The sequence below is a fragment of the Pelmatolapia mariae genome, linkage group LG18 (assembly GCF_036321145.2).
Source record: "Pelmatolapia mariae isolate MD_Pm_ZW linkage group LG18, Pm_UMD_F_2, whole genome shotgun sequence".
Classification (NCBI taxonomy): Eukaryota; Metazoa; Chordata; class Actinopteri; order Cichliformes; family Cichlidae; genus Pelmatolapia; species Pelmatolapia mariae.
The window spans coordinates 3405862-3527757 of NC_086243.1; the positions used below are offsets into that span (position 1 = coordinate 3405862).

The window sequence follows — 121896 nt, forward strand, 5'->3', positions numbered from 1 at the left end:
AAGAGAGCAAAAATGAGTCTGATACTCATACACATCATAACAGGGGCACCCCTTTATTGAGCCGTATGCAAGCTCAGGAAAACCCAGCGTGTTTATTAGACAATGCAGATTAATTTATCTGGCAGCTTTTACTCGCAGATGGTTTAGAGTGCTTTAAGGAAGAAAAATTATTCATAAGAGCAATATTAAAGGCATTAATTTACCATGATAAAGAAAGTGCAGTTGTGGTGCAGGATTCAGGCTAAATATGACCTTCTTCATAATCCAAGTGAAGGATCCTACATGAGGACACAATTTTCAGCCAAAGATTTTGGTTATGCCATTGGCCAGATGGTGATGTTACGTGAATCAGATAACAGCTGGAGGATTTTTTTTCCTATGATGTAAGGCTGCAGACAGATGAATTTGATTAAAGCACATACTGTGCTGATGAAGCAGCTTAGATGAGTTTGTTTTGGTTAAGTGAAAATGTATTTCTCTGTAGAAAATCACTGCAACAGCAGTGCAGCAACAGCTAGCAGCCATCAAATCATAGAGAAAGCAGCACAGCTGATACCACTTTAATATAATGTTGTAGACACAATAATGTTGCTCAAGGGTCATTATTGCAGCTTGACCAATCGTGTAATTATGATGTCATAACTTTGCACCCTGGGTCCAGTACTTTCCTTTATGAGACTGAAGTTTGTGTGTAGTATTATTTTCAGACTTGATGTTTTCAGTTGTCATTTTTAAAGTGTTATTGAGCACTAGTTTTCCAGCTTTCTGAATGTCTTTCAAAGTTATGGTTTGGACATTGGCTGCTTTTTCACTCATTTTCAGAGAATTGTTCACTAAGCCACTTAATAACACTGACCTCAAGTGATGAACCAGTGTTGTGTTTAAACATATTAGATAACATAGCAATGACGCAACTGTAAATTGTACCTCTAGGCACATCGTTACTAGCAGCCTGTTGCAAAAACATATGACTACATACGACTTCTTTAGGTAAATCCATGAAAATTGTCAAAGATGACACAATTTGACAGGCATTTTTGCACTAACAAGGTGGTTTCCAAAAGGCTATTAGCCAGTGACTTGACGCATCTCAGCATGGTATGCAGTGTGCCCTTTAAAAATGTGAGGAAACTGCACATCAGCCCCCGACTTCATGTGCACCTCAAGCACACATTTATACAAGGATTTCTTTAACAGTATAGAAAATTCTTCTTCCTCAGCTGGGCTTATGTTGTTATGACATAAAGTATATGATCTGAACACTGTTAAATGATAATCAGTAATTAGTGAAAGTTTCTCAGAAGAACAACTTATAACCATATAGACAATAACATTTGTACAGACGTGCTGCTTTTGCTGAGGTATTATGGCGACTTCACCCATTTAGCGCAGCAGTGACTGTAACCACTCTACTGAGAGGCTCTTCTGCTGGTGGGGACTTTCCCTAAGACCATCTCTGTGGTTTACTTATTGCTTAACATCAAAGATTAGCTGAGGACATGTTTTAAAAACAGTTTTGGTGTGAATTGTTCAAATGCAAACTTGCTGACAACAGAAAGAAAATCACTCACTCTACAGTTTTTAATGATATATTCAATTTACATTCTAACATTTTATGCTTTACGTGTTTATATACAAATTTCTCTTTGTCAGTCTATATTGGGGGTATCCAAGTAAAATTTAAGGAGGTCCAGTTAGAGAAAATTTCCTCAAACATTGGCCCAGAAAATCATAAAGTTCCACATAATTATATATATTTAAATTATAATGCGTTTTCAAGTAGACTGACAGTTGTAAAAGAAAGTACAATTTAACAGTATTTTAACGTTTGTAATTAATTTTTACAATGGACTGGCTGGTACTCTAACAATAAAATAATAATAAAATGTTCTTTTCTCATTTCAAGTAAAACAGGATTTGGAGTTTTTTTAAAAAAGGTGTCTTCAAATAAAATGTTTAATTTTGAGAAATGAAAAGGTTTCATTTAAGTTTCCTTTTTTCTTCTTTTTCCTTAACTACACGATTTGATTGGCTGAGATTGTTCTGTGTTTTTCCTTAATAATTAATTACACTGACTACTGTAAAGACAAAGGAGGTTAAAATAACCTTACTGTAAACATAAGAAAAGCTGAAAAATAAAAACAGTCTGTCAAAATCTAATAATAGTCGCAGTCCACCTATTGGTGACCTAGGATCTATATAGTCATCCATTCACATTTTCTCTATATACAGTGTTAACCTTTATTCTGTTTCGGCAGGGAGAGAAGAGGCCAGCAGCAGCGGACATCTCCAAGAAACCGAAAACGCCAAAGAAAAAGAAACGAAAGGACCCCAATGAACCAGTGAAGCCAGTGTCTGCCTATGCTTTGTTCTTCAGGGACACCCAGGCTAATATCAAGGCACAGAACCCCAATGCCACCTTTGGGGAGGTGTCAAAAATTGTGGCCTCCATGTGGGATGGTCTGGCAGAAGAAGAGAAACAGGTAAGGGGAGGGAAGGCTGTACTAAAGTAGGAATAAGGGATAATAAATAGGAAAAGACAAATTTCACTCTATCTCAGTACTTCAGTTTTTTGTGACATCTCCATTCATATGTGAAACATTTCCAAAACTGTCATTAGCACCACCCCACCCCCATGACTCATACTGAGTCCGCTGAGTCACTGCTTATATTTGGTGGTTTGCTGCACAAAATTGCAACCAAACTGATAGTAATTCTGCAAAGTTCTAGTTAAAACTGATACTGTGAAGGCAGGCTCTTCACTTTTATAGAGCTCATTTTGAAACAAAATGATTAGCACAGCCCAAAGCAAGCACATCACAAAATCAAATACTGCAAAGAACATAAGTATAACACACACTAAAAATCATTAAGCAGAGAGAGAAAACATATTAAAGCAGATCAAAATCAAATCAGAAAAGGCTTACTGATAAGTTAGTCTTTGTTGGTCTGTGAGTGACCGACTTAACTTGAATACTCAGGCAGTTCATCCCACAGCTTAGGGCTCTGACAGCAAATGTCTGCCAGCTGCAGTTTTAACAGATGTCCTCTGTTCAAAGATCTCAGGCTCTGTCGAAGCTCATGTCTGACTAGCAGGTCATATAGAGGACGGATGCCACGAAGATCCTTAAAAATCAGCAGTAGCATTTTAAAAGCTGAGTACCAACAGTGAAATGAAGCTAAAACAGGTATACTCAAATTAGATTTAACAGTAAGTTGTTTTTTCTGGTACTTGCATAATATACAGAACTGATTCTCATTCCTCTCATCTGTGTTTTGTATTTGGTATCAGTTTACAGTAAAATCCAAAATTAGGATGCAAAATTGAGGTTGGGATGATGGCAAATGCTATTTTTATATTTGTGAGAGAATGTTGACATTAGTGATTTGTTTATATCACCACTGTCTAAATATAGCTTCAGAGAAGCACTAGCATTACTGCACTCTTGCCCTTGAGGCATAACATGCACATTTTATTCTGTGACATCATAAAGGAAGCAAATGCAGAGTGCGTGAAAAAGGCGATAAGTGTCAGCATCATGTTTGTGACAGGAATCAACCCTTTATTAGGGGAATATGAGCTCTAACAATACCAATGAGATTCACAGTCATTAATGTGAACCTATCAGTTATACAAGTGGCATGTCAGCTGGACTGATCGCTGCTGGGCTTCAGAGAGTATTGGCACATGCTTTGGAAATTCATAAATTTGTGTTATTAGATAAAGGCATTAGCTCAGCCCTAGAGTGATATTATTATTATTATTATTATTATTATTATTATTATTCTGATTAAATCCAGCCTAATTTTTGTAGTTGTACCTTTTGTTTTTCAAATGCTGTGATGAAAGTTCACACTTTCAGAGTTAAATGTTTGCGTTTCAGGTGTACAAGAAGAAGACTGAGACAGCTAAGAAGGAGTATCTCAAACAGCTGGCTGCCTACAGAGCCAGTCTGGTTTCACAGGTGCGCTACACACACTGATACACGCCAAGTTAAGTTACGGATTATAAGAGTGAAGGGTCAGAAAATTCCTGATTTTCAGTTTTCCTTTTTCTTCTTCTACAGAGTTACAATGACCCATCTGAAATGAAGCAACCCCACTCTTCCTCCTCATCTTCCCCCTCTTCTACCTCCATGATTACACCCAAACATTCAGTGTACCCTGGTCACCCAGGGCAGCACCCTTCCTCCAGCCCACTCAGCCACCCTCTCCCTCCTCATCACCATCAAGGCATGTACATGCCCTACCCTCACCCCTCACACCCTTCCCACACCTCGAGCCCTGGCCTCAGCCCCCATCTTCCCCCTCCCCACCCTCAGATACATCCCCAGCTCCAGGCTCTGTCCTCCAGAGGGACGGTGCCACGAGCCAGCGTCCCCCATCAGGGAGCCATGTCCCTTGGCACTGTATCGGCCGCATCCACCCCTCCTCTCCAGATCAGCCCTCCGCTCCACAGCCAGGCACACCTGGGAGGGCTGCACAGTCCACACCATCAGCACCAGCAGCTCAGTGGCCACTCAATGGGAATGGCACACTCCCCTGCTATCACACAGGTCAGTTGCACTTGATAAATCTTACTATGATGATAATGATACATGCGTGTGTATGTATGTGTGTTTCCTAATTTCTCCTAGAATCAGTCTGCAGGGACAAGTCGCTGCCCTGTTTCCATCAGATGTGGGTCATGAGGTCATTTATGTGTGTGTTGGACCGTAATGGTGACGCAGCATTTGATTCAGTTTACTAAAAGATTTTGTTCACTTAGAATGATTCCATGTCTTAATTATATGTATCTGTTTTAGCATCGATCTTAAATAAGTGTGGACAACTCCAAGAACCCGCTGAGCAACCATTGTGTTTGTGCGTTTGATATCGGTTTGATGTGGAAGTAGGAAAAAAGTGCAATGCACCAACCACATTTGCTGCATAATTGGCAAAAGTCATTTTTGCTAGTAATACTTTGAGATGGTGTGAGGGGTGAGGACAGCTACAACACACAGATACTGCTGTTTAACTACATGTAAGAACACGTGGTTACCCATCACTAATGGTGTTGCTGGCAGGTGTTTGAAGTCTTTTGGCACAGGTACCATGGCTTTCTCCATCACTGATGTGGATTTGCCTGAATGTTAGTTGTCACTTTAAGATTAGTTAAACCGACAATGTTACACAGCTGAAAAAGGACTTACCTCGACTGTAACAGAGTCAATCAGTCTGTCAGTCAGCCTCTCTGCCTTTACTGTCAGTGTTAGCTGCTCATTTAGTATTTCTGCGAACAGAGGGGAAAAAGAAAAGATGAACAGCTATGATATGAATTCATGGAAGACGGTCTCCTCCAGAATAGTTAAAATCAGAAGATTACCACTGAGCCTCACTTCCCATTTGATCCCCCTTCCTTTTTATGGTACACTTTTTAATCCCCAACTCCCATAATCCCCTTTCTCTCCTCCATTTTGCATATTTTTAGAAAAAGAGAGAACCGAAAACACAGAAAAGTAAAAGAAGGCAAAAACGAGAGGACACAGCTACAGAGCGCTAAAAGTTTTATTTTTTTTACTGAGTCAAGAGTGAGAACTGATGGGGGAAGGGAGAGAGGAGAGAGAGAGAGAGACAAAAGAGGCAGATGGGGTCTTTGTGAAGGAGTGAAGGAGAAGAATTTGCTCAACAATAGATGAATAGGTGAGGTAGAGGAGGAGGGGGAGAGGAGAGCGGGGGGAACCAAACCACCTGCTGTCCTCCTCTTTCTCCTCTTTCACTCACAACACTCAGATTAACTTCCCTTTCAGTCCCCCCTCCCCCACATACACACTTTTGTCATTTTACACACTCATTTTTCCATCTCTCTCCTCCCTCGAGTATCCTATGGTTAGAGACATGCTTGCTGATGTTTTTCCTCTCTTTTCCTCTTCCTCCTAACTTTACATTTTCACTTTTTTCCCTCCCTCCTCCTGGGAGATGGAATCAGAAAAGCTCTCAAAATTCTGTAATTACTGCTCATGAACCTGCGACCCATCCCTCTCCTTTTCATGTGAGTTTCATTCAGAACTTCATTCCTATCTCTGTTCATCTGAAACCATTCTGCCAAAGATGTGCTAATAGCTGGCTTTCAGAACCCATCAGCTGTCCGTGGACTAATTCAGGTTGAAGGAGGAAATAAACAGTATATCATTAAAACTTTCCTTAATGACACTTTAATGCAGGAAAAAAAGATTTTACTTTTTACCTGCTTTTTTTTTCTTTTTTCAAGTACTGTGACTAAATGTTCACTAAAGTTATGTTTGGCACAGTGAACCCTCTCAGACTATTCAGGACAACTTCTTCTTTAAACCTTTCTTTTTTTTTTCTTGTTAAACACTTTTATTGCTATTGTCTGAATGCATCTAGTGTAACAAAAGAGAGACCCCAGTATTTTTCTTCAATGCTACTTTTCCTGTCTCACCATCAACAATGAGCAGCTGTGACATGGACTCGTTCTATGACACATAAAGACAAAAACACTTTAATATTATTTTACTAGCAGCAATATTAGCAGGCAAGCAAGTCACAGTGCATTTGTGACCTAAGTGGGGAAATAGGTGAAATAAGTTAATCTTTTTCCACCTTTAGCAAGAACTGTTTTGTGTTACAGGTTGTTAAAATATTTATTTATTTATTTATTTTTTAGGTATTTAATTGTCATCGTATTGTTGTTGCTGTGCATGCTAGGGATCATAAATGCATGGCATCGCTACATAAGTGCAAAAATGTACTGTATGGCTGTGGCACTGGGTCTCAAGCGGTTTGTTAGCACTAGCAGGTAAGCTAACTTTTTGCCAGATAAAAACTAATTTTATCTATGAAATCAAACCATCTCATCAACCAGTATAGATAGCACCAGTATTGTATTTAACTATCGGCCATCAGTAGGGAATTTGAAACGTGGGGCTTGGGTTTAAGAAGTTTAAGTTTGGGTTTAACACAAACTTTTGGCTTGTGTTAGTTAACACTACCATGTTTGCTAACATGCTAATGGCGGTCTGGCGAGGAAGGAGCGGCTAGTAGGTCCAGCGGGCATGTGGTGTGGAGGTTAGCCGGACAACTCGGAGGCGAGTCAGTTAAATAGAACAAAAGACCTTTAGTTGGTTATATTAACAGAACAAGACCATACAAGCTAGGTGTCCATGGCTCTACTCTATTCGTACATGCATGTGCCGGGGGTAGGTAGTCGCCGGCGCCAGCCCGTTACAGTGGTACGGTCTCTCTAAACAGATGCTCGGCTGTAATGACGGCCGTTGCACTCACACTAGGAGACTCTCAAACTACTACAATAATAGGACGACACTCCCTAGTGGTGCTATATCATAATAAGGGTTGTTACAATGGACAAACTACAAACTATCTCTTAAAATAAAATTTCATTTAACATTGCATACTCACCTCCTTGCTAACATTATTGCTTTCATCTAAGTGGAAATACTAGTTGGCTAGCTTGCTAAATTATTTCACCAGCTAATGTGATCTGACACATACATTTATATCTGGGGCCACAGTATGTTACTGTGTTAGAACCCTCCACTGTGGCGCTCACAAATCCTGTCCTGTTGCAAGCTTTGAAAGTGGCCACTCAGAAGAAAGTGGGCTTGTAATTATGATTGCTTTAAAGAATGAATATTTTCAAGGTCTCCTTTTTTGTCAAATGCATATTTGAAATCATTAACTTATTGTTAATGGTGCTCCCTCTTGAATTTTTTTTTTTTAATAAGTTATAATCATTTTGTTTGTTTACACCTTGAGGCAGTTGTTGTTGTTGTGATTTGGCACTATATAAATAGAATTTGAATTTAATTGTTTGGGGTTGTTTGTTTGTTTGTTTAGGGCTACCTTCCCTCCCTCCAATCTGACTACCAGCCAATAGGTGGAGGTATCATGAACAGTGGAGCAGTGATGTCATCAGTGGATTACCACCAGATGGGTCGGCATACACCGAATCATCACCCCTCTCTGGACTGGAGCACTGATTACCATGGCAACGGGTGTGTACTAACACTGCACTGGATTGCAGGTGTTTAAAAAGAAACCCAATACTCAACAGACGTGTTGTTGTCTGCAGTGATGTTAGATGACTTGTGGTTACAGATGGCAGCGGCCACATCCGATCAAGAAAACATGGTTCATGGAGGGGAAAAAAGTAACATCAAAGATACATTTCAAGAGCACCAACAACCACTTTCTGACTACACCTTTCCTGTGTGGAAGTCTGTGACATGTTATTATAATCCTGGATAACAAAACTTTTAAAAGTAACTTGTAACATAGCAGTACCATTTAAAAAGTTGGCATGTAACATTATAGTCCATACTATAAGAAGAGAGATTGTTAGTCAAAGTTTTGCATTTAACTTTCACTTTTGCATTTAGCATCTCTACCACCACATAACCAGCAAAAAGCTTGGTAATTTCTATCAAATTAACAGCTTTAGCCAAAGTAAAAGTTAGCTAACTGTAATTTCAGGGCTGTCCTGCCCAGTGAGCCTAACCACTAGTGTTGTGGAGCTGTAGTAGCATTAAGGTAACTCTTCCAAATGCGAAGCAGAGCTCCTTAGCAGCTGACAGACACTTATCATTGGCTGACACAAAATAATGCAAATACTTCCACCATGGAACAACCAGCCTGTCTGTCATTGCTGACTGATTCAACTGCACTATTATTAGATGGGTTTCTATCTAGGTGCAGCATATATTTAAACAAAATAACAGAAAGAAAATGTTACCTGTCCAGATGGTGCTGCTAAACTGTTAAAGGATAAGAGAATACAGTGAGACGATGTCAATGAAAGACAAAGGAAAGATAGTGTTGAAAACATGATGGGAATGTGGTGTTTCTATTAGTCTTTCATATATAATAATGTGAGGAACATTTACCCACTGCTCTTGATAGGTTGGGTTCCATATACTTCCAAGCCATACAGTGGAGCAGAAGCTTTTCTATCTTAGCTAAATATAAAAACCTTTTAGCAGTAGTTCTTAGTTTTCATATGAATGTAGAAAAATGCCTAAAAGCAGACGCGTGGGATTACACCTATTAAAATGAAATACAACTGTATTACCTGTAATATTAACCAATGTGTACTCTGCAGTCTACATTAATCACTTTAAATGCATATCACAAAAGATTTGGATTAACGTAAATTAATCTAGAGTAGAAATGACCAAAACCAGTCCATATAATCTTATAACAGACTTGATTTTTCTTGAGGCTCGTTAGGAAACAAAAAGGGAAAAACTCCTGGTCATCATTGAAACAATGAAGCGTGTCAAACATGTCCTTATTGATTCTCCTCTCTGCTTCCAGGGCTCTCCAGAGAGACAAACCTCTGTATCTGAGCTAATCTCAGGACCAAATGACATCAACCTTCTGCCAAGCCCTTCTACTGCCACACCACAGAACCTCCAGCTTGTTCTCTCCATCCTTAAACACAGCGAGACCCAAAAATCAGACTCACAGTGGATCGGCTAAATCCGAAATAAATTAGTTTCTCTTAAAATAATAGTTCCAGCAACAGAAGAATGGGACATTTCTCGAGAATGCTGACAAAACATCTGCATTTGGCGCATTCTACTGTCTATTTACAGCATTGTACTACCATTAAACTGAAAATGTGTACACCAGCATGGAGAGGTATATTGGTGTATATACTCCAACCTTTGTCTGATTTCCCATCTGCCCCAGTTCCTCTTTTGCCAGGATGGTGTTTACAATTAGTTGCTGTAAATTGCTGTAACATAATCTTTTCAGTTGTCCATATAAGGACAATTACTCGTTTCTTTTTTCTTTAACTCATACTTGCTGTCTCCTTCTATAGCCAAAGTCAGAGGAACGGCAAAAAAAAGAAAATGTTATTAACCAAATACGACACAAATTGTGTTTGATAACTGGTTCTTTAATCACATGAACGTTAGCCCTCAGTTTGATGCCGTCTGGTCTGAAGTCCCACTCGGTGTCTGCAGAGACAGAGAACATATGGTTACTGTGAGTGTGGAACACTGCGATAATGACTGAAATCGCACCGCTTCGTTCGGCTCAAGACAAATTGGAAGAAGATCTGGAAGAGCACCTGAAGCTGTTTGTTTAACCAGGCACCGACTGTGAATAATTGTGTACGATTAAAGAACGTTTGTTGTTCTCTTGATGAAATCCACTGTATTTTAGTCCATGAAATAATAAAATGTCAAACAATTGTCTGCTGAAAAAAAACATCCCTTTGTATGATGACAGCTCCTCCTCCTGGCATATGTCTGTTGATAATATTGATTTGGATCCAAACTGTGTGAGTGTGTGAAGTGTTAATGAGAACGCACAAGTGGGTTGCATGGTCTCCTTTGTCATCTCTATCTCTCTGTTCACAGAGGCTATTTAAGAAACTTTAACTGTTGCTGGGTTGGCTGTGTTTAAATTTGTTTTTGTTTTGTTTTTTTAAATCAGCTTTTGTTCTAGTGTTAATGATGATGAGACATATCGCTCTCGTTCTGTATCTCTTTGTATTAATGTGTTTTTTGTTTGGTTTTTTTGGCAGATGAAAGCACTCTGGGCAACAGCACCCATTATGGTTTCCTTATTTTTAGATTCTAATAATGTGTTTGAGAATAAAGTCAACGCTGCATTGACATGCAGTCATTACTCCAAACCTGCCTCTTTCATGTTATTTCTGAGTGCTTTGTGACAGCTGTTTTAATTAACTGCACATAATAGCGCAGCCCTTTACAACTCCTTTGACACAATACACCTTTGTCTGTATCCTGCCCCTTAATTTATTTAAAGTAGTTTGCAAGTGCAAAACAAATGCCTTTGAAGTCTCGCAAAATAAGTATTTTTAACCTTTGTTAGGTCAAACAGAAAATCCTACTTTAGTGTTTCTTTTCTTTTGTAGCCACATAGCTTTGGTTTCTTAGATGGAGACGTCAGTGAAAATGTTAATATTTTGTAAATGGTCTAATACGTTGGCTTGTCACATTGTGTTCAGTATTAAATTGCAGATTTTTGGATGCCATTAATATATGATTTATAGGGTTAAAAATAAAACCATCACTGATGAGCCAAAAACTAATGGACTCTTGAGGCTGATTCCTAAAGCCACCCCATACAGAGTCTATATGTGAAAGATGGACATATCCACTATGATGTCACCAATTAGTTTTCAAGTCCAGCATGTTGTTGGTGGTGTTTGGAGCCAAGAATTGTTCATGGTGGTGCAACAGAATGAAGGGCTAAGTGCAAGCTTGTTTAGCAAACTGTATGAGAGCAAATTCATAATTAGCATAAACATGGATAAGTGCCATTAGTGCTCATCAAAACTGACGTATAAAAGCTTTTGTTTTTAAATGTTCTGTAGGAATCCAGTTATTTGACTTTAATTGAGGTGTGGGCTTTAACATTAAGCCACGGGAAAATCTACATTTTAACCCTAAAGCATATTTTGTACCAGGTTGTAAACAGGCTTTTTAATGCTATAAAGTTATGGGAGTATGACTCACACATGGTGCCAGCCTCATGTGGCCAGATGAGGAACTGCAGTTTTTGGCACTTCATGGTGTCCTGGTTTCCACATCCATCTTTTTCTATTTACTCTTTAATGATAACAAGCTAAAATAGATGTAGAGGAAAGATTTAAACCATGCAAAGTGGAGGCTGATTGGCTTAAAAAAGGCAGGTGAGAAAATGATTGGACTGGAGTAATGATGTCAGCATTGAGATGAACAGTGTGGTAAAGCAGTAGTCATGTAAAGAACAGAAAAGCAGGAAGATGAGTGATTGCAGATCTTTCTTACCTAACCTACCATAAGCTTCATATTTTATTTATTTTGTGCTATTTTTGTTAAACTATTTCTATACATGTCCATTTTTCAGAAGAAAAAACATCTACCATGGGCGTGGGAAGAGTCAGAGCCATAACAGAGCCCACTAGACATTACTTCTCTTGCATTCAACATTTGCATTTCATGTAGATGCTTGCAGACACAGTTACATTTGTACCAAGGTGTACAAGGTGGCAGCACAGGGTGAAGTTACTGCACAATAGTCTTATCTTACTCTTTTTGGATTGCTCATATGTAATAAGAATATTACGGTTTTCTTGTCCTTCTGCATTGACATACCTTTTCTACCTATTTCTCCACCTTCTGCTTTCTTTCTTTCTCCTCTGTTGGTGTGGGTGTGGATGTGTTTGGTGTTACTCTGTGTGTTTCAGAGGTGAGGTCTTGCTAGCGCTCCTTCCTTCCTTGTTGGCGCACCTGCAAACAGTTTGGTAGTTACCCACCTATGTGCAATCTAATCAATAATTACCTGCTACTTAAGGCTGAAAAAAATCCCTCGTTGTTGCTAAATTGTTGGACTGATGTTCAGGTTCCTGATTAGAGCTGTTTTTGCTGTGGACTTGTTTTTGTCATGACCTGAATCTGACTGTGGTTTTGAGCCTTTTAGGCGGTATTCTTTTTTTGGTGTTCATAATTTTATTATATTCATGTTACTGAATATTTGGAGTCCTTAGGTCCTGTTATAATTTAGTCACACTTCTAGAGTTTGTTTTGTTCCCTCAGTATTTTTTGACACATTCTTTTGTGTCAAGATTTTTATATTCATTTATGTGTCTGCATTTCCCTGTTTAGTTATGGTTCTCACTTCCTGTTTTATTTTGATATATTCTTGTCTTTAATGTCTTAATTTTAGTTTTATTTCTTCGCCTGTCTCATTGTCTTTTTTTATTATTATCGCTTGCATCCAGTTTCCCAGCTCTGCCTACCTCCCCCAAGTGCCTGTCCATATGTGTGTCTGCAGCACCGTCACCAGGCTTTGTTGTAGGTTGTCTCAACAAAAATATCTCTTCTGTCACCTGAAGTCTTCCCCAGTGGACAAATATCGAGACATTCTCACCTAAAGCTGTCTTGTGTCTAGATGGATCCATTGTACTCAGATGGGTATTGCCAAACATCACTCACTCAACTAAATCATTGATTTCAGGTGTTCCAATCATTTCATGACCACAGGTGTATAAAAATCAAGCACCTAGCATGCAAATTGTCTCTACAAACTTTTGTGAGAATGAGTCGCTCTCAGGAGCTCAGTGAATTCCACTGTGGTATCGTGACAGGATGCCAACAACAAAACAAGTCCAGTCCTGAAACTTCCTCACTACCAAATATTCCACAGTCAACTGTTTGTGGCCTACCAACAAAGTGGTAAGTCTTCCAAATTTCATGTGGCCTTCAGATTAGCTCAAGAACCGTGCATAGAGAGCTTTATGGAATGGGTTTCCATGGCGGAGCAGCTGCATCACCAAGCAGCAGCCTTACATCACCATGCGCAATGCAAAGCGTAGATAAAGTGGTGTGAGGCACGCTGCCAGTGGTCTAGAGCAGTGCAGATGTGTTCTCTGGTGTGAAAAATCACACTTTTTCGTCTGGCAATCTGATGGTTTGGTTTTTGCCAGGGGAACAGCACTACTCTGACTGCATTCAGCCAACTGTAAAGTTTGTTGGAGGGGTGAGGTGTGAGGGACTATTTTTCCGGAGTTGTTGTAGGAGTTTCATATTTTCAATGAAGGAACTCTTAATGTTTCAGCATACGATATTATTTTGGATAATTTCATGCTCTGAAATTTGTGGGAACACTTTAGGGATGGCCCCTTCCTGTGCCAACATGACTCTGAACGAGTGCATGAAGCAAAGTCCATAAAGACATGGATGAGTGAATTTGGTGTAGAAGCACCTCACTGGCCTGAGTCCTGACCTCAATCCACCTCAGTTCTTCTTGTCCAACATCAGTGTCTGACCTCAATGATCAAAAATTCCCATAAACCCATAAAAATTACTTCCTAAACCTTGTGTAAAGGCTTCCCAGAAGTGTTGAAGCTGTTATGGCTGCAAAAAGTTGGCCAACATCATATCAAACCCTATGGATTAAAATGGGATGTCACTGAAGTTCATATGCTCATGTGAAGGCAGACGAGCAAATACTTTTGGCAATATGATGTATTGTTTATATATTTTTAATGCTCCTGGTAGGCTGCTTGTTCTGAGTCACACTTGGCTGAAAGGCTGTGACACCCCCCCCCCCCCCCCCCCCCCCCAATTAACTGGGATTCAAATAAGATTATTGGGTAGAGCCCTCATTGCCATGAATTTTGTCTACAGTCTGCTTCCCCCTCCAGGTTTGAGTGTGCTGCATCCTCCAGCACAGATTTTACATATCTTTCAATCAATCCTGCAGAATATCATTGTGGTGTGAATGAGACACGGCGGGTCCAGGGATCATACGTTTGAGCCATTTTATTCACTATTTGTCACACCACAACACACCCCAACCCCTGAGTCCCCGTGTTTTTAACTAGGCGGGCGTGATTAAGGATGCCGTGCAGGTGCGTCCGCCCTCCCTGCACGGCACCGCAGACCACGCCCCACCACAATCATGTTTTGGAGAAAGTTTTCCTTAAAGATTTGGTAAACTGCTCCCCGCAAATTATCGCTACAGCCTCATCACACCAGGACATGATGTAATGGGAAAATATATCCATTACTCCCTGGCTGCTGGTATCATCTGGCCTTCAAGACAAAACTCTTCTTCTGTATCAATCCAAGACTGAATCAACTGTATCAACTTGACAAGACTCTTCTTCAGCATTAATTTCCAAGGTCTGAACCAGATCACTGTTAAAAGAAAAATCTCTTTTACTTTTTCCAGCTGTTTTAAAATATTGCAAGGAGCCACTTTCTTTCCAAGGTTAGACTTCCTACCACCTGGTCCACGTCAAGGAAGGAAAATACTGGAAGACAGCATTTAACTCATTTGGGTCACTTCAAGGACCATTGGATTGGATGCTCCAGCTGTTATCCAGGTGTTGGTGAATGATGTACCTTGAGAGTTCCTCAACCGCTCCATACTAATCTGTCTGGATAATATTCCCATCTTGTCTCACACTATTTTGGACCATTAACGCCATGTTTATCAGGTACTCCAAAGATTACTTGAGAGCAGACTCTATGCTAAGGGTGAAAAATTCAAGTTTCATGTTGAAGGTCAAGGTATACTGTTACGGGTTCGAAATTGAGGACGAGAGTAAAACAATGATGGTCCAGAAGAGGTCGGTCAAACAATGGATTTTAATGAATGCACGCAGCGTGGAGAGGTGCAAACTGCAAAACATCAGTTGTACATCTCTGCCCAAAATACACTCTAGATTGCTTTTATAACATCAGGGTATTATGACGCCCCCTCATGCGTTTACAAGCACATAATTTGCATGTACAGAACATTCATGTATTTTAAGAATTAACTGCAGACACAGAAGTTCCCCTTTCTGGCCAAATATGGCGATGATCTCAGGCCTTTGCGGTCCCCATGGACTTGTCCTCCTTGTGTCACCTGTAACTATAAACTTTTAAGATGCTAGATTTACCTCAACGATTTAAAGTGGTTATAACTGCACCTGTCATAAACATGTTAATATTTGATTATGATAACCCCTGTAATACAAATTATAACATCATGCCGACAGCTTCAATAAATGCTTTGATGAAATGATAATTAATGTAATGATAACCCAGATAGCAAGGAAACATTGAAACAATGTTGAGTCAATATCAGGCGACGTCATTGAAGCAACGTTGAAGTGTGACGTTGACCCAACATCACTCTTGCACCCATTTTTAACGTTGAAACAACGTCAGGTTTTGATGTTGAATCAATGTTGAAACCTGACATTGATTCGATGTTATATTTTCTAACACTGTTGACATTGAAACAATGTCAGATTCTGATATTGAAACACTGTTGAGCTATGGTATTAATTTTCCACCTCTTTCGCACAGTTGCTTTTTATTGAAAAAAAACAAAACCAAAAAAGGTCAATAGACATGTATCATTTGCAAAATACTTTATTAAAAGACAAAGTTTCCTATTTACATTTCTATGTTTCACGTCACTTTTTATTATTTACTCCGGGATGGGGATGGATGATGTGCGTCCTGCGTGCCACCCGTACGATCTGGAGCATATCTGAGCCATTTCTGGACTGCTTGAGCAAAGACCAACTCAGACATAGAGTTCGCCCCTACCTGCTGCGCCAGGCCATCTAGGACAAAAAAATAGACACACACACAAAAAAAGGGAATTAGAGCACATGAATAAGCTCTTGTTAATTGTCTTCAGCAGGGAGAAAGTATGTAAACTCCTAGGCTGATAAACATGAAAGTCACCAGGCGGAAATCAGCAAACTGCCGCATTTGATTCCCAAAGAGCTATAAGCTGAAAATGCGATATGTCTTAGCATGGTGTGCCGTGTATCCTTTAAAAAAAAAAAAGAAAACATGGGGTCGTCGGGCTGTACAAAGTGTACAACCCGAGGACAAAACAAGCCGAAGACCAAAGACTCCATCTCCAGATTAACCGGACATGAAAGTCTTGTTATTAAGAAAGACAAAGTAATATAGCAAAAAACAGACATAGGAAATGTGAAATGCACCCAGCACATCAATTGATCCCTTTATTGTTCACTTTAGGCTCATAAAACTACAATAAATGTTAAAACTTACCAAATATGCATCTGCACGGCGCTGTCTCTTTAAATGCCCTTTTTTGCTTTGTCTGGTCCTTGTTTTTTTTTCCCCTGCCCAGTTGAGTACAGAGGCCAGCTCCTTTGTAATGGCATAAACCATTACACGGCGGACTCGCACCTCCAGTGTGGTCCAGCAGCACCAATCAACGCAAAGCGTCTCACCTATAGACACATTTTATGAGATGGAATTAGCGAGTCTCATGTCTTAAATGTGTATGCAAGTGCCTGTGTGTTTACTTCATGTAATTGATGATAGAAACATGTCATTTAGTTTTCCCTAAAGCCTGATTTTCAAGTCATACAAAGAATAAACCAAAGTATTGGCAGTGCAATGTATTTCTATTCCCTTTTGTTGGATATTCATTTGTTAGTTCTTGTAACTGCTAAAAGTGTTTACTAGTTTTTGCCTGTCACATATATTTGTTATACCATGTAAACTGAAATTCCAAGATTTTCGAACTCGCTTGGAATAGTGGCCTCACAGAGTCTCTGGAATCTACAGAAAAAAAAAATCACAACAAGATGACATTCAGGAGTATAAATTAGTTTTTTTTTTAGATAAGAGTACAATGACATTGTGATGCAGCTTTAAAGCTTTTTTTAAAAGCATACCATCTATAGGGAAGACATCAGACTCTGCATGCTGGCGAGATCGCAAAGCTGTGTCGGTTTGTGCCGGAGTGGCGAAAGGTGCCGGAAGCTGGGTGGGGCATTATGATGGTTGCTATCAGTGGGCTGGGGGGCAGACTGCGGAGTGATGAGGGCTGTTTAGAAAAAGATAATTTTTTAAGTATTTAAGAATACAGACAATTTGTCAAAAAAGTTTCCTCGTGTCAGACACAGATATGTACACAGACACTAGACAGTATTTTATTACCTGGTATTTTCACTCGAGGGGCCTGGGGAAACTGTTTTTTTGTAGGCTGCTCATCCTCTGAGTCCGTATATGTGTACAGGGGATTTGGTCTAAAGAAAATAAATTAAAAACGGTCTTAAGTAATTGTAAATATGCTTTTGGCATATTGTTTCCTAAAGTTAGTTTGATTTCTAACAACACACACAGGAAACAGAGATGTGCAAGAAGGTGCAGTATACAATGAATTTTTGAAGTGCACAAGTGTACACGGCTTTGCATTTTTAAAAAGTTTACAAACTTCCACTTTTTGGACTATATTATGTGGTGATATTGCAGTATGCAAGCACCACAGATATGTATAAAAGACAAGATCATAAATTCTTAACAATCAAAGATATGTTTGTGAATATAAAGGTTTTACTTGTGCTTTCTTTTAAGACTGGTCTGGGTTTCTTCTTCGGACTGAAGGTCAGACGTATCACAGCGTTCACGTGGATATCTCTGAAGACTGCGTTCTGCTTCGTGAAATGTGCCTGGAAATACAAACACAATGTACGGCCAGACATACATTACGTGTGGACAAAAGGTGCAAACGCATAGAAAAATCAGCGGTTTCAAAAATACGCTGGTACGTGTGGACGTAGCCTTATTCATTATTCAAGGCACAAACGGAAAGTCATGTACGCGTGCAACGTAAAGTTAGGTGAGCGTGCAACGTACAGTCACGCATGCTGCGTGAGCATTCAAACTGAGTCTAAAGTTTTCGTGTGCGAATTGAAGCGAGTGCTCTCCAATCATCAAAAGTAACAAAGTCATTGAACACGTTTATACAGTTAACTTTACGTTTATCAATCATATATCACAGATTTAGAATTTTTTGTAGTACTAAGCAACTACAGAGCGAAAGTCTGGGTCAAGCGCCGAGGCGACGGCAAGAACAAAGGAAACCTCGAAACGTTAAAGCTAGCTTTGTAAGGGAATATAACGAAGAAATTATGAAACAAAAATGTTTTCTTTGTTGATATACTTTGTTCGCAGTGCAATTTATTTGTTGCCAGATTGTAAGAAGTAGACACAATTTAGAGTTTTTTTTAATGTTATTCAAATGCAAACATGGAAATACCGAGTAGGAAAAAAAAATCATTCATTCTTACCTTATACTAATCATGGTGCAGGCCAGTGCAGTGCATGAACTGATGCCTTCTCCGGTCAATTCCGCTGAGAGTAAATCAAATGTCCCGCTCTACTGTAGAAGACAATGAATACCGGGGGAGGGGGGGGGGGGGGGGGGGGTGTACCAATGTGAGAGGGGTGCTGCGGAATAGTCCAAGTGATCGCTGCTTTAATTTCCCGGTCAACTATACATAAATTGCACGTAGACACGATTTTTTAAAGCTGGTGAACTAGACCAAGTCATTGATAACAAATGAACAATAAATCTACTTTCTCTGGTACTTTATACCCGATCAGTTGCAATGCAATTTAATGCTCAACTACAAATCGATGGTTTTTGATGGTGACCGGAGCCGAATGATCGTCAACTATAAATAGACGTTTTCTCGATGTTGTTGTTGTCACCTGGTCGACTATAAATAGATCAAATATCAATGACAAAAAAACAACGGTGAATCAACATCGTTACAACGTCTCTATAGTAAGACCGTCGGTTTACCACAGTATTTCAACGTTGTTACAACATTGGCATTTCAACCCCGACCATATACGACGGTTCGGATCAAAAATCAACATAGATTCAATGTCGTCTTGCTATCTGGGAAGGATGATGGTTATATACAGTTCAGCAGTAAACTAATTTCTTAATTCTACAATACCCAGCTAAGGTTCAAGCAGTGATGGAGTGGCCAGACCCCACAAGTCAAACAGTTGCAACACTTCATAGGGTTTCCTAACTTACTGGAAGTTCAGAGATTTCGGTAGACTTGCCCTACCTCTCACGAGTCATGGAATGCTGCAGCCCATCAAAAGCATTTAACACTCTCAAAGGACGGTTTTCCCCAACTTCAGTTTTGATTGGGCCAAGAGTTGCCCTCTCACAGTAACTGAACAACAAAATATATCCCTGTGGCTTTATCTTCTGCCAGCTCATCCAGCAAAGTGTAACTATGTTATGTGTGCTGAGAACTACTTAGTCTCAGACTTTCTTTAGATGAGTGGAGATACTGGCTGGAGGGGGCAGCGCAACCTTTTGGCTTGTGGACAGACCATAAGAATTTGCCCTACCTCCAGAAGCCCAATGCCTGAACTCCTATCAGGTAGGCCCTAATCAATGCTAGATTTAACTTAGCTATGACCTATCAACCAAACTGTCTCAATGTGAAACCAGACCCCTTTTTTGGCACCACTCCACTTTTGATTCCACCTCCAAGTCAGAACCCATCCTGCCTTTTTCCTGTGTTCCCTTACCTTGGAGATTGAATCGCTGGTGTGTACCAACCAACAGAACAGACCAAAACATAGAAGCAAACTACCTAATTGGCTTTATAAGCCTTCTGCAGTTTGAATCAGGTAATTCATCTAGTTCACTTATATGGCCACTGGTTTCTCTTCATTTGAGGCATCACTTAGTTACCAACCACCATTGTGTCCATCTCAGGAAGGTGAGGTCATTGTTCCTTCAGTCTAACACTATATTCAATGTTGTCATTGCCTCTGGAGAGCAACCCAAACTGCCCTGCTGAAAACAACAAATGTCTGCCTGATTGTCAATCCGGTCTTTAAGTCTGACGTCATTAGCCGTGCCTGGGCCCAAACTCGGCTGCAGGTTCCTAAGTCACACGATCACTGCAGCATCACTGAGAGTTAAAAACTGCCTAAATTCTTTCATCTGTAATAAAATGATCAGTGTGGCTGCTCTACCAGGTGTAACAATCAAGTTTAACATCCAGGCATCCATGAAAACAGAATTTATGAAATTTAATGGAGTTAGAAATTTGCAGGGAGTTAGCTCGCTAGTTTCCATCTAAATATAATATACCATGTTCTGACCGAGGGATTTTCGAAACAAATTAAGACGTATAGCTCTGCTATCGCTTTCAACATAAATGAAGACAGTAAAGTAAACAGCAGTGACGTTTGTAGGGTTACTGAAGTTAGGCTAGCTAGTACATGATCGCTAGTGATACAGCTATGTTAGCATAATTAAAACAGTGAAACTGGAGGATGAACGCTAACTTTTTTCCACTCGATAAAAGTTAACGTGAGGATTCCCGATGGTTACGAACAAATGCAATCGCATGACAGGATGCTGTAAACGGACCGAACTTGAGTCAGGAGAACAACTGAGATGATCCATCCACAATACGAGGTTAGTCATTAATATACTGCTGCATGGCTGGGCTGTAGTTACATCGTAAGGTTTTAAAAACTGAGCTTTAAAATGAACAGTGGTAATAAAAACTGAGAGAAGCCGACAGTGATCACTGACTGTTTTTAGGGGCTTGTTGAGATTAAATAGAACAAGATACAAAGCATTAAAACCTATTAAAAACACAAAAGCCTTATTAAACGCAGGGTAGTTTGGGCCCGGAAGCAGGATTTGTCATGTCATCACTTAAAGACTGGATAGTTGATTGGAAAGGTTATCTGCCAGAGGAGAGGACTTTGGTTCCACAGTCAAGGATGCCTCCTTGGTTAGAGATTTTCATTGTAGGCATTCCAACAAGCCAGGTTAGGTCACCAGGAGCCTCTTATTGTTGAGGGGTGGGGTAGGGGGTACGTCATGGTCTCCTTGTCGTCCTGTGTTTATCATCGTTTTCTACCGTTTCTCCACCTTATGCTCGAACGTTCCCTCTCCTCTGTGGTGTGCATGTGTGTTTGTTGTAACTCTGCTTGTTTGTTTCTGTGGCAAGCTCTTGCTGGCTCTCCCACCTTCCTTGTTGATGCACCTGGAAACAGTTAAGTAATTATCTACCTGTGTGCAATTTGATTACTCTCTTGCTACTAGGTCGTCAGTTGTTGCTAGATCATTGCACTTACTGTAAATGGTAAATGGCCTGTATTTGTATAGCGCTTTACTGTGGTAGTGTTCTGGGTTTTTGATTTGCTCTGGACTTACTCTGTACTCTACGGCGCAGCCATCATGGTTTCTAAAGAGAGAAAGTGGTGAAGAGAAAACCAAACAGGTTACCTGTTTGGGGGGTCTCTGGAGTCCAGTCCAGATCTGGGTTGGTACCTTGAAAAAGAATAATTTTTGCCCACAAAACCATCTTTGGTCTATTATAAGTGTTAAACCTTTATACTGAGGGAAACCTCCCCCTCCACAGAATATAAACCTGTGTACGTTTGACATTTTGATATTTTAGAAGATCATATCAAATGTTAAATGGTTTCATTCTGTCCTGTCAGCCTTTGTCTTTTTGGTAAAATAATGAGTTCAAATTCAACACTCAGGCCCCTAACTCTATCAAGCAAATTAGGTATTTTTTTCCCTCTGTTATAATTATGTCTCCAAAGTGCCAGATCTGAGTCATAAATCAAAAGTGCAGCTGCTGAAAAAGAAGGGTGCCTCCGTTATGTGTCTGCAGGTACACACTGCCCCCTAACAACCACAGGCAAGGACTGCAACCACTTCTTATGTCATACATTTCCTGGTGTTATTACACTACCCCTAAATCCATCATTGTTGGAAAAGCATGTTACTTATACATTATATAGTTATATGCTGCAACATACTGGCAACCTGTCCAGGGTGTATCCCTTAGGGGGAACCCTAAAATCAGGTGTTGTGGTGCAGCTGGGAGAGAAGAAATGCTTAGAAAAACGTTTCATGAGTTGTTTTGTGACTTTCAGACAATTTTTCTTTGTGTAAGGCTGCAATCAGCTGGCCTGTGCTGCTACTCTGATATTCACTGTGTTTTGAGGATCAACCCCACTGAATTCAACAACATATAAGCAGATGTTTCACAAGCTCTATGGCTGATTTCCATCCCTTAGACACTAAGGAAGCTAGTATGAAAGGGAGTCTGTGAGTGAATCTAATCAGCATCATGACCTCAAATATACATTTTTTGCTCTTGATATAATGATTAAATTAAACACCACAGCATGCTATGCATCAGCCCACCATAGTGCATCACTGCAAACTACACTGCTACTGCCAGCCAACCAGTTTAGCCTGTACAAAACCATACCAAACTTTGTAGTATGTTTTTATGCAACCTTGGAATAACACACAATTATATTGCAGATGGATTTGCAAGATGATTTGCAAACATAATTATATATCTAGATAGATATATAATTCAGCAACACATCATATATCAATCCAATATCTGTTTTGAAAGCTCTACAAAGAATTAGGACATTAAAATAGGCTTTAAATGGCCTGTTTATAAAGTTTCACTTGCTGAAAAGTCCTTACCTTTGTAATAATCTTTCTCCATCTAGGTGTGTTACAAATTAACAAGCTGCTCCTAAATTCAGATCAAACTGAGGTATTTGTACTCAGCCCTAAAAATCTTAGAAACCAAATACTCTGGGTGGCATTACTTGGCCTCCAGTAACACTGTGAGAAATCTTTGAGGTTTTTGTCTTTCAATATCTTTGAATTAAGCAAATATGTAGGATTGCTTTCTTGCATTTTGCAACATCTCTAAAATTACAAACACATTACAAACAACAGATGCTAAAATGCTACTTATTGCATTTATTACTTCTAAGCTGGACTACTCTAGTTCATTATTATCAGGGTGTCCTATAAACTCCCAGAAAAGCTTTCAATTGATCCAAAGTGCTACAACAAGTGTACTGACAGGGACTAGAAATATAGTTGTCCTGTGATAACTTCTCTTCATTGGCTCTGTGTTAATCTAATAATCAGGCCCCATCTTATCTTAAAGACCTCATAGTACCATATCACCCCACTTTGCTAACAGATGTAATATTTAAAGAAATTAGGTCACTGCTGAACTGTATATAACCATCATCCCTAACATTACATTAATTATCATTTCATCAAAGCATTTATTGAAGCTGTTGGCATTATGTTATAATTAGTATTACAGGGGTTATCATAATCAAATATTAACATGTTTATTACAGGTGCAGTTATAACTACTTTAAAATGATTGAGTTAATATATATATATCATAACTCAGAGCCTGAGTATATGGTTACAGTAAAATAGTAGCTGAGCAAAGGCCTGAATGTATTCAGCTTCTTGTGGTATTTGAGTTTGCTTAGTTACAGGTGACGAAAGGATGTCCAGTCCAGGGGGACCTCAAAGGCCTGAGATCTTCACCATATTTGGATGGATGGGGAACTTCTGTGTCTGCAGTTATCTCTTAAAATACATGGATGTTCTCTACATGCAAATTATGTGCTTGTAAACGCATGAGGGGGCGTTACAATACCCTGATGTTATAAAAGCAATCTAGAGTGTATTTTGGGTAGAGATGTACAACTGATGTTTTGCAGTTTGCACCTCTCCACGCTGCGTGCATTCATTAAAATCAATTGTTTGACCGACCTCTTCTGGACCATCATTGTTTTACTCTCGTCCTCAATTTCGAACCCGTAACATTTGGTGCATTGGCCGAGGGTTGAGAGAGGGAGAGAGTTGGAGGTTGAGACCGAGAGGGTCCGAGGTGCTCAAACAGGCAGACACGAGTCAGTGGTCGAAGTGAGTGGACATAAGCCGGCTTATCTAAAGGTAAGGCACTACCTGTTGAATTATTTCCAAACTGTGCCAGATTGACGATTACAAAATTGAAAGTCTACTCACTGACATCACTGGTAAAGGTCTGTTTTGATTTTGGTGAAAATCTCATGAGAATGGAAGTTGAAGTAATGATAATGAAGTATAAAATAAGTAAAGAGTAAAGAGAATAAGAGAAAATAGGATTAAGTGAAGTTAAAATGGTTGTGAAGAAGTAATAAGTGTATGAGAAAAAGTGAATTGAGATAAGGTTAAGGAATTACACTGGGAAATGAATGTAGTATGACAGGGAATTAGTGAATTTTGTGACAGTAATGTCTCCATTGATTATAAAGCCGGGCTTGGACACCGATGTAGTTGGTTTTGTGGTTTTTGTGGGGTGTCTTCAAAAGTAATTAAATTGTATAGAACGGAACATTGGGAATGTTCTAAGAAGTGCATTGCTCAGAGGTAACGCTTGCCAAGGTCAAGGACGCTTCGATCTTGTCCTCTGTTGAGGGATAGTCAGTTGGTCACTGTGGAGCCTGGGGCACTCCTGAATAACTAGTGGTTGGACCACTTTACCGTCCGGGACGGTATTTTGCACTTTTTTGGTCGATAGAAACCGGGTTTCGGGCGTGTAACGTTACAATTATAACTTCGGGGAAGTCTACCATAACTTTTCGACAGGGGTTTAGTTGGTTGCCGCTTTTAAATTGTCTTAGAGTATTAGTTATCTGACCACGGCCCGGGGCCGAGACTGGTTATAATTGATTACAAAAAACTCAGGGAGTTTATCGGTTGGACCGTTAAGGTTAAATTTTTTCTAAATTTGGTAGGTTGTTCGCTTTCAGGCCTTGTACATATTTGTATATTTTATAAGACGTCTCGGTGTTATAATTTGTTGTTATAATTTCTATGTTTGTATATAGGCTCTGTCTGCCACGGGCACTGCAGCAAGCTGGTTATTTTGAGAGTGTGTGTGTGTGTGTCTATGTAAATGAGGTGCCTGTGACATTTCCTGTTTACTAATGAGTGGCTAATGACTGACTGCAGAGCCTGGGTTAAGGACGACTTGAATTGGTCTTTTAAGGGAAGAATTGCTTTTATTTCTACTTTGTTGGCATTACGGTTGTTAAATACGATGACTACCTTATGATACATGTAGAACTGGAGTATGGGTCTTGCTTTAACACGTCCTTGAACGACGTAACACTTGTTGAAAGTAATAGGACTTGTGTTTTATTGACTCTTTGTACTGACACCGTGTTTTTTGACTAACATTTTATAACAGTTTGTGTAAATACACATGTTGGATTTAGGGTATTGTGTAGTTGAATGTACATGGACAGGAGATGTTTATGATGTAACCTGTCGATGTCACGCTGTGGTTTCAGATACTTATTACGGCTTTTTAGTAACTTCAGTAATAAGGCGATCAGAAGAAGCATTATTACATTTTGCATATAGTAGTATTGTTATATTTCGGGCCCTGGAATTATACTGTAGGCAGGATAGAAATCTAAATCCCACTGACGCTGATTGAAAACACATAAGTATATGCACTTAGTACACCCACTCAAGAAATGATTGTGTGACTGATGCTGCAAAACTGACCTAAAGAATGGTGATGTGTGTGGAGAAGTGTTAGTTGTCCTGATGTGTGAAAGAGCGCTATTAAAATGTGTGTGAGTGAAATGAAGGCATATTGCTTTTAAATAAAGATTTAGTAGAATTACTGATTATTTGTAGACTGTGAAATTAAAAAGAAGTCTCTGCAGAAGCTGTAGAAACAGGAAACCGTGTGTGTGTCTGGGACAGGAAATGCATGCCCATAAAAGGGAAGCTCACGGTGACAAGTGTGCACCCAGAGTCGAGAGAGAGAGTTAACTGTGGGCAGATGAAGCAAAAGGGAGGTTTTAAGATAAACAATGAATATGATACTAATTATATGCTTTAGTGTGTTAATACAGGTGAACGTCTCTAAACCTGGAACCCTTGAGCACAGCAGCAAAAGCATAGATTAACACAATTGGGAAAAACAGGCCACTCTTTGGCTTAAAATTATAGCTTCACCTGGCACTTTGTCCTTGACTCTGAGAAGAAGCTCAAAGGCCAGCTAATCTCCTGACGAAGACCGACAGAACATCGTGGATCAACAGCAGACAAAAGGAACCGAACTATTAACACTGACGACGCCAGCAGCAGCATGTATGCAACATGTACTGTGAATTACAGGCTGGGCAGTTGAACAGTGGGATAAAGAACTGTGGAAAAGCATTGGGCACTGAGTTTCATGTTTGCCATGCTGGAAAGAGAAGACTGAAAGATGGCTGGAGAAGAACAAGAGAGTAAATGAAAATAAGATTGACTGACGACTCCAGAAGCAGAATGGAGGAAACCCCATGATAAAATATGCAGGGGGAACTGGAGGCTGGTCAAGAACAGTGTCAAATGACTGGGGGGCACTGAGGCGAAGGAACTGAATGTGGTATTTTGCCAGACTGGAACTTAACGTAAAAGAAGACGACGGAAAGATCAAGACAGAGAAGAAACAGACTGTGTTTGCTTTGAAGGCCGAACAGGACAGTGGGAAGAGAGGGACCAAGGTCAGGTGAACCAGGACAAGTTTGACTGCGAGCATATAGGATATGATTGGGTTGAAGTTGAACGCTGGACTCTCGAGGTTTTAGGGAGGTCCACCACATCACAACAAAGAGGTAAACAATACAAAAGGTAAAGATAATAAAAATAACTGACAATTATATTAATGAATAGAAAACACACATATACAAACTGTTACATGTGAGATTATTTTCGAAACGAATCAGAAGTGAGATAGTTTGAATGTAGAGCTCAGTGAAAAGATGCATAAATTAAATATGAATACATGAAAATGCAATGAATACATAAGGATGCAATGAAGAAGCAGCTTACACTCATGCAATGAAGAAACTGCTTACACTTAATTAAGATGATCACCTGGCATGCAATGAAGAAAACAGCTTACACTGTATTTACATGACCACATAACGCAAGGAAGAACACGCTTACATACATGACATAATTGGTATTTTTGACTAGAAAAAGAGAAATGGGTGGTTTAGTGGGTCGTTTAGGCACCCGTGATAATAATGCAAATGTCTTAGTTTGTTATTTTTAGGAGCAAAGCAGACCCGGACCAACTCTCAAGATCCAGCAGTTGGAAGAAAATTGTAGGTTAACGCCAATGGATATGTTAAGGCAAGTCTCTGGTTGAATTGTTCACAGAATCATGTGTCCATGAACCTGGAAAACAGGCCCTAGCTCCTGGCTGAAGATTAGGAGTGCTTATTTAAGGTGGGAAATTAAAATAGAGGGTTAGTAATTCGGGGAAAGAAAAAACTGACTGCTTAACTGGAGAATTGGGAAGGAGTTTGAAAGACTGCGGAGCCATAGATGCATAAATAACACACACAAACAGAAAATGCATTAACTCTAAAAAGACAAGCTCATGAAGTTTAATGCATAGAGACATTGAATAAACCTGGCTAAGAACATAAGCATATGCAATGAAGATCTGCTTGCTGCTTGTATGAGTGAGAGAATGGTGTGAATGGTTAATAAAATTGATGGAAAGATTTAAAAAGATGGAAGAAAAACAAGAAAAGTATTAACGCAGTTTTAAAAGAGTGCCTTAGGAGTGCTCTCGTACTGATTGATAAAAGTAGGCGATTAGTATAGAAAGAAAATGAAAATAATTGAACAATGTGATAAGGTCTAAACATGCATTTATCTTGTGACTGAGTATGAAAATTAGTTGGAGAGCTAATGTGAGTGATGACAGAGGAGCTTGCTGTGTGTGTGATTGAGACCTTAGAGGAGAAGTAGACTGTTACGAGGTGAAAATTTGATTAAGAGATTTATAAATTAGTGTTGACATATTGTGAGAACGTGCTTATATGTTTGGTTGAATGTGAGTTTGGTAAAGTGCTTAAAGGGGGATATTGTGTACGAAACGGTGTAGCTTTTTACGTTTTGGGTGTGTTCTATGGGTGAAATTTAAGATTGTTGAAGATTTTTGAGGTTGTTGTTTTATTTTTTAAAGAGGGAGTTTTAATAAACATGGACATGTTTAAGGGGTTTTGTAACAGTGCACTTATAAAGAAAAAACCTGTCAGGTGATTTTGTTTTGTACTTTGATGAGCTAATACTCAGCTCTCTTTTTTTTCTCATTTTTGTTCTAAGCAGGCCTGCAAAAGACAACAATGAATAACGGCGCCGACAATAGTCTCAGGAAAACAAAAAGTAAGGTGACCTTTTCCGAATTACAATGGGTCAGATTGTGGGTCCCTGTCTAAGAGGATTGCAGCGAGCCAATCCAGTCCAAAAGTATAAAGAACTATTTTCTTAAGAAACGAGTAAAAAGAAAATAAATGATTATATTAGAGTTTGCTGAAGGTGGTAAATCTGATTATTTGTGCGGAAGTCTACCAATACCCGATGTTAATGCGTGTGAGTGAATGTGTGGGTGAATGGACGGACCAGGCAGACCATAGGTTGGACCGACTGGACACTGACAAAAGACTGGACTAAGGTTGGACACATGACTGATAACTGTTATGTTTTAAGTTTTGTTTTATAACACAGGTTGGATCATAAGTGGAGAAAGTGAGTATAAAAGGTGATGTTCTGGTTAACACACAGGCTTTTGTTTATAGGACGTTTCAAGGATGCAGGCTGTGGATGGAGCCAAGAAGGGATTTTGACATGATGATTAATTTGATTTCCTTCTTTAAACACAGGTTTGAAGGCCCGGAGCAACTATACCTAATATGATATGATTAACTTCTCTTTTAATTCCCTAACCTGAGTGAAGGATTTTGAGTTTGTAACACATGAGATGTGTCACAAAAAGGGGGGTCTTAATATATGCGATTAGCTACATGAAATGTGCTCTTTTAGGGTTACTAAGCAAATGTCTACGTGACCTTTACCTAATAACCTTTGTGATGATAAACTTGTTTACCGACTTGCTCTCTTGTAGAACATACAGACTTAGGAAAGGGGAACCTCAGCTCTGAGTGTATTAGAGCTTGTAATTAAATGTGGGACTTGAAAAGAGGAAGCAAATATGGTACAGGACGTGCTTGAGATGATCAGATGAGAGAAGGAGAAGGTCAGGAATAGTTTAAAGTAAGATTGAGAAATTAAATGGGGTAAAAGGGGGTGTAGCTTCAGGGCAGTTCACAGCCCGGCGTAAACGCAAGGTGCTGTCACACAGCTTAAGTTATTTGGTTGATTTAGTCTATGACAAAATAATAAGGAAACATTAAAAATATACAACACGTTGAGGAGATCTCTTTTGTTATATTTTAGTGTTTAACATGGAAGATGCCTCTCTGGAGCTTCTCTCCTGATGCTACCCCACCAAAAGACGCTTATCCATAGAGACTATGTCAGCTCCCAAACAGACAACAACAAACCAAGACTAGCAATAAACAATCTAAACATAAATAATAACAAATGAAGAACAATACAGAATAAAATTTGAACCGAAGAATAAAATAATGAAATGTGGATTATTAAATATTAGGTCTCTCTGTTAAAAGGTCTCTGTTAGCTGACGCAAAGCGGTCGCAGCAGATGGCTGCCCGTACCTGAGCATGGTTCTGCTGGAGGTTTCTTCCTGTTAAAAGGGAGTTTTTCCTTCACACTGTTGCCAAAGTGCTTGCTCAATAGGGGGTCACAAGATTGGTGGGTTTTTCTCTGTATATATGAAGCACCTTGAGGCAATTTTTGTTGTGATTTGGCGCTATATAAATAAAATTAAATGGGAATGTATTGAAGTAACTTAAATGTCATAAACTAGGAATTAGTTCATTTCTCAGGGGAGAAATGAAAAAACGGGGACTGGTGTTAGGAATAACAGCTATATTTTTAATATGAATCTGCTCATTATCTTGTTTTATGTACTTTAATAATGAAGGCTGGCTTGTAGAGCAAGGCCACCTTTTACTCACAAACAAGTGCTCAGCCAGACTGAAAAAACAGGACGTTTTAGTGCACAAGGCATATTAATAAATATAGACACAAAAAGAGGAACTCCCCATATAAACAACATTCAAAATGTGTGAAGTATAAAGTACCGAAATAACACTATATAAGTCACAGCTGATGATTCTAATGTTAGAGAGCTCTTGCAACTGGCGTCTGAGCTGTGCAGAGGTCGCTCTTAAGACAGGTACTTATGTAGGTTAACATAAGGTTGAGTCCAACAGAAGCAAGGCACCCTAAATGCGCACAGCATGCAGCAGGGGTTGCCAAAATAATAGGAAACAGCACATGTAGGGAGAGAACACTCACTAAAAGTTCTGACTACACATAGTGTGGTGGCTTATGTGAACTTGCAGGCGTTCACTATGACATCATTAGCACAACAGAGACTGAGTAAAGTTTTGCTGGAAATCTGACACTTACACATGAAGGAATCAATATGGCAGATGTAATGGGATTAGGAGGACCTAATTATTGTACTAAGAAAGCAGAACTTGAAGGGAAAGTCAGGGAAGATTTAAAAACAGGACCTGTTGGGATTTGGGATTTAGAGATTCTTTTATTGCTATCATATAATCTGTCTTATGATGACTGCATTAATAACATGTTGTACAGTATTATTTTAATAGTATTGAATATGTTTGTGATAACAGTGATGTCTCTATTTACAGGTTGAGTTAATTTCAGACACAATGCATAACTGTGCTTGTTTAGAGTTGATGTTCCGTCCAAAAGGGTTTTAAGCTTCACTGGTGAGAGTGTCCAGGTGATACATGTTGAGGGAAGATGAGAACATAGCAGGTTAATTGCATGCACGCTTACAAACACACATGATTTAAATATAGGCCAGGCCGAAGGCCTGGACTTTATGTAGCTTTTAAATTTACAGCTCCTAACTTGCAGGAATGGCGTGGAGTGTAATGAATGAATGCAAAACATGCTTACAGACACAAACATGACATGGATTTATTTTGTAGGGTAAAGGTGGACCACATGTTGCTTTGTTTCTGCTTAGCCACTACTGAGGTAAAAGGTGTTAAAGATAAATATGCAATAAGTGAACAGGAAATGTGTGAGGGTGAGCCGGGTGAAACAAAATGTTGTAGAAACTTGTCTAACTGGTATTAACAGTAACTTTTGCATGTTATGTATATGCTTGAAGCAAAAAGAGGCGTAAATGATGATAGAAAATTTTGAAGTGTGTTTTCTAGCGGAGATTTAGGCTGACATAGGGATGGTGTATATTTTACCCGGGGTGTTTTTAATAGAACTAAAAGCGTTGCTCACACACATAAAGAGTATTGAGATTAGGTAAAGTTAATATAACGGATAGAGCCCAGAACATGATATTGTCAACCGACTTTGAATAATTGAAGGAATATTAGATGAACACAGTAGGTTAGTGAGGTGTAGCAGAGAAAGGCTGTTTGTTTTTTATCCCTTACAGGAGAAGATTTCCACTAGAGAGGGACCCAGAAAAGGAGCAGGGACCACTTAAGCATGAAGTGTTTTCAAGTGGGAGCTGGTGTTTTATTACTGGACCACCTAGAGGACATGAGGTGGTTTTCTGATTTGCTGAGTCAGAGGACGCCTAGAGAGGGTCAGAGCGAAGGAAGTGGACCTGGGAATGGTGGTTTCGGGGCCCATGATGCCATTAATGGATGTAGAGGTGACAGAGTGGGTCGAGGAGTGACCCAAGGAAATGGTGTGGTGATGTCTCTGGAGAGACATCAAGAGAGGGAATTGTAATATTTAAAGAAATTAGGTCACTGCTGAACTGTATATAACCATCATCCCTAACATTACATTAATTATCATTTCATCAAAGCATTTATTGAAGCTGTTGGCATTATGTTATAATTAGTATTACAGGGGTTATCATAATCAAATATTAACATGTTTATTACAGGTGCAGTTATAACTACTTTAAAATGATTGAGTTAATATATATATATATCATAACTCAGAGCCTGAGTATATGGTTACAGTAAAATAGTAGCTGAGCAAAGGCCTGAATGTATTCAGCTTCTTGTGGTATTTGAGTTTGCTTAGTTACAGGTGACGAAAGGATGTCCAGTCCATGGGGACCTCAAAGGCCTGAGATCTTCACCATATTTGGATGGATGGGGAACTTCTGTGTCTGCAGTTATCTCTTAAAATACATGGATGTTCTCTACATGCAAATTATGTGCTTGTAAACGCAAGAAGGGGCGTTACAATACCCTGATGTTATAAAAGCAATCTAGAGTGTATTTTGGGTAGAGATGTACAACTGATGTTTTGCAGTTTGCACCTCTCCACGCTGCGTGCATTCATTAAAATCAATTGTTTGACCGACCTCTTCTGGACCATCATTGTTTTACTCTCGTCCTCAATTTCGAACCCGTAACACAGACTACAGGCTTACTTGTGGTTCCTGCTCTGGGTTTTTAAAAGTATAATGGGAAGCAGCGCTTTCAGAATCAAAGCCCCTCTTGTGTGGAACCAGCTCCTAGTTTGGATCTACTTCTAAGATCAAACTTTCCTTTTTGATGAAGCTTATACTGTGTTAGGTAACCCTGAATCTTCCCTTACTTAAACTGCACTAGGTCTAGGCTTTCTTCACTCACTTTGTTTTCATTCATTGTGTGTTTATTCACCACTCTGCATTTAATCAGTAGATATTATTCCACAGTATGTCTTTTGCCCTGTCTTCTTTTCCTCACCCAAAGCTGGTCACAGCAGATGGCTGCCCCTGAGTCTGATTTCTTCCTTTTAAAAAGGAGTTTTTTCTCCCCGCTATCACCAAGTGCTTGCTCAGAGGGGGTTGTTTGATTGTTGCCATTTTTCTCTTTGGTACTATATAAATAAAACTGAAGTGAAATGAATTTTTTGTGACCACAATTTTAAGGTTGGAGCTCCAAAACTTTGGAACAGCCCTCCTCTGCCTTATCAGGTCAGCTCAATGTTTGGTTTGTATTAAAAACGTGTTTTTATAAGTTACCTTTACCCTCATCTTTAATTTTTGGCTCTCATTCTTCTTATATGTGTGTTGAAGTGTGTACGCAGCAGTTAATGTAAGTATTTGTGTGTTTAAATGTACACTTATTATTAACACGTGCTTCTATCCAATCTGTGAAGAATTTTTTTTACTGTGCGTTTTAAAAACGGATATACAAATGAAGTTATTATTCTTAGAAATTCAATGCCATCTAAGAATCAGGACCACAGACACCTTCTCTGTGATCATATCCATGAACAACATTAGCAAGACAGTGACGTTCGACAGTATAATATATCACAGTGACTCACGGGAGGAAGAACGCTCAGACAGTAAATGGACCCCTGTGTAGGTAGCATGTAGAGCTCTGCAGTGTGACCAGGAAACCTAATCCTCTGCAAACAGCCATCCTAGGGCCAAAACTGAAACCCAATCCTGCATGCACACCAAAACCCCAGAAACCTGCTGCAATCTGCATAGAGGTCAAAGTTACAGTGTTTTAGTCCTCAGATCACTGAAAGATGTTGTCTTTATTTCACTACTGTATTTACTGTAGAACTTACTGTACTACTCAAGCAATTATAACCTCAAATGTGTAAATGACTGTAAGTTAGCAGCTGAACTAAGCAAAAGCTCCGCCTTACATGAAACTGTGCTTCATGTCCACGAATAAATGTCATCATTTTTAACTATACTGTCACAACACACAAGGAAATACCATCTGTAGATGAAGATCGTGAGGAAAGACAGAAAGCTGCAGCAAAGCCACTAAATGGTTTTCATGTGATGTAATTTTATTCAAATGCTGCTTCCAAGGCCATGAATGATTTTAAAATGCAAAAATACTAATTGATAAAAAATAAACAATATGAAATCCTCTAAATCTCAAAATGATTCAGTAGTAACATTATCTCCTTTTACTCAGCTAAAAAGTAGTTTAAATACTGAGTTAGCTTCTAACGTATTTTCCTCTCCAGAGCAGTGAGAGGACGGCTGGATGTCTTCTCAGGAAGCACCAGTCTCAGCTTCCTCCTGAGGGAGGGGGAGCCTCCTTCCTCAGGCAGGTACTCTTGCTGCAGCAGAGCAGCTGCTGTGGAGGATTCACTCTCTGTGGCTATACCGGGCACACCTGATACGCCTGCCTCCTGCATGCTGGCTCCAGACCTTTCCACTGCAGGCACCTCAGTTTGAGCCACACCCCCTACTGATATATCAACTATTGTACCAACAGGTACATTCCCAGTCTCTGCCTGACTGTTACTAATTGATATATTCTCCACTGTGCTCGCTGATTCGAGTCTTTTGGGGGCATCCTCAGACATACAATCCTGCGAGGCAGGGAGGTTCTCTTTGGTCATGGATGTTTGAGGTTCAACAGATAGCTCATGCAGTTCTGCATTCTGAATGACTTGTCCCTGTGCTGGTTCAGGTTTTGGCTTGGCTACAAGAGGAACACTGTCAGGAAGCATTTGGCTCTGAGAGGGGGACTGGACAACTGCAGGATTAACACCTGGGTTTGCTGCTAAGTTCAAGGGAGCTACTCCCTTGAACTGAGGTGTTGCACTTGCATGGAAAGGGTTAGCAGCAGACAGAACTCCTCCTGCAGCTTGTCTGATAAGCATGTCTGGAGCACTGCTTGGAGCCACGTTAGGCCCACTGAATGCTATACTAGGAGCTGGATCTCTGGGGAACAGCAAATTTGATCCTGAGGCCAAGGTGCTGAGCAGAAAGTTCCCCCCTTGAAGAGAGAGGCTGCTGCCACTTAGCTGTGAGCCAGCTGAGCCAAGCAGTGAGAGGTTGGTAGACGAATGCTGAGCACTACCCAGAGTCAGGCCAGTTCCTTGATACTTATTGCCCAGCAGACTTTGCCCATGTCCACTAACAATAGTGGACCCTGATTGGTCAGCAGCACTGCTGCTTTGCACAGACTGGTTGCTCTCTGGGTATCTACTCTCTTCTGTACTTTTCTGGTCACTGTTATCACTTTTGGAAGTTGTTTTTTCAGAGGGTGTTTGGCTTTTCTGTCCTTCCTCTCCTCCGACCTCTTCTTCCTTGATTCCATCCTCAGCCGATGTCTCAATCTTGGAGGATTTTCTAATTTTTTTCTTGCTAGACTTTCCTTTTTCTTCCTTCTCCTCACGTTCTTTTCCATCCTTTCTTTTTTCTTTGCTTTTCTTGGAGCTGCTTTTCTCCAAAGGACCCTCCTCATTTTTCTTCCTTGGATGGACTTTGCTTTTTCTTAGTGGATTCAAGTTTAGTTTGACCTTCACCAACCGGCTGGATTGAACTTTCTGCCTCTTTTCTCTTCTCTTTCTTTTGTCTCTTATTACGTCCTCCTCTCTCTTGTCCTCAATTTGACTATTTCCTTCCTCCAGGGTTCTTGAACTCTGCAGATCAAATGACACATTTCTGATTACTTTTCTCAACTCTGTGTTCTTCATCATGTCAGAGTGGTTATGAGCATTCCTTCCTCTTTCATTCAGCCTGTACTGAGAAGAGAAGCCATTAGGCAGAGCAAAGTCTCCTGGATTGGCCCCAATCTTCCGTTGTCTCATGTCCTGCTCTGCTCTGTATGTCCTGTGACAACTTTCACAGCATAAACTCTCATATCCTTTAATCTTTACTTCTGCGTGTGTCCTGTGATTGTTCACGTTTCTGCCGTTCTTACGGGCTGGCAGGATCTCTGCTCTCTGATTAAAGGCTTCACTCTGTGGATAAGAAGATGAATTTGTATTTTCTTGAAAAACAAACTTGTTAGGGGTGTCCCTGTTCAAGATTCTATGCTGAACTTCTGTCCTTTTCCCCTCCTCATCGGGTATCCTTCTTATTTTTCTCCTTTCTCTGTCCACCTCTGCCTCAATCCCTCCATTCATCCTGTTTTCTCTTCTCATTGGGTTCAGCTGTGGTGCATCACTGCTGCAGTCAGGACAGCTGAAACAGCCACCGTTCTTATGAGTTCTAAATCTAAACTGGTCTCTGGGTTCATTTGCCCATGTGTCCAAAGTCATGGCGTCCTTGTTCCACTGCTGCCTGCTGTTTTCTTGTAAGAAAACATCCCTCCTCCTCTCTCTAACATCGAGGTGATTAACACGGTGGTTAGCTGTGCTGCTGCTTCCTCCTTCTTGCTCTTTCAGTCTTTTACTTTCTTTCATTTTTTTCTTTTGAGACACTTGATAGTAAATCAGAACTATCAGCAGAGTCAAGCCAACGCCACCTGAAGCACAGGAGAATGAGTATGATTGGGTATTAAAGGTTCTGCAGTGTATTTTTCTCCTGTTTTTATTTTCGAATGTTGATCATTTAGAACTGTGTTTCAGCTGGGTGTTCTGTGCTTATGATTCTCCATCTAATACTCTAATTCTCTTTTCTTATTCTTTCATTAATGTCTAAGAGTTAAATTGAAATCATTGTTCTTTTATCCTGTGTTGTTTATCATTCTCACCGATAAAGCAGATGACTGCAGTGATGGCTAGATCTCGAGCATACAGCTGAGGCGTTACGCTGGCTCTTGGCTCTATATGCACTGTGATGTTCTGATTGGACGGGACACAATTGGCATCAGTCAGCTCCAGCACTGTGGTTACAGCTGGGTTGTCAGCGCTCGCACACACCATCCTACGGCCATTGTAGAGGATCTGAGATCAGCACAAATAGAAAGAGATTTAAGTCAGTTCAGGTTGTACTGGTGAGTGGACGTAGGTTTAGTGGGGGGAGTTCCTGTACCTTGTCAGGTTGTTGGATGAAGGTGGACAGGAAGTCGGCGAGCTCCAGCAGCTGACAGGAGCAGTTCCATGAGTTAAGGTCCAGGTTGAGATTTGTCAGCCAGGTGAGGTAAGAAAAAGCATCCACAGGAGCAGAACTCAGGCGGTTTCTGGAAAGATCCAGAGTCGTCAGGCTCACCAAGCCACGGAAACTAAGACACAGAGGGGACAACGCTATATATATTACATTAGTTTTGGTGAAGGTCCTTTATTTCTTTTAAAGAAAGGAAAAAAATAAACAGTAATATTAACTACTTACCTGTTTCTGTCCACATGTTCAATCAGATTATCTGACAGATCCAGATTCCTCAGTTCTCTGAGGTCATTTAGAGGGAAGGAACGAGAATCTAAGCTGGTGAGCAGGTTTCCCTCCAGTGTAAGACTCTGCAGAGCCTTGGCACCTTTAAACCAGCCACCCTGGATCTGCACGGCAACACAGAGTTGATTCTTACTTCATGTATTTAGTCCCACAACGTAAAATGCTGATAAACATCTACTACCATCTGCACATAGTATTTGGTCCTACTGTTTATGTATTATATAAAGGTTATCTTCTTTCTAAATGCCAGCAGGTAGAAAAAGGTTCAGCTCCCATAGGAAGATTACCCTGGGTAGCCTTGCTCTATTACCTCAGTAAACACTTTACTCATCATTTGTGACTTCTATCTCTGGTTTCAATTTTTGCTGAATACAATATGATGCTCATTACTGTCCCCATAGGTGTCCAGAAGGAGAACGGGAGGATATGCTTCACCATATATGATGAGTTAGTCACAGGTCAGGTCTCAGGTCTTCAAAAAACTAAGATGGCTGAAAATGTTCAGTTCGAACCTTCAGCTGGTAAAGTGACGATGGCTACATCCATCTTTTCCATGACTTACTATCCATGATTAATGAAGTAATCACTTAACTGCAAAATCTCTCAACTGAAAATGCTACTGTTGCAAATAGTAGCATTTTCCCCAGCAAAGGTACCTACCGTGCTAATGATATTATGGCCCAAGGTAAGGACCTGTAGCTGGGTTAGATTCATCAGAGCTCCACCCTGTAGAGACTCACTGTTCAGGAGGTTGTGGTCCAGCAGTAATGTGCGGAGGAAGGGCAGATTTCTGAAGGACTCTTTACCAAGTTCTGAGATGTTGTTATGACTCAAACCTGGATGATCAGCAGGGAGAAATACATTCGAACACTATAAAACCAGGAGTCTAAATGTTTTAATGCATCTAAAAAGTGAAAGATGTCCTGTTGCCTGGCTATGCTATTGTTTCTAAAAAAGAGTCTGGAAAAGAAACAATTTTCCTTCTTTTGTTCTTTTTCTATCTGTCATCTGCCATTGCTTTGCAGTATTTTTATGGTGCAGAGGACTTTCTTCTGAAGTTTAGTGGGTCACAGTTTTAAAAGTAACTCTATTTCATCTAGCAAAAGGGTTTGGCACACTGACCTCTATGGATCAAAAGTTAAAGGCTTTACTAAGAGGGAACATGTAACACAAGCAAGACTAATTGCCTTGCTTGTGTGTAGTTAGTCTTGAGTCTTTATTTTTGTAAATTTGAGAGGCAAAATTTATCATAGAATGAATATGAAAAACTGCATTAGAAGCTTTTGCTTGCTACCTTCAAATAACCCTCTTGACCAATGTGGCTGCTTTTTGATTCACTATTTAAACTAACTTTGATTTACTTTGAAGGACCCGTCCCATCCTTCAACAAACTGTTCCAACTTCTGCAATCAGGCAGAAGTTGAACAGAATCAGTTTGTCCTACCACTATTGTTGCAGTTTTGCAATTCTCAAAACTCACCAGTTTACTCACCAATGACTGTAATGTTGCTCAGCTCAGACAGTGACGCAGGCTGAACTGTAGAAATTGAGCCTTCTGTTAGCAGCAGAGCCTGTGTGGTATTCGGAGCAACTGGTCAAGGCATAGAAAAACACACAACATCATCAGCATATTAGTGCCTTTCGGCTACATACGTGAGAAGTAAACCACATTACCACATTTACCACATTAAAGTGGTAAATTTTGCATTATGCTACATCAAATCATAGTTTTGGGGAATTTCACTTGTCAATAAGCTAATCTGGGAAAGAATACAAAACAAAATGAATTACAGTAAAAATGTTTCTAGGTTTTATTAATTATATAAGCTTATTAAAAAAGTGTAATATATGACAGTTTTTAGTAATGTCAAATTCTGTTGGTTTTCTTTAGTTTATGTTTTGCAATACTGGCTTTTGTGTTTCTTTGAGCTTTAAGGCTTGATTTTATTATTATTACATTTTGTCATTTTATAATGCATTGTGCAATAAAATATGTATTAGTGAATCCATTTGCAAATTAGTATTACGAATTGCGGAAGGTAACACGAAAGTAGCACGTAACATTAGCATCACTCCAGGTAGCCCTACCCTTGTAGGCTTGTGCTAGTTTGTGATATGGCGGTACTAGCTAGCTACCGTTTTTAGTAAGCTAATGTCTGCTTTCACAAATAAACTTGGAAACTAATCAAACTGCTGGAACAAGCACCGAGTCCTGTGATTGATAACTGAGTTACTGTCTGTAAACACAGTCTCATCAGTTACCACATAGCTTTTTGATACTTAAAGAGTTAAAAAAAACAAACAAAAAAAAACATTCCTTGTGTTTTTGTCCATTAAATTACCATATAATGGATTTTTTTTAAAAACATAATCAAAAAGTAATTAGCAAATTATTTTATTAATTTACAATTGATTATTAAAGCATGAAATGCTTTATTTCAGTGTAACGTAACTCTCCCGGTCCTCCATATCCCAGTACCCTCTTATTTGATTGTTAATCCTTCATGTCTGTGTTCAGTGTTTACTTGTTTAGTTACTATCTCCTTTATTTTGTTAGTTCCTTTTCTCTCGTGTTTTGCTGTCTTCAGCTCTGAATACTATGACAAATAATGTTTTTCATATGACTGCCATACAGTAGGACTATGCACTTATTTAGGCTCAGTTTTCAGTTATAGAGGGGAATGGCATATTTTTTTTTACCTATAATTTTAGTCAGTCTTTGGCAGATGACAGCATCCTCAGAACAAACCATACAGGAAGCAGGACACAGCGGGACTTGGGACATGCGCTGGGCGCTGATGACTAGCAGCAACAACATCAGCAAAATATCTGAAAAGAAATTTGCATAATCTTAACTGCCTGCAGTGGGCCTCTGCGATGCAAGAAAACCATGTATACTACTCACTGTACATGTTGTGTTACAGTGAAGTGATGAGGAGACCTCTCTTCCACAGGGTCGTAACCTGATACAGCTTTATCCGTATCGCCATTATCATTTGTTTGTCCTACAAAAAGACGTAATTGTATCACTGTAAAAACACCATAATCACCCATCTTGTGTAGTCAGACCTGCGTGGCTGAGTGTGGACCTTAGCCTGCAGCATCCTGAACAGAACAACACACAAGTACTGTAGACGAATGAGTGACATCATGAATAAAACACATACAGATGTCTTCATAGGTGTTTTCACAGATTGAAAGTAATTCTTACCGTCAACACCATCACCAAGTACACGTTCGCTCTCTGTTGCTAAGCAAACAAATAAAGCTAAATGGTAATGCATCACCATGTGTATTTGTGTGTTAGGTAGCACTGGGGAGATAGAGTTTGTCCCCAGAGGAGGCTGACTGATGGATAACAGCTCGACATTGTAGCCAAATGAGGCCTATCATGTTTCTGCTAAAGCTCTTTTACTAATGGACTTTTCTCTGGTGATAAACAAATGTAAGCTACTCCACAATAACCATAAAGCAGAATGGCTCATCAGATTGACCAGCAAGACAACACATTCATTACAGAGTGCAATTATATTTCAACCTGGCAGACTTTTATCTGCTATACAAGAAACGCATTTTGCAGTTTATTCCTAGCGCAGACAGCACTGCTGATTGAAACAATAACGTCTAAGCACCACTTAAACCTGATTTAAGAGCTATTTAAGCATTATGTTTTATTAACACTGAACTGAATGTGGAGCTTCCATCTTCACTAAGCTCTTTTTTTCACTGATGTAAATATACAGCTGCACTCTGATCTCGTGCATTTTTACATAGTGATTTTGAATGTCTTGGTAGTTGTTTTGTGTTCTGTATTTCATCACATCAAGTCTCTTTGTTGTCATTTCATGCATCTTTGTGTGTCACGTTAATCTCTTTTGTCTCTGTCATGTTGCCCCATTTTTGTGAGTCTCGACACTGTTGTTCTTTTGCATAGGGAACTGTTTTAACTGACATTAAAGTTTGTCTTAATACTACTGAAGAGACAGTAGACACCTGGGAGACAGGTGTAACAGTGAAGCTCCTAGGAATAGAGGTAGTGAGGGTAGACAACTTTAAATATCTGGGGTCAACTATCCAAAGCAACAGACAGTACACAAGAGGCGAAGAAGAGAGTGTAGGCAGAGTGGAGTAGGTGGAGATGGTGTCAGGGGGATTTGTGACAAAAGGATAGCAGCAAGAAAGGGAAGGTTTACAAGACAGTGGTGAGACCTACTATGATGCAGGGTTTGGAGGCAGTAGCTCTAAGAAAAAGACAAGAGGCTGATGTGCAAGTGACAGAGTGACCAGGATGGACATCATCAGAGGGACAGCTCAGGTTGAGCAGTTTGGGGACAGAGTTAGAAACTCGAGGTGGAAGTGGATATATTAGACAAAGGATGTTGAAGATGGAAATGCCAGGCAGGAGGAAACGAGGAAGACCTCTGAAAAAGTTTATGGATGTAGTGAAGGGGAACCGAAATTGTTGGTGTGATAGAGGAGGAGGTCAAGGATAGGGTTAGATGGAGGCAGATGATCGGCTGTGACAACACTTAAAGGGAGCAGGCAAAAAAAAAAAAAAGTTGTTTTGTAGTGCATCTCTTTTTTGTGTATTGTATTTCTTTAAAGCTGTTTTGTGTCTCTTTGTTGTCTCTTGACAAGACACATGTGGATGAGACAGGAAACAAAGAACTCAGACCGAACACCACAGTAAAGCAATCTAGACTTGTAGCCAAAATTTCATAGAAACTAAACAGCCAACAGACCTCACACAATACAACAAGAACTAACGCTCAGAATTAACAGTATGATAGAAAGTCAATCATCAGACAGTAACCTAAATCTTCAGGCACAGAATAACAGTAATAATAATAACTCTAAAGTAAACGCAAGAACCTAGGACCAGGACAAATATACATTTCTTAGTGGAACAGAATAGAATAGCCCTTTATTGTCCTTGTACATAAAAAATGAAATTGTGGATGCTCCACATCTACTGTGCAGGAACAAAATATAAATAATAAGACATCAGAGATACACATAGTAGGAGAGCTTGCTCTACACTGAGGAACAGTAGAAGGCCAGCAGCAGCTTCTGGTCCATGTTATTCTTCCTCAGGAGCCAGAGGAAGTGTAGCTGCTGCTGCACTTGATCAGCGGAGATGTGATCGCCCTGAAACCTGAAGGTGGAGACAGATTCCACTCATTCTCCATTTATAATGAGAGGGCAGTGAGCCTGTCTGTGCCTCCTGACGTCCACGATGTGTTATTTTGTTTTAAGGATGTTCAGCTTCTAGTATATCTGCTTTAGAGATTTTCTGCCTGCTGTTAGTAAAACATCACTGAGCAATGTCACAGCGTAGTGGTTTATACATTCACAAAACAGTCTGAAGGTCCCTCAGTTCAATCCCGAGGAGGCACACAGATCTCTTTGGGTTTGTGTGAGGAACAAAAATCAGCCAAGTCAAAACAGATGCAGCTACCTGCTGTGGTGGCTCCTTATGATTAAAGGGAGCAGCCAAACATAGCTTCAGTGGTAATACTGAATGGACTCGTTCTTATGTGGCACTTTTCTAGTCTATGTCTCATTCACCCATTCATACAAGCACTGCTTGCCATCTTTCTATCCAACAGTCACACTTCAACAAACACAATTTGGGGTTTAGTATCTTATTCAATTCAATTCAATTCAATTCAATTTTATTTATATAGCGCCAAATCACAACAAAAGTCGCCTCAAGGCGCTTTATATTGTACAGTAGATAGCACAATAATAAATACAGAGAAAAACCCAACAATCATATCATATGACCCCCTATGAGCAAGCACTTTGGCGACAGTGGGAAGGAAAAACTCCCTTTTAACAGGAAGAAACCTCCGGCAGAACCAGGCTCAGGGAGGGGCGGCCATCTGCTGCGACCGGTTGGGGTGAAAGAAGGAAAACAGGATGAAAGACATGCTGTGGAAGAGAGACAGAGATTAATAACAGATATGATTCGATGCAGAGAGGTCTATTAACACATAGTGAGTGAGAAGGTGACTGGAAAGGAAAAACTCAATGCATCATGGGAATCCCCGGCAGCCTACGTCTATTGCAGCATAACTAAGGGAGGATTCAGGGTCACCTGGTCCAGCCCTAACTATATGCTTTAGCAAAAAGGAAAGTTTTAAGCCTAACCTTGAAAGTAGAGATAGTGTCTGTCTCCTGAATCCAAACTGGAAGCTGGTTCCACAGAAGAGGGGCCTGAAAACTGAAGGCTCTCCCTCCCATTCTACTTTTAAATACTCTAGGAACAACAAGTAAGCCTGCAGAGCGAGAGCGAAGTGCTCTAATAGGGTGATATGGTACTACAAGGTCATTAAGATAAGATGGGGCCTGATTATTTAAGACCTTGTATGTGAGGAGCAGGATTTTGAATTCAATTCTGGATTTAACAGGAAGCCAATGAAGGGAAGCCAAAACAGGAGAAATATGCTCTCTCTTTCTAGTCCCTGTCAGTACTCTTGCTGCAGCATTTTGGATTAACTGAAGACTTTTCAGGGAGTTTTTAGGACATCCTGATAATAATGAGTTACAGTAGTCCAGCCTGGAAGTAATGAAGGCATGAACTAGTTTTTCAGCATCACTCTGAGACAGGATATTTCTAATTTTAGAGATGTTGCGCAAATGGAAGAAAGCAGTCTTACATATTTGTTTAATATGTGCCTTGAAGGACATGTCCTGGTCAAAAATGACTCCAAGGTTCCTCACAGCATTACTGGAGGCCAAGGTAATGCCATCCAGAGTAAGGATCTGCTTAGATACCATATTTCTAAGATTTTCAGGGCCGAGTACAATAACCTCAGTTTTATCTGAATTAAGAAGCAGGATATTTGACCATGCAGACTGAAACAATCAGGGATCGAACCACTAACCTTTGGATTAGTTAGTACGTGACTTGTTCTACCTCCTGAGGTACAGCCACCCTCATGCTGGTTTAAGTTGAAAATGGCATTACCAGCTGGTAATATAGCCTAGATTTCCTGATGAACTGCACGGGTTAATGAAGTGCTGCGAAGAAACTGCGAACTTGCCTGGAAACTACATTAGTGAGACTTTCACTGAAGCACGCCAGGCCTCATGATAGTGTGATGGTCAGGGTACACACATGTTAACCATGGGATATTAGGTTTCAGTCCAGTTCAAACTTATCCCATCTTATTAGTTGACTGACTCCTCGGATAAGTTTTACCCACCATCGTCACGGCAACTCACTAGACAGTTACAACATTTGGAAAATATGCTTTTAACAGAGCTTATTAGTGACCCAATTACAATTTGGTATATACCAAATTGTGCACCTTTATTCCAATGTCATCTACTACAGCTTGGTTTCTTATTCTGAACATCTAAATATTAATTTTAAAAAAGATCATTGTCAGATCGTCATCATAGAAATCCATTAAAAAACATTAGCAGGTTCCTTACCTGTTCCTAACCAAGTGTTTTAACCCTGCACTCCACTCACATGATCCATCAGAATGACCTGTAGTGCTTGCCTGCTGTAGAGCCATCATTTACTGGTTGCTGTAGTGCTGCAACACGTACCGTGTATATGAGTGGGTCTAGCTCAGGTTACCTGGCCGTCTCTGAAGCATGCTCAGTAGAGTTGGCTGTTACCTGAGAGGAACAGATGTCATGTCTGACTTGGAAACAGAGCCTTAAACTTTGTCTTAGTTTTTTCGTTGTTTGTTTTGTTTATCTTAATTCTAAGTATCACTGATGTCTAGAGTGACTGCAACTGAAAAGATGCATTTTTTTTACACAATAATTACTATTTGCTTTCAAAGTGAGGATTTTCTATTTATGTTTAACCATTTTTTTGTGTGTGGCCACTTATGGTCTTTATTTGTACTATAGCAGCTTCTTCCTGTCATTCTGCATTTCTGTTGGTTGCCCGAATGAATGTCACAAATTTGACCATGGCAAGCAAGAGTGCTCCATGATCAGCGCACTCACCACGCCGGACTCAGCACATTGTAACTGCTACATCTGAATCAAAGCCAGTCTTGAGATTCTGGTTCTCTCTGCTATGTATATGCTACATTATACTGCATTTAAAGATGCTCTAGTTTCCATTTTTAAAGGAACTAAACACCAACTTAAAGCTGGAGGACATTCACTGATGTCAGGAAGTGATGCCTGTAAAAATACAGATTTTTTTTTCTTTAAATAATGCTAAGCAGCAAACAAAGTAGTTACCAGGAGGTAAAAATGGTGCATTTTTCAAAATGAGCAATCGGCTAATTAAATTGAGAAAACATGCTATTTTAAGAAAGAAAATAAGGTGATTTTGAATTTGATGGCAATGACATGTTTTAAAAAAGTTTGGACAGGAAGAGTATGTAAACATCTGGGAGCTGAAGACACCAGCTGCTGGGAGAGGACTGTTGTCCCATTCTTGTTTGATATTGGATTCAAGTCCTGAGTCTGCCATATAATATTTGCCATATTTTACATTCATGACAAATAGAATGTTTTGAACTGGTGAAAGATCCGAACTGCAGGCAGACTAGTTCAGCACCGGATCCTCCTACTACAAAACCGTGCTATCCAATAGCCAATAGATGCAGCTGATCTCGTTTATTTACATTAAAAAGATGTCATCTGCATACATATGTTGGTGTTGGTCTAAAACATGTGTCAGGTTTATATTGTTGATTGTCATTTATGCTTAGAAATATTTACTCATATATGCTTAGTTTTATAATCGATTGCATAATTATAGGATGTCTGATCCTTAGCAGTCTGCAAAGACTCTGTGTGCCTTCCAGAGCACTCTGGCATGCACACACATCTTAAGGTCATGAGAGAGGTCATACCTTCTCTTACTGATTTATACTACAGGAAACCTACTCTATATCTGTTTTAGTATAAGTGCCTTTTGTTTAGATGAACTGCTGGATTTCCAGGCCAGCAGATTTTGGGGAGTCGTTCACAGGGTCACATCTTGACCACACACACACACACACACACACACACACACACACACACACACACACACACACACACACACACACACACACACACACACACACACACTATGCACAGACTGGTACTCTTTGATTACATGTACGCCTATGTAAGATGTCATATGTTAATGAACCTATGCATATTCATGTAACCTCAATAAAGAGCAGTGTTACGAGGGAGCAGACGAGAGCAACTGGGGTCAAGTGAAGGAACGGCGCTCGTCCAGTTCTCTCCCTCGTGCACGAGTAACACAAAGAACTTTGGCGACTTGTGTCTTGCTTTGCTGTGTAGTAGAATTGTCTTGAACATTCCAGCAAATAGGTTTATGCTAGACAAAAACATCAACATGCATATACCTTCCAGCACTGATGGTGCCTTTCCAGATGAGCAAGCTGTCGGTTCTGTAGGCATTAGAGACTCAGGCTTTTGAACTGAGGGCTTAAAAAAGAAGTGTTTTCCACTTTGTCACAGGCTATTTTAAATCCAGAGAAGGCAGTGGCTTTTTTGATGCATGGCTTCTTTTTGCACAACAGAGCTTTAATCTGCATTTGTGGAAGGCACGGTGAACTGTGTTCACAGACAATGATTTCAGGAAGTGTTCCTGAGGGCAGGACAGAATCATGCATGCTTTTCATGTAATTTTACCAAGGGGCCCAAACATTACAGATATACAGGACGTATTTTTGGCCTTATCCCTTGCACACAGAGATTTCTCCAGATTTTCTGTCTATCTTATGATGATGTTATGAACCGTAGATGACGAGACCTGGCATATTTTGACACAGTGTGTAGTGTGTTCTTAAAACAATGTGAGGAAACTGAACAATTGAAGGATGTCCTTAAGAAAAAGGGCGAAAAACACCAGAATAGACGTGACACAGGACATGATATATGCATGGGGTCCTTCAGTTTATTCATCTACTGTTTAATGAAGCCTCATCACAAATGCTCTCAGGCGAAGGCTGTCTGTCAAGATGCCCTTCTTAAGGAAGGGTAACAAGGAGAAAAGAGTGAGATATGCCAAATTACACAAGAACTAAACTGAAAATCAGTGACAACAGACGTTATGGAGAGAGCTGCAAAAACACTCTGATCATTCGGGGAAAAAAAACTATTAAATTCAGCTTTAGAAATACAAAAGTATATTAACTCGAACTAAAGAAAATCAAGATGGCTGCTAGGGTGCAGACACACAGCTTGGCAGGTCCTGTGCTTTTGCCAAAAAACCCACCTAAAAAACCATCTAAAAACCCCTGGATCTTGACATCAACTTGTCTTTTTGTTTTTATACATTTTTATCTTCTGTGGAGTTCGACATGTCCAAGAAAGCTGGATAATTATACCACTTTCCCAGCCAAATGGAGTCAACATCTTTTGTTCACAAGATTCTTGGATTTTGGTCATGCTAGACCACCCCCAGGTAAACACGAACAATCAAATATACCACAACTGTCGCTGGAGATTCTGAAACTTGTTCTGATGCTACTTTTGGCTGGTGATATAGAACTAAATCCTGGACCTAATTCAAACATCAGTGATTTGGACTGGCTACAACTAATTAGCCTAGTTAGCCTATGGGCACAGCTATCTCTGCATTGCTTTCCACCTCAACTAACTGTGCTCCAACCACCGTTCCAGTTAGTAAGGCTACACCTACAGCTAATAGTGTGTACCCCCCTGTTGTCCGGGCCTCCACTTCTGCTGTTTGGGTTACCACCTCAGCTGCTCGGGCCTCCTCCTCAGTTGCCTGGGTTTCTGCCTCAGCTGCTTGGGCCTCCATCTCAGCTGCCTGGGCCTACACCTCAGCTTCCTGGGCCTACACCTCAGCTGCCTGGGCCTTCACCTCAGCTGCCTGGGCCTACACCTCAGCTGCCTGGGCCTACACCTCAGCTGCCTGGGCCTTCACCTCAGCTGCCTGGGCCTACACCTCAGCTGCCTGGGCCTACACCTCAACTGCCTGGGCTTCCATCTCAGCTTCCTGGGCCTTCACCTCAGCTGCCTGGGCCTACACCTCAGCTGCTCGGGCCTTCACCTCAGCTGCCTGGGCCTACACCTCAGCTGCTCGGGCCTCCACCTCTGCTGCTCAGACCTCCACCTCTGCTGCCTGGGCCTCCACCTAAGCTGCCTGGGCCTACATCTCAGCTAGCTGGGCTTCCACCTCAGCTGCTCGCGCCTCCGCCTCAGCTGCCTGGGTTTCTGCCTCAGCTGCCTGGGCCTCCATCTCAGCTGCCTGGGCCTCCATCTCAGCTGCCTGGGCCTTCACCTCAGCTGCCTGGGCCTTCACCTCAGCTGCCTGGGCCTTCACCTCAGCTGCTCAGACCTCCACCTCAGCTGCCTGGGCCTACACCTCAGCTGCCTGGGCCTCCACCTCAGCTGCCTGGGCCTCCATTTCAGCTGCCTGGGTTTCCACTGTGGTTGCCTGGGCCTCCACCTCAGCTGCCTGGGCCTCCACCTCAGCTGCCTGGGCCTCCACCTCAGCTGCCTGGGCCTTCACCTCAGCTGCCTGGGCCTTCACCTCAGCTGCTCAGACCTCCACCTCAGCTGCCTGGGCCTACACCTTAGCTGCCTGGGCCTCCATCTCAGCTGCCTGGGCCTCCATCTCAGCTGCCTGGGCCTCCATTTCAGCTGCCTGGGTTTCCACTGTGGTTGCCTGGGCCTCCACCTCAGCTGCCTGGGCCTCCACCTCAGCTGCCTGGGCCTCCACCTCAGCTGCCTGGGCCTTCACCTCAGCTGCTCAGACCTCCACCTCAGCTGCCTGGGCCTACACCTCAGCTGCTCAGACCTCCACCTCAGCTGCCTGGGCCTACACCTCAGCTGCCTGGGCCTACACCTCAGCTGCCTGGGCCTCCATCTCAGCTTCCTGGGCCTTCACCTCAGCTGCCTGGGCCTTCACCTCAGCTGCCTGGGCCTTCACCTCAGCTGCCTGGGCCTCCACCTCAGCTGCCTGGGCCTACACCTCAGCTGCTTGGGCCTACCTCAGCTGCCTGGGCCTCCACCTCAGCTGCCTGGGCCTCCACCTCAGCTGCCTGGGCCTTCACCTCAGCTGCCTGGGCCTTCACCTCAGCTGCTCAGACCTCCACCTCAGCTGCCTGGGCCTACACCTTAGCTGCCTGGGCCTCCATCTCAGCTGCCTGGGCCTCCATTTCAGCTGCCTGGGTTTCCACTGTGGTTGCCTGGGCCTCCACCTCAGCTGCCTGGGCCTCCACCTCAGCTGCCTGGGCCTCCACCTCAGCTGCCTGGGCCTTCACCTCAGCTGCTCAGACCTCCACCTCAGCTGCCTGGGCCTACACCTCAGCTGCTCAGACCTCCACCTCAGCTGCCTGGGCCTACACCTCAGCTGCCTGGGCCTACACCTCAGCTGCCTGGGCCTCCATCTCAGCTTCCTGGGCCTTCACCTCAGCTGCCTGGGCCTTCACCTCAGCTGCCTGGGCCTCCACCTCAGCTGCCTGGGCCTACACCTCAGCTGCCTGGGCCTACACCTCAGCCCCCTGGGCCTCCATCTCAGCTTCCTGGGCCTTCACCTCAGCTGCCTGGGCCTACACCTCAGCTGCTTGGGCCTTCACCTCAGCTGCCTGGGCCTACACCTCAGCTGCTCGGGCCTCCACCTCTGCTGCTCAGACCTCCACCTCTGCTGCCTGGGCCTCCACCTAAGCTGCCTGGGCCTACATCTCAGCTAGCTGGGCTTCCACCTCAGCTGCTCGGGCCTCCGCCTCAGCTGCCTGGGTTTCTGCCTCAGCTGCCTGGGCCTCCATCTCAGCTGCCTGGGCCTCCACCTCGGCTGCCTGGGCCTCCACCTCAGCTGCCTGGGCCTTCACCTCAGCTGCCTGGGCCTTCACCTCAGCTGCCTGGGCCTTCACCTCAGCTGCTCAGACCTCCACCTCAGCTGCCTGGGCCTACACCTCAGCTGCCTGGGCCTCCACCTCAGCTGCCTGGGCCTCCACCTCAGCTGCCTGGGCCTTCACCTCAGCTGCCTGGGCCTTCACCTCAGCTGCCTGGGCCTTCACCTCAGCTGCTCAGACCTCCACCTCAGCTGCCTGGGCCTACACCTTAGCTGCCTGGGGCACATCTCAGCTGCCTGGGCCTCCATCTCGGCTGCCTGGGCCTCCATTTCAGCTGCCTGGGTTTCCACTGTGGTTGCCTGGGCCTCCACCTCAGCTGCCTGGGCCTCCACCTCAGCTGCCTGGGCCTCCACCTCAGCTGCCTGGGCCTTCACCTCAGCTGCCTGGGCCTTCACCTCAGCTGCCTGGGCCTTCACCTCAGCTGCTCAGACCTCCACCTCAGCTGCCTGGGCCTACACCTCAGCTGCTCAGACCTCCACCTCAGCTGCCTGGGCCTACACCTCAGCTGCTCAGACCTCCACCTCAGCTGCCTGGGCCTACATCTCAGCTAGCTGGGCTTCCACCTCGGCTGCCTGGGTCTCCAACTCGGCTGCCTGGGTCTCCAACTCGGCTGCCTGGGCTTCCACCTCGGCTGCTCGGACTTCCACCTCAAGTGCCTTGGCCCCCAACGCGGCTGCCTGGGCCCCCATCTCGGCTGCCTGGGCCCCCATCTCGGCTGCCTGGGCCCCCACCTGCTGTACCCAAACTACAGTCTCCGGTAAAGGGTTTCTCATCATTAAATGCTCATAGCATTGTCAACAAAAGGACAAGAAATCCTGCTATTAAAAGTTACAGAGGAACAAAGATCTGCAAGACATTTAATCAGGCTAAAGTAATCTGGGACACTAAAAATAAACCAAAGGGGCTTCTATGTGGACACATTAACATTCGCAGTATGTTACCAAAGCATGAGCAACTGGAACATATTCTAAGCAATTCCAATATATCTATTTTGGGTATCTCTGAATCTTGGCTCACAAGTTCTTCTCCTGAGTCTGCGGTTGTCTTTCCAGAGTACACAGTATTCAGAAGGGATAGAATTGGAGCAAGAGGAGGAGGAATACTTGTGTATGTAAAAAAACACCTGGATTGCTCTTTACTTAGTTCACCAAGAGATGTCGAAATAGAACATATTTCTGTTTAAAATCACTCTTTCCCCAGAAATGTCATTTACGTTGATCTGTTTATATCGCCCTCCTTCCGCAAAGAATATTTTTTATGAACAACTACAGATATTACTTAAATATCATACTATAAATAATAAGTCTAATGAAATAATTGTAATGGGAGATTTTAATGTCAACTGAGACTGTGAAAAGGACAAAAAAACACTCAAGGACATAATGGAGACTTTAAACTTTACTCAACTCATTGAACAACCCACAAGAATAACGAGACACTCTAAAACTAAAATAGATCTGGTTTTCAGTAATAAGCCCGAGCGAATTATTAAATCTTATAATTTTATCTCTGGTATTTCAGACCACAATTTTATATTATTTTCTAGAAAACTTATAAAATCACGGGTTAAGAATCACTTTCAAAGTTCATCTAATAGGAGATCCTTTTATGAATTTATACCAAGAAGTCAGCGACAAAATGTAGCAGAAGCATTAGCATCAGTTAACTGGGAGCCTTTATTGTGTAGTGATGATCCACAATTCTGCAGTAGTCACTTCACTGACATTGTCAAGGATGTCATATCAACATACTCCATTAGAGGTCGACAAAAAATAAAGACAACATCTAATTTGCCCTGGTTAAATAAAGAGTGCAAGAATTTAATGAAAACAAGAGATCAATTACTAAAACAGTTCCTGAAAACAGGTCTAACTCTGGATAGACAGAGATTTACTTCAATGCGGAACAAAGTAACAAGAAGTGTGAGACAGGCCAAAGCAAATTTTTTTATAAATATAATTGAAAGAGCCAAAGGTAATGGTAAAATTATCTGGCAACACTTAAATAAATTACTTGGCCGTCATTCAAACAAAAGTAAAAATACAGTTGAACTCTATGTAAATAACTCTATTGTTAGAGAGCCTCTATCTATTGCCAGTAACTTAAACACTTTCTTTATTTCATCTGTTAAGGAGATCAGTCAGCGCTTTGACTCAGTCGTATGCTCTGATAATGCGAATGATGTTGGTCAAAATTTGTTCACCATCACTCATATTTCAGACACTGAAGTTGCTAAACTAATTACAGGTTTAAAACAATCAAAAGCACTTGATGTATATGGTATTAACACAAATTTCCTAAAGGAACATATGGATTTGCTTGTACGTCCAACCACTTATGTTTTGAATATGTCTTTCGAACACTCCATTGTTCCAACAGATTGGAAAATTGCTGCAGTTACACCAATTTTCAAAGCAGGTGTGAAGACTGACATGTCTAATTATCGCCCCATAAGCATACTCCCGGTCGTATCTAAAATAGCTGAGAAGTGGGTGGTTAAATTCCTCACTGCTCACCTAGAAAACACCCAACCCTCATTACATCCATTGCAGTTTGGGTTTCGGGCACATCACTCCACAGATACTGCCCTGTGTATGTTAGTGGAGAACTTGAAGAGCTTGCTGGACAAGAGTCCCTGTCTTGGAGCTGTATTTTTAGATCTGAAGAAGGCTTTCGACTCTGTAAACCATCAGATATTGTTGTCCAGATTGACTCAGTTTAATATCTCCAGTCAGGCTCTTCAGTGGTTTGCCTCATATCTCTCACACAGGAAACAGTGTGTGGTGTTGGACGGGGTTAAATCTCCATATATAGACTGTGATACAGGGGTTCCTCAAGGATCTGTTCTTGGGCCCTTATTGTTCTCTCTTTTTATCAATAACTTACCTGAAGTCTGTCCAAATATATTTGCTCAAATGTATGCGGATGATGCAGTTATATATACGCAAGCAAATAGTGTCCAGCAGGTGGCAAAAGATCTTACAGCTGCTTTAGCATTAATGCATAGCTGGCTGGAGGACTCATGCCTAATGTTGAACACCTCAAAAACTGTCTGTATGTATTTTTCCAAACGCCCCTTAAACTTGAAGCAGTCAAACGTATTCCTGGATGGAGTAGAGCTTGATCTAGCACCAGAATTTAAATATCTTGGGGTCATTCTAGACCCAACATTATCCTTCAAGAGTCACATAAATAAAGTGTCCCAGGTACTTAAATTTAATAATCGAAATTTTAACCATATACGTAATAATTTAAATATGAAAGTTGCAAAAACTTATTTTTACTCAATGATCATCTCTCATATGGACTATTGTTTGACGTCCTGGTCACTTGCTTGTCCAACAACACTTAAAACTATTGAAAACATTTATAAAAGAAGTTTAAAACTACTTGACAAAAAACCGACTTCCCACCACCACTGTCATGTGTTAAAAAAACATAAATTACTGAACTTCAATAACTTAATGAAACTTAAAAGAGTCTGTTTAATATATAAAGTCTTACACTCCCTTGCTCCACCACCACTAAAGCAGTTCATTAGGCATAAAGAAAGCTCAGACAGGACCACTCGAGCTACAACCCGAGGAGACTTGTTTATACCCCACAGACGGACAGCATTTGGGCAGAATGTCCTCTCTGTCAAGGGTGGCCATCTGTGGAACAGTCTTCCTCAACCCATTAGAGAATGCTCGACTTTCAATTTGTTTAAGGCAAAGCTTAAAAACTGGTTATGGACAAATCAAGTGTGAGATCATGTATGAGTTGTATAGTTTTAATGTTTTATTTGGGAACAGAATGGTGTGTATGTGTAAGTTTGGTGATGGAGTTTTTATTATGAATGAATGATGAATTTTTCTGAATTATTATGTCTATTTTTTTATGTTTAAGGACAACAGATGGAAATTAGCCTTTGGCTATAATCTGGCATGTTTACATTCATGTAATTTGTTTTTACATTTATGTTCATTAGCATGCACTGTCCTAAATAAATAAATAAATGTCCTAAACAACTTCACTACAGTAAGGTTTCATCCAATTGGCAAATCGCAGCATCATGGTACAGTGAAAACAAATCCAGCCTAAGGATTTTCTGCATTATTTTCTGTGATCTAGCAAACTGATTTTTGCCATAGAAGCAACAAACAACAACATTAACTGTTCCTGAAACTTTTTATTGAAGTATCACCCATTTAAAAACAGCCTGAACTGTAAAAACTGTAAAGGTGAACTGTGACCCATTACATGGTCGTGTCATCACATAGTCAGGACCATCTTCCCAGCAGCCCCGGGAGACTCGATGATATCATGGTGGGCCTGGGCAGCTTTTTCAAGCGGATACTGGGAACTGACGACCGGACGCAACCAACCAGCTTCCATCCCTGCATACAGTAGAGCTCCACACTCCTTCAACTCCTCCTGAGAGGAGCAGGGGGAGAAGAAAGATGTCCAAATCACCAAGTGGGGCACGGAATAAGAATTCTGTACATATTTATGTATCATGTATGGAGTCATAGCCAAAGGTTTTGGCAGTAGTATTACCAATGTGCATGATTTTGCTTACTTGGAAAACTAAATAAAATAAAAAATAATAACAATAATAGCACAGAACACTAACCTTAACAAACTAAACATTTTCAAATAATAACAATCAAACCTACTCTGGAAAATAGGCTTAGCTGAATTAAAAACAACATTTTAAAATGGAAAAAAAAATAGATAACTGACAATTTTTTTGCTGTTGTTTTGTACCGGTGTTGCAAAGAAAAGGGCCACTCCCACTATGCTGCTCTCTTTAACCATGGTGTCTCTGGGATTGATCTCTATAGATCCTCTGGAGCCAACAACCTAAAGAAAAAGAGCAAAGTAGAGGTATGATTGATGAGTATTTGTAAACTACTGTATATAACTGTATATCAGAACATTCCTGGTAGATATGAATCCCAGCACAATGATGTACTGTTCCAAACCTGACAATATAACATTAGAAATACTACTACGCATTTTCATCAGTGCTCTCCTGTTATGTCCTACAGTTAACTAGTTCGCTATGCTTTTATGCCGCAACAGGTCTGTCAGAATACACAGAACAACTGGGTGTTTTTAAAATTTTCTAACAAAGCTGAGCTAAAGAAGACTTAAATACATTTTATAAAGCGCTGCATTGTTTGAGTTTGGAGCTAGCTGGGAATGACAGACAACCTCCTGTTACTGCTGCACACCATGTCATTCATACTTTTTACTCATACTACCTGTTCTTTAATAACAGTGAACACTGCTGCTTTGTCCGTTATTTGCTTCTCACCTCTTGCTTTGTAGCTGATTGTTGCTAGAGGACATTTCAGCCTGGGGAACCCTCTGATGTATTTATCACACCCTGATATGTCAACAACAGCTGACTACTTCCTGTGTGGAGTGAAGTGAGTGTTTCCTTATAGCTGTCCTGTTTTTAAGATTGTACTATAATTATTATTAGTTCACCACAGCTGGATTGTTAACAACACATTTCTGAGGAGTAGTAAACTGATAAACCAGTAAAAGATTGCACGACTACACTATAAAAAAAGAAAAACTGTAGTCCTACCATCACTCGCCCTCCATAGGCCAGCATCTGGAGGTCCTTACTGAGGTTGACATTTGACAGCATCTCCACTATCACATCTACACCTCGGCCCTCTGTGGCTTCCTGGAATACATAAACACACAGAGCATTTTTCAGAAGGTCAGAAAGAGTTTTTCCTGCCACTTGACTTCTATGTGAGTGAATACCATGATTTTGTCTGTGTATCCTTCTTGTCTGTGATTAAAGGCCAGGTGAGCTCCATTGTTAAGGACTAACTTCATCCCCTCTGGTGTCCCTGCTGTCCCAAAAACCTGAAGACCCAGAGCACGGGACAACTGACAGGCTGCAATGCCCACCTATTGGATGAAGAAAGTATTTGATTGTAGCTAAATTTCATTTTAGCACACATTTCTAGTCACTTTTATTTAAAGCTGATGAACCACGGTAGTACAAGTAATGCAAGAATATATTTATGTAACAGTAAAAAAGTCACAAAGCCCCACATTTATTTATTTACTCCATTTCTGTTTATATTATTTGATTAAAGACAATTTTTTCTAGACATCTGCATCTCTTTAGTTCATAAACTAACACGATCTTGTATTAAAAACAAGTGTAAAAAACTGGGAAACAAGTTACCCTGGTTAGTTGTTTTCATGTTAGTTATACAGCAGTGACATACACAATCAGGCCAGAAGAGGCCAAACAACATCATTTTGCCAAAGGAGTAAGTACATTAAATCAAGATACTATATATAAGGTACTGAATTTATGTCTTTTACCTTATCCTTAGGTTTTAGATGTCAGGATTATTAGACAGGAGGTTTACTAATATGGTCTTAAATCTTTTACACATCAGATGCTGCAGTGGTTTGAATCATATCTATTTTATAGACTCCCATTTGTTTATATAAATGGAGAATCCTCTTTCCACAATAAAGTTAATTATGGAGTTCCACAAGGTTCTGTGATAGGACCAGTTCTGTTCATATTATACAGTGGGATGCAAAAGTTTGGGCAACCTTGTCAATAGTAATTATTTTCCTGTATAAATCATTGGTTGTTGCAATAAAAAATGTCAGTTAAATATATCATATAGGAGACACACACACAGTGATACTTGAGAAGTGAAACAAAGTTTATTGGATTTACAGAAAGTGTGCAATAATTGTTTAAACACAATCAGGCAGGTGCATTAATTTGGGCACTGTTGTCATTTTATTGATTCCAAAACCTGTAGAACTAATTATTGGAACTCAAATTGGCTTGGTAAGCTCAGTATGTGTATGACCAACATACACAGGTGAATCCAATAATGAGAAAGAGTATTTAAGGGGGTCAATTGTAAGTTTCCCTCCTCTTTTAACCCTGGAGAACCCATGGGGTCAAATTTGACCCCATGGCTTCCCTAGAAAACCAATGGGGTCGGATCTGACCCCATGGGTTCTCCAGGGTTAATTTTCTCTGAAGAGTACCAACATGGGGGTCTCAAAACAACTCTCAAATGACCTGACGACAAAGATTGTTTGGAAGGATACAGAAAGCTGTCCCAGAGATTTAATCCGTCTGTTTCCACAGTTAGGAACATATTGAGAAAATGGAAGAACACAGGCTCAGTTCAAGTTAAGGCTCGAAGTGGCAGACCAAGAAAAATCTCAGATAGACAGAAGCGATGAATGGTGAGAACAGTCAGAGTCAACCCACAGACCAGCACCAAAGACCTACAACATCATCTTGCAGCAGATGCAGTCATTGTGCATCCTTCAACCATTCGGCGCACTTTACACAATGAGATGCTGTATGCGAGAGTGATGCAGAGGAAGCCTTTTCTCTGCCCACAGCACAAACAGAGCCGCTTGAGGTTTGCTAAAGCACATTTGGACAAGCCAGCTTCATTCTGGAATAAGGTGCTGTGGACTGATGAAACGAAAATCGTGTGGCATAACAAGGGGCGTCATGCATGGAGGAAAAAGAACACAGCATTCCAAGAAAAAAACCTGCTACCTACAGTGAAATATGGTGGTGGTTCCATCAGTCTGTGGGGCTGTGTGGCCAGTGCAGGGACTGGGAATCTTGTCAAAGTTGAGGGACACATGGATTCCACTCAGTACCAGCAGATTCTGGAGAACAATGTCCAGGAATCAGTGACAAAGCTGAAACTGCGCCGGGGTTGGATCTTTCAACAAGAGAACGACCCGAAACACTGCTCAAAATCCACTAAGGCATTCATGCAGAGGAACAAGTACAACGTTCTGGAACGGCCATCTCAGTCCCCAGACCTGAATATTATTGAAAACCTGTGGTGTGACTTAAAGAGAGCTGTCCATGCTCGGAAGCCATCAAACCTGAATGAACTAGAGATGTTTTGTAAAGAGGAATGGTCCAAAATACCTTCAACCACAATCCAGACTCTCATTGGAACCTACAGGAAGCATTTAGAGGCTGTAATTTCTGCAAAAGGCGGATCCACTAAATATTGATTTCATTTCTTTTTTCGTGGTCCCCAAATTTATGCACCTGCCTGATTTTGTTTAAACACTTATTGCACACTTTCTGTAAATCCAATAAACTTCGTTTCACTTCTCAAATATCACTGAGTGTATCTCCTATATGATATATTTAACTTTACATTTTATCGTAACAACCAACAATTTATACAGGAAAATAATTACTATTAACAAGGTTGCCCAAACTTTTGCATCCCACTGTACATGCTTCCTTCAGGCAGTATGATTTGAAGGTATAGCACACATCTTACCAATGTGCTCAATGACACCAGGGTCGAGTAAAATGCCAGAAATGTTGCAAATCATGAAAATCTTACCAACAGTTTTATTAAATATTTTATCTCCAGAAAAGAAAATCTATCCATAACTATTAGCCCTCTTCAGGGTGTCACTTATAAACAAAAGCCATTTTTAAAACACTTTCTTTTTGACACCAAGAGATAAAAACAGAAGTCAAGCTCCCTTACATTAGGTGTGAATGATATTTGTAATCAAATTAAATTATGCATCCACTTGTTTATTCCATCAGTCTCTCTCTGGTATGTGGGGTGGTACATAAAATGACAAAGGTTGTGAAAATGATCTCAGTATTAAGGTGTGGAGATGAAAATAACAAGCAAAACCACTGTCTTATATCTATACTATCCGAAGTACAATGAAAATAGTTACTTAGAGAATCATTATCCTGTCACGGCATGGCTTTGGAACTAAAGAGAACCACTTGTACGGCAGCTCTTGATCTTGTTGGAAAAAAAATCAATAAACTATTGCTACAGGTCAATGTGGTACAGGAATCTTTCTTAACTTACTGAAAGTTTGATTCTATTATTTCAAAATCCTCCTAGGCAAACTACAAATTTAAGTTGTGAGGGGCACGGCACTCAGTTCAATTAGATATTTTATGTAGGAAAGGGAGCAATATGTGTGTGTAAATGGTAATAAATCTCAAAGTATAACTATCAAATATGAAATATGGGGTCCCACAGGGATCAGTATCAGGACTACTTTTCTCCCTTTTATGCATTAGCGATTTTGTTCATTCCTTTGGTATTTTGTGTGCAATATTGTAATATTTTTCATAATGCATAATGAAGTATTTAGACTCGAGGACAAACTTTGTAATATTCTCCACCATACTCTCCCTTAACCCACTCACACACATAACACTTCAACTTTTGAAGGGAAAGAAAGGCAAAACAAGTTTTAGTGTGACCTACAGATCAGGAAAGCACTGCAAGTGTTCAAAATCTTTTTCAGGCTTTAAAAACTGATTAACACAACAGCTGCTCCTAAAATATGTTTAGATGTATCGGATTAGTGTCACTATACTTTGGCATCCTTTCAGGATATTTTAGGGATCTAGGTCAGCCTAATGATGATTTGTTAGAAATTGGAGCTATATCTCCTAGAGCTGAAGAACAGTCTCACCCCTCCACTGGCTCCATGGATAAGAACGGTCTCTCCAGCCTTGGCGTGCGCTCTGCACAACACAAAAAACCCACAGAGTAGGTGAAAGTTAACAGTATGGTGCTGCATTACTAATTAACCACCCCCTCTATTAAAAACATTGATCTTCCCTTTGTAACATGATGTATGTTCAGAGTTGGGATATGCATATATCTGGACTTGTCAGTGTGGAAGGAAGAAGAGCTGATCAAGGTTTTGACCACCAGAGGGCAGTATAAGTACCACGCAGCTGTGTAGACTTGGTCATATGCATGAAGAGATACACATGTATTTCTTGCTGTTATAATATATTTTAGCTGACATTACTTTTTCATCACTTTCTGCTGTTATATAAGCCCACTAAAAGATTTTTACTGGACCTTATAATTTGAATTAGAAATATTAAATTGAATATTATATTAAATTTCATTGCTTTGCTCTTTAAGATCTGCAGCTGGTGGAATCCTACTACAGCTCGCCCTGATTAGAACAGGTGTGTCTTACTTGTGGATCAGAGCTCTGTAGGCGGTGAAGTATGGGATCCCGATGGCTGCTCCCTGTGTGAAGTCTAAAGCATCAGGCAGCTTGTAAACAGAGTCGCCAGCTGCTACAGTGTACTCTGCATAGCCTCCAGTCTCTGTAGCTGTGGTGAACACACGATCCCCTGCCTGGAAAACACACACACATGTTCACACACTGTGCACACCTCCTTATTTAAGAGTTCCTTCTCACATTGTCTCTGTGTATTTTCTACAGGATGAACTTGAACTTGGATTTACACAAGTTTTAAGTGATGCTAAGCAGAAGATGGAGGACTGATCCCGATATGATCATATAACTGCACTGACATGTAGCTGCTATCACATCCATACAGTCGTCCGTACTCTAACCTTCACTGCAGTCACTCCTTCTCCAACTGATTCCACCACTCCTGCTACATCAGAGCCAGGTGTGTAAGGCAGGGTGGGTTTCCTTGCATACGTCCCAGCTCGGATGTAAGTTTCCACAGGGTTCACTCCACAGGCATGGACACGGATCAACACCTATATGAGAGAGAGAGAGAGAGAGACTTCAGATGGACTATGCCATGTGGGCTGAGAGATTAGGAGATTTTAAACACTATTACTCAAATATTTCATTTAAATCACTTAAACTTGAATAATAATCACAGGTTACAAACACTGGCTGTTTTGGGGTGGCTGTAGCTCAAGCGGTAGAGCAGGTCATCTACTGATCGGAAGGTTGATGGTTCGATTCCTGGTTTCCCTAGTCTACATGCCAAATATCCTTGGGCAAGATACTAACCCCAAATTGCATCCATTGGAGTATGTGTGTGTGTGTGTGAATGTTAGTTAGAAAGCATTCACACAAGCACAAAAAAAATGTGCTTGGGTGAATGCACAAGTTGTGTAAAGCGCTTTGAGTGCTCAGAAAAGCGCTATATAAGAACCAGTCCATTTAAATAACAAGTCGATACAAGTTTGTCCACCTCGGGCCATTAATTCTAATCTTAGCTACTTCAATCTCTAAAATTTCTAAATGTTTCAATTTGACCGTCATTTCAAGCTTAAGAAACAGCTGCTTGACTACAAAACTTCAACTACTGGATACATTTCTCAGATTTTACCCTTGATTTATTTGCTATTGACTATAACAAAATCAGATTTCTGACTTAAAAACATGTTCACAGCTTTTTTATTTCAAGTAAAAGAATGTAATTGCAATGACACTTGATACATGTTCTGACGCAAGTGGGGGTTTACCCTTTCGCCACTTTGATAGTACTGTACAGACATTTAACACTCATTCAGTGCCAATTTATTCCTGTGTGATTCAGTACATTTCTTTGAGAACTGGATAACCAGTGCAGAAGTCCATCCAGGATCTGTGATCAGAACAAGTGTTACTTGTACTACTGTTTGCTAATAATTAAATTAATTTGACTTCTACATTCACATGTAGAATTCAATATTAACATCATTCAGAAAAAGGCAAGTATATTTGTTTTGTCAACAATCAATTTAAAAAATGACTTTATGGGCTTAATAACTGAAAGGAAGCAGGAGATGAATTTGCACTTGTTTTGTAGCAGTGCTGTCAGGTCATTGTTGGTACACGTTCCTTTTCCACCCCTCCCTAATGGTCATACCTTTCTGTTCTATTATGCTTGCAGCTAGTGCTCTGCGATACTGCAGAATCTGGTATTAATCTGATACCAAGTATCAGTGCCAGTTTACCAATACTTATACTTTTTACTTAAAAATGATGTAGTGGAGAGCAGGGTATCATGAGTTTTGAGACAAAGTGTCTCAGTTTCAGTTTTTCACGTGTTTTGAAACTTTGTTTTTGAAGACCTGGAATGTAAATGTAACGGTGTCTAAAACACTTGGGTGAACCTCTGTTATTTAAATGTGCTGTAGGGTATAAATAAAATACACGTGATAGTCAACACAAAAAGGTTCAAACATTTTCATGTCTTTCAAGTTATGAGGCATATTTTTCATTAATATTTAACACAATTCAGTGGGCTACATACTACAATGTATCAATCAGATACCAATACCAGCGTTGGTATCAATACTATCGATATTTGGCTCAATCCACCATTTCCAATTGTAGCACGGATATTGTTCACATGTGGTTGCTTGGCTATGATTAAAGAGACAGCTTTACATCTCAATGTTAGTGTAGTATTCTTAATATTTGACTTCCACAAATATTCAGTTCAATTCAATTTTATTTGTACAGCGCCAAATCACAACAACAGTCGTCTCAAGGTGCTTTATATTGTAAGGTAGACCCTACATACATACAGAGAAAAACCCAACAATCATATGACCCCCTATGAGCAAGAACTTTGGTGACAGTGGGAAGGAAAAACTCCCTTTTAACAGGAAGAAACCTGCAGAACCAGGCTCAGGGAGGGGCGGGGCCATCTGCTGCGACCGGTTGGGGTGAGAGAAGGAAGACAGGATAAAGACATGCTGTGGAACAGCCAGAGATTAATAACAGGTATGATTCGATGCAGAGAGGTCTATTAACACATAGTGAGTGAGAATGGTGACTGAAGAAGAAATACTCAATGCATCATGGGAGTCCCCCAGCAGCCTACACCTATTGCAACATAACTAAGGGAGGATCCAGGGAATTTGAAGCCTAATTTTAAAAATAGAGATAGTGTCTGTCTCCTGAATCCAAACTGGAAGCTGGAAATCATTAAGATAAGATGGGGCCTGATTATTTAAGACCTTGTATGTGAGGAGCAGGATTGTTAAATTCAATTCTGGATTTAACAGGGAGCCAATGAAAGGAAGCCAACACAGGAGAAATCTGCTCTCTCTTTCTAGTCCCTGTCAGTACTCTTGCTGCAGCATTTTGAATTAAATGAAGGCCTTTCAGGGAGTTTTTAGGACTTCCTGATAATAATGAATTACTACTTTTAGAGCTATTGCACAAATGGAAGCAGTCTTACATATTTGCTTAATATGTGCATTGAAGGACATATCGTGGTGAAAAATGACCTTGGCCTCACAGTGTTACCGGAGGCCAAGGTAATGCCATCCAGAGTAAGAATCTGATTAGATACCATATTTCTAAGGTTTTCAGGGCCGAGTACAATAACCTCAGTTTTATCTGAATTTAGAAGCAGAAAATTAGAGGTCATCCAGGTCTTTATGTCTTTAAGACATTCCTGCAGTTTAACTAATTGGTGTGTGTTACCTGGCTTCATGGATAGATAAATTTGTGAAGCCACATAAAACACAAGTTGGGTGTCATCTGCTTAGCAGGGCTTTCTTATAAAGCAGCAAAGTATTTCTCCAGGCTAAATGATGATCTTCTAAATGTGTGATACACCACTTCCTCTCCAGCTTACGAGTTATTTGCTTTAGGCTACGTGTTTGAGAATTATACCAGGGAGTCAAGTACTTCTGATTTGAGGCCTACAGGAGCTACAGTATCCAGAGTCACTCGTAGTGAGGAGGTTAAATTATTAACAAGATAATCAACCTCTGTTGGAGTAGCGTTCAAGTAGCTGCTCTGCTCTGTGTTGGTACAGGGCATTGAAGACGGTCAGTGGGTGGATTATATTCTTAAACTTAGTTGCAGCACATTCAGAAAGACGTCCACTGTGGTGAAATCTACTCCCCACTGCTCTGTAATCAATTACTGTAAATTTAAATGTTATCAGGAAATGATCAGACAATAAAGAAGTATTGCAGAAGGCCAAGCACTAAAATCAAACACACCGTAATGCAGGTTTATGATTTCATGAAACTCTATTAGCAGATCATAAGCATTAGCAGTGAGTGTGTTTCAAACATCACGCGTGATTTTACTGTGACGTGCAGCTGCTGCTGTGTGCCCTTTGCACGGAGTAGTCCAGCTGCGTGGGTCTCACCTGTGTGCGCCCGGGCTGAGGGACAGTCACGTCAGAGCGCAGTCTGAGGACTGACGGAGCTCCGAACTCACTCACTCTGATGGCTCTCATCAGCCTGCTGCCTGACATGCCCGCACACATGCGCTCAGATAAATCAACCTTAAAAGTCGGACGTCGTACTCTTCAGGACTTCCACACTGCGTCAAATTGCGCTGCTTCTTCTACGTTTTTGGGCGTTTGTTGAAGGTTTTCTGTATTGTCGCCCTCTCCTGTGCGGCTGGGGAAGTGCTCCGTCAACGGCGTCTACGGCTGTATTCCAATTCAGGGTCTGCAGCCTTAAAGTACGCAACCTTAACGGTCCTCAAGGGCCGCGTACCCAAAGACCGCTAAGGCTGGAAGTGCGAGGCTTGTGAAATGGGACGGTCTAGCCTCGGTGGCGCTGCCCAGGTTGCCTAGCAACCATGATACTAACAGCTGGAAACGTTTCATACAGCTTTGTTTGACAGAAATGAAGGAGAACATATTTTGTTCATTTGTTTCTACACGAGCTTTGTGTGATTTAATAAGTATCTGAGGCTGAGACCACAGGACTGTAAAACATGATTGTTGGCCTTCATTTCTGTACTGAACAGTCATTTTAAGATTAGCTAGTAAATAACAATTAGCTAATGTTGTTCATGAGACTAAAGTCATCTTACTTTTGTAATGTAAATATAATATGGCCAATATTACAGTTATTATATTAATCATTATTAGTCATTACAGCAGTGAGTTTGAACTCTGTGTCAAATACTGAGCTTCAGTAAAGATTCAAGTTGCATTTATTTATATGTCCTATCACCTTAAATCTTCACTCAAAGACAAGTATCTTTGACAGTGTATATGTAGATGTATTATATATAAGAGACAAATATTGTTCTTTTAATTTGTTGGCATTACTGAATTTGGCTCAATGCTTACATATATGTGTAAAAAGCAAATGTACGAGCTGTGAAAACTGTTTCTGATAGAATGAAGAGTAGACTGATATATGAAATATTCCTTTATTGGATGAGAAAATCAGACCATGTCATAACTGCTTAAAGTCATACAGAATAGATATCAGAGCCTTAAACAGGCTGACTTCTGCTAAATGGGTCAAACTGGGCAGAAAGTATACAAACACATAACATCCTTATAGAATATGATGTAACACTATAGATCAACTTACCTCAGAATATATAAAGCATATAAACAATTACAACAATATGATGCAACAAACACAGCAGTGCTACTAATCCAAAATACTCAAAGCTTCATAGAACTGAAACAAACATTTATTTTTAGCTCCATTCTGCTGCTGATACATACTTTAGGTTTCTGAATATTAAACTTGTTGCTGCCTTTCATAGTGTTTAACTTGAAGGCCCTGAGTACTTTCTCCCACACTGAAAACACTGGAATGATAACATTATTTGAACATTACCTAATAAGACTGATTCAGGACAGATAATTAGTTATGTTAAACTTTCCTAGCAGTCCTTCACAAACAGGGAACAGTCTGTCTATTCTCTCCATCTGTCAGCTGCTGCTGGCTCTTCCTCCTCCTCTTCCTCACACACTGCTGAGTTTGTCCTGGTGGATCATCAGGGGTGCAAAGCCTCACAGATGATGTGCAGCAGTGGGTCCCTCAGTCTGTCCTCACTCTGGACACTTGCAGTTGTCACACATGGAAATCAAATGTGTGATAAGCTGCAGGATTCAAACACAAGTGTAACTTATAAATACATGTTCATACTTTTATTCCACAATCAGAGAGAAAGAAACAGAGAGAGAGTGCAGGACAGACAGACAGGTGACAGTCTCAGGTGTATACACTGCTACAAAACAGCACAAGAGAAGGAGGATTTAGTGTTTGTGTTATTACGAGTGCTAAACAAGAAGAGTTCCCAGATGGTACAGTGGACACATGTGTGACTCCTGTGATTAAAGCATCTTTCTTTCAGCTTAACGAGTGAACCGTCAGCTCGTTCAAACACACGTTAAAGTCCGTTTGGCTCGACACCACCGAACAGAGGCAGCAATATAACATAGCTAACATTAACAGTGCAGTGAATCCTGCTTGTGCCGTGATATTCAGGACTGCAAACCGAGCAGCATCACTGACTTTCAGCTTGTTGTGTTTGTGGATATATGACTGACTTTAATTATCCATAAATCACATTCTCTGTAAGATTAAGGTCGACTATTGAAGGGCATATATTTTAAAGGCTTTAAAACCAAGTAAACGCTGAAAGTTCAAACATCACTAATGTCACATAACTTTGCCGACATGTGGCCAACAGTAATGTTTTAATGTTCTCCATTATTAAACATTTGCACATAAATAAGTGACATAATACTCAGTACTTACTTTTAAAAGTTTACTCTTTGGCCGCTCCGCTTCAGCCGTTTTTTCGGCAAAATTACCCACACCCACCGCCGCGCTATGAAGTCTGGGATATGTTAGGCCACGAAGTCTACACCGCCACATCCTTAAAATTCAGGGAAATGAAGGACGCATTTGAGGGCCGCATTTCGAGCAGCCTTTGAATAGGGCTTTGGAGTTGACGTCACGCTGCAGTGCATTGTGGGATCGCGGCGCCATGTCAGAAGGCCACAAATCAAAACAAACACACTGTGTTGGAAGCACGACTGCCAGAACCACAAAAGACAAAGGGCTGTATCGCGACCGACTGCGCCCAGACGCCAAGAGACGGTACATGGAAAAAATAGCGTGCATCGGTAATGTGGACCCGTATGAAAAAAGGCAGTGGAGCGGAAACCCAGACGGCCTACCGCCGTTGTCCTATCCCGATATCGTCGCGTACCTTGTCTGTGGAGTCAGCGCATACACGGCGAATCATTTTCGGAATTATAAATTCCTGGAGGCGCACATCTAATTCACAAACGGTTGGGTACAAGATTTGGCCGTTTTTAAGCCTCCACGTTGTGAGTACGTTGACCATATGACCAAGATACAGCCAGAGGTTGCCAGCTGTGCGTTGCCATGTAAATAGTTTGCATTTCATGTGTATGTACTTGCTAAGTACATGTCAACAGATCTTGAATAAAAAAAATAAACATACTTTTCTTTTCTGTTTCATATTTCATATGCTGGTTTGCCTGCAATAATGCCAAATAATACGCTACTCCGTCAACATGACGTGGTTCTGCAGCATCACACATTAGGATGTTTTATCTAATTATCTATGACCTCAGCGCATTCAAAATAACACTAAAAGCCTATTAAGACAGATATGAATTTATTTAGAACTCACCGGAAAGAAAATGCCGCGAGCAAACCAACAAAAAATTGGGGATGGCAGAGAACTCGATATCTGCTCGTCTGACCGCTGCAATCCAAGCCTGACGTCTTCGTTTAGTAATATCGGATACATGAGATCCCTCCCGTTGCCTCCAGGAGGGGAAACGATGAAAAGAGAGCCCATTTTCCAGCTTCTTGCCTTCCTTATCGTGTGATCTAACGTTGCAACACAGCACGTACGAACCATAGCTGACGCTTCCCTGTGCTTTCCTTGGCCTACTGTCATGGCGGGAGGGGGCGTGGCCCCGCTCCCGTGACATCACGCTCCAAAGCCCTATTGGGACAGCCTTCGTCGTGTCGCTGTGACGTAATTGGCCTTAAAATGCGGTCTTTAAGGCTGCAGAACCTGAATTGGGATACAGCCATAGACAGAGAAGAGGACCAGTGGACCATGACACTCCCACTGCAGCTGTTTGGGGAGTTTTTAGAACAGCCTGTTAGTAATTAACTAAAACAACTCAGCCTAAAATTAATAAATGTATAAACTGGTTTGTTATTTTTTTTGAGCGAGAAGACTGTGAGGGTACTGAGAAGCATCTCCCTCTTTAAGGTGACGCACGCACAAACAATGTGTGACAGGAAGTTTTGATTTTGTTATGCTTTTGTTTTGAAGTCCATTAGCCACTCTATGATTTAGTTAGATTGTATATTATTTAGCTGAGGTTTGTTTGTAGTCAGATATATGTGAGGTGTGTTAGAATTACTGCAATATTTCACTGTATAGATTTTTTGCTGGACTGTTCAGGGGGAGGTCTTAAATTTTATTGGTGGTGGTATGACCGGCATCTATTTAAAGAGGGGGTTTTGAGAGGCTGGGTTGTTTATCTTTAGATGTGTCGATGTTGAGAGTGTTAAATCTCTGTATTGGTATAAGAAATATATTCAGAGCTCTGAAAGACGTCTGAAGACTCGTGTGGTTGTTTTCCCCCTTCTGGTCCCCTTCACATTACCTTGTGACCGCTGCATTTTGGTGTCAGGAGTGGGATGTGATGCTTCGTGAGTGGAGGTGGGCCATATTAATAGCTGCAATATGGCTCTGAAATCGCAAGGCAAAGCTCAGAGGAGGTGGAGGAGGAGGAGGAGGAGGGAGAGAGAGGACTGCCTGGAAGAGGGTGCTGTAGTAGAAGTGCCCCTTCTTGATCTTGAATCCTAGGGTGACAGGTGGGAGAAAGAATCAATAAAGCAAGATAAAAGATGGTGTCAGATGCAGATCCAAATGAATAATCTTCGAGATGATTTGGAGCAGCAACAAAGTGCAGTGGGCCAGCCCCAGGAGCCTTCGCCGGCCCGGCAGCAATTGAGAGAGAAAATGATGATCCCGCCCAGTGTTCCAAGAGACCATGAAGGTCAGAGCTGGGGGGAAGCAGTGATACCAAAGCTGGAGGTAGGCGATGACATCAAGCAGTTCTTGTTAACCTTTGAGAGGCTGGGGGTGGCGTATCAGTGGCCTGAAGTGGAGTGGGAGGTGAGACTGGTTCCTTATCTGTCAGGAAGAGCTCGAGCAGATTATGTGGCCATGTCAGCAGAGGATACTGAGGATCACAAAAAGGTAAAGGACGCGACTGGAAACAATGTGAAGGAAAAGCTCCTTTTTAACAAGAAGAAACCAGAACCAGCCATCTACTGCGACTGGTTGGGGTTGATGGGAGGAAGACAGGATAAAAGACACCCTCCAACGGAGGTGGAGATTAAGCCTCCCATTCTCCTTTTAAATACCCTAGAAACAACGAGTAAGCCTGGAGTCTGAGAGTGAAGTGTTCTTTTGGGGTGATATAATGCTATGGGGTCTTTGAGATAAGATACATACAAGGCTGTTTATTCACAGCCTTGTATGTGAGGAGAATGATTCTGAGAGCCAATGAAGAGAAGCCAATAAAGGCGAAATATGCTGTCTCTAGTCCCCCGTCAGTACTCTCACAGCAGCACTTTGGATCAACTGAAGGAGTTTTTAGGACAACCTGATAATAATGAATTACAATAGTTCAGCCCAGAAGTATTAAATTAGAAACTAAATATAACAGCTGCTGGCTATGCTTCTAATTTTTGGTTGATATTGTAGTATTTTATTACACTGGATGTCCAAATTGAGTGAGACGACTTTAGGTTTGAATAAGAGTTACAAGTTCAATTTGAGCCCATTTGATTTATAAAGCACCAATTCACAATGATAACTGTTATATATGATAGATAAATGACCTTAAAATAATAGATACAAAACCCCAACAATCAAATAATCCCCTATGAGCAAGCACTTGGGGATGGTGGGATGGAAAAACTCCCTTTGAAGAAACCTTTGGCAGAATGTAGCTCAAGGACGGGCAAATGGTTTAAGATGAAAGAAAAGACAAAATAAGAAAGAAAATCAAGAGGATAAGAGGACAGGACAAAACACATGATGGGAGGAAGAGGACCAACGTTACTGACATGCAGTAGTGATAAATTAACACAATGAGAGTAAAAGACAGAAGTGGAGCAGAAGTGCTCAGTGCATGATGGGAAGTTCATCAGCAGTTGTGGCCTATAAGAGCATTACTAAAGGATGGGTCGGGGTCAGCTGATCCAGCTGTAGCTACACAACTGATCAAAAAGCAAAGTTATGAATTTAGTGTTTAAAAGAAGAGAGCATGTCTGGTTACACAGGAGAGGGACAGGAAAGCTAAAGGCTCAGCCTCCCATTAGCTTTTTAGAAGCTCAAAGAATCACCAGAGTCAACAACTTTCTCTGATGCCACACAGCTCATAACTTTTATTCACTCATGTCCTGATACTTCTACATCTACTATAAACAATAACTATTACTGCAATCTAGACTACAGCTCAAAAGTTTGTAGAGAATAGAAATGTCTTATTTTCTGACAACAGTGAAATTCTTTTTTATGTTTTACTAAATCAATCAGAAGTATAAAGAAATATAAAAGATTAATGGTAACATTTATCACAAATCACGAATTAGATTTAGTGAAATATCTAGATAGGTGTACTGTTATGAAAACAACAGAATGATCATGAGACACTGTGGTAAAGTTTCACAGGTTTATTTGCAGATAGTTATGAATACAGGATAAACACTGTGGGCTCCAGGAGACGGGGCAGAGGTACTGCAGGCTGTCTGACGGCACACTTGGACACTGTCACAGAAGATTGCAGGGATCCAAACAAGCTGAAAGGTCTGCACAGAAACACAGAGTGAGCAAAGACAAGAACTGATGGAAAATGTGACATGACTGTGGCCTGATACGTTACCTTGGTGGTGCAATGATCTGGTCAAGAAGCCAGCATGAACACCTCATGAGGAGCAGGGGAGCAATCAGCTGATTGTTGACAAGTGACTGAACGACAGGAAGGAGGAGGGGCATCCCCTGAAACAGTCAAGCACACGGACAACAGAACGAGCATACACTGACAGAGTGGAGAGAGAAAAAAGAAGCCCAAGAAAAGAGGGCTCAGCGACCATGACAATTACAGAGGACCATTTTCAGCAAAAATAACTGTTATGTTTCAGTGCTACATTGTGTTATCAGATGTCAGTTTATCCGGTTAACTCCCAGCTTTTCAGTCAAGAAAACTTTTTCCAAAGACATCAGCACAAACCAAAATCATTGTGCAGATTAACAACAGTACATTTGCGAGGTTTGTGATGGATCATCCCATTTTTGCTTTATAATTGCCTTAAATCAAATTTGCACCTGGTTTATGACCATGTGATCTGTCCATACAGGAGTGATTGGTACTAAAAATGGGCCCATGTATAACTGTGAAGACATTTCCTAACACATCATGAGTGATTTACCATAAACGATTGATTCAAAACACATCTGTGAAAACATTACTGATAAACTTCATGTAATATTACGTTAAAGCAAATGTAAATTTATAATTAAAGCAAGAATGTTTCAATATGACCACAAACTTTTGAGCAGTAGTGTGTATTGTGTACATGTGTCTGTATCTGATCAGAATTATTTTAGTTGTGTCTATCATCAAAAATTGAGTTGAAGTGTTTTAACTCTAATGGTAAAATCTGCCTAACAAGTCCACTTTATTGCATGCTCATTTTCTCCTATTACTGGCTCATAGGTGTCTAACTTTATGCATGCTTCCTAATCTGTCACGCTCATCAGTGGCTCATGGTTGCTTAAGGCCTATGTCTGTACTTGACCACAGAGGCAGAGCATCATTCAATCCTGCCAGCTGCCTATCTAGGGAGCATTTCAAGGATGACAGACTCCACTTTCTCTGCAGCAAGACAGCTCATAATGTTTTAACTGTGTCTCCCTGTCCTCATACTTCTATATCATCTTCTATAATAGATAACTATCATTGCAATCTACACTACAGCTCAGAAGTTTGAAGTCAATTAGAAACGTCTTATTTTGAAAAAATACTCAAATTCTTTATCATATTTTGTAAATTTGTCAGAAATATAAAGAAATTTCAATGTTTAAAACTCACACTGATCACAAATTGTGATTGGTGTTTGATAAAATATCTACAGGTGTACAGATGCCCATTTATAGTCATTATAGCTACTGTGTACATTATATTACCCACCCTCAGTTTATCATGTTAAATTCAATTTATTAGAGACCAAAACCTTTTCCAAAGACATCAGCACAAAGTAAAATCATTTTGTCATCTAATACAAAATGAAATTTGCCATGTTATTTTTTAAACATCCCATTTTTTCTTCCTAATGTCATTAAAACAAGTTTGCATATTTGTATAACAACTAATGGACCTCCAGATCTACTGAGCTTTCAGTTTTTTCTCAGTGTCACACATGGAATAGTTTTCATGTCTTTCAGTAAGAAAGCCAAATCTTTAACCAGATCTTTGTTTCTTTCAATCATTCCCATATTTTTCACCTCCTGTAATATAATTATATTTACCCAGGCCTTATTTACTTTGATCTGCAGTGACCTCGGGGGTGTGGATACCTAGTTTTTTTTTTTTTTTCACAGGCGCAGAGCCTTTTCTATAAAATTACAAAAAAATGCATTTTTTAAAAGTAAAATTAGCATTACTGGAGACCGACAAGTAACTAAAGATTGAGCACAGTGATCAGTAGAGAAGAAAGAAAATAAGCCATTTTAACATTTTTATTCCAGATCAAAATTATTGCTCTGATTAAGGAAACAGTAAATTTTGCCATATTATTGTCTCGATCCTCCAATTTTCTTTTCCCAATGTAATTAAACCAAATTCACCTTTAAAAACAAAAATAAAAAATAAAAGCAGATACACACCCAGACGTTCAAACCTTCTAGGTTTTTAAAAAAATGTTTTTATCAGTTTAACCCATGGATTAATTTTCAGTTCTTACAGTAAGAATCCTCCAACATCCTTTTGTCTTTCCTCAGTTTTGAGACCAATTGAACCCACAAACCTGAAGCTCCAGACCCCAAACTAACCAAATTTAATGTTTCCTTAATCAGCACATTAATTTTAGCTCTTTTTGTGTGATGTCTACTCACAGTTTTGGTGCTTGCTTCTTCGACTTGATCCACGATTAGCTCCACACCATCTCTCTGCTGTTTTCTCTCTCCTCATGCTTGTCCTTCATGCGTCCTGTCCTCAGATATAATCCAACCAGCTGCCTCCTTGTTTCCAGCTTGACTTGTGTTAGCAAAATTTCCAGTTAAGTTAAGATAAATCCAGAAAAGTTTTCCTGCTTCAAAAGCTCTTCCAGCGGCCTGTCTTGTTGTACTCCTGTTTTTTTTTTTTTGCATTTTTGCATTTGTATTTTTTGACTTCATGTTGCCATGACAACATAACACAGCGCAGTATGGTAGATTAATTCAGTGGGTTCTGTCCTCCTGCAGAAATGTTGGTGATGTCGTGGGGAGCAGTTGAAGTTTTGTTAATGAGGCTTATCTTTAAACAGACACTCACCGATCCTGCAAGTGCAGGAATTAAACTACAAACCCTCATAGTCCCCATCAGTATTGTGCATTCTGCTCTGCAGCAGTGGTCACAGTGGCTGGTTTGAGTAGTTTAAGCACGTTTTTATGACATTTTTATGAACAGCTGTCTGCACTGATGTTTACTGGGTACTTGAACATGTTATGTTGACGTCCTCGAGTACACAAACACAAAAACCTGTTTTATTCTGAATAAATGTGTGAGATGACACTCAGGCCTCTATGTCCACGTCCAGGTTTAGTGGCTACTTGCAGTAGCGGTTTTTGATAGGGCGGTTGCCCAGGGCGGCATCGTGGTGGGGGCGGCTTCACGGGCAACAACAAAAAAAAAGTTGCTCGTACTCATGCTGCCCCGACGTCAGCCAGCGCATTTTGGAGATGACATAGGCACCGATCGGTTTTCTATCGCCCATTTGCTGGGAGTAAGGGCGCCCTCCGTTTGCGAGGCGCACCTGCTGCTTGCGGCACAGGGAGGAGAGGGCGGCGGCCGGCTGGAGCAGCATTCTAATAACCAACTCGCAAAGTAAAACAAAATAAAAACAAACCAACAAACACGAAAACAGCAGACATTATGATACAGACGTATAATTTGTACCGATGTTTGTTTGGTTTTTTTTTTCGAAATTCTATAAAGTGAGCGCGAGAGCCCTCGGTGCGCTGCTGTGTTGAAGTCAAAGTAAACGTTCTTGTCATCTCCGCTACATACAGTCCAGTATATAGAGAGACGAGACGACAAGGCTCCAGTTACAGCAGTGCAAGTAAACAAACAATAAATATAATCTACATTTTCACCTCCTGTAATATAATTATATTTAACCAGGCCTTATTTACTTTGATCTGCAGTGACCTCGGGGGTGTGGATACCTTTTTTTTTTTTTTTTTTTCACAGGCGCAGAGCCTTTTCTACAAAATTACAAAAAATGCATTTTCTAAAAGTAAAAGTTAGCATTACTGGAGACCGACAAGTAACTAAAGGTTGAACACAGTGATCAGTAGAGAAGAAAGAAAATAAGCCATTTTAACATTTTCATTCCAGATCAAAATTATTGCTCTGATTAAGGAAACAGTAAATTTTGCCATATTATTGTCTCGATCCTCCAATTTTCTTTTCCCAATGTAATTAAACCAAATTCACCTTTAAAAACAAAAAAAATAAAAATAAAATAAAAGCAGATACACACGCAGACTTTCAAACCTTCTAGGTTTTTCTTTTTTTACATTTTTTTTATCAGTTTAACCCATGGATTCAGTAAGAATCCTCCAACAGCCTTTTGAAAAAAACAAACCTCAATTTTGAGACCAACTGAACCCACAAACCTGAAGCTCCAGACCCCAAACTAACCAAATTTAATGTTTCCTTAATCAGCACAGTAATTTTAGCTCTTGGTGTATACCCACAGTTTTGGTGCTTAGGCTCCAGTTACAGCAGTGCAAGTAAACAAACAATAAATATAAGAAGAGTAAGAAAATAAATATACACTTTAGGACTAGGGGTAAAGAGATCAATAACAATTTAAAATTTACAGTTTGATAATTTAAAGTCTCGCACACAACCTGTCGACAGGGGAGGGGGACGGCTGCTTCCAAATAGAGCACATTTCATTCATAATGTTGTAAATCCAAGCCCATAATGTATTCATGATTTGAATCCTGGGTTGTGCGAAATCCCAGAAATAAACCCTAGACAAAGTGAATCTGTGAACTAAGGTGTAGGTCTATTAGGTTATGTTGTGGTGATCCTCGTGTTGGGGGATGGGTGTTCTGGAGTGCAAAATTAAAACCAATGGAAGATGGACAAGAAAAGTTCAAAGCCATCAGGTGCTCAGTTTAGAAAAAAAGAAAAGAAGAGGAGGAGAAACGAGCAAAAGATACAGGTAAGCAGATGTGTCATTGGATAATGGCAGGTCATGTATCCTGAAACAATCAGAATCATATTCAGAATACTTTATTAATCCCTAAGGAAATTATGTGGGTTTCAGTTGGTCCAAGAAGAAATTCTAAAAATAGTAACAGTAACAGACTAAACTCCAAACAATACTATGTTACAGATTTTACACATTTAGGAAATAGCACTAATATGTACAGATCACTATAAATATCAAGAATTAACAGAGAGTGGGTGTTCGCCCAGGGCACCAAACAGGCTAAGTCTGCCACTGGGAACATACATACAATCCTTTCAAAGAAAAAAGAAAAAAGCTCCTCTCCAAGCTTTCTTCATATTGGCTACTTCTCACAGAAGGTTTAAACTGCACATGGGTGAGGCTGTGTGCCTGAGATGACCACAGTAGTGACAGCGTCTCTCTGTCAAGACCAGAAAACCAGCTGTTTGGAAAATGTGATGCCTGAACTTGGGGCTTAAAGGGATTACTTTTTACATACACACTGACCTGATTATTTGAAGATTTGGCCATGATCATGATAAGCTTTTAAATAGGGAAATATAATAGCAATGTCATAATACTTAAAGTACAAATGCAAATATAGAAATTAGTGTTGTATAAATTTAAAATGATACAATGAACTGCCTAAGGGAACTGTAAAAATTAATATAAATATGGAAAATACAGAGACATTCGATACAGACATCTGTAGAGACACAGAAGTTAATGAACAGAATGCAATAATACATTAAGGCCACATATACAAGGAGAAGCGGAAAACAAACCATAAGGGGAGATATATCTCATCTCAGATAAGCAGTTCAGTTAGGAAGATGCTTTAGAAAAAGGTGTGTCATTGCACTGTTAGAACTCAGTGCAATGAACTATCACAAATTTCTGTCATTTTACACATTTATTGTGGAGTTTCACTGCACACAGAGCCCACTTATGATCGAGTGGGCTGTGTGTGGCCCACGATGTGAAACGAGTTTGACACCACTCTTTATAATATATGTTTTTTGTGGTTTATTTTCTTAAACAAATTTAACGAGTTAAGAAGAGAACAAACTTGGGGTTGGTTTTGTAATTCTAATGTTGCGTATAAAGAATCTGGCAACAGACTAAATAACATCCTTGTAAAACTAAACTAAAATTTGCGCTGTCTCTAGAAAAAGAATCGGGGATTGATGAAATCTTGAAAGCTTGTGGATTTTTTCCTCGCGAGTTAGATCGATCATGTCGCAGGTTGACTGTTCTCGTCTAGCAACGTGACGTCACGTCCGGTAAAAATTCGCCGATTGCGACATGACTGGATGAGACTGAACAGATGCACGGAAGCACAGCAACCCATCCTCATGAGCAGGCAGTCGTGAAAACTTCTCACGAGTCTTATCCGGATCCAGGAAGAGTAACGGCAGCACACCTGTTCTCATTGCCGTGGAGCTTCATAATGCTCACATTACAACCTTAAAGACTCTGCAGGCCTGTTACTCTGAGGGAGAGGAGTGTGACAGACACAGCTCTGAATAACATGCTCTCTTCAGCCTGAGCTTCACTCTGTGTTTTGAAAGAAATGGCAACAAAAGGCAGGATGATGTTGCGGAGTGTGTTCACAGGACTCAGAGCTCATGCTGTCTGGTATCAGAGCTCAGCTTCGACTCCCAGTCAAGGTCGGCTGCTGTGGAGATCTCAGCTCAGACATCTGAGCTGCTCATTCGGACTCTGCGGGGCTGCTCCGCCCTCCACAGGTACTCATCAGCTGGCTGTACTCCAGCCTCTACACTGACGTGACGTGCGTACGCCCAATGCCACTACTTCTACTGGTCTTCAACTGGTCTGAGCCTGTCTACATTTGTAGTTATTGGACAGGATTCTCAGTTGACTCCAGCTTGTCCACATCATTCATGTTTCATTAGAATCCTTTAGGATCTTCCACTTTGTAGGAGACGTGTTTGCTTGTATTATCTAAGACTTTTGGACACTTTTATTATTTTGTAAAACATTTGTTCTTCCGTCTCTGTAAAAACTGTAATTTTATACATTTCTGCATATCTGTTAATGCGGCAGAAATTCACTTCAGTTTCAGTAAGTACTTAAAATGAGTATCAAAGTGTAACTTGTGACTTGTGTCCCAAATCCATCTTATGATCAGGTCCCAGCAGTCTGTCGTTCAGGAGTCACACCTGTGGAGAACTGCGATCAGATGACGTGGGGAAGAAAGTCACTCTGTGTGGCTGGGTCCAGTATCTCAGGTAGTCAGCCATTGGTTGATTGATATGACTGAGCCCCCAGTGTGTTTCACAGATGGCTGTAGTAACCCACTGTTGTACCTCTCTCCTGACCTCCAAAACCAAAAGTGTCCAATTTGGGTTAATCGCTCCATAAGACCTTTGCCGGTTCTTGTGTAATTTGGCGTTCCCCAGCCTTTTCTCCCTGTTTCCCTTGCTTAAGAATGGCTTCATGACAGCCAGCTGAAAATGGTCAGGTGCAAGGACTGGACTGGAAATGAGTGAAAAAGCAGAAAACGTCTTAAGGAAACCTCTGGGTGCTGGTTTAGCTCACTGGGATGAGCGGGCCGTATGTCTGAGAGTGGCCAGCACAGGTTTGAATCTGACCTGCAACCCTTTGCCACACGTGTTCCCCTCTCTCTCTGTCACTGTTCACTGTACCCTATCGAGTACAAGCAGAAAAAGGCCAAAAAAATTTAAGTAAAACTCTGAAAGATCTCAAGAAAGCCAAGAGAACTAAGACCATCTTAAAAAAAGTTCTTTATCATTCTTCAAAGGGTCTCATATAAATTTGAGAAACAGTATGTGTCTCTGCCCCCTACAGGCAGGACCTGTTCGTCATCCTGCGAGACTTCAGCGGCTTGACACAAATTCTAATTCCTCAGGAAGTATGGAAGAAAACAACAAAATACACTAACATAACCAATGAACGCTGTGCTGTAAAATAAATAACTAAATAGTTTGTTTCCTCTGTTTTAAGTCTCCGAGTACTTTGAAAGCCACGTTGTGCAATCTGACGCCCGAGTCTGTCATCAAGGTTACAGGAACAGTCAGGAACCGACCAGTGGGGCAGGAGAACCAGGTCTGTACATGCTTCTGAAGGTGCAGTGAAACACCACCCACCTGCAGGGGGTGGTGAGGAAAGTTTAGTTCCTGTACTTTGAGTTTAACCCACATGGGCCAGGAATCCTAATTACTACAGCATCCAGTCACACTGTGCTTAATATACTGAGTGCCTGGTTTTAAACGCGGACGGGGAAAAAAAGTACCAACACTCATCAATATATTTCACTATATTTATCAAATAGCATAATAATGTTCTGTTCTTTAATGAACATAGTAAAGGACAGGGATCAGAAACTTTCTTTTCCAAGGAGTGACTGTCTGTCCTAAATAATCTGGTGAATTGATACCATTTCATCAATCTTAAATTGCTTTCTGTAGCAATATAATGAGACTTTTGGTGATTAGCCACCTAATTCTGTTTTGAATCATGTGTTTAAACCAGGGGATGCCGACAGGAGAGATCGAAGTCCTGGCAGAGAATGTGGAGGTCTTCAATGTGTGCCAGAAGCTGCCGTTTGAGATAAAAGACTTTGTCAAAGTAAGTAACTTAACGTTACATGGACGTGGACTATTGAGCACACTGTAATAATTTAATTTTTTTTACTTACCAGAAGTCCGAGTCATTGCGGATGCAGTATCGCTACCTGGACCTGAGGTCATCACAGATGCAGAAGAACCTAAGACTGAGATCTCAGCTGGTGATGAAGATGAGGGAGTATCTCTGTAATGTGCACGGTATGGACAGCCATGTTTGTGTTCTGTCTTTATGTTGCCAGACATAAAAGATCACAGGACTGTCACTGATGTTGTTGCCTGTAAGAGGAAACCAGGTGCAGGAACTAGTCTGTTCTTGCTGTACCAAGCTCTGATTTTCATATGCTTTTTGCTGTTGTTGTTGTTGTTTTGCTGTAATGAATAGGCTTTGTGGATGTGGAAACTCCCACTCTGTTCAAAAGGACACCAGGGGTAAGACATTTGTAGACATTTTTACATGTTTACCAGGTTAAAGAGCAGAAACTTGCACAACAATTCATCTTTAATGGTCTATAACAGGGGTCCCCAATCCCAGTCCGCGAGGGCCAGTGTCCCTGCAGGTTTTAGATCTCACCCTGGATCATCACACCTGAATCACATGATTAGTTCTTTACCAGGCCTCTGGAGAACTTCAAGACATGTTGAGAAGGTCATTTATCCATTTAAATCAGCTGTGATGGATCAAGGACACATCTAAAACCTGCAGGGACACCGGCCCTCGTGGACTGGGATTGGGGACCCCTGGTCTATAAGAACAGTTTCTAAAAAATTCTTTGGTTCTATTAAATATAAATATAACAGCAAAAACCTAATTTGGCTTACATGTTATGGTTTCATATCTGATATTTTAATGAACTTAATGAGTGTTTGTGTTTTAGGGAGCCAAAGAGTTTGTGGTTCCCTCCAGAGAGCCAGGATTATTTTACTCTTTACCCCAGAGTCCACAGCAGTTTAAGCAGCTTCTCATGGTGGCTGGTGTAGACAGGTGGGTGCAGGCTCCATAATCTGCTATTTAACAGAAAGATGTTTGTTGCTTTTAAACGCTGCACTGGTCCAGATCGAAAACAGAGTTAAAAGGGAACGAATAATGAGCGTACAGTTCTGGTCACAAGTTTTCATCCACTCGTCGGGAGCATGAATGTCATGGTAATTTGGGGCTTTTAATGATGATGTACATACATGCGTCTTTAATGTATGTATGTACAAGGTTCTACAGTGTCTTTTAACTACTGGTTAGTGATCATGATTTTGCCCTTTGCCAGTATAAAAAGGATTTTTTTGACAGCATTCATTGGACTGACCAGTACTCAAGAATGGGGAAAGAACTCACTGAAGGTCTTGGAAGGAGACCTGTAGATGTATACTAACTGGGAAGGTCTATTGGAGCCATTTCTAAACAACTGAATACTGCAAGATAATAAATGCAAACAACTGCCTGGAAGAAGACCAATTTCTCCCTCAGAGGAGAGGAAATTGATTAGGTTATTCAGGAAGCACCAGGGCTTAAGACTGCCATGAACTTGAACATTAGTGCCACTTTCCCAAGTGAAACAAGTTTTATATTACATGGACTGAGAGGGTGCTGACCCAGAAAGTGGCCCTGATCCAAAATTGACACCTTCAAGCTTGATTAAAATTTGCAGTGACCCACTCGGACAAGCGAAGACCTTCTGGAGAAAGGTTTTATGGTTGGACGAGACAAAGATTGAGCTATTAGGCCACAATGACAAGGGGTATGTTTGGAGGATTAAAGATGAGACTTTCAAATCTAAGAGGACCATACCAACCGTCAAGCATGGTGGTGGTAGCATCAAGCTTTGGGGATATTTCGCCAGGTAATACAGTGATACAGGTAAATTGCCCAAAATAGAGAGAATAATATAGGAGGACTACTTCCAAATTTTTCAACAAATCCACAGCTGGACAGTTGAAACGGTCTTCCCAATACTCCAACCTCAATCTAGTTGAAAATTTGTTGGTTACACATAAAGACTGGGTCCAGGAAACCAACCAATTTAAACGAACTCTAAAAATTCTACCAAGAAGTGGTGGTCAAATATCCATTAAGAATTATGCCACAAGCTTGTTGACGGCTACCCAAAGCATCTCGTCGAGGCAAAGCATTCTAAGGGACATTAAAGAAATAATAGTCAAGTTATATTTGTTATTAAAGATGTATGCTGTACATAAAGTACATGTATCATTCCACCCTGGAAAAAAACAGTTCAAAGAAGTTATTTAAAATTACTGTCACATTTATGTCCACGATGAGCGTATGCAAACTTCTGACCACCATCAGCTAATAAGAAACCATTTTAACCTCCTAAGACCCGAACTCTTTCATGGCATGCATTTTTAATTTCTCTTTGATATTTGGGCTGATTGGGACCTGATGAATGTAAAAACAAACAATTACCAGTTGGTGTTTTTTTTTTAATACCTGATTTTTGTTTCTAAGAAAAATGAGAGCCACATATGAGGATATTCGTTTAAAATTTCGATAGAACAGAAGCAGTATAATGTCCTTGTAAGTGGATATCAGGCGCTTGTAGAGCAAAATTGAGTATTTTGTTCTAAATAACCCAAAATATGATGTCCACATATGTGGACGCCAGGTTAAAGCAAGTTTGCTATACCAGCCTAAAATGTGATGTGACTAGGCATGGAGCAAATACTGGAGATTCGTACTCTGTGTGTGAAAAATGTACTTGGATAAAAGAGAAAAAAGCTTAGGGGTATTAATGTTATATGTCACTGCCTATATACCGGGGAGAAGAACCAAAGGATGATTCCACTCCCATACTGAAATAAAGCACTTAGATCTGACTGATTTCCACTGCTGACAGCTTTGCACACATAACAGAATTTTTAGAAGTCCACCACATTAGAGTCAGAACCTGCTGTTAATGGCCAACAACCTCTGTCTTCTGTCTCTGTCTCCTCTGCGGCAGGTACTTTCAGATAGCCCGGTGCTACAGAGATGAAGGCTCCAAACCAGACAGGCAGCCTGAATTCACCCAGGTGAGATCGAATACACACAAGTTTGAAGCGCCACAGTTTAAAAAAAGAAAAATACATTTTTCAGTCTGTTTCAGACATGAGATACTTGAAATTCCTGGCCAACCTCCCATATATCTATTTACGAGCAGTCCTCTTCATGCATGTGTGACATATGCAGCACACACGCAGCAGTGCAGGCAAATAGTTGTGTGCACACTCACAGACACAGCTGAACATGGACATTTAAAAAAAAAAAAAAAAACTAACAGGAGAAGTTGCAAAAGCTATCCAGAGCTCAAAGCCAACTGTGGTATGAGCAACAAATCAAAAAAAATGACAGAGATGAGTGAAAAAGAGAAAACGACTGATGTCCTGTTAGCTTTGAGTATATGATTAAACTGTCCTTTCCTATACTGGGAGTCAAACTGCAGCTGCCTGTGTGAAAATCTGGAATCTTAACCGCTAGAAGTTTGTTCAGTTTCTGAAATAAAATGTCTGACTTCAAACCTGATTTTGTACCACTTGTGTGTGTAGACCACCTGTTAGTTTTAATATTTTATCAGCTGACTGGTGCATTCAACAGCTAATTAAACTGTGTAGTGTAGCTCACCTGCCTGAAGTACAGTACGCATACTGGGTGTTGAATCCGGGCCACTTGTGTGAAAAACAGGAATCCTAACATGTTTCAAGTGTTTTTAAATTTCTGTATCAAAATGTTCTGCTTCAAATCTGATTGTGTACCGCTCGTGCATGTAGTCCAGGATTCTCCTTGCATTCTCAAACTAATGTGACAAATTGGATATTTTTGTCCTCTGCTGAGCCTAAGCATTATGGATTTTTTTTAAATCCACAAAAGTTATATATATAAAGCTACTGCTAAGATTTGATATTTTATCATCCTACTGTTGCATAAAACTGCTAAAAAATAATAATTTAAAATGCTAAGAAATGTAATAATAAAGTACTTAAAGGACTAATTTAAAAAAACTAATACAGAATAATTAAACTGTACTTTTTACATGGCAGCTCACTTGCCTGAAGTAAAGCACACAATATAATTTACTGTAAATCTTGATCGAGCCTGTCTCGATGTTTAAAGTTGATTCCAAAGCTCTTTTTTTGTTTGGATCCTGCTGCTGCTGGAATTCTTTTACAGCTGTGAGTGAAAACATTGCAAACAATGATGTGTGTAATTTAAAAGGTTTGCTGATTTTGCACCAAAATAAGATTTGCAAACACATACTTGGATCTTCTGGCGCCATCTTTGCTCTTATGATATTTTATCACAGATTTCAATTCAGGATTCTGTGAGTACCATGTGTCTCTCCTGTAATCTGAGTACATACTGAGCAACATATAGTCTGATTAGTCTGGCCCATAGACCGGCCTGTTGTCACATACATGTGCCATGTTGGATCATGTCATGTTGTCTGAATTCTGAAAATCCTCTTGTCGTTTCTCCCAGGTGGACATAGAGATGTCTTTTGTGGACCAGGCAGGCATCATGTCACTGGTGGAGGGTTTGCTGCAGTACTCTTGGCCTGCAGAACGTGGTCCTCTTAAGGCTCCTTTCCAAACTCTGACATATGAAGAGGCCATGAGGGACTACGGTGTGGACAAACCCGACACCAGATTCAACATGAAGGTGTTTGATTTCTTGGGGTCCTAACTGAAACTATGTTCTTACTGAACATGCTACATCTTTTACTCTTTTGTTTAATGTACAACATGAGTGAATTATATGTTTTTGTTTTTTATTTGTCTATTTGTGCAGCTAATAGACCTCAGTCAGATCTTCCTTTCCACGGAAATTGAATTCCTCCAATCAGCTCTTGGCCAACCAGGAGGCTCCGTTCGGGCCGTCTGTGTCCCCAGTGGAGCAGTAAGAACAAAACCATTTCCTGTGGCAGAGAATGCTGAAAATGTAGAACAGAAGATGTGTTTTTGTGCCACAAGAGAAGCTGACAACTCTCATACGTGAATTTGTGTGTCTCACATTATGTTTTCTCTCTTGTAACAGAAACTTTTCACTGGGAAGGATTTGGAAGAACTGAAACAAATAGCCAAGACTCAGTTTGGACAGGTAGGTCTCTTATCCTTTCTTTGCTTTTACGCCTCACGTTGTTCTGAGATAAACACTTGTGTGTTGTTGTGTTTTCTCCTCGTGCGTGAAGGAGCTGAGCCTGGTGCTGGTCAGAGCAGACGGGACATTGAAGTCTCCCCTGAAGAAGCTGCTGTCTTCGTCTGTCACAGACGAGCTGCTGAAGTGGACTGAAGCCAAGCCAGGAGACCTGCTTCTGATAGCAGCAGGCTCCCACCACACTGTTGTAAGAGGCTTGGGTTGAGTCAGCTGTCAAACAAAGAAGCACAGAGCTAATACAAACGCTCCCTTCATCTGACTCTCTTTTCTGCTCTCAGTGCCCGTTGCTGGGTCATCTTCGCCTGCAGTGTGCAAAGCTCCTGGAGTCTCATGGTGTGGTAGTGCGTGACCCCTCAGCCTTCCACTTCCTGTGGGTCGTGGACTTTCCTCTCTTCTTGCCCAAAGAAGATGATCCAGAGGAGCTGGAATCAGCTCATCATCCATTTACTGCACCAGTGCCAGAGGACACACAGTTACTCTACACTGATCCACACAAGGTACTGGTGTAGTACTTTATTAGTTATCTTTAATTATGTAGAAAAAATGCAGGATGTATATTCTGTTTGTAAATTCTGTATTTCACAGGTTCGTGGTCAGCACTATGACCTGGTGTTAAATGGCTGTGAGATCGGAGGAGGCTCCATTCGCATCCACAAAGCCTCAGAGCAGCTTCATGTACTGAAGAATGTCCTTAAGGTCAGTGGCTTCCTCCATCTTGGTGCAGTTCAGTCTTTCACTTATGAAAGAGTGGGACGTTTCAGTGTTAACCTTAACACTAACTATTTCCAACTTTTTTTGTGCTTCAGGAGGACCCCGGTCTTCTCTCCCACCTCCTCGAGGCCTTGGATTCAGGAGCACCGCCTCATGGAGGCATTGCTCTGGGTGAGCTCAACTCTGCTTGATTTATCACTGAGTTCGTATATGACTTACATGTGTGCATACACTGGGTTTTTACTAACCACACAGTATCAACCTGATAACCACTGAAAAGAGATCAGTGTATTTTCTTGAATTGCCCTTAGCACTAACACATATCCATGGCAACATGCTTGGTTTTAGTTACACATGTTTCTCCATTAGTTGTATATAAATCCCCACTATAGCATTAACTGGGTAATTATTAGTGTTCCCATGCCATTCATTAGGCAGGTCATTCTTCAGCCCACAAACCACTGTCTCGTGCTACAACGCCAGGAGCTAAAGTCCACATAATTATTTACAGTGCTGGACCAAGACAATAAGGATGGATCAGTGTTTTATAATTCATTTGTGGGATTTTTATCTTTTTTAGCTCATAACTGTATGAGATTTCTCAGAATGTTTGTTGTTCAAACTTAGAGTTAACATTTTTCTTATACTTCCTTTTTTCCTTCTTATCTGTTGTTTAATGTAATTTGTATTGGCATTTTTAAGAATGGTACGCTGAACAGAGAAGGAGAGACACTTACAGTTGGATGGTACTTTTATTAAAATTTCTGGTCAATTTGTGCATTCGAGTTTGTGAATGAATAATTTAAGGCTGGTCTTTTCAGTTATATGGAGTAACTGTGTGTGTTTGTTTTTTTTGGGGGGGGGCTGTTTTTTTTTTTTTTTTTTTTTTTTTTCCCAATTTTGTTATTATATATTTTGTGCCATATCACAGCATCAATCACCTTAAGGCACCTAATATTGTAAATACTCTCTAAAAAATAATACAGAGAGAACCCAACAATCTTGAAATGTCCTTTGAGCAAGCACTTGGTGACAGAGGGAAGGAAAAACTCCTTTTTAACAGGAAGACACATCTAGCAGAACCAAGCTCAGGGAGGGGCGGTCATCTGCTGTGACCGGTTGGAGGTGAGGGGAGGGACACAGGACAAAAGACATGCTGCAGAGACACAATCCAAACTGCTCTGTAGTTTGTGAGTCTTGTGGTTCTTTGTTTGGTATTTGTTTTGTGTGAAGTGTGTGAATAGAAATGAAAAGTTGAAAGCTGTACTTTCTGGTTTGACCGCATGGTGGCAACACTGTGTCACTGTTTGTGTCATTAACTGGCACACAGTGACACCTGAATAACATGTTCAGAGCAGAGCAGCACTGGGCCTGAATGGAGTTTCAGTAACTGTGAGCAAGTCAGTTATTGTGCAAAATGATTTGGGTTTGGAAGATGTGACTTGACACATGCACAGCAGTGCTGAACTTGTCTGACTCTTACTATTAGCCCATTTCAGCTGTATCTGTCTGTACCATTCGACTGAACATGATCAAGCTTTTTTCTGCCAGGTCCTTAGTATAAAATGCATGTATTGCGAAGCCTGCATGGACAATTGAACAGTGAATTCAGAGTAAATTGTGCAATATTGAACAGTATATTGATCAAGTTGTCTCTTTATTTCTTTGTCCTTTTCTAGGTTTGGATCGACTGGTCTCAATAATAGTCGGAGCTCCCAGCATCCGCGACGTAATCGCCTTTCCCAAGTCATTCCGCGGTCATGACCTCATGAGCCGTGCACCCGACTTGGTGTCTGAAGAGGACCTGAAGTGTTACCACATTTCTGTTAAATGGCCAGCAGAGCAAGGAAGAGAGGGAAAGTGATTAAGAAGAACCACAGACATCGAAGGATGTCTGTGTAGTCCCAGGTCTGGTGAGGCTGAGAAGATGTGCAGACTATCAGCAGACAGCAAAAAGACTTTGAGACTGTAAGATCTGTGCCAGATGGCAAAACAACAGAGACAAGAGATACTTGTGGCTGCATTGATGCTGCCTTTCCTCTATGTTTGTGGTCCTTCGTATCAAGTTTTTTAGATATTTATATCTTTTTACTGATTCTATACAGCTGCTTATTATGAGGTGGTTTGGTGTACATGTTCAAATGAGGCATTATATGAAATAAGAATAAATTTATAATGTCATTGTTTTTGATGCCAAGAAGTTCAATTTCAGCATGTGCAGAACTTTAAAATCCAAAAGTCAGAGATTCTCACATATGATTTTCATGATGATCTTCATACATCTTCTGTGTAATGTAAATAAAAACAGCAAGCAATGATTTGAAAATGACATAAACCCATATTTTAGTCTCAGTACGTGTATCATTTCATGGGAAATATTAGCTCAGTTTGAATTTGATGGTAGCTAGATACAACTAACAGGTCAGAAATAATAATGAGAGCATCTTAGTGAATCTGTTTGTTAGAAGTAAGAATGGGATAGAGGTTCACCAGTCGGAAGAACACTGTTTACAAATTATAGAATGATTTCAGAATCATTTCCTCAGTGTAAAATTGTGATGACTGAAATTTTTTTTTCATATCGGTGCATAATATACCAGAATCTGGAGAAATCTCTGTGCGCAACAACTAGGCTGAAATTTGTGTGTGTGATCAGTGCATGGACTCAGGAATAATCCCAGAACTGTGAACGCAGTTTGCTGTGGCACCAAAATATACTGATTAAAGCAAAGAAGAAGCCATATATGAATATGATTGTTCTGTCACCATGTAACTGTGTTCTGTTTAAATAGATTTTCCCTGAGAAAGTTGCTCTTTAGTGCCTCCTTCTGGCATGACCTGGTGTAACGTGCGCAAATCTGTCTCTGTTCTATGATGTCATCAGAAAGTGCATGCTATTGTTTGGGGAAAAGACTTCTCCTTTTCTCCTGTTCTCTGCTGTAGTGACAACTGTCTCCCTTAAGATGGTCTTTAAGGGCATTGTCGGTATGTAATTCTGTTCCATCCTTACTAATGAACAAAATCTACTTGAAGAAATGTGATTGCAGTGTTTGCTTAATAGAAATGTTTGTAGAGAGAGGATTTGCTAACGCTTTTGGCTAAACAAGTCATTTGTACTGTTATTGTGTTTGTCCTCATCTATGATTTCTAAGAGCATTTCATGTTGTTTCTCAGTTTTACCCTACTTCAACTGGCCTAAGTAAAGGGAGTGAAGTCAAACCCTCTTGTCTGCGTGGTCATTTTGAAGAGGAGTTTAGTCTGAATGTGACTCTAGCAAGGCGTTAGAGGCAGAGGACATTACAATGATCCAAAAGCACTACTGTGCTATCTGTGTTAATAAAATTGACTGAGGCAAAGTGGAAACTGTTCTGTGGCCAGACAAATCTAGCAACTAGCCAACTTTGATAGTAATCTGGATTCGTAAAATAAATTAGTATAGAGTATAGATAAATAATAAACATGTTTATTTTTTCATTCGTTTATTAAAATAAAGGGGGGGGGGGGGGGGGGGGTTGCACATACTGTAGGGGCATCCGTCATTGTCAGTGTACAGTATGTGTAGTGTTACATAAAACTTGTGAATTTGTCTACTGAAGATATTGTTTTTAGTGCATGTCATTCACCTTTAACTAGAAAGGGAACCAGTTTCTCCTAAAAAAACAGAAAGAAAGAAAAGAAATAAGGAAGCTATATGCTTGCAAACTCAATATTATGCATTTATAACTCGCTAATATGTATAAGAAGTCAAATTAGGATAAAAAAGAACCCAATTTTAGTAAAAAAAATATTAAAAACTAATAATTTTCATAAATCATGAACATTTTTGTGACAAAATATGATTTTTTGTTAGGTAAAGATCGGTTTCCAAAGCTTATCTAATATTTATTGGCTATAGTAAGTTTTTTTTTTAATCATCCCAATGTATTTTTTCTAAATGGAAGAATTTAAGTAGTAATAAAAATAAGTGCTATCTGGAAGTTAAACGGCAATTTAAAAAAAATGTCAAGACGTAGAAGAAGAACTGACAGCAGTGACGAAAGCAGCAATAACCCGGAAGGGAAGTGAGCAGTCGTGACATCTGTAGGTGCATAGGGAAAATGAGTGAACAGAGGTGTGTTTGTTCTGCTGTGCCTTTTACGCTAGTGAACACTTGGCTCGTTTCAGTTAGTTAACAGCGAGAACCAGGAGCGGGGGAACTGTCCAAGAATCGGAATGTCGTTCTAAACGGGAGCGGTGGCCTCGTTTTTGGGTGAATTCTCTCAGACATGTCGGACGATGCTAAACGGCTAGTCAGCTGCTAAAAAATAGCCAGTGTGTTGGGTTATTTGACAGCTTGTTTCGCAACTTTGTTTTAGCACAGTCGACGTGTTTATCAGAAGATTAGCTGGCAGTTGTGAGGCAACGCGGATCTAGGTTTTCGTGACGGGCGGCGGGGGACAGCCACGTCAGCTAGCTTCTCTGTCGCTCCTGTAAGCACTTGTGTGCTTTTATTTTGGATTTGAGTAATCATTTTCCGGCTAAAAAAACTCTCCGTGTAGCCATGGCTCCGATGGGTATCCGGTTGTCACCGCTCGGTGTGGCGGTGTTCTGTCTCCTTGGAGTCGGTGTCATCTACCACCTGTATTCCGGGGTCATCTCCAGCCGCCTGGCTGCCTTCAGGTCCCAGACTCCCCTCTCAACACAGTAAGTGGTAAAACGTGACAAAACTTGTCACTGCTCGTAGAGTGTCTGTCTGTGGTTTTATTCTCATGTACATGTCTCTAAAATGCATTTATTTTCTTGTCAGCTGACACAATTTTTGTTAATAGATGAAGCGAAGAGTTTATCTGGTGACAGTATGACGCTAAAAAAAACTTTGCTGATGCGTGTTCGTAATTTCGCCAAAGTTCAGTAAATTCTCTCCCTGACGTTCTTATTCGCACACATTTTTATGGGATCTGCTGATAGTGAGCCCTACAACTGCAGCATACACTTTATACCAGGGGTGCCCAATCCCAGTCCACGAGGGCCGGTGTCCCTGCAGGTTTTAGATGTGTCCTTGATCCATCACAGCTGATTTAAATGGATAAATGACCTTCTCAACATGTCTTGAAGTTCTCCAGAGGCTTGGTAATGAACTTATCATGTGATTCAGGTGTGTTGACCCAGGGTGAGATCTAAAACCTGCAGGGACACTGGCCCTCGCGGACTGGGATTGGGGACCCCTGCTTTATACTATCTGTACTCGGAGTGGATGTTAGTCCGCTCCTGGTATGCTGCCAGCGGGGCAGTCCAACCAGATTAACCCGTCACATGTCTGCACCGTGCACAATACATCATACATGGCGTCTGCAGGTGTCAGTGGTTTTATGTACCGTTCCCTTACAAAGAAACTACCTGTAAGGTTTCTTAGAAAGGAACCTATTAACACCTTCTGGCAGATGATCTCATTGATTAATTGATGTAATTGTAACTCAAACTCTGATGTTAATCTTCATGGTTGAGCTGAAATCTGGTCAGAATGAAGAAGGTGCACATATGTGACAGGTTAATCTGGTTGGACTGCCCCGTTGGCAGCATACAGGGAGAGCTCACTAACATCCACTCTGAGAACAGATAGCAGTTGGTACCTCACTGTCACCAGGTAATCTGAAACACAGGCTCATATCACTCTTACATTTACATGTAACACTTGACAGTTTCAGGCAGTAAAATTAAAGTATAATTGTCTTTATTTTTCAGTAATTTAAGGAAATAACTTGCCAGAGTTTCAATGGATTTAGTTTTTATCAAGGCTGTCACTTCATGCAGCCCCACTATGATGCAGGGCTTTGTGAGGCACATGCAACGTGTGGCAGGGCTCTTTGTTCTGAACTTGACTCTGAATGATTTTGCCTGTGCAGTTGGGTTTGTTGTCCTGCAGAATGAATATGCCTTTCTAAACGACTCTGTGTAGTTTAGGGGAAAAAAAATAATTGAGAGAGAGAACTGGCTTTAGTTAAGAGGGTTGTAATCAGTGTGGGTTTTGTGAATACTGTGATAGCACTGGTATGTTTTGCTTTAAAAATGTCTAGGACTAGCCTCGATGTAGTTCTGTGACACCGCACCAAACTAAACACTGCCTCAGCCCGTTTTAAAATCTCCAAATCTTTGGCTAAATACCCACACCTATAATCACAAGGCTAAGATGAAGCTATGTCATCCCTTTTCTAGTTCTTTATTGACAAGACCAGCCAGAAAATGAAGAATAACAATCAGTACTGTGCAAAAGTCTTGATCCAGCCTTCATTTCTTACTATAAAAATGTGAAATAGCTGCAGCAATTTATTGAAACATGCAAGCATACAACAAAAACATGTTTGTGTAATTTCAAAAAGTTTGAAAGGCTGAACTCTCTTAGGTAATCTTTCCTATAATTTCTTTAAGTAGTCGAAGGACATTCAATGTTCTTCTTTGGAAGTTGGCTGCGCTTTGTTCCGTTCTCTTGTCAAAATCATCCCACCCTGAGTCAATAATGTTTAAGTCCCAGCTCTAAGGATGCCAATCCATGATTGATGATGTTCCATTGTCCATTTTTCTATCCGGGTACTCTTTTACTACGTTTGCAGAGTCTTTGGGATCTTTTTCATGCTGAAAAATGAAAGAGTTTAAGATACAGCTTATCTTTATTTTTTAGGCCTCCCACTTTTGTCCTCTACTTGTTTAGATTCCTCAACATTATTTTGCTAAGGATGCACTTCGTACCATGCAGAGATATTCCAAGTTTTCAGCTAAAAGCTGATAAGCATTTTATTATTCGATGCCTTTCAACCTGTTATCTTGGGTATTTTTGTAACTTCAACTAAAGAAATTGGAGTAAACTGTATTTTTGAGATTTATTATACTGCTGCTAATAGAATTTAAAATTGGCTCTTTGCTAAGTTGTCTTTCATGTGTAGGCAGAACGCTGGCTCATCACTTGAGCTGGATGCCTTTTTTATGTGTGAATGATTTATATGTCAGTGTTAAGTGGTTTAAGAAAGAAAGAAATATATTCATCTCACAATGATCAGGTTCAAATACTGGACTGAAAATGAGTGAAATGTCAGAGGTCATTCAAGCTCCCATTTCAACAACATTGAATTATTAAATAGTTACCAGAAATGTCAACCTGGTGTGCGTGTGAATTTTTATTAGCGATTACCTGATAGCAAATTTAATCATTGTCATTAAGGTAGTGGCTACCAGACTGTAGTTGGATAAAAGATCAATAAATATTGCAGGCTGAATGGTTTGCATATGGATGAAAATGGATTATTGAGCTGTGGCAGAGCGGACACATGGCTGGCTGTGGAGGACTAAAGAGTGAAATCCAGAACGGAGCAGTCAAATCAGACTGTTTGAGGCCTGAAGAGCTGCGACTGAGGCAGAGCAGTGTGAACACTTTTTTCTTTTTTTCAGTTGTTTTTATTTTAGCATAAGCTCACTTTATCCAAAGTTCATTTTTAATATTTTCATAAAGCTGCTCTTTTATAATAATTAAATTATTTGGATGTGTTAGGTATTGTATTGTTTGCTGTACCCTTTGTTTATTAGTAGGTTCTAAAATATAATTTACTGTCATGATCTGTAATGAAATGATCTAAATGAAATGATTAAAACCTCCAAACTTGATCCTAAATACGTAGCTGAGTAAAACTAACGTGTAACTGGGAAAATTTGATAAAAAAATTAACAAGTTTACTTTGTCAAGAAATGACTTACTTGTCATTACTGCTATTACTTCAAGATGAGCTCAAAACTTTCCCCATGGTATCAAAAGTACTACTAAATATTATTGAGTTTGAAATTCTAGCATCATATAAAACCCGATAAGGCTCATACAGTTTCAGCAGGTCAGCTGTGAGGAAAAGTTGAAGCGGTTTCATTGGGAAGCTAACGATCCTTGTTGTGTCCATTTATCCATGCAGGCAGAGAAGAACAGTGGATTTGAGGGACCTGTTGGCTGTCTCAGTGGAGGCAGCAGAACTAGGTGGCAAAGAGGTAAGAGTTCAATTTTACTTAGGCCCCATATGACTGAAAATAAAATTTCTCACCACTGACAAATTTGTGTCAATCTCTGATTGTAGTTAAATATTGATGTTTTTATGTTTCAAAAGAAAAAAAACCTTTCCAAACGACTCCTTCACAGATATCAAGCAAACCATCTGCAAAGTGTAGAATAAACTGGATAATAAATGAATTTATAGAGAAAAGTAAGCCACACACAGCCATCATTAGCTGGTGAAAATGTGAGCTTTGTTTTGTTTTGTAAATCTCCCTAGGTAAAGCAGGTGCGTGAAGAAAATGTCCTGCAGGAGAAATCAAAGGGCAAAACAAAGGAAGGAGCTAACGATCCACTCACTATGGGCGACCTGCAGTCTCACAGAAAGATGTTTTACCTACTGAAGAACACATTCCCTGAACTTACGGTGAGCCCAGATTTCTTTACTTCTGTCTGCAAAACACAAATTATCTTGCCTTGTATTTGTTGGCAGGTGAGGGCTCTCATTTATAAGCGGCTCCACAAATCTGGGAGTTAAATCACAAACTAGGACTAATCTCCCTCTCTGTGTGTTTGTTTTTAGGTGAACAGTGAAGAACACGACAACATGGAGGATAATTCAATACAATGGAGCCAGAACATTCCAGGTACAATAAGTGAGGAATTTAAGGGGAGCAGTGACATTCCTGTCGAGAGCATTACTGTGTGGATCGATCCCCTAGACGCGACACAGGAATATACAGGTGTGCATATCACTGACGCTCAGCCAGCCTCATCTCATACTGATATCATATTTGAAGATCCACAGGAGAATAGTATATTCACCTAATAGTGTGGCAGCTTGTGTGCGTTTTTTATTTTTTATTTTTTTTATTTTATGTATGATGTTTGATGATGTAAAATCTCCCATTTTCAAAACAAAACAAAAGATACAATAGACTATAGAGCATTTGTGTGCGTCTGTTTATTCTATTCAAAATGGGACACGCACTCTAGGGTGGTTGAGCATGACTGAGCTAAGATACTGTGGGACTTCCAGATACAGATTGGCTAACCAACCGGACATAGTAGTGGTGGACAAGCAGAGGAAGACGGCTGTAGTGATAGATGTAGCAATACTTAATGACAGCAACATCAGGAAGAAGGAACATGAGACGCTCAAGAAATATTGAGAGAAGGGCTCGAGAAGATGTGGAGGGTGAAGGCAACAGTAGTCCATGGTAACTGGAGCGCTCGGTGCAGTAACCCTGTCTCGAAAACATGTAATTAATTCCCATTTCTTGAATTGAATCTGCAAAAATAATAAATATATTTTCATAGGCATTAAATAGTATTTCTGCACCAAAAAGGTGATTCTGAAAGTGCTGTTAGCTGGAAACGTGGTGTATTTTGGCATGTGTGGACAAGAGAACATAAGACAAATAAATAAGGGATTGCTCAAGTCTTTTGCACAGTAATGTTTAAAATCATTTGTTGGAAATTGATTAAAAGAAATCCAGTTACACAAGTTCAGTAAAGATCTGTTTGTTTCCTCGACACAAAAAAGGCCATTGGACATCAGAATCTGCTCAGAATTGCACAACTGAGATGTTTTTGTTTTTTTTAAAGCTCATTATTTGTTAAATAAAGAAAAATATATCATGATAAAATGTCTTTACAGTCAGTATTGTTATATAATACAGTGTTATATAACAACGATTGACCTCTTTATTAATAAAGAGCAGGAGAAACTCTGCTGTATTCTCGTTTTAATATAAATGAATAATTTATATTAAAATGAGATTAAAATTGAATAATAATTTGTAAAATATATCAAGTCATTAGCATTCTTTGTCACAATGCACCCAGGTAACAGTTTAAATGTTGGCCTGTTTCGTTGGCAGCCTCCCCGATGGAGGAACACGCTGGGTGCTGATGTGTATTTGTGAGACTGACTCTGTGAACGTGTCCTTATGTATGCGCATACTGAGTATCTGTGGGTGATGACAGGCTGTGCACATGACCTACTTTAGTTTAAAATTAGTATGCTGGTTGCTGTACGCTTGAAAAGCATGCAGTGGGCGGTAATTAAAGCAGAAGTGTGTTTAGAGATGATTAGTTGATTTAGGTGACTGACAATCATTCGCCGATGTCCAACGTTTCCACCGGCCACAGTGACGTGTTCTTCTAAACTGAAGCATGTTGATTTCTTAAGAAGTAGCATGTGAGGCTGCGGAAAGGCTTTCAGTGCCATGCAAATGTAATATGAAAGTGATACTTGTGTTGTGCTGGGATCCATAACTGTGTTATTAAGGAACATTTCTGTGAAAAAGTATTAGAAAGCCAGAGAGAGTATTTTTCAAACGCTTGTATATCAAGCTTAAACATTTAAACTGCCACGGGTCCCTTTGGGTTTTAGCAACAGCATAAATTATTGTTGTGATTCATGCATTTTATTCTAGATTAAGATGTCTTTTTATCCGTTTCTGTCTTATCCTCATTCTGCCTCTTTGCTCATCTGTCCACAGAGAATCTGGTGAAATATGTGACCACCATGGTGTGTGTGGCTGTAGATGGTAAACCTGTGATTGGAGTTGTACACCAGCCTTTTGCTGGCTTCACTGGTAAGGTTAAGTGCTTCAGCAGCTTTCACATTAAACAAGGCTCCACATTTTAAATGTTACACATCCAGTCCAATAATATAAGGTCATTGTTGAGCGAAGTCAGCTTCTTGGGTGATTGGCCAAGTCCATCACTTGGTGAGTTTTCAGGGGCGTTTTCTTTTTCTAAGTTATTGGTCTTCCCATTTGGGAAGTCATCTTGGTAAATAAGTAAACTGTAAAGCACAACTGCGTCACAGTTGCTGTGTTACGGTGCAGAAGCAGCAAATTCTGGTGCTACACAGTTAATCAAATGTCAAGTGCCGGAAACCGTTCGTTCCTCTTCCTTTGGAGCATGGCCAATAGAGGCTGGCTCTAAAAGTCTCTCATTCTCTGTAGACTTCCCTGTTAAAATGCCCAATTTGGGCATAAAGAATTTTTTAATAGGCTGGTATAAAAACCTGTTGTGCTGTCAGTGGATATTTCTCACTTCAGCAGCTGTACAGGGTTGAATATTTTTACAACTCAACCCTCTGGATACTGTTATTAGGGGCATGGCTGCTTGGACTGACAGTTGAAGGCACAGGCAGCTCTATCTGATGGATGTCTGTGAGGTGTCACCTTCATTAATAGTTTGGCTATTTTGCTGTGAGGCACCGAACACCCAATACACTTTGTGCATACACTGTACGTTAAAAAAAAAAAAAAAATGCTTCTTGCTCTGCATTTTTTTTTTTTTTTTGCAAACATTTATTAGAACACTTCTCTCTTTTTTTTTTTTTTTTTTTTCTTTTTTCTAAATGTAAAAGACTTTTTTTTTCTCTCTGAAAAAGAGACATTTACAGCTTCTTCCCTCTCTCTGTGTACTTTTCATCATTCCTTCAGCCTGGGCAGTCGTAGGTCATGGATCAAATGTGAATCGCCGCTCATCCTACAACGCCAGCCCTAAGAAAGTGATAGTATCACGTTCTCACTCTGGAAAAGTTAAAAATTATATTCAGAATGCTTTTGGAAACAGCACAAAAATCATAGAAGCAGGTGGAGCAGGTGAGTGGTCCTTTACATTTATTTAATATTTAAAAGTCAAAGGCTTTAATTGCACTTAAATGTCTAGTTTTCAAATCCATTTTCCATTCACACAAAGACTTTGTGTTGCAGTCAGTTAGTTTCTATAATTTAAGAAAAGACACTGCACAGTGTGTTTTTGTTGTTGTTTTTTTGTTGCTTTTTTTTTCTAATTTATGTTTTTAAAACTTCAAATTTTTGATCTGTTATTTGCCTTTTTTCCTGCTTTCAAACACCAGTACAAGATGTCATACCTCAGCTATGGCGGATGAGGATGCTAACATGGTTTAATATTTCTGTCTTTCTCAGGATACAAAGTACTGTCACTGCTGGACACACATTCAAGTGAGACAAGCCTTACAGAGGAGGCAGATGTTTATGTCCACACCACCGTTATTAAGAAGTGGGACATCTGTGCTGGTGCTGCACTACTGACTCAACTGGGTAACGTAGCAAAGATTTTTCAGCCTGTCCTGTTTTCCCACTTCATGAAATTAACAACAGCATTGTGAGACGAGGCTAAAAAGATCACTACACAATAAGCATGAGTCCTTGTCAAGAAGCATCTGGTTCCAGTTTCATTTGAAAAGATTTAATACATTATTCTATTTTTATATAACTGTCCATAATATTTTGGATAATCCAAACAGCAAACGGAACCAATCATGCAGCCTCCTTAATGAAAGTAACAGTTATTACCTTAGGCTGCATGTTGGCTTAACTACACCTAAACAGATACTTCAAAAGAAATGAAATACTAAATGCAGCTGTATTGTTGTCCAATGACCATTTCAATCATGTGATCACTGTGATTGTAGGGGGCCAAATGACAACTCTAAAGGGAGAGAACATCGACTACAGAGGAACTCCAGTAAATGAAGGAGGACTGGTGGCCAGTGTAGGTATAGATCACGAGGCCTTACTGAAAAGACTACCAGGTAACACAGACAATGACAAGCAGTGAAACACACAGAGACAGGGCCATAGGTGGTTTGATTAGGGTGACACAGCAGCTAGCAAGAGTGGGCTGGAAACATAATCAGGCCTGCATGATTTCATCATCATGGGACACCAAACATCTACCATCAAGTTGCACTGGAGTTACCATTACCAGCATGGACAAAGGAGCAGGACTGTGGAGCCAAATTGGCTATGACTGGAAACTGCAACAGCTGGCACAATTGCTCTGAATACTCACTCCTCTGAAAGCATACTTTCTTGCATCGTGGAGAACCGACATGTCTTCCTTTTGTCAGGAACTTGCATACAAGGACATACAGTGGAAAACAGCCCCCCACCCCCCAAACTGAGGAGCACAACACTGAACACTGCAGCAAAACCCACAGAGGGACATCTCTGGTGTTCATCGTCTTTATCACAACAATCAGAAGAGAAAACAAGAATAAGAAAAGAACATGTTACAGGCAAGCACACTAGAATACTCATCAAGATTTAGTAATCCCCCTCCTTATTATTATTATTAGTAGTAGTAGTAGTAGTACCATAGTAGTAGTATTATTTGAGACTGGGCAAATACACTCCATATGTCTTCATATCATAAACTTCCACTGTAATATGGGGTTAACTACCCTGTGTTATATGAACACACCACAGTTCACTTGGTGTAGTAGTTTACTTTGCTGTTCTTGATCACACTTGAGCTGCAGGTCTATCAAACTGTAGTCCAGGGTCTCTTGTAATATATACATCCATCCATCCATCCTCTTCCGCTTATCCTTGTCAGGGTCGCGGGAGGGCTGCAGCCTATCCCAGCTACACTGTAAAATATATTCAGTCACGAGTCAGTCAGCATATTTAATTCACAAGATGTAGTCCAAAATGTCTGCTTCTACTCCTATAAAAATCAAAAGGCTATTTACAGTCTGATCCTGGGACAAATACAAACTGATGATGTAGCATGCTCCTGACCTGATAGACCACCTTTGGGCTTGGACACTGAAAGCTGCTTTTTAGTCTGCGAGTTGTGACTCACGGCCTGTTTCTATTCATCCTGAGAGCTGCATGAAGGTTTGGTCGTTTCGGCACAGGTTGTGATGTTTGCTCTCTGTGAAGTCCAAATATGAACTCCCAGAGAGTATGGGAGTCTGATATGACTGCAAGATTGAACCAACCATACCAGATTTAAATTGGATTATTATTTTTAAATGTGTACAGTAAAGGGACTTTTTCCCACACCACATGATGTCCTTCCTTTCTCTTTCAGTGATGGGAGCTTTAATCAGCTAAAATAATGCAAAAGTTCCTATATTTCTGCATTCATCTTCAGATTCCTGCAAATACATGAGTCAGACTTAGTGTGACGTCAGTCAGCACCTTCTCAGCTACACAGCCTCGCCTCCACCGTTTTACATACGTGAGCAGAGCATCAAAGCTAAAGACTACAGATTATACAGCAAGGGGATCTCACCTCTGCCGAGAGCAGTGTACAAGTCCCACCACATAAGCTCAGTCACATTCATTGACATCAACTTAAAAGCAGACCGTCACAAGAAAATCAATCGTGTGTTTCAGTGGTGTCATGTTGCCATCAGCTAAATGTAAGTTGTCTAAAAAACCTTTCATAGAGAAATGTATTTCACAGATGTGTATGTAAAACAACCCGAGATGGACTGATGTATATCGTCTCCAGTTTGAAAAACAATTTCTGCTACTGTGCAGTCTACACACTTGGAAAATTAATTGACAGGAAAAACTGCTGAAATGCCGGTGCCAGATTTGGTGGATGCTAAACTGTACACTGACTCTATGTGCATGGTTTTGAATTTTGATTAGCCTTTTAATTCTCTTAATACTTCATTATACTGAAAATGTCACAGGCTTGATGAACCTCTGTTCCTGCTTACTGCTCTGAAATCTTTCTGTACCGTCTGTCTGATATTTCTATAACCCCTGAAGCTGGACTGTTTCACTGTGAAATAATGCTACATTGTGAAAAATCCCAGCGAAATACAAAGTCAAGTCTGTGTCTTGAGCTTGTGAGTGACCTGTTCCTTTAGTTTGACTTGGGACCTTTTTGGGTTGTTCCAAAAGTTCAATGGTGGGATTGGTCTGTTACAGACTGATGGTGCTGCAGCTGTTTGAAGGCTGTTAGATGTCGGGTTTGCTAAGTGTAAAATATACAGTATGACAAATTTCCATTGTACCTGATTTGAGTGTGTTTGATCTGCACTAAACTAGACTGTCAATGAATGTTTCTATGCTAACATTGGTTGATATACCAAGCGTCATTCTCTGTAGGCAGTTTAAGAGGGATTAGAGAGACTTTTCAAGTACTTGGGTAATGTTTCTTTGCGTTTGTGTTTTTGTGAGTGCTGTACATTGCCTTACCTTGTGCTTTTGTGTGAGAACTGTTTTCTAAGCTGGTGGCTCCATAAGGAGCTGCAAGAAATCTAAAGTCATTTTAACACATGAACACATGCGTGCTACATATAAGAACGTACAACTGTGGAAAATATCCTGAACTGATTTTCTGAGGTGAAGATTTTTTCTGCATAAAGTCCGCAGTAGATTTTTTTTTTATTTTTTTTAAATTTACTCAAGCGTTAAATCTTTTTTCCCTTCCCAAATGGTTAGAAAATGGAAAGTAAATTCCCAGATATCTTGGCCTTGACTGAATGTGAACCAGTTGTGATTATATATGTAGTTTGTTTGGAACCAGAAAACCCTGGAGCTTCATGTGTGAAAATGTCTTCAAGTGATGCTATTTCCATTAGTTTGTTGGTTCTACAAGAAAAGTTTTGAATTAAATAAGAAAAATATAAAAGATATTATTATTAAGAGAGAAGTCAGTTACAGACCTTTGTTGCCTTCTCCTCACACACTTGTAGGCAGCAGGTTTTCATTAGGAAAATCAATCTACAGTGAATCTGTAGGATACAATTATTAGACATTAAACAGGGGTACCATGCTCATAGACACCTGTAACTTTTGCTTGAATGGTGTATTCAGTTCCTTAAGCCTTGAGCACAGTGGAACCAATATGGGTGCTTTAGTAGTCGCAATGTCCTGCTCCTGTCGGACACTTTTAGAAACGATAATCAGTTGACCAAATGTTACCAAATCGCAATAGTAGCAGCGTGTAACTTTTGGAAATATACCAGAGTCCTTCCATTCTGATGTGACGTATTCAGCTGCAAGGCTTCAGATGTATGTATGTAAACCAGTGTTCACACTTCCGACCAGGGGTGGGAATTTGAATGCAATATAGACAGACCCTACTCATCTTGAATTTGTTTTTTGTTTTATTTTATTTTATTCTGTGTGGTTATCTGCCTGTCCCTGCCTTTCTAACAAGAGTAGGCTCAATTTGCATTTGGTTCGGACAGGGGATTCACATTTTATTCAAAATAAAACTAATAACAAATGACTTATAATTGGAGTGGGGTAACAATGAGTTGATAGCCACTTCAGTTTACTGGTTTTAAATACTGTGTCTTCTATAGGACTCTTGACACCTGTTTAAATCGTTCTGGTTCCAGCCATACAGAGGTCAAATCAGTTGTGTGGTTAACCTGACCACTCACTCTGCCTCTAACCAGCACATAAGGGCAATAATAATAAACTGTTTCTTTGAATTTGGAAGCTGGGTGGCATATTTATTCCAGTGTCGTCTGGGGCTTTTTACATGAAAGGGTAGTGGACAACTAAATCAGAAGCAATTAATGAAAATTGGTGTGCTATTTAAAGGCTATAAACTGAGGGTTACTGTCAGGTGGTTTGCTCTGTGAGTGATTAATCATTCTTTTGCTGTGAATTCTCAATAAAGCATATGTGTGCATGAAGGAATGGGCTGCGTAGTCTTTATTAGTGTAGCAGACACATGGTAGCACTGAAACGGTTCAAGCATGATATAAAAATAGCACTTTTGTAGAGTTTTAATAACATAAGAAAGTCACACAGAAGAAAAAGTGTTTGAATACATCGAGGGTTTAAGCGTGGTGGTTCCATGGTGTAATGGTTAGCACTCTGGACTCTGAATCCAGCGATCCGAGTTCAAATCTCGGTGGAACCTGGTTATTTTTAAGCTGTATGTCAAGTTAACTCGGACGGATCTGTAATAAATACAATTGTGGAAATAAAATATGAAATATTCCATCGACGAAAGTGTAACAATATTTTTATGAGGACCAACTTTTGGCCTGCGCAATGCGTCCATATCACACATGTCCGACGCCTTGATATATTTATTTTCACCTTGTAGACCTCGAAATGCTACCAAATGTTAATATAATTTAATCAAGGCACATGTATTTATGGGATTATTAATTTGACTTATTTCCCAAGTCTGACTATTTCGACCTACAATAGTTTCGACTGAGACTTTTAATTTGAAAAGACCGGAGAACACGTCTGCTGGCTAAGGCGGAAGTGGAACGACGAATGGACTTGTCCAGTGTGACCGTGTAGATAACTTTAATATTTAACAAAATATTTGCTTTTTGTACCACGAATATATACTCTTACCATCTTATTTCGCATCCATGATGTTCAACAGACAGACGAGTCTCTGGATGGGTGATGTATGTTTGAAATCCATGTTTCTGTGTGTGATCTTAGCTTATGTTTGGCGATTGCTAGCTAGGTTGAGTTAGGGTAACCTATTACTTGTAAAATGTTGGACTAAACTGTGTTCCAGTGTACACCGTTTGAAAAGATTTGGTGTAACATAATTCAATAATACCACATATTAACGATTAACGACGATAAGTCATCAAACAACTCAAATGTCTACGTTATTGTCTGTGGCTAGGCTCCTCGTATTGTAGCGAGCTTTAGCAAGTGATGCGAGCTAATCATTAAAGTTTAAATATAACGCCAACAAAGATTAACAGATTAAGCCGTAAAAAGTGCCACACACAAAATTATTCTCTAAGCTCAAAGTTGGTATAGGGTTAAGCAAAAGGACACTTTTGTAGTTTGAAAAAAGAAAAAAACAACCTCGGTCTGGAGGCGCGCTGTGCCTGTGCTAAAGACACACAGATGATCGATCAGTTTTAATGGTTGTGCATTGTGACTTTTGCTGTGGGTTTCGGCGACATCAAAATCCCAAATGTGTCGCTTTTTGTCAGTCATGTATGTTAGTTGTGCATTTTCTCATGTGATTTCGAAACCGCTTAATTACATAGGAATGCTAAAAATAAGGTTTAATTTGTGTTTGGTTATTTTCACTAAATATTCTGTAGTAGCTTCTGTAGTAGAAACAAGTGTCAGTTAGGCTACGTTCATACTGCAGGTCTTAATGCTCAAATCCGATTTTTTTGTCTGCTTGTTCACACTACAAATAAAATGTGACAGCAAACGCGCTCTAGTGTGAACCCTCAAAGCAGCCCGCATGCGCAAAAGACGTCACACACGACGCGCTCTGTTTAGACCCAGACCAAACAGTATTGTTTGACTGATGGCCGTTAATATAAAGACTTGTTTCGGACTTTACGTTTCCCAATTTTGCTTTAAGTTATAAAGTTATTTTGTTATTTACATATGGCCTAGTAATGATCCTTATTGCTGTTTTAGAGAGGAGCGGTGCTTCAAAGGATAGTCGAAGATTTCTGTCAGAATCTGCAGATTATACAGTACAAATAAAATGTTCACGTTTCTCCAACGTTGTCTTCCCAACAGTTTCACTGACATCTACACTGGATGGCCAGGAAGCGTTCACGATGTCTTCTCGGGCGCTTCTCCGGCGCTGATAATTGGCGTCTGTCTTGTGTCAGTGACGGTAAAGACGGATTTAATGCGACATGACCGTTCAAACAGCAGTCGCTTTCTAAAACATCAGATATGTATCGGATTCAGTACGACATATGAAAGTGACCCAGATCGGTTTTGAAAATATCGGATTTGTGCTGTTCACACTGTCATACCATGATCGGATATGGGTCGCATAGGGTCAAAAAAGTCGGATTTGATGCGCTTTCGCCTGCAGTGTGAACGTAGACTTAGAACAAAGAGCCATGCTTTGTTGCATAGTACTGTATTACTGCGTAATAACATACAGTAAATCATAAACATGCATTGTATTATATTGCACAGAACCTAATGTGGTGCATATGATGTTTCTTTGTATTTGTGTGTAGCTCGACCCATATATGGATGAGAACTTCATCAAACAGGCCTTTAGTGCTATGGGAGAGTCTCCATTTGGGGTCAAGATCATCACTCACAGGATAACAGGGTAGGATATATGCATCAGCCTAAATGTATATGTATTAACTCCGCTAGACCACTGAAGTTGTGCTGTGGTATCTGCACCAAGATGTTACCAACAGATCCTTTAAATGATGGAGGCCACACCTCACAACTTGCAGAACTTAGACTTGTTTGTCCAGCACATCCCACAGATGCTTGATTGGATTGAGATCTGGGGAATTTGGAAGCCAAGTGAACACCTCAAATTCATTGCTGTGTTCCTGTTCCTGTTATCAGGGCGCATTATCCTCCTGAAATAGCCACACAGCCATCAGGAAAAAGAGTTACCATGAAAGGTTGCACACGGTCTGCAGCACTCATTAGATGGGCGGCAAGTGTCAAAGAGACATTCACATGGATGGCAGGACCCAAAGTTTCCCAGAAGAACATTGCACAAAGCATTACTCCACTCTCTCAAATTCTAAGCGTTGCCCATTTCTCCTGCTTGTAACACATCAACTTTGAAGACAAAATGTTCAGTGGCTCCCTAATATATCACCCACCAACAGGTGCCATGATGAAAAGATAATGAGTGCTATTCACTTCATATGTTAGTGGTCATAATGTTATGCCTGATCTGTCTGCGTTTTTCCCCCCTCTTTCTCGTTCAACACTAAAAATAGCTAACGGTTCTGTTCTCTTGTGCAGCGGTTCAGCAGGATACTGTTTTGTGGAGCTGGCAGATGAAGCGAGTGTGGAGCGGTGTGTCCAGAGACTCAACGGGAAACTGGTTCCTGGATCAAACCCGGTCAGTTCTGTAGTGCAGTTGATATTTACTCGCATATATTATTCATCATTATTATTTCATCATAAATACAAAAATATTGTTGACATGTAATACCGCCTTCCTTTTTCAGTAGAATTATCAAACAGTACTTAACTGTTGATCTGTGGATAGTGGAGCTCAACTAGTCTTGGTCCTGCTTTGTTAGAACAGAAACACAGAAGTGTTAGGTGCTTAGGAGTCAGTTTAACATCCTGTTGTTATTGTCTCTGTGAACACACCAGATTTTTGTTGCTCTTAGTGCTGTCACTGTGATGATTTCCCTGTCAGTTTAAACCAGTTTTATCAAGAAGCAAAACTAGTTAAACATCATGTTAAGTGCAGCTGTCTCATACTAACTGCAGAGACGGCTGGTCCAGTTAAGTCTGGTGATGCAAGACAAAAAAGGCATCCCAGCTTTCAAATTTCAGTTCCAAGTGGTTTGGGAAGTTGTGAGCTTTAGCTGCTTGCTCCTTGGTTTGAAATGCTTTTGGCCGCGTGGGCTGGCCAAGCTACTGGGCTCCCCTGTTCACTGGGCTGTATCTGCTGCTGAAGGTGGCTAAGAGGCTTGTACATGAATGTACTTTGTTTGAAGCTGGTGAATAGAGTCTCTGGTAGGAACTAACTGAGGAATGGGCTAAAGGCTGGTCTGGGTGGTGGAGGTATGTAAACCCAAATAACAACCATAGTAACTCCACTTTTTATTTCCAGCAATATCAGTGCTATACTACATGTCTTTGGTGTGTCTGCCTAGCTTAGTGTGTGTTTTTTCTCTTCCTTTGTGCAGCCCCGGAAGTTTAAGCTAAACTATGCCACCTATGGGAAACGGCCAGAAGCAGGGTAAGGCTTTATTTCCATTCAGTCTTTGTTTGCTACATAACTCCAAACTTTTGGAGGCAGTTTTCTGTAGAATTTAGTTCCTCCAGCTAACTTGTCTAGCTGGAGGAAGAGAGGGAACAGAAAAGAGGAACGAAGACAACGGACGGCAATCGGGGCAAAAAATGAGAACAGAGAGAAGATAGAAGTTAATGACATGCAGCAGTGGCATACAGGTCCATACACTTTTGGACAATAACAGTTTTCTATTGATTTATTTTGTTTTACCCTCAGCCATAAAAGGCTGGTGGGGTGTTGCCATCACCTTACCAGGTGGGTGGGCAACATGGGCCACCCAACCTGAGAACGAAGCACCGTAGGAGTTTCAAATTAAGGCCTCTGACCTTGACGTTGAGGTCAAAAAATCTAGTGAATGCAATAACTCAAGAAGGAAGTCATCTAGGATTTTAAAATTGGTACTATAGGTATATAGTAAAATGGTTGTAATTCATAAGCGATTAACACAACACTTCACTTGAACACCTTGAATTAAAGCTGAAAGCCTCCACGTCAATCACATTTTGATTGTTTAATTTAAAATCCACTGTGGTGGTGTGTAGAAGCAACGTGACAAAAAAAAATGTTGTCCATAAACTTCTGGCCCTTATTGTATAAACAGTGAAAGCTGAGGGTGACATGCATCATGGGAGGGGGTCCAGATTGTATTATAGGTAGGAAATGGGCAATTACATTTTGATGATCTAAAACTGAACAAAGTTGTTCCGTAAATTATCCAGCTTCCAATACACTTCCTGTTTAAATACGAAGGATAACTTACATAACAGTCCTTATTAAGTGGGATGTGGACTAAAGCAGTCAACATATCAGTCTATCATACTGAGTAAGAATATTTGATCTTGCTTCTCTCAGGCCAGAGTTCTCAGTTTTCGTGGGCGACTTGGCTTCTGAGATAGATGACTTCCAGCTGCATCAAGTTTTTAAGAAGTACCCTTCATGCAAAGGAGCCAAAGTAGTCACCGACCAGTATGGATACTCAAGGTACGTCAGCTCATTGAGGTGCACGTGACAGCAGCAGCAGTGTTATTCTGTTTGACTGTGAATTTTGTATTTCTTCCTATAGTATGATGTATTGCCTTCTTGTATGAATGTTGTAAGAGTATACTGTAATATTTTTTTTTCTATTTTCTGTGCTATAATAATGATTTGGATAGCAGTGCTATGGACGTTGACCATCAGTGCATCTTCATCTATTTTCGGAAAAAAAAAGGCTGAAGAAATGTTTTCTTGCCGTCTTAATGCTAAAACTATTGTTTTCCCCATATAGGCTAAGCAAGAGCAACTCACAATTCAAGTGATGCTACCTCATGTTAAAAGTAAAACAACAAGTTTCAGTTCTACCATAATAATACCCATTATATTCTGTTTCTCATTATAAGTGGCTATTAAATGCCAAGTATGGAGTGTGCGTTGGCGGTGCAAAGGAGGCGTAACTGTTCTCTGACTTGCAGAGGCTATGGCTTTGTCAAGTTTGGAGAGGAGAGCGAGCAGAAGAAGGCGATCGAGGAGTGCCAGGGTACGATGCTGGGAGGAAAGCCACTCAGGCTCAGTATTGCTGTTGCAAAGAGGTAAGACCAGACAAGGATAAGAGAGAATAGAATAGAGAAAGTGCCAAAGAAAATAGGACACAGGAGTTTGGATTCACCTGAACTCAGTTTTATTTAGTTGGCTCCAAACCACAACAAAAATCACCACAAGTGACTGTATATTGGTAGGCAAAGATTCTACAATAATGGAGAGGAACACCCCAACATTCATGTGGTGGCCTATGAGCAAGCACTTGATGATGGAACATCTACTACAGTCGGTTAGACTGAGGGGACAGAGAAAAAAGCAGTGGGAGGTGGGATAAAAGACACTCTGAATAAGAGAGTCAGAGTTTAATAATGACCAATTGTTAAATGCAGAGTGCTTTATAACCATAGAGAGGGAAAAGAGGTGAGTGACCAGAGCCTAGGATGATTGTAGCACAGGGTCAGTGCTGGTGAATGCTTCACTGAGGGCTAGTAGGACAAGAGAAAGAGAAACCTGGGGTTTTTCTTATTATCAGGTCTTATTTGATAGTCTTTTAGTAACCAAAAGACTGAACTAAAATCCACACTTTAAAATTCAATCTGCCTCAAAGTCGGCCTGACTGGAAAAATACAGTCATGTAAAATGAAAGTAGACCCTCTTTCAATTTCAAGATTTAGGACATAATAACATAATAGCAAGTCTTAAAATGAGTAAATGCAACCTGAGATGACCAACAATATATTACACTCTCATAATTTACAAAGAACATCAAATAGATGTAGTTAAGTGTGACCACCTCTGTAAAAGCAGATGTTTTGGCAGTTTGCTGGTCTGGAGAGTTCATGTGTGTTTTAACACAAAGCTAAGCAGGTCTTAGGGAAGCAGTTATTGTTGTGCATCAGTCTGGGAAAGGTTAGAAGGCCACTTCAAAACATTCTGAAGTCAGTCATTCTCCAGTGACAAAGATTATTCACAAGTTTAAAATATTCAAGACATCTTCCCAGGAGGGGACCAGTCAAAGTCCAGACCTTCTGCATTTTGGCTCTGTATGCCATATGTTACTGGTTTGATGTAGTGTTTACCTAAACTTTAACACCTGCTAAGGACCCGGCTAGGTTTATTATATAGACATCCAAAAGCTTACTTAGGTGTACTTTTTACCATTACCGTATGACTGATTTATATTTGATTTGTCTGTAACAAAAGTATAGTCCAGTTTACTGTTTCAGCATATGTCTACACCTTTAAATCCATCCAGGCTCCTCTGAGACATGTTCATTCATGAAGATCTTTCATCGGATAACCTTCAAACAAACCAAAAATTGTTCTTTTTGTTGTTTTACAGCCAGAAGATGAGCAGCTACCACGGGGGCCAGGGCCAGAATTACCAGAGCAACTACAACCAGACTCAGTCTGGTTACTATGGCAGCCATAGTGGTGGAAGCCAGGGTTACTATTCTCAGTGGGGGGGCTACGACCAGTATGGTGGCTACAACAGTACTGGCTACAACAGCGGCTATGGCAGCGGCTACAACAGTGGCTACAACTATGGTTACGGAGCCTATGGATACCCACCACCAGGTCACATGATGCCACCACCTCCCATGGGGATGCCGCCAATGTCCACAGACATGTCAGGAGCCGTAGAGGTAAGGGGAACACTTTCACACCAGTGCTTAAAGGAACACTGACATTTCAGGAAGTTAGCAAAGCTTAGCAAAATGACTTAAAGCGTGAGAAACTGCTAACCTTTGCTAAAGAAGAATCAGCTTCCTTCCAAAAGTTTAAGATTCTCATTTACATCATTTATCATGTTATATAGAGTGCTCGCAAGTAATTCATCCAAACACCAGCTGGCTTTACCCAGAATGGGCCAATTGAACAAAGCAGCTTCAGTGTAGACAGGACAAGTGACACTGCTGAGTTAACTGACTACAAAGTGTACAGACGTGAAACTGTTGATCTTTCACTGCCAAGTGAAAATGTTCACTGTATACACCCAGTACACGTAGCACAGCTGACACATTGTCCATGTTTATATTGTGTTAATTAGTGCCATGTATTATCACATCCAGGCAGTTTTCAGATTTATTTCCATGTTTGAGAAAGTAGTTCTAATCCCTGATGTCATTCTGCAGCAGAGCCATGTGGAGGCTGAAGACATAGATGAGGATAATGCAGAAGGTAAGGCTGAGTCACATAACATTAGGGAAAAAATCTATCCAGAGAAATGTCAGAGACACTCACAGAGTGAGGATTTGCATTGTTGTTTCTTTTTTCTAGAGCCCATTCCCGAGTGTGACGTCGACCTGTGGAACAAAGATTTCATGCAGCGCAGCGAGGAGCTCTACGATGCCATGATGAATTGTCACTGGGAGGCTCTGGACTCTGTTGACTCCCCCATCCCTTCATTCTCTTGATAATGCCCCCCCCCCCCCGAAATGTTTCATTTTTAAAAAACGTTTTTTGTTTTTTTTATCCCCAAAATCTTAACAACACACTGATACCTTCTAGAGGCCAGCTTTCATTTCCTGTGTCAGTTCTCACTAAAACTGATAATGCAAACACGTTCCTCTTTAAACACCTAAAATATTCACAGACTTGGCTGTAACATTTACCATGTTAGCAACAAACAGCAGGTCAGTCATTATTCAGTGAAGCTGCTCTGTAGTACTGCAGACTTGAGTGTCATGCACCACCACTGAATTATGCCACTGAGGAACAAACTGTAGTTATTTGATGATGGAATGACCAGCAGACGCACATTCAGCAACGTTGAGATTGACATCTGCAAACAAAAATGAAAACCATGCCTTTATTGTCTTTTGTCATGTACTTCCTGTGAGTCCAGGATGATCATTAGAATTGCTTTTTTTTTTTTTTTTTTTTTTAAATGAATGAATTCCTGTCTTTAAAAAAAAATTCTGATAGATTATTGAACTCATTTAGGAAGAGTTGAAAACTGAGTTTACACCCTACAGAAAATCACATCAATCGGAAACGTTTTCTGTTTTTCAAACAAGAAGCTCACAATCTTTCTATGTGCTAGATGAACGAGACAAACTCCCAACATGTTCGAGTGCTGTGAAAACTGTGTAAGGACTTTAACGGCTGATTTGATGTCAGACCTCGAGGCAGCCATCAACTGCTCTTTGATGGCTGAAGTTTTGTATATATTTTCTTTCTGGAGATGTTTTATCAATAAAATGAATTAAGGTGGAAAAATGTCTCTTTTGTCTTTACAGCCAATGCTGGAAGGAATGTATTAAAATATACAGCAATAATAAAAATGCTGTTATAAGTTAAGAAGACATTCAGTTGCCTTCTTAAACTATTGTATACAGAAGATGGGCGTAGAAACATCGATATTACCCACTGGCTTTAAGTCTTAATGTTAGCAATATGACTACTGTAGTGTTGGTAACCGTATTTGGACTAGAGGGTGGTGTGATAAGTTATCAATAAATAGTAGTTTGCTGGGTTGCTACATCCATGAACTGTATAGGTGCATTTTGTGAATTTTGTTCTTGAAAAGCATAATATAAATAAATCTTACATATGTCAGGACACCTGTGAGTCACACAAACCAAGGTGGGCCAGTTAGAAAAAAATGTACCCTCTGTACAAGGAAGGAAACTTAACTAGAGGAATATAATATAATATAATGCCATTTGTTTTGGATCCACAGTCGGAGGCCTCAATCGCCTTAATCTCTTTCTTCTGTCTTGTTTTTTGACCCAGTATTAACCATTTTTGAAGGGTTAATTGCAAAATTATCAGCGAGCAAGTGTAAGAATTTTACACACCTCTAACAATGAATAGGGGTGAATCCTAAGCCTTAGTATAATTTTAAACAGATACACATGTACATATACATAAACCTACAAAGAGCAGTAAACGTCAGAGCAGGTGATTACAGCCTGTACACAAAGAAAATCTACTGGCACTCTGAATAAAAATTGTGACTTCTTTCTCCACCCTCCACCACTATGCAGAGTGGAGGAGTTTATTTGGGCTGGCCTGTTAGAGCAGAGTGAAGCAGAAACCGGTTACACCCTATGGGCCAAGGCCTGATCACCAGATTCTTCCCCCGGAGCTCTCTCCCAAGGCCTACGGAGCCCCGTAACCCTATTCCTTTTCCAGACAATGCTTTGTGCCTTCGTTTTTTTCTTCATAATTGCCTCACGTAAGCTTGTTTTGACCTCCAACAGTCTGAATGTTGTATTTAAGCCTTCACAGCAAGTCAAGTTATTTTGACAGTTCTTTCCCTTTTTCACTCCCATCGAAGTCTATTAAATATATTTTAGATAAAGTGATCATGCATTAGCATAAGTTAAAATCAAATAGAAGTTATATCTATTAAATGAGCACAAGATTAAAAAAAAAAACTGTCAACAGGAGAAATAAAGTCATGGAATTCGGAACTATGAACTATGAACTCTCACTAACACCCAGATGTTAGTGAGACTAGACTTTCTTCCAGTGAAAAAAATTCCCTGTAAAAATGGCTTGGTTTAAAGTTTGCTTGGTCATCTGGTCAGATTTACTGCTACTGTTCATGTTTATACTATTCTACTTGTTAAAAATAACAAACAAGTACAAATACTTTGTTCCTCTACTTAAGTCGAATTTTCAGGTATCTGTACTTTGAGTATTAATTTTTCTTTTTACTTTTACTCCCTACATTTTAACACAAATATCTATACTACCTACTCCTTACGTCTTCAAAACAGGCTCATTACTTTAGGTTCAACTGTATCATTTATAGCGAATATACTATTATTAAAGTATAAAAGTGGGCGGGACCAGTGATATTGTAGTCAGGATCTAGCTAGCGCTAAAGAGAAATGAGCATAAAGAGTGTTATAACCTCTCTTCTTCCTCTCCTGTCCTTTCTTTTGTTACGTCTTTCTCCATCTCTGAGTGAAGTTAACTGTCTTTCTTTTATCCCCCCCCCCCCCCCCCCAAAAAAAAAAAAAAAAAAAACGTCAGCTGGAGCTTTGGCTGTAACAAACTGCACACAAAAATAATGTTCAAAGGTTATCTGTGATTTTATCATTTTGAATCACATATTTTATCAGTATGTGATGTATTTTGATAAAATATTTATTTTTTATACTGTGAAATGTAAAAAAAAATATACAAAACAGTATATATGGCATCAAGGACCCATGGCACACAGCTTTGCAGGTACTTTATCTTTGTTTATGATATTTCCACATCTCAGGTTGGGCTGCTTTACAGCTGCTTCTCTCCAGCGCAGTACGCACAGCTCTCAGGTCCTAGCATCCTACTCAACAAGGGAGGGCATGATTATATGATGGATCAGCTGTGTAGGTCAGCTTTCCACTGACACCACACACACCAAGTGGTACTCCTCTGGTGAAAATGATCTGAGTCTAGCCCTTCTGTTGTACAGGTGCTGCTAATGTTGCTGAGCCTGGAGCAAATTCTCTTATGACAACCTTCCCAATGTGTGCAGCTTTGCTCTTAGGTCTAAATGTATTGAATTTCATTTTTAGCTGGGCTCGGACCTTCCTCCTAGTTTTTTTTTAATGAGGTCCAACACCCACCGTGGTGTTCTGCTGAACAGTAACTTAAGAGGAGAAAAGCTCGTGGAGGCCTGAGGCCAGCGCCTCCACTGGCTGCACAGGTCGCTGGTTCATCATACTCCCCACAGGACTGAGTTTTGGCTGCACTGTGATGTAAAGGACCCACAGCACACAGCTTTGCAGGCATTTGAATGTTAATTTATGATATTTCCACGTCTCAGGTTGGGCTGCTTCTCTCTCTCACGTCCATCTCTCAGGCTGTGAGACCGCCACGCGTGGTCTCACAGCCTGGTTTTTTAACTTTAAACCCCAAAGTAACCCCTACAGACTTGGTCAGCAGTCTGACAAAGCGTGGGGACAAGAACAAGAAGAACTGGAGCAAATGGTACTACTGTACCATGCACTAATTATGTGTTCATCAAATGTTTCATGAACATTCAGGGTAGTTATGTGCAGGATAAATAGGTTAGCTTGCATTAATCTGGTGAATTTACAGTAAAACACTGTGTTAGCCTGATACTCAGTGGCTGTAGTTGTCAGTGTTAGGTTACATGTAGACGATGGATTTGCATTTAAGCTGATGATGCTTAGATTCATTCACTGAATGAATTCATCCAACTGTCTAGTATAAAGGCAACATCCAGTATACTGTTAGTGTAAGAAATGAAACTCCACCGAGATGGCTGTGAAACACATGTTGAAGTCAGTCGTTTAAATCCACAAAGAGCAGCAGGTAAGCTGATCACAATTTGTCTACTAAGAAAATCTACTCAAGCTTACATTCGAAATTATTGTGAGTGTTAGCATTTTCCCCAAGTTGAGCCAGTACAACAGATCTTAGTGTTCCCCCACTTGCCAAATCTCACTTTACATTCTTTAAAAGAAAAAAATATTTTACTTATTGTGTCCTAAACAACAGATTCAAGCTGGGTGCATTCATTAGAATTTAGATTTGACTAATATGTGTATTCTCATGTACTAATATCATTTTAATATTATATTAATATAGTGGCAGGTTCAGTTATCTATGCATAAAAATGGTTAGTAGAATTGTCCTTCAAGGAGCTACTTTTCACTTTCTTACTTTGAGTACATTTTTCTCTTGTACTTGAGTAAAGAAGTTTAATCATTACTTCAACTTTTACTGGAGTATTTTTTTAATGCAACTATTGTACGGTTACATTGTAACCTTTGTTCTCTGAGTGAGAGACTATCTCTCCACTTCATTACATATTCCATATGTACGGGGTATGATGCCACGGCCAACGGGGGTCATACCCCGTACATATGGAACATGTAACAGAGTGCAGAGATAGTCTCGCTATGATAAAGAACTGCACTTCTGCTTTAGAACAGAATGTCTATATTTTGCCACCTCTGGCTACAAGTGACAGGACTGTAGCTTTTGGCACTTCTTCATTGCCTTGAAGTCCACAGCAAAAAATCTGGACAAAACAGAAAGTGAACAAACTCAACCAAATTAATGTCTCTGTAAATCTGCTTCTGTGTTCTCCATTTGTCTTTCCAGTGCTGGATTGATTTGGCTGTCACACAATTCTAGCTTTCAAAGGAAGAGCAGATGTGAATCATCGGTTGTACGTAACAGAAAAGGTAAATAAACATATTTGACATGAAAGAATTAAGAGGTCTGATAACCCACTTTGTACATCTGTTTGTTTGGAATTCAATTTATTTTACAGTTAGTTCTCAAATGTTTTTTTTTTAAGTTAATTGCAGTGATCGTGATTCGGTTGTTTCAGTTCTGCATCCTCCACGTCATTACTGACAGCCTTTATGTTAAGTAGTCCCAAACCAGGCCTCCCGGGGCAGTACCAGCTGGGCCCCAGGCGGTACCAGCCCTGATATAGTCCTCTCCAGCTGAGACAGCCAAGAGCACCCCCCAGCAGCTGGGTGGGGAACTGAGGAAAGTAAGCTAAGAGACAGAGCAACAAGAAGATCCAGAGCCAGAGCAGGAGAACACAGAACAGAAAGAGGATTCTCAGTGGGGCATCTGAGATTCCCCCAAGGCTCAAATAAGGTCCAAACACAGCTGTTTCCTCTACCAGCAGCAGGCAGCAAAGGCAGAGAAGGAAAATGTCTTCAGAAACCTCATATCCCCTCCACAGCATTCCAGCTTTCAGGCACTCAGACTTGCTCTCCCCCTCTCGCAGCACCAGCAGAGTCTGGCCATTTGTGACCACTGTTCCAGCTTCCAAAGGTTCATAGCAGCTTCCTGTGGCATTCTCCAGGAGGTCCAAGAGTTTGCAAAAACCAAGCCATAGTCCACCGGCCACCGCAAGCCTTGAGAGGTGGCGGATGGAGAGAGACAGGGAACGACGGATGGAAAAGGAGAGGAGGAAAACAAAAGAGCCAACAAAGATGCAGGTCCAACCCCAACCAGAGTGCAAGAACATCCTGGAAGAAGGAGAGCAGAGATGAGAGCAGTGGAGACAGGAGGTGATGGAAGAAGAAATTATATCGACTGAATATGAAATATTAAATATCAGTGGAACAAAGTTGACAGGAAGTGTAATAGGAAGCAGTCTCACCTGTAGAGGAAGTGATTCTTCTTGGCAAAGATGCTGTGGTGAGACACCCAAAGACTCAGCATGGGACCGAACATCACCAGTGCTGACAACAACAGGTGGAAGTGCCGCCGGAACAAGGTGGTACCCATAAACCTGGCTGCCAGGTCTGTCAGGACTACAAGGACTGTGTTGAGGAACATTTGGACCAAAACGCTGACCGAATTTCAAATAATATACAAAAGCCACCTGCTGCTCGCTCTGAATGCAGCAGTGTGTTTGTGCAGATTATCCACCTCAGACCCTATAGTGTTCACTGTTTCATGTGATGAATCTGTAATCCTCTACAGAATGCATGTAACGCTAACCACGCATTACATTTGCAGAAGAATTCAAGAAGAAACAAGAAGAATTCACCATCTTATGTAGTCCAGGAGATAGTAGCAGTGACCAGACAAATGCAAATGCACAATAAAGTCTACTTGCAATCATTGAATTTGGGAAAACAAGCTGCAGTTTTCAAAGATTAGATCCATTGAAGCACTGATGATTAATGACGATTGATCCTCCAGAAATCCACCGTTGCTTAGGGGTGTGATAAAAGTCCACTAATGTTAGCTGCTGTGATGTTAGTATTTACTTCCAGGGGTATGTATGAATGAATTGACAACTGGCTTTTAACGTTCCACAGACTCCAAATAAGTCCTCCCCATGAAATCCAGCCCTAAAATTCTTCAGTCCAGCAGGCACTTCTACTGAGTCAGGGAAGTTTGCTGTTCTCCATTCACAGCTTTAGTTCAGAGCTGAGTGAGCTTCTGTTGAAGAAGGTCTCTCCTTCCTGGTTTCCTGCCATGCGACTGTGAGACTGTGCGTCTGTCACTGGTCACGCCTGCATTGATTCTTCAAAAATGCAGTGTCAACCCGGCTGTGACACTCAGAGACATCCCATAGTTGTAGCTCCAGAATACTCTTCTGCTGTAACAGTAGCTTCTCCCTCAGTGCTCTTGTCATTCACAACCACCCAATATGTACATAGTGTGCTCTTACCCGGTCATATGTATCCTGGGCCTTGAAGGTGTCACATTGCTCATATTGGAGTAGCTGAAGGTTGAACCACTGACATGAATTCCTTGACAGTAAAATGGATATCATAGGGTTTCAGATTATTCACATCAATGCAAAGCAAAGTTAAAGGGTGAGAGTAAACTGAGCAATGCTGACTTGAGCAGCATCATGAATCAGAAGTGACATCAATTAAATTAAATGTGTCACATTATGTGTGTGTTTGTATGTATCCTGGTGTATTAATAGCTATAACCTTTGTACTGTATCTGAGCTAAGGCTCAGCTGCTGTAGAAGTCTGTCTCTGTCAATCACTTGCTGTCCTTTCTTGCTCTCTGCAGTCTGCTGTCATTCTGTTTAATTTAGTTTCTTTAATTGAGCCAAATTGACTAAGGCACTTCTGTCCTCTCAGCACCCAGTCACTTAAAGTCCACAGAGCTCTCTCTGTAACAATTTCTGTTATACACAGTGATCCATCAACTCTTAGTGGCTCTTACACCATACCAATAAATGGCATTATTATTATTATTAGTATTATTATTATTATTATTATTATTATTACGTGAAGGGTTGTACTGTTGTGCTGTTTTAGCACGCTCTAAATAAGTCCAGTGTTTCTTATTTTTTCTTATAATTTCATCTGCATTGGTTGTTATTAAATCTTTGTTTTTGTTTACTTTTTAAATATATAGCTGTTTTGCTTTTTAGTCATATTAATTTTCAGTTATATTCATACTACATATCAACTGTATGTCATTCTGTAAACTTCACTTTAATTTTAAGCAGCACTAGATCTTTCCTGCTTAGCAGTCTCAGTGTTGTTGCATTAATTACTTACAGTCAATAGCTTTGTCTTCAATGTAGACTTCATAGAAAATTAGTTCTGAGAAATTCAATATTTTGAGAAATACATTAAATAACTGTAACCAGCATCTTATGAGCAGGCTTTGTTGATGAAATCCATGACATGAAAGGGTCTGAATCACACTTTTTGATACCTGACCTCAAGTATGAAAGACTAAGTTTAGTGTGCTGAGTAAGTTACAAAACATGTTTGTGTTTTAGGAGGAGTATCGTTACAGGCCACAGTATGCCCCCTCTGTCTTTTTATGTCACTGTAACTCTTTCAGCATGTTCTTTTTTAAGCCCTTGTTCAAGATTGGTGCCTACTGTCAGTCCTGCCTCCTGTATTGAACCAATGGTCCAGTGCAATCCTCCGGTGAAGCTGGACAGCCTATGTCAAGACAACACATAATGCATCATTAAGATTAGTTTGCTAGAAGCAATGAATAGTGGATAAGCTCCAATGAATGGATAAACAATTAAGATAGAAAGCTTCAACTATATATAAAACTATAGTTTTATTGTTTTTGTAAGCATGAAAAAATGATGAGAACTCAATCAGCCACTGAAATATGTTCAGTATTTTTATTTTCTCTCATTGTATTACCTAAACTAATGTCTCTATTAGTGTGTGTGTTTCTGTGTTATGCGTTGTTACACTGTAACACCATCTGCTTTACAGGTGTATAATTTTACACAGACTGCCGCATCTCTCTGCACTCTCTTATCTGCTCAATATTTTGGCTAATGGACATATTCAACATGAACAAATATGAGTGAATAATTGAAAAATACTTTATCTGAGATGTGGCAAATTCTTTTGTTACAGCAGTTGAAATGATGATGAAATAAGGTTCATCTTCCTTTAACTTATTTGACCATTCATCTGCATTGTTACCTCTATCCTGAGCAGCTCCACCATAGTGAGATGAAGAAGAGTTTGAGATTCTTTTTTCCACATGATTGCAAACAACAACGTTTGTAAGACAGGTAATTCAGAAAGGTCAATTCAGTGGGGCAGTCTGTAGTGCAACAGCACTCCCAAGAGCAATACGGAGACCCTCTGTGCTTGGATTTCATTATTGTAGTGCTGCTGACATCTACAGGAAAAGCTTTTTTTTACTTGAAAGAATCCCCCACCCCACGCCTCTTAAAAAATGTGGATTATTGAGAGTCAATGAGAACCATTATCTTGTTGTTAGCGCTACGCTTTTTTAATATTCAGTTTGGAGAACTGGAGTTTTGACTGAAGAGCGATCTGTTATCTATTTATACAGAGCCAAATCACAACAACAGTCGCCTCAATGAGCTTTATATTGTAAGGTAGACCCTACAATAATACATACATGTTTTTTTATGTCCTTGTTTAAACATGTGCTGTGGTGTGGTCTCACTTTGCTTGTGACTTCTTCATGTTTAGAAATATAATGGATAAAAAAACCCCACATTATATATAATAATGCAAAGCACAATTTTATAATAGGTTGGGAGCATGCTTGTGCTATGAACTCCCTGCCTCCACATGCTCATGTGATCGACCAGTGGACAGGTACATTTATATATAATATATTAGAACTTACACGTATAGTGTATGCCAGGGGTAGGCAACTCCAGGCCTCGAGTGCCGGTGTCCTGCAGGTTTTAGATGTGTCCGTGATCCAACACAGCTGATTCAAATGGCTAAATGACCTCATCAACATGTCTTGAAGTTCTACAGAGGCCTGGTAATGAACTAATCATTTGATTCAGGTGTGTAGACCCAGGGTAAGATCAAAAACCTGCAGGACACCGGCACTCGAGGCCTGGAGTTGCCTACCCCTGGTGTATGCTTTTGATTTGGGGGTGAACAAAAATACTGCCACTCTGTGGATCAGCTGAGACATAACAGTTTACTGCAACAGGTGTAATAGTCACAGTCACTTTAATGTAACAAGTAATGGACAGTATGGACCCTAAACATAACCTGAACTCAAACAAGCCTTCACCAGTCTGGTGATTTTCATTAAGTAAACTTGGTTTGTGCCTCCAAAGGAAGATGGATCCCTACAATATGACTATAAATGTCCCTATGACACACACGCACACAGGCACACACACACGCACACACTTACATGCACACACACACCAGTGATCAGACCAGTCAGACCATAGTAAGTCAATGGTCACATTATCCCTTTTCACTCTCAATACTCGTAGTTGCTTTTCAAAATCTGGTGATATCATTGTGACAATGAGTCATGCTCTTGTTTACCAGGATGCCATTGCTGCGATCCTCTGGTGTGACAATCCTGTGTTCAGCTGTAGCAGACCACAGAGTCGACAACACAAAGTAACAGAGGCATCATATAGGTACAACTGTAGAGCAGATAAAAGAGTGAGGGATTTAAAGATACCTAACTCAAAATTTCGAGTTATGCATGTAAAAAAAAACTTTGTTCAGTGGCGGAAACAAGTTTCAGTACCCCTCTGATGCTAACAGTTACTTCTAAAAAAGGAGACAGAATTGAACATGATTTATTGATATACAGAATTCAATTAATCTATTTGGCAGTTAAACTCTGACGGCCCAGCACAGCAGAATGATAGGAGTTAGAGCAGAACCCAGTGGAGTCTAGATGCTGGTGGTGGAGCTGAAGATGGAGGCTTGGATGGAGCCTGAGTAACAAGTAAGGTAAGGAGGAGATGGGGAGGAGGTGGGTTGCATGAAGGCATCTGCAAGGGAGAATGACAGATGCAATGAGATTTAAAGTATGGGGAGTGGAGGCTGATTGGCCTTGAGAACGCAGGTAGAAAGATGATTGGACTAGACCAGTGATGTCCACAGTGAGCTTGACAGAGTGGGAAAGTGATGTAAAACTTAAATTAGCCACCAAAAACCTGGAAAGCAGACAGATGTGTGCCCACAGATCTTTCTGATTGAACTTAAAATAATTATATAATAATTGTTATCCAGCAAAAAAAAAAAGAAAAAAGACAACTGACACTTATCTCTTATATGTCTTCAAGTAAGCTCCTAGTTAATAATGTTAACTTATGAAAATAGTTCTTCAAAGGGAGCATTATGGGTCATTATGTTGGACAAAATGATGACCCAGACCCAGTTATCCTGCTGACTGCTTGGGGTTTTCTTTCAAAATCTTCACATAGCTTTCTTCTTCATGATTCCTTGCACCTTGATGAGATTATGCTCCCTCTTCTCAGGAAAACAGAGGGAGAGAGAGAAAGGAAGATATGTTGCAAAGGGTTGGAATCAAACCTAGGCCGGCTGCTCTCTGCAAGGCAGCATATGGTCACCCGCTCATCCCAGTGAGCTAAACCAGCAGCCAAGTGAAGTGCAACCTCGCACTCCATTCCTCTGCAAGGTTCTAGTGATTGTTTTCATTGGAACTACATTTCCCAACTTGGCTAAGTCATTCACAAGTGTTTTGCAGCTGTTATGGTGTCTCTAGACACATCTCTAGGTAATTTTCTTTCCAGAATCTTTGAAATCTATCGCTTCCTACCTCTGTCAAGCTTGTTCTGTACTGTGTGACTCTGAATTTCTCTTTGATGTGATAGAAAGCTTGTATGTTTACAAATGCTGTGCTGCCTCTCCCACTTCCAGATCCATTAAAGGGTCGGCTATCTGTGTGGCGTCCAGGCAGTCATCGAAGCTGTCAGCTGTGGGATCTCGCCTCTAATCCCCCATAAAGACTGACTGGCAACACAAACAGCTGCTGACCTGATCTCCTCTGCCCTGTCCTGCTGCTGAAAATGTTCCAAACTGGAAAGCCAGAAAGGACAGACAGGGTTGGACATGCTGGAGTCCTCTTTCATACTTCATTTTTATGTTTTTTACTTTATTTTTTTACTCACTAAACTCATTTTGTATTGTCCTTTGTAGTTCAAAAAGTAACATTATACCAGCCTGACAATAAACGCTTCAGCCTCTCCGTGTAGTTGTGGTGGTTATTTTTTCTTCCATGACTATATCTTCTGTGCATGGCTCAGATCTGTTCTTGTAAAAGCAAGCCTTTATCTCCCCACCTGCTATCAGGCGGAGAATGCTACTGATAGTGTGGACAGTACACAGGCTCTAACACAGTTCGTCCAGTCTGCTCATGCAGTGGAAAGCAGCGGGGTCAGGCAAGGTAGCAAATAAAAGGTCTATTATTAATCTATCACACCCGCAGTTAATAAAGTGCACACATGTTTAATACATAAACAATGACAGGACAAAGGTGAGCGCTACATTCTATTGATAGGCTACTTTAAGCTTAGTATACTAGTAACTAAAAAAGTATGCTTGACTCAGAGGGCTCTGTATGGTTTCATTCCAGTCGTTCTCTTAGAGGAAAGGTTCACTTCAGAGGAGTAAATAAATGTTCTGAGTGATAGCATCATTCATGAGAGGTCACTAAAGGATTTAATGAATATGATGATGTGAGTATGTCCTGTCTGTTAACACTGTTAATAAATGGTAAATTAATAGTGAAATAAATTGTAATAAACAGTTGTTTTACTGTTAATAAACAATTCAATTATAGTATACACTCACCTGCCAACTCATTGGTTATATATTGATAGTACTAGGTTGGACTCTCTTTTGACTTCAGAACTACTTTAATTCATTATGGCATGAATTCAAAAAGTGGCTGGAAACATTCCTCAGAGGTTTTGGTACATTCTGATGTCACATCCCAAAGGTGCTCTATTGGATTGAGATCTGGTGACTGTGGAGGATATTTGAGAGGAGTGAACTCACTGTCATGTTCAAGTAAACAGTCTAAGATGATTTGGTCTTTGTGACATGGTGTGTTATTGTCAGCCATCAGAAGATGGGTGCATTGTGGTCATAATGAGATGGACATGGTCACCAACAACACTCAGGCTGTGATTTAAATGATGCCCAGTTGGATTTTAAGCAGCCAAAGTGCACCAAGAAAATATTCTCCCACATTACACCCCCATCAGCAGCCTGAACCATTGATGTGAGGAAGGATGGAGCTCTGCTTTCATGTTGGTCACACCAAGTTCTGACCCAACACGCTGCAGCAGATATTGAAACAAATCATTTCTTGAGATTTTTCTCCAATCTTCTATTGTCCAATTTAGGTGAGTCTGTGCAAATTGTAGCCTCAGGTTCCTGTTCTTAGCTGAACAGGAGTGGCACCCAGCGTGGTCTTCTGCTGCTGTAGTCCATCTGCTTCAAGGTTCCCTGTCTTGCGTGCTGATGCTGATGTATGCTCTTCAGCATACCTTAGTTGTAATTCAATTCAATTCAATTTTATTTATACAGCGCCAAACCACAATAACAGTCACCTCAAGGGGCTTTATATTGTAAGGTAGACCCTACAATAATACACACAGAGAAAAACCCAACAATC

General features: G+C 40.4%; 6 protein-coding genes, 1 long non-coding RNA gene and 1 other non-coding gene across 9 annotated transcripts in view; 5 read left to right on the forward strand and 3 right to left on the reverse strand.

Moving 5' to 3' along the window:
• Positions 1–10660, forward strand: part of tox (thymocyte selection-associated high mobility group box) — a 57681-nt gene extending 47021 nt beyond the window's left edge. Inside the window, exons 6-10 of the mRNA XM_063462471.1 lie at positions 2259–2483; positions 3885–3965; positions 4068–4556; positions 7858–8015; positions 9334–10660. Coding sequence (XP_063318541.1) covers positions 2259–2483; positions 3885–3965; positions 4068–4556; positions 7858–8015; positions 9334–9370 — 990 coding nt within the window. The 3' untranslated portion in view covers positions 9371–10660. The remainder of the gene's footprint in view (positions 1–2258; positions 2484–3884; positions 3966–4067; positions 4557–7857; positions 8016–9333) is intronic.
• A 6827-nt stretch (positions 10661–17487) lies between these two features.
• LOC134616324 (uncharacterized) lies at positions 17488–18703 on the reverse strand. The gene is made up of 3 exons (XR_010091436.1): positions 18599–18703; positions 17866–17977; positions 17488–17554 (listed from the first exon to the last, which is right to left on the reverse strand). It is a non-coding gene; the product is annotated as an uncharacterized LOC134616324 (long non-coding RNA).
• Positions 18704–54173: 35470 nt separating this feature from the next.
• On the reverse strand, positions 54174–64156 carry cryz (crystallin, zeta (quinone reductase)). Of its 2 annotated transcripts, none has more exons than XM_063462073.1 (8): positions 63935–64156; positions 60426–60578; positions 60040–60203; positions 59518–59569; positions 55789–55938; positions 55604–55705; positions 54748–54867; positions 54174–54438 (listed from the first exon to the last, which is right to left on the reverse strand). In XM_063462073.1, the coding sequence occupies exons 1-8, from the start codon at positions 64052–64054 to the stop codon at positions 54277–54279; spliced, it is 1023 nt and encodes a 340-aa protein (XP_063318143.1). In that variant the 5' UTR covers positions 64055–64156; the 3' UTR covers positions 54174–54276. The 2 variants fall into 2 exon arrangements, with proteins under 2 accessions (XP_063318143.1, XP_063318144.1); XM_063462074.1 differs by having other exon boundaries at positions 54772–54867; positions 63935–64155.
• A 12236-nt stretch (positions 64157–76392) lies between these two features.
• Positions 76393–86385, forward strand: dars2 (aspartyl-tRNA synthetase 2, mitochondrial). Its single transcript, XM_063461096.1, has 17 exons — positions 76393–76810; positions 77215–77314; positions 77895–77958; positions 78051–78152; positions 78579–78674; positions 78748–78871; positions 79056–79102; positions 79549–79655; positions 81622–81691; positions 83136–83315; positions 83445–83552; positions 83691–83753; positions 83845–83997; positions 84089–84307; positions 84396–84506; positions 84617–84692; positions 86201–86385. The coding sequence occupies exons 1-17, from the start codon at positions 76636–76638 to the stop codon at positions 86383–86385; spliced, it is 1980 nt and encodes a 659-aa protein (XP_063317166.1). The 5' UTR covers positions 76393–76635.
• A 1023-nt stretch (positions 86386–87408) lies between these two features.
• On the forward strand, positions 87409–100969 carry bpnt2 (3'(2'), 5'-bisphosphate nucleotidase 2). Its single transcript, XM_063461097.1, has 9 exons — positions 87409–87506; positions 89060–89204; positions 92450–92522; positions 92804–92950; positions 93107–93266; positions 95031–95126; positions 95988–96149; positions 96477–96611; positions 96986–100969. The coding sequence occupies exons 1-9, from the start codon at positions 87413–87415 to the stop codon at positions 97129–97131; spliced, it is 1158 nt and encodes a 385-aa protein (XP_063317167.1). The 5' UTR covers positions 87409–87412; the 3' UTR covers positions 97132–100969.
• A 158-nt stretch (positions 100970–101127) lies between these two features.
• trnaq-cug (transfer RNA glutamine (anticodon CUG)) lies at positions 101128–101199 on the forward strand. Its single transcript has one exon. It is a non-coding gene; the product is annotated as a tRNA-Gln (tRNA).
• A 343-nt stretch (positions 101200–101542) lies between these two features.
• On the forward strand, positions 101543–109784 carry trnau1apb (tRNA selenocysteine 1 associated protein 1b). Its single transcript, XM_063462426.1, has 9 exons — positions 101543–101707; positions 103265–103362; positions 104025–104124; positions 104927–104979; positions 105886–106014; positions 106485–106601; positions 107894–108197; positions 108687–108732; positions 108832–109784. Exons 1-9 carry the CDS (start codon positions 101669–101671, stop codon positions 108966–108968), a joined length of 1023 nt encoding a protein of 340 aa, XP_063318496.1. The 5' UTR covers positions 101543–101668; the 3' UTR covers positions 108969–109784.
• Positions 109785–113827: 4043 nt separating this feature from the next.
• Positions 113828–114828, reverse strand: fitm1l (fat storage inducing transmembrane protein 1, like). The gene is made up of 2 exons (XM_063462388.1): positions 114650–114828; positions 113828–114515 (listed from the first exon to the last, which is right to left on the reverse strand). The coding sequence occupies exons 1-2, from the start codon at positions 114826–114828 to the stop codon at positions 113828–113830; spliced, it is 867 nt and encodes a 288-aa protein (XP_063318458.1).
• Positions 114829–121896: the final 7068 nt, after the last annotated feature.

Bases quoted from the DNA above. Each gene is read 5' to 3' on its own strand.
- cryz (XM_063462073.1), bottom strand. From the start codon at position 64,054: ATGTGTGCGGGCATGTCAGGCAGCAGGCTGATGAGAGCCATCAGAGTG. The intron at 60,579-63,934 runs GTGAGACCCACG...TCTCTCATATAG, and splicing joins CTCAGCCCGGGCGCACACAG to GTGTTGATCCGTGTCCATGC. The intron at 54,868-55,603 runs GTAGGACTACAG...CTTTTTCTTTAG, and splicing joins CCTATGGAGGGCGAGTGATG to GTTGTTGGCTCCAGAGGATC.
- dars2 (XM_063461096.1), top strand. From the start codon at position 76,636: ATGGCAACAAAAGGCAGGATGATGTTGCGGAGTGTGTTCACAGGACTC. The intron at 77,315-77,894 runs GTAGTCAGCCAT...TGCCCCCTACAG, and splicing joins GGCTGGGTCCAGTATCTCAG to GCAGGACCTGTTCGTCATCC. The intron at 84,693-86,200 runs GTGAGCTCAACT...GTCCTTTTCTAG, and splicing joins TCATGGAGGCATTGCTCTGG to GTTTGGATCGACTGGTCTCA.
- bpnt2 (XM_063461097.1), top strand. From the start codon at position 87,413: ATGCTATTGTTTGGGGAAAAGACTTCTCCTTTTCTCCTGTTCTCTGCT. The intron at 92,523-92,803 runs GTAAGAGTTCAA...AAATCTCCCTAG, and splicing joins CAGAACTAGGTGGCAAAGAG to GTAAAGCAGGTGCGTGAAGA. The intron at 96,150-96,476 runs GTGAGTGGTCCT...TGTCTTTCTCAG, and splicing joins CATAGAAGCAGGTGGAGCAG to GATACAAAGTACTGTCACTG.
- trnau1apb (XM_063462426.1), top strand. From the start codon at position 101,669: ATGATGTTCAACAGACAGACGAGTCTCTGGATGGGTGAT. The intron at 101,708-103,264 runs GTATGTTTGAAA...ATTTGTGTGTAG, and splicing joins CGAGTCTCTGGATGGGTGAT to CTCGACCCATATATGGATGA. The intron at 104,980-105,885 runs GTAAGGCTTTAT...TGCTTCTCTCAG, and splicing joins GGGAAACGGCCAGAAGCAGG to GCCAGAGTTCTCAGTTTTCG.
- fitm1l (XM_063462388.1), bottom strand. From the start codon at position 114,828: ATGTTCCTCAACACAGTCCTTGTAGTCCTGACAGACCTGGCAGCCAGG. The intron at 114,516-114,649 runs GTGAGACTGCTT...TCCTTCTTCCAG, and splicing joins AAGAATCACTTCCTCTACAG to GATGTTCTTGCACTCTGGTT.